Source organism: Crinia signifera, chromosome 4 (assembly GCF_055691185.1).
Source record: "Crinia signifera chromosome 4, ASM5569118v1, whole genome shotgun sequence".
Lineage (NCBI taxonomy): Eukaryota > Metazoa > Chordata > Amphibia > Anura > Myobatrachidae > Crinia > Crinia signifera.
The window spans coordinates 111,570,317-111,714,495 of record NC_139220.1 but is presented as its reverse complement, the minus strand read 5'-3'; the positions used below and the strand labels follow the sequence as shown (position 1 = coordinate 111,714,495).

The 144,179-nt window shown below is 45.0% G+C and overlaps 3 protein-coding genes and 1 long non-coding RNA gene across 6 annotated transcripts in view; 3 read left to right on the top strand and 1 right to left on the bottom strand.

The window, feature by feature from the left end:
* The window catches only part of LOC146072395 (uncharacterized), a 19,782-nt gene extending 8,884 nt beyond the window's left edge, over positions 1–10,898 (top strand). The window contains exons 4-6 of the mRNA XM_083179651.1: positions 4,789–4,890; positions 8,454–8,845; positions 10,278–10,898. Coding sequence (XP_083035777.1) covers positions 4,789–4,890; positions 8,454–8,845; positions 10,278–10,427 — 644 coding nt within the window. The 3' untranslated portion in view covers positions 10,428–10,898. The remainder of the gene's footprint in view (positions 1–4,788; positions 4,891–8,453; positions 8,846–10,277) is intronic.
* A 35,063-nt stretch (positions 10,899–45,961) lies between these two features.
* LOC146074303 (uncharacterized) lies at positions 45,962–71,128 on the bottom strand. 2 transcript variants are annotated; one of them, XR_014473406.1, is made up of 3 exons: positions 70,866–71,128; positions 47,392–47,484; positions 45,962–46,177 (listed from the first exon to the last, which is right to left on the bottom strand). It is a non-coding gene; the product is annotated as an uncharacterized LOC146074303 (long non-coding RNA). The 2 variants fall into 2 exon arrangements; XR_014473405.1 differs by lacking the exon at positions 70,866–71,128 and having other exon boundaries at positions 47,392–48,531.
* On the top strand, positions 70,919–91,695 carry LOC146074302 (WASH complex subunit 3-like). 2 transcript variants are annotated; one of them, XM_083182242.1, is made up of 8 exons: positions 70,919–71,057; positions 81,202–81,355; positions 81,583–81,681; positions 83,386–83,451; positions 87,320–87,448; positions 90,289–90,414; positions 90,650–90,714; positions 91,472–91,695. In XM_083182242.1, exons 2-8 carry the CDS (start codon positions 81,305–81,307, stop codon positions 91,548–91,550), a joined length of 615 nt encoding a protein of 204 aa, XP_083038368.1. In that variant the 5' UTR covers positions 70,919–71,057; positions 81,202–81,304; the 3' UTR covers positions 91,551–91,695. The 2 variants fall into 2 exon arrangements, with proteins under 2 accessions (XP_083038368.1, XP_083038369.1); XM_083182243.1 differs by lacking the exon at positions 81,583–81,681.
* Positions 91,696–108,716: 17,021 nt separating this feature from the next.
* On the top strand, positions 108,717–117,593 carry LOC146072394 (uncharacterized). Its single transcript, XM_083179650.1, has 7 exons — positions 108,717–108,871; positions 109,080–109,199; positions 110,171–110,276; positions 111,751–111,852; positions 114,377–114,616; positions 115,451–115,839; positions 117,273–117,593. The coding sequence occupies exons 1-7, from the start codon at positions 108,818–108,820 to the stop codon at positions 117,420–117,422; spliced, it is 1,161 nt and encodes a 386-aa protein (XP_083035776.1). The 5' UTR covers positions 108,717–108,817; the 3' UTR covers positions 117,423–117,593.
* Positions 117,594–144,179: the final 26,586 nt, after the last annotated feature.

Here is a 144,179-nt window from a genome sequence, read left to right as displayed (position 1 = left end):
TACAGTCATTTCTGCATAATTCCTTGTGTGCTTCCTTCATTGGATTATCAATATATATCTATATATAGATATATATCTATATATACTGTGTGTATATATAGATATATATCTATATAGATATATATATATCTATATAGATATATATCTATATATATATCTATATATATATATTGATGATCCAATGATGGAGATGGAGAGGGAGAGGGAGAGGGAGAGGGAGAGGGAGAGGGAGAGGGAGAGGGAGGGAGGGAGGGAGGGAGGGAGGGAGGGAGGGAGGGAGGGAGGGAGAGAGAGAGAGAGAGAGAGAGAGAGAGAGAGAGAGAGAGAGAGAGAGAGAGAGAGAGAGAGAGAGAGAGATGGTTTGGCACAATTTGTGCATCACTGCTGCTGCCTTCACGGTATAGCACACCGACAGTCAGGATTCCAACAGTCATTAGCCTGGCATCAGAATCCCAACTGCTGGGACTCAGACAGCGGGGCGAGCACAATGAAGCCCCTTGCGGGCTCGCTGCGGGCACAGTGGCTCGCTACACTCGCCACCTATTTTATTCTCTCTCTGGCCCTTATTCTGATCGGTGCGGATATTCCCGCATTCTTACGGAGCGGTCCGCACTCTACGGTGTTTTGCCGCATGCGGCCATCGTCCGTAGAAACGCCCACGTGTCCTCCGCATTCGGACGGACTCACTCTTTAAGAACAGGGCGTGTTTACGGACGACATACAAACCATGCGTGTGCGGGAGAAACACTCAGATTCGGCACGGTATTACAGAGTATTACAGAGTATGCTCGGGAATACCGCATCCGAACGGGAGCCAAGCGGTGCTACCGCACGTAAGCGGAGTATTTACGCCAAACAACCCACTATTAAGTATCTTCTGCAAGACATCACATGACCCACTTATTCAATTACCTATCCTTTGGTCATTGCATCACAGTGGCATTGACTGTGACATGTATAGAAATAAATTTTTTTACTTTACCCAAAAATGTGTGGTTTCATGAGTACATGTCGAATACACATGTGTATTGCTAGTATTAATATTCTGTCATGTCCATTGTTAGCAGTTTTAAAGTGTCTGACAAGTACAGGATATGTGGGTGTTTAGGAAGGGTTCCTTGAAGCAGCAATGGTTTCAATTAAAGCACTGACAAGCGGCCTATTAGTGAGTAATGAGTAAAGGAGTAGATTCTATTGGGTTCAGGTGTTAATGCTTGTAGTCATTAGGCGTACGTTCGCCTACCGCATGAACGAGTGGTGTCCGCAAAGCAATAGTACACTTGTGGACACCGCACATTTCTTCCCCTTTTGATCGCGTGCATTCGGAGTGCTATCCGAATGTACGCCCCCCAACATAAGTGTACTCCCCCGTGTCCGCCCATGTTTCCGCCCCGTTTTGCCCACTTTGAAACTACGCCCATGTGACATTCCGCATGACGCCCATATTACGCCCATATTTCCCGACTGATTGCGGGGAACAGTTTTGTACGGGATTTGGCCGAACTGGTACGGAGTCAAGGCGTGGCACATGCGCGTTGCGTTCTCCACGCATGCGCAGACGCCGAAAAGACGCGATCCGTAAGAATGCGGTAAAGTCCGCGTCAATCAGAATAAGGGCCTCTATGAGGTCATGGACCCCCACAAAGGAGAATAGCCGCTGCCCGTCTGTTGGGGTTTTAACAGTGGGAATTCTGATGTTGGAGTAATGTCTGCTGAAAAACCGTATGTCGGTCAGTCATCCGGCACACCCTTCACTGGAGTATTAAAGAAATGGTGCAGCTTGTGCGGTGTGGGCCCCCCTGGACCACACACACTGAACTCATTATAAATACAGAACTGCCTAACCGTCGCCCCAATACCTAACCCTCCTCTCCTGAAGCCTTAAGTTGCCCATACACTAACTGCGATGTATTACAGCAGTGTATAACCAATCTGACCACCCTGAGCCACCCAAGACCTTCCCACGCAGCTGAATCGCATGGGATACATTGCATGCAGTCCTTTCACAACGTACCACATGCGACCCTGCTCCCTGCTGCTAGGAGGAGGCCGTGTTGGAGGTCGGATGGGTTCAGACCTGATGCGCACAGGACCGTGCATCAGACTCAAGGGAGACACAATACACATCCTATTTGGGCTGATTTCTCAGCCCAATCCATCGGAATTGGGTGAAATCCACCCAAATTGGACAAGTGTATGGGCACCTTTACACTAACCCTGAACTGCCAAAGCCTAATCCTCCAATCCATGCAGAATATCAACATTTCACATGGCGATGATCTGCAGAGGACTGTCGACATTTCAAAACAAGTTGACATCATAACTGACGACATGGTGGAGTCAACATGGTAACTGTCAACATTATAAGTTAACTGCACCCCAGCTATGTGTATAGTTATTACCAATACTAAATGACTTTCAAGCTTTTTGCAAGTATACTTTACTGTGATTAGTAAGATATAGTCAGGCTCACAGTCCAAACAGTAGGAATAAGAAATACAGTAGAAATATGAGTTGTTCTGAGATGGATAGCGATTCCCACTAATATGTAGAATGAATGAGAATTAAGACAGACAGGGCAGAAAAAAAAATGCACTTACAGGGCAGGACTCGACTTAGACAGATTCAGGAGCTCCTCCAGCTCCAGCCTCCCCTGTCACATGCCGCGCTTTGTGCACCTGACCTTCCGACCTTCCCCTCTCACATGTTGTGAAAGCAGCTAGTGCAGTCTGCAGTGCAGACACACGGAGACGGAGTTTCTCTGCAGACGCTCCGCACTCAGCATTGGATGGGGCCTCTGTCACTGTCTGCAGCACTGACTCCACACACAGTTAATGAAAGTGACACAGCCTGCCGCTGCTGACCCGCTCTCACCGGCCAGCCGCAACCCCTCTCCCCCCCCCCCCGCGCGGGTGCTCCAGCCCACGCTGCTACAGCGCTGCTATAAAAAAAATGTAAGTGTGACTGTCGCCTGGCCCGGGCCCCCCTGACAGGCCTGGGCCCAGGTAAAATGTACCCGCCCCCCCTGCCTCTCGGCGGCCCTGACTGTCACTGTGGGTCAGGATAGCGGTGCGCCGCGCAGCCGCGGACTCAGCAGCGCTGAGAGGACTGGAGGATGGCAGCGGTGATGGCGCACGGCAGACAGGACGCCGGCAGGGATGACATCTGAACCGCAAGCTGAGCCTGCGGAGGCACTTAGCCGGTAGGATAGCCTGTCTTAGTACTCGGAGCGTGACAGTGCTTACCTCTTCTCCTCAATTTCTCAGATTAAATAACAGTCTTCCAATAAGAGAGAGGAGAAGAAAACCTCCAAACAGTCACATCTTTCACCAAGTGGTCACCAGGGTGGCCATGTTATATCTACCCAAATATCTGTCACCCCCACAAAAGGTGTCCTGGGTAATTGATGGTGTTACTGCTGCCTTATGTATGATGTACTTACATTTTCTGTGTGGGGAGCAAGGTGATGGGCTAGTGTTTGTATCCATTGTTCTGACTAAGGAAAACAGTATCCTAAAGTAGCCAGTAGACCAGCACAGTAATGGGTAACTGCATATTGTGTAGACAGAACAAATACAGCATTATTTATTATTTATTACTAGTTTCTTATATAGCGCACACATATTCCGCAGCGCATTACAGAGAATATTTGAACATTCACATCAGTCCCTGCCCCAGTGGAGCTTACAATCTATATTGTCTACTACATGGACACACAGACATTCTAGGGTTCATTTTTGGGGAGCCAATTAGCCTACCAGTATATTTTTGGATTGTGGGAGGAAACTGGAGTTAACGGCAGAAACCCACGCAAGTACAAGGAGAATATACAGTTAGGGCCATGGTGGGAATCGAGCCCATGACCTCAGTGCTGTGAGGCCATAATGCTCACCATTACGCCATCCGTACTGCCCCACACCCTCCGTAGTGCCCCATTATAGAAATTAGGTTAAATAAGGACCATTGTGGGAGGGGGAGAATACATGATGGGTGAGATTTAATAGGATGAGAGATTCAGAAAGTGAGAGATTTGGTAATAAATCTTCAGGTTTTTTTAAAGCAGCAATCATGTATACTGCAAAACCATTTTGATTTTGCAGTGTAAATGATTGCCGCTTTAAAAAAACCTGGAGATTTCTTACTAAATCTCTCACTTTCTGAATCTCTCATCCTATTAAATCTCACCCATAGTTTTAAATAAAAATAGCCTGTAAAAGGCTATATCTTACTGAAAGCTCCTTTCTCTGTGTAACACGGTATATTCAGGGCGCTCTATGAGATATTTAGGGGGAAATTTACTAAGAATACGAATACGATATATCGTATTCTTAATACGAATGAATACGAATGCATACGGCTGTTTCAGCCATATGCAAATTTGTGTTCCAAAGGGTAATTTACAAAGCAGTCAATTACGACTGCTTTTTAAACCCCGATGTCGTATTCATTCATATTAGCGGCCAAATATACGGCTGCTAATACGAATTCCTATAGGCAGGCTGCATGGATCAGTCAGATCTGTGCAGGCTGCAATATGTAAAAAAAAAATAGAAAAATAAATAAATACATTTTTAAAAACGACGTGATTGGCCGCATCAATATGAATAATCATATTTTTTGGCATAGTAAATGCCAAACATCCGAATACGCCAAAACTATTTGTATTTTACTATGAAAATACAATTTTTTTTAATGAATTTAGCTTAGTAAATTTCCACTTTAGAGTTTGGTCTATAATAGTTGAATACAAAAGCGCTTAATATTTCATGGACACCTGTCTTCCTGCAGAGAGAGCGGATAGGCTGATTGCTGAAGTACTGGCCTGGGATGAAATCCGCCGGGAAAATGCCAAAAAGAACAAAACTCTGGATGACAACAAGCAGCAACAAGGTAACAAAGAAGTGTTTATTTGTAATATTAGATGTGATGCAATTAAACGACTTGTCCCAAGTGATACTGTTCACATCAATGTGGGACCAAAAACAACAACTTTGAATCTTAAAAAAGATAAAAGTCGGTTCACAGTCTCTAGATCATGTGCAAGTAAATACCATTGAAAAAATTAAGAAGAATAAATCTCTCCTGCATAAACAAGCCGCCCAATTACAGTGTGATGAGGCTTTATCTGCACTATATACTAGATACAGGTGCAGTTCCAGAGGACTGGAGAAGAGCAAACGTAGTTCCACTGCACAAAAGCAGAAGCAAAGAAGAAGCAAGTAACTACAGACCAGTGAGCCTTACATCAGTAGTAGGGAAATTAATGGAAACACTATTAAAGAAAGAATAGTGGAATATCTAAAATTAAACAACTTACAGGATCCAAAACAGCATTGGTTTTACTGCAGGAAGATCATGCCAAACAAGTCTCATTTACTTTTTTGACTCCGTGACCAAAATACTAGATGAAGGGGGGGCTGTAGATGTGGCATATCTAGACTTTAGTAAGGCATTTGACACTGTCCCACATTGCAGACTGCTAAACTTAAAAGTGTGGGATTGGATTATAAAACAATTAAATGGATAAGAACGTGGTTGCAGGATTGGAAATAGACAGTTGTAGTAAATGGAGTGCATTCTATGGAGGGACATGTTACCAGTGGAGTGCCCCAGGGATCTGTACTTGGACCAGTGCTCTTTAATATTTTTGTTAGTGACATTGCAAATGGTATTGAAGGGAAAGTATGCCTTTTTGCAGATGACACAAAGATATGCAGTAGACACACCAGGAGGGGTAAATCAAATGACTGATGATCTAAGTAAACTTGAGAATTGGTCAAGAGCATGGCAACTACAATTTAATGCTAAAAAATGCAAAATTATGCACCTGGGACTCAAAAACCCAAAGGCTCAATATAGTACCAAGGGTACTATAATGGAAACTATTGAGGAGGAAAGGGATCTAGGAGTCACTATTTTAAGTGACTTAAAGGCAGGAAAGCAATGTAGCAAAGCAATAAGGAAGAAGGGTCAGATGCTTGGTTGCATAGGGAGAGGAATCAGTAGCAGAAAAAAAAGTAATAATGCCCCTTTATAGGTCATTGGTACGACCTCATCTGGAATACTGTGTCCAGTTCTGGAGACCATATCTTCAGAAGGATATAAATACATTAGAGAGTGTACAAAGAAGGGCCACTAAAATGGTGCATGGCCTACATTACAAAACTTACCTGGAAAGACTAGAAGACCTTTACATGTTTAGTTTGGAGCAGAGAAGGGAAAGGTGGAACATGTTAGAAATCTTCAAATATATCAAGGGTTTTAACATAGTACAGGAGGGAATTTTCTTCAAAGGAAAAGAAGTAATAGAACACGAGGACATGCACTGAAACTGGAGGGAAGTAGGTTCAGGGGAAATGTTAGAAAGAATTACTTCACAGAAAGGGTAGTGGATAAGTGGAATTGCCTCCCATCAGAGGTGCTGTGTACACACTTGTACAATCTGCATGAGATCCAGATGAGATTTTGACTATATAGTCAAAATCTCATCTGGATCTCATGCAGATTGTATGGGTTTTATCCCTTGCGATCCAGATGCGTACTTGATGCGCGCTCCCGTATCGCAGCCAGAAAGTCTTGGCTGCATAGACTATATAGTGCAGATCTGCACTATATAGTCTAAATTGTATGCAGATAGTCTAAATTGTATATATTGTATGCAGATAGTCTATTAATTGTACAAGTGTGTACACACAGTAGAACAATTTAAACATGCTTGGGATAGGCATACAAAGAAATAAGGATTAAAAAGAGTTGAGATTACCTGAACGGTAAAAAAAGGGGCAGACTAGATGGGCCAAATGGTTCTTATCTGCCGTCAAATTCTATGTTTCTATGTTTCTATGCTGCATCTCCCACAAAGATAATGTGGCTTTGTAAGTTATCAGGTAACACACAGAGTCTATCTGCTGGCACACACCTATCTGCAGAGCGTGGAACCCCCGGTCAGGAGATTCCACGCTCTGCAGATATCTGCTCCATGGGAGCTTTCTGTCCTCCCTGAGCTAACCTGAGGACACCTGCATTACGATTTGACAGGTGTTCTGCCCCAGTCAATCTCCCCAGGCAGGTGAGGCGCTCCCCAGCGCTCTGCATCCCAGGCGGACAGAAGAATGGGTGGCCGCTGATTGGCTGAGGGAGCTCTCTCTAGTGTATGGGGCCTTACCAATGCTGGATTTCTCACACTTATAATTGGGGTAGGTCTTATTATCGGGAAACACGGTACATAGTACAAATGGGAGAGATATTGGATGTGGACATAGACCCAACTATAACATAGTGTTTCTTCATTTTTCAGTTTGGAATTTTTACTTTACAGAAGATTGATGTGTTGGGCTTATTTTCTGTATAAGAGAACTGACCGGTATTCTTGGTTACAGATAAAGCACAAGTGAAGGCAATTCATGCCAGAAAGTGCGAAGTCACCATTGCTGCAGGAGTGATACCACGGAGCTGTGATATGGGTAACGCACCTCTAAAAGCCACCAGGAAGCGCAAATATTCTGCAGTCACCACCATGGGAGATAAAGCAGACGCACCCCCCTGCAAAGTTGCCAGAAAGTGTGACGAGTCCGCAGTCCCCATTGCTGCAGGAGTGACCCCACAAAGCTCTGATTTGTGTAGGTTATTTTTTTTCTGTGCAGGGTAAATACTGGCTGCTTTTGCATGTAGCCCACAAATGTTAGACAGCTTTATTTTTAGTCTGCAATTTACAGTAGATTTCAATTGGAACCCATCCCACCCAATTATATTTGTTTCTGCATGTTACATCTGCCCCACCTGCATGCAATATTGGCCCTACATGCCCCAGTTTAATAGCATGGATATACCACTGCCATTTATCACCCAGTACCCAGCTAGGTGACCTCATCTTTGCATCATTTCAGTTCACCCAGCGTTTTATGCTAATGCAGCCATGACGGACAGACGGCGGCGGGCAGCTGACCTCACCGGATGTTAGCTACATGCCCACTTCCCCCTGAATGTGCATGTACATGTAAGGTTGCTCAGAGCAACCTTACATATGCGTGCACCTTCCACATCTTTCGAAGGTCAGCAACCATTGAAAGATGTGGTAGGTTCCCCCTGGCCTGTGAATGGATAGTACTGTGAAACATCCATTTGCATGCCCTGTGTGCGAATCGCACTTGCGAATGGGTGGCACCAGCCAACCATTCACAAGGCAGGGTTTGGTAGACTTGCAAGGCTTGTAATTCGTAACCTTGCGAATCAACCAGAATAACCCCCTTAGTGTAACCTCCTGTCTAAGAATTCTGGGTAGATACATGCAAATCATTATGTTCAGATACAGTATAGATATAGATACAAATGGGAGGGATATTGGATGTGGACATGTTCCCAACTATACCATAGTGTTTCTTCATTTCTCAGTTTGGAATTTTTACTTTATTTTATTTTCTGTGTAAGAGAACTGACGGTATTCTTGGTTACAGACAACGCACAAGTGAAGGCAATTCATGATGCTGGAAAGTGCGAACAGTCAGACTCCACCATTGCTGCAGTGACACCTCGGAGCTGTGATTTAAGTAACACACAAATGAAGGCAATAAGCACACCTCTAAAAGCCACCAAGAAGCGCAAACATTGTGAAGTCGCCACCATGAGAGATAAAGCACAAGTGCAGGACATAGGATCAACCCCCTGCAAAGTATCCAGAAAGTGCGTTGAGTCAGAACTCACCATTGCTGCGGGAGTTACACATGTAAGCTCTGATTTGGCAATGAAGGCAATAAATGCTGGAAAGTGTGAACAGTCAGAAGTCCCCATCGCTGCAGGAGTGAGCTCTGCTATTACCTTGGCTGGGAGGAAGAGGAAGCCCCCTGCTGTAAGTAAAACTCATGCACCTATTTTCATTTAATAATGTATTAGAAAAACATATGAATCTCACCTAGAGGCGCAATCCCAAGAAATGTTATTTACTGTACATAAGCCTTGTGCGCTTTTTGTTCTTAAGAGAGTGTTGGCACTGGCAGAACTCTGGGAGGCAATGGAGTCATCTGCCGCCGGGCTCCTGCTCTCAAGGGGACACCTCTCCTCCCCTGCAAATTGAAATCCATTAATTGAAAGCCATTGAAATAGCATATGTGGCTGTGTTCTGAAATATATATGTGTTCTTTCTCTCTCCATATATAGAACTATATATTTCATGAGACATATATGTGTGTTTACAGTATATGTGTGTGTGTGTGTGTGTGTGTGTGTATATATATATATATATATATATATATATATATATATATATATATATATATCTTGGGAGGTCCCGGCACTCACTATAAGTTGTACAGACACAGGTCCCGGTGCCTTCCGCTGACCGGCTTGTCCACAAACCCCGCCTGTCCAATATGCATGGTATTCGGCAGCACTCAGTAAAATAAATAAGACAGAACGCCAGATGACACCAACGTTTCAATGCTTTGTGGCATTTTCATCAGGGCAGCCCTGACGAAAATGCCATAAAGCATTGAAACGTTGGCGTCATCTGGCGTTCTGTCTTATTTATTTTACTGACTGCCGCCGAATACCGTATATATATATATATATATATATATATGTGTGTATGTGTGTGTGGATGTGTTGGGGGCACCAATATATATCTTGCCTCCGGGCAACTGGGATGAACTTACGCCACGGAATGTTGGGCTTTGGGCCTTACATTCAGAACTGGTGTCCTGGTGCCGGAGGGCTTCCTTGCTTCACATTCTCCATCTTGCAACTGCTCCTGAGGCAGGTGAGCTGTGACATGAGAATAAAGCCACCTGGTAGTGAGGACAGGGCCTCTATTGTGGAAAGTACAGTATCACTGCTTCATTAGCATTATGCAACTGGACAGAATAGCATCATAAATCACACATTCAGCATGTCATGGACTCAGATGATCTTTAGAACAATGTAGTCTGTATGTTTTCTAACAATCATGGACCTCACTGAGAAACAAGGTCATGTTCCTAGAACATTGGTTGTTTCACACCTTTGCTGAGTGTGGGTAACATGTACAGGGTATTATGATGAAAATGTCATTTGCTGTGCTGAAATCAATAATTAAGTACACCCAAGTAAGCAAACTTCTTAAAAGTACTGTATATACTAATATACATATATATATGTATATATATATATATATATATATATATATATATATATATATATATATATATATATTAGATTTCTTGTCTGACACATGTCACTGAAAAAATGTCTCATTCTGAAACTACTGGGCCTTTGTAAAATGCTTTTATGTTTTGTCACTTCCACAGATTCCATTAAATGAACAACCCCCAATGAAGCGCAAAATATCTGAGGCTGCATCAAAACAGGCGCCATTACCATCTACATCTACATATAATAATGACATCGATATGGAGGAAACCTCTGATGAAGATGATTTCCTCATGGACCTCAGCTAAGCTTCTAAGAAAAAGCCTACAATATATTAACATCATGGGGACAATTAGTATACATTTGTGACTGGGGATCAAGCCAGGTCTTGCAGAAAACATCATTTTATCATCCCCCAGCACATTTAAAGACATGACCTTGGCATAACTGTGAATAAATATTTAGCAGTTGTTACCCAACCTGTGGTGAATTATCATCATTCTCCTTCTCCAGATGTGAACTATTTTTACAGATCTCCTTAATTACACTTACTGACCTTTTACTGGTTTATTCAATTAATGTTTTACTTACATAATTTTATAGATTGACTATTTCAAATGATACTGCTCTTGGGATAAGGTGTTTTTTCTACTCTCTTTTTGTGGGAGGCATAAGGAGCTAGCCCCCACTATGTTATTGGTGTCCATCAGGGAGAAACCTGGAGAACACACAGCATTCTGGATCCCTTTCACACTATAAAGATGTGTTCTCTAATTATGCTCATTGCCTGTTTGTGGTACACAACATTTTATAGGTCCAACTCACAGTATCTCTATCTATGTCGACAATTCACACGGGTAGAAATATTCGGTACTTGTTTCCTAGCACGGCGCCACCGATGTAGATTGTATGACATGGGGTGTGTAAAATCGGGGTGTGTAAGATCGGTCGCATCGCATGCGACCGATTTGACCCGATTTTTAATTGTACAGCCACCCTGATGGCTGATTCCTATGTGAAATGCCCCCCCAGACCCGATTTTTCATTGCATACCCACCCTGATGGGTAAATACTATGTCAAATGCCCCCCCATTGTTAACGCCACGCCACGATCAACGCCAACCCGAAGCGTGGCGAGCGCAGCGAGCCCGGGAGCGGCGGAGGTACGCGTCCTCCGACCTTTTCATAACCCCACTATTCACGTCGGCGTGGAGCTGATATTATATAGTGTAATTATATAGTGTAAACCCACGCTTCGGGTTCACGTTGATAGTGGGGATGGCGTGGGGGTGCATTTAAGATTGTAAGTACCCATTAGGGTGCCTTTACAATAAAAAATCGCATCACATCGCATGCGGCTATATGGCATGCGATGCGATGGCATAAGATGCCATAAGATGGAAATCTTGGGCGCAGTGCTAGGAAACAAGTACCCACATTAGGCATGGAGTTAATTATCCCAAATATATTATATTATTATAACTTTTATATTGCAAAATAATAAAAATATTTAATGCAAAAAATCACATAATGTTAAACATTGTGTACTGGTGCAAAACTATTCACATGTTTTAGTACTAAATAACATACAAGAATGGAGTGAGTATGATGTGGAAGATGGTTTACGTAAGAGAAGAAAAAGCAGATCAGGGAAGAGGGCCCTGCTCATGAGAGCTTACATTATCCCCAATCCCATGTGTTTCCGTACGATCTCAGCTCCATTTTATGTTGGAAAAAAAAATGGCAGCTAATTGGATACCATATTAATGACCATTGGTCACTAAGGGGGAAATTTACTAAGGTTTCTTTGTAAAAAATAGGTGTATTCGTATCTAGAAATACACCTTTTTTTTACAATTTCTCATTTTTGGTATTTACTATCACAAAAATATGTCTATTCGTATTCATGGCACATTCTTATTTGTATTTACAAATACGAATGTATACGCCATTGACAGAATACAAATAGGAATCACCATTCAATAGAATGGTGATTCCAAATTTTACTAAGCAGACAAATTTAATTACCAGCAATTATTGGAATATGGCCGCTAATTGCCGGTAAAATACGCCAGGAGAATAAACGTAATTTTCCTGGTGTATTTGGCAGAAGCCTGCACAAATCAATCAGATCCCTGCAGGCTTCAGTGTAAAAAAAGAGAAAAATAAATAATAATAAAAAAACGGCGTGGGGTCTCCCCAACCACAGCCATAACCAGCTGCAGGTTCACAGAGCCGGTCCTGGTTTATAAAAAAACAGAAAACAAGGCAAATACGGGTTCCCTGTATTTTTTTAAATCAGCACCAGGCCCAAGAGCCGGTCCTGGTTCCCAAAATATGGGGGACAAATTAAGTAGGTGAAAAAGTAATTTGAGCATCGGCCATATTCAGAAATCACAGCACCAACAAAGATAAGCTGACGTCAGGGAAGCTTGGAAAGTTCCTTTGTTTAATGAGCTCAGTATCTCATATTTATACTTTAACATAATGTTGCTCTCCTCCCAGCAAGGAGGAGATATTAAAGAAAGCATACATATTCATATTCAACACACCCCAAAGGTGGGGTTACAATTAAAACTTTGGTTCAACGTGCAAAAGCGTAGTATCTCTGACGATAACATAGGCGTTTACTTCTAATGATGGGAGTATTTCTAAGTCACTTCACAAAGGCATATGGATTTCATCAAAACTCTTCTCATTAAAATGGAATTGCATGTTTTTCTCTTTCTTATCTTACTTTAAGAATGTAGTCTTCTCCTACATCTCACAGCTGGTTCATATCCATTTTAATTGGGATTCTAGTAGAACCAAGGACAAGCTGACTATATGTAAAGATTAACTATTTCAGCTTCTTGAACATGCATTTGCTATAACTCTAATAACACATAATACATCTTACTAAAAGGAATATTCAGCTTATATAGACAATATAGTGTTTAGTAAGTTTCACTCTATCAGTTACTCCCTCCTTTTTATAATAATTAAACATTACAATTGAGTTAATATTGTTTACATACAGTAGTAAACAAAAACACACAAAAAAAATTTATTATAAACGTAGGAAACTCATAGTGGTCAGACATCTTACAATACAACCTGCCTATGCAAAGGATTAGTCACATCAGATGGGTCTAGTGGGTTATAGTCCTGAGACCAGGAAACTATTTCCTGAGGTCAGAAGGCAAATGGCCGTTGGCTCACATCCATCGGAATAGACTGATCCTCTGTTTTCTGTGTCCTTCCAGATATGAGTTTCTTGAACTTGGTTGTAGTTATTGCAGACTGGCACTGTTTCAGACAAACAGAGAAAACACACATCAATATCTTGAAAGCAATATAAACAAGTATGCATAACCCTATAATTTTTAGGCCAAACATAAGAATTCCCATAACCCATCCACTGACTCCTGTGAACCATGTAGATGGGTTTAGGAACGATAGCCAGCCCCAATCACCTCCTAGAGTGTCAGGTGTATTATGCTCAGTGGCATATATCCGTGTTTCATTTTCTATCTCTTGTATATGTTTTTCTATTGTCTCGAGCATTGTCAGTCTCATTGGTAATAAATGTACAGCACAATATTCCTGTTTGCGTATATAAAGTCATCAAAATTCCAACAACCTATCCCCTTTTATCATTTTCAAATCCTCTACTACCAAGTCAAAAGCTTGACCATAAATTCTGATAATATTATTCAATAATTTGGCCAGGTCCAATATCTGCCTATCATTACAAGGAGTACCTGTGGTTCTCAGAGAAGTTACATTCCCCAGGATTACTCCTAACATAGTTCCAAAAGCCGTATCGAACCAGGATTCATACTCTTTGGGTTGACTAGCTTTCCCAATACTTTTCTTATTTATATGATGTGGCCCATTGGACCATCATATCTGGGCTCAAGCGATTTTCGAACGTGTCTTTTGAGATACACCCAATCTCCTGGCTGGAGATGATGAGGATTGTTCTCTGCTGTAGAATCTGGAATCCTGGAGCTATCCATCTCTCATTAGTAATAGCAGTCATTTGATCCTTCCCAAGGTGGGTCTGTCCATGAGTAATTTGGCACATAGCTGGGTAGAGTACTCTGGGTAGGCATAACAGTTCATCTCTTTTCCAAAGCTCCGTTTCTTGATCTTTTGACGCTCCTCTCCTTTGCCATTCTGCTTTTTCCACTGGACCTGCTTGGTCTTGGAATTTCCTTAATTGTTGCATATCTGCCATGTGTTGTGGTTCTCCCGTTTCTGTCACAACCAAGTAGTGTCTTTTTCCTACTGGCTGGGCTTTTGCTGCTCTCTTAGCTTCTGCATCTGCAAGATTGTTTCCTCTTGTTTCTTTTGTTTGATTCTTTGTGTGTGCTTGAATCTTGATGATGGCAACTTTGTGTGGCTTCATTAATGCTTGGAAAAGTTTTTTAATGAGGTCAGCATGCTGTATCTGTTTACCTGTAACTGTTTTAAAGTCTCTGCTTTTCCAGATCAACAGATCATTGTCACTCCCCATCTATATCTGGAATCTGTATAAATGTTCGCTGTTGTATGCTTTGCGTGCTCCAATGCTTTAGTAAGGGCGACAAGTTCAGCTGCTTTTGCTGATAAGTGTGCTGGTAGGGCTCCAGAAGTTACTACTTCAGTGTCGGTAGTGATGGCATATCCAGTGTAGGGCTTGCCATTTTCATAGTATCTGGACCCATCAACGTATAGTTCATAATGAGCATTGGGTATGGGCATATCTTGGACGGGTGGCAATGTCTGGGTCTCTTATTCCATCAAAGCAAGACAGTCATGAGAAAATTTTGAGTACAAGTATTTTCCTCTTTGTCCTCACCTCCACCTCCTGCATCTACTTCCATTCTCTGGGCTGTTGTAGACGATACTGTGCTGACCGAAGGTGCTTGTTCCCTCATTCTTTCTCATTCTCCCTCCTTTTTGAACATTGATGTTCATACTCCTTCTGTTCTGGCAACAGGGCTGGGAGAAGCGTTGCGGGATTAAGAGTGATGCACCTCTTGATTGTCACATTGGTTGCACTCAATAGGGACACTTCGTACTTGGTGAGTCTAGCTGCTGAAAGATGTTTGGTTCTTGCTTGTCGTAGGATTTCTGTTACAGCATGTGGTACTTGTATGGTTAGTTCATGATTAAGAACAATGTCTATGCACTTATCCTTCAATACAGCAACCGCTGCTACAGCTTTAATACATGTAGGTGATCCTTGAATGATATTGACAAGCCTGCTGGAATAGTAAGCAAGAGGTCTTTGTCTTGTTCTGTGGATCTGTGTTAACACTCCCAAAGCATGTCCTTTTTCCTCATGGCAATATAAGGTGAAAGATTTAGAATAGTCTGGTAGGCCTAGGGCAGGTGAAGAGGTAATGGCCAACTTTAATTGCTGAACTGCTTGAGCCATGTCTTCATCTGTTGGATGCGGACCCTCTATTTTGATTGCATTATATAATGTTTGCATGTAAACTGATGCAAGAGGTATCCCGTCCCTGCAGTAGCCCACCAGGCCTAGAAATGACCTGACTTGTTTCACAGTCTTTGGTATTTTAGCTTGTAGTATTAGCTTCTTCCTGTCTTCTGTCAGGTGTTTGATGACTTGAGAGATACAATGTCCAAGGAAGTCAACTTTTTGTTTACAGAGCTGTAGTTTGTCTTTTGAAGCCCTGCAGTTCTTCCAGGAACTTGAGTAGAAACACTGTTTCTTGCTGGCACTTGTCTTGAGTTGTTGTAGCTAACAAGAGGTCATTGACATACTGGATAAGCTGAGTTTCTTCTGAGTAAAAGGGTCTCCAAGCCTGGAGAACCAGTGACATTGCTTCAGAGTAGTCACTGGGGCTAGTGGCGCCCCCTTGAGGCAATCTTGTCCAGCAGTATTGTTTGCCATCATGTGTAAAAGCTAACAGTTCTTGAGAGTCTTTAGTGATAGGCATCGCATTTGCCAGATCGATCACCGTAAACCAGGCCCCTGATGGTGGGATCTGATTCAGCAAGGTGTGTGGATTAGGCACAATGGGACAATTAACAGTCTCTTGTTGACCTCCCTAAGGTCATGAATCATTCATGAAACAAAGGCGTCGACCATTCGGATCTACATTGAACAAGGATGCCGGACTGTAGATAAGCTTGTAGTTGCTTGGTGATGGCGACTCTTTGATCAGGATTCAGTGGATATTGCTTTACGGATACTGGCACTGCTCCTGGCTTTAATCGCAGTTGGACAGGTTGTACGTTCAGCTTGCCAGAGTCCATCTTCCCCTTAGACCACAGCTTGTCCAGTACTTGGGATGTGATCCAGTCTGGGAGGATAACTTTCAGCAGACTCTGTAAAAGATGATTGGGAGAGAAACACATACACAGCGGCATCTATTTGAGGTAGTGAGTCTTTGGATATATTGGATTTATATTTGATACAAAGTAACAATGGAGACTGTTAGGTGACAAGAGAGAACCTGCCTATACCCACAGATGACACAAAACAGACTATAAAGTTCACTAATGAGCACACAAGCTACACTTGTGCAGCCTAACAGAACACTCAAGCTATAGATCCATAGGAGCAACTGTGCTCACAGATACAAGAACGATTGAATAAGGTAAAACCCCAAAAACGAATGCAAAACCTAGAAAGCTAATCCGGAGAGACCATACAAACTAAACACAGAACATAAAATTTCTAACGAAATATCCAAAACAGGAATGAGCCACTCTGTGGCTTGCAACAATGTTCCAGTAAAGTATCATTGTTCATATTAAGCTATGAAAGATAACATAGTCACATATGACCAATAGGAACTGTGTTTCTTAGCACTACATTTTTAACGAAAAACTAAATTTCCAAATAATGTCATAGTAAAGAAGTATAACATTCCCTTCAAATACTAAGTTCTTATTAAATGCACACATATGTGTTTGAGTATGTGTGCATATATCCACATATTTTCTTACTTTAAGGAAAAATTCAAGTAGTAATATCCAATGACAAATAAGAAATATCTGATATGCAAAAAAATACACTTAATTGTATTGAAAAGTTTGCTATGATTCTATAAAAAGAGAAAGAAACAGAAAATAGCAGTCAACTCGTATCTTTAACCTTCTACTAAGGAGACAAAAAAACAAATGTTACTGTCACATAATTGGTTTTTTTTTTTTTTTAAAACAAATAAAACATACAACTTAAATACTGATCAGATTTCTAAGAGAAAAATAAAAAAACAATTTTAAAGTTAGCGCATTCAATCGTAAAGAATGATTATTTTAGCTAGCTTACTGCGATAGCAGCTGGATGTCACATGCATTGAACATAAGAAGACATTCACTGTTACATACTGCAGCTACGTAACCTTTCGTGACCTTTGGCTGTCATGAAGTCAGTTAAATCCTTAACATGCTTAAATGTTAAATACTGAATGTTCAAATACACTTTAGTATTAAAATTCACCAAATGCAAAGATCATAATTGCATACATATGAATTTGAAATGCACATTAAACATTACACACATGTAATGACACAAACTTGATACTTTTAGTTCATTACTTTGAACACAAAACTGTACATTTGATTCTGCTCATTGGTAATATAGGGAAAATTAAAATATTTATTTATTCTCCTGGCCAGGATATTTTCCAAAATCACCAACTTGCAGACTTTTCAAATGTAAAGCATTTTTTTATTCTCAGATCAGTTATTTGATCTGGGCACATATTTATTTATTCCTAGGATTTTTAAATAAATAAAAAAACAACACTTTAATTTCTTCTTATAGTTACTTTGGTTATAATCTTTTAGCCTTATTACAGATCTTACTTCGGGGTCACATGGTAAAAACCTCTGACCCTACCCAATTCCCACAATTAGGACATTTTGTGTCTCCCTCTGGTATACAGAACACACACATAATGGACACTTCCTCTGTGGACAATACTTTCCAATTTTAAGGGCCTGCAAATCTGACGTTGGATACAATTCCTCAGTCCCTCTACATGACCTGGCTATACCAGCTATGTTTCTACCTGCTGTTGTAATTGTGGTTTTGGGTGTGGTGGCCCCTGCTGCGAACAAGTCTAGTTCTTCTATGTTGGTGTACAAATGGTGCATTATCCACCTATCTGGTGGACTTTCAAATGACAACTCCTTAACTTTTCTTTTCTCATCATCTAATTCTTGTGACACTGTAAGCCATATATTAACTGTATCTATATAACCTTTTTTCTGTAGCCAATGAGCGTTCGTCACTTGGAAACGCTTCAACGTGACAGGATCTAAAATTTCATCCTTAGAAAAATTAGCCCTTCTTAAAATCGAACCGATCGATTTGATCGATTTCTTACCTTCCCTTTCTGCCACAACCTCTGGGGGGGAGCGCTCCATTATCCTTACAATGTTTACTCCCATTGGATTAATTACTTCCTCTGGGTGTGGCCTGTATCCACGTGCGTAAAGCAGTGTGTAACATTGTGCAGAAAGGTAAAACAACTGTGCTTCTATTGGCTGAAGTTTAATATAGATGCGGCTTTCAGTTCCCTGTTTTCAATCTAAGCCAAAAAATCATAACCACTTATCAAGACAATACAATGATACCACTTTCATAACCTGGGCAGGCACCCTGTTCTGAGCACTTTCTCCACCGCTGAAGTGTGGGTTTGTTTGATCACCTAACAAAGTGCACAGAATGTTATCTTATGAGTATCAACCCAGAATAACTGTTTGGGCGAATTATTGGAAATATCCACTTCTCTATTGGTAATAATTCAAGGCAGCTTGGGTAATGCTTTCCAATTCAATGTTGAAGAACCTCTGGTTTCAAAATAAACGACACCCCACTCTTAAAATCAAATCTGAGCCATCAAGATCAATTATTTCGCTTATTGTTCTAAAATGTGCTTGTTGTATTACTGTAATCAATTTTGGCTCTATATATATATATATATATATATATATATATACACTCTAGACATGTTCTACTGGAAGAGACGTAAATACACAAAACACTATATCATAAGGGCTTTTTCAAGAATCATTTGGCTGGCAATCTCCAAAGAGACAGATTAACCTTTGGCTACTCCAGTGTTATCTTGATTTATATACACCTTATGCTTATTGATGTTTAAATGACAAATGGACAGGTAATCAGGCAAAACAGTACATGTACATAAACACACTTAGTTTCATAAGGGCTGTACCCTAATTGGTTCACAGTGACTTCCAGTGTCAGTCTTTGATAAAAGGCAGGTCCAGCCTATTACAGCATTCATCAAAGAAAAGTCTTAGCGGTCTTGTGAACACTTTTACACCTTATGACTTATATTGTGTTTACCAAACAAACAAACAAACATATACGCTTTAGATCTTTTCAACTGAGCGTTAACCAGAAGTAATACTCAGTATATCGATCATCGGTCACGCCTCGTGAAGATGGCGTCCAGTCATCCAACATAAAACATACAGATACTGACACACAGTAAACACACAGTAGACACTGACAATACAAACACAGTACAAACAATTTTACAGCTATACTTAAGGCTGTGTGATTTCTGAATACACCGGGTACTATCTAATGAAGCGTACAAGTAAGAACGCAAATGTATATATTTTTTCTTTGCTCTGCTAAGGATATGACACAAGAGATCTGACTGAGTAAAATAGTTTTTAAAATCAAAAACAGATTTCACTCACCATGCCATAAATCTTTGTCCCCTTCACCAGAGAGCAGTACAATTCAGACGTTTCTTTCTTCTAAAGCTCATCCGAGACGAGATCCCCATTGAAAAAGTAATTTGAGCATCGGCCATATTCAGAAATCACAGCACCAACAAAGATAAGCTGACGTCAGGGAAGCTTGGAAAGTTCCTTTGTTTAATGAGCTCAGTATCTCATATTTATACTTTAACATAATGTTGCTCTCCTCCCAGCAAGGAGGAGATATTAAAGAAAGCATACATATTCATATTCAACACACCCCAAAGGTGGGGTTACAATTAAAACTTTGGTTCAACGTGCAAAAGCGTAGTATCTCTGACGATAACATAGGCGTTTACTTCTAATGATGGGAGTATTTCTAAGTCACTTCACAAAGGCATATGGATTTCATCAAAACTCTTCTCATTAAAATGGAATTGCATGTTTTTCTCTTTCTTATCTTACTTTAAGAATGTAGTCTTCTCCTACATCTCACAGCTGGTTCATATCCATTTTAATTGGGATTCTAGTAGAACCAAGGACAAGCTGACTATATGTAAAGATTAACTATTTCAGCTTCTTGAACATGCATTTGCTATAACTCTAATAACACATAATACATCTTACTAAAAGGAATATTCAGCTTATATAGACAATATAGTGTTTAGTAAGTTTCACTCTATCATAGGGTTTCCCCAGTATTTTAAGAACCAGAGCCAGGCCCAACCAGCCAGTTAGGTAATGCCACAGCCGGGGTGGGGAGACTTTTTATACAAAGCATTAACCCCCTGACCAGTCAGCTTGGGCAGGGGTCCTGGGGGAGTGGGGACACCACAATGAAGGGGTCCCCCCTCCAGAATTTTCCTACCCAGGCTGAAGCCTGATAAAAGTGTAAAAAATAGAATAAAACTATTGTATATTGCTGGTGAACTATGAGTCCCAGCAAGCCTCCACAAAATTATTTACACTCTTAGCCCGATGCCCACCACACAGGGGCATCAGGGACAACCCCAGGCAATTAAATTCTGGAGGGGGACACCCCTTCATTGGAGAGGCCACCACCCCCCCAGGGCCCCTGCCCATGCTGACCGGTCAGGGGGTTAATGCTTTGGCCAGGGGGACTTGTATAAAAAGTCTCCCCCCGGCTGTGGCATTAACCTGCTGGCTGGTTGGGCCTGGTGCTGGTTCTTAAAATACGGGGGACCCCTACTAGTTTTGTCCCCTGTGTTTTGGGAACCAGGACTGCCTTTGAGCCTGGTGCTGGTTTTAAAAAATACAGGGAACCCCTATTTGGCTTGTTCTCTGATTTTATTTATTTATTTTTCTTTTCGGGGATTACAAAGCAGTTGTATTTGACTGCTTTGTAAATTACCGTCTGGAATACGAATTTGCAAACGGCTATAACAACCGTATGCATTCATATTCAGGCGTATTAAGAATACAAACACAAATTTTCGTATTTGTATTCTTTGTAAATTTCCCCCTAATTGTGATATCTGTCAATTTTATCAGCCGACATGACATCAGGGTTAATAGAATATTGTCCTTAGTACCTTGTACATATCCCCCAAAGGGGGTTATTCAGACCTGATTGCTTTTGTGTGAACTTGCACAGTTGACAATGAAGTGGAGACGGGCAGGGGTCACGTCCCCCGCCACACAAAAACTAGGACGCGGGTGTGTAACGATCAGATCAGGTGGTAGGCCGAATAAAGCATACCTCCTGTTGTTATTATTATGTGTGAGATCAATGTATTTCTGGTATTGTTTGTAAATTCATATCTGCTATTATGTTGTGGGAGATCAGGGCATGTCTTGTATTATGTGTGTAAGCTATTGGTGACCCAGGGAGTGTAAGCATGGTGGACATTCCCTCAGAGTAACCATCTGTATAGTTCTCTGAAGTTAGGATGCCAGATAAGATCTGAGACCCCTCATAAACCAGATTGGGGGGGTTAGAGAATAGTTTCCAGACAACAGGCCTCTTATCACTTTTGGAATATGCACAAACTACTTCAAAGCAATGGACCAATTCTGCATTACTGTAGAAGGGACATTCCCTAGGGATCAGCAAGGAAAGGGTAAAAATCCCAAGGGTGGGAGGGATGAGGGAGCCTGCAGATAAAACCCCTCTCCTGTCAATATATTTTTGTTACTTCTTGGGGGAACAGCAAACTGGAAGCAACCGGCGATTTCTTGTGGAGACTCCCCCACTACAGGACCTGTACTTGGGTGTAACATACCGTCCTGTCATTTTTCCCTTTTATTTATTTTTGAGTTGTATCTTGTGTGTGCTTTTAAAATCATTTTAATATCTTGTAACCATTTTTATCTCTTAAACTCTGTAGTATTTCTAGGAATCAATAATACATATTCCCAGTTCTGAATTTGTGATTCTTAGGACCTTTTAAGCCAAAGAAGAGTGGTCAAAACGTTACCTTTGTTCTATACTGTATTGTGTGGTCAGGAGCACCAAGGCACCCTTGCGCAATTCGACAGTGCTAAATCAAGCCTGCTGGTGGTGGCATACCTCATAGAGGGGACTTGTGTGTCCAAAGTGAACCCCAGCCACGGCCAGAGCTGCTCAGATTGACGTATCTGAACAGGCGACCGGTGGGTCCGTGACATGGTTTTTGTGTGCGTGTTATTTAGGTGTGTGTGTGTATGTGTGTGCAATAGTATAGTAGGGTGTTTTTGAGTCAGCGGTTCCCCACTGGCGGAGGTCACGACACAGGAAAACAGGAGGCTGGGTAGTGATAGGGGTGTGTGGGCATACGGAGGACTAAAGAGGAGGGTTGGGGACACTGTGCAGCTTCTCCCAGTGGGTGAGGGTCCAGCGTGGCAGCACAGGAGTACAGGACGGAGGCCCTGAGTCAGTGTCTCCCCCTACTGGGTGGGAGTTAGGGTGCATGAGAGCAGGAGGCTGGGTGGTAAAGCATGATAGGGGAATGTGGGCAACACAGGGTGAGTGGGTCCCCACTGGCGGAAGTTACGGGGCAGGAGAACAGGAGGCAGGGCAGTGATAGAGGTGTGTGGGCATGAGGGGTAGTAAAGGTTTTTGCCTGTTGCAGAGTAGGGATGGGCATTGGTGCAGACGTCCTCGATGGTTGGCATTGATGGCGATTTAGCACCCTGCCATCCATAGTAGTAAAATATTACTTGGATAACCATCGATTGTTGTAGCTATCGATGGTTATCCATTATATCTGACTGAACAGGACGTGGGTCAATCAGAACTTGGTGGCGGGACTTCCGGGTGTGGGGGGCGGAGCTATGCTTCGTGTCCCGGCACCATAAAAAAATTTGAAACTTGATCAGTTCTCCTTTGCCATTCATGTAGGGAAACCATCTGGTCCTCCCACATCGATGGCAAAAGTATTCAACATCGGCCATAAACCATCGATGATTTGAAATCATTGATGGTCGATGGGCATCCCTAGAACTTGAGGAGGGTGGGGGACAGTATGCAGCTGCCGGCAGTGGCTGAGCATCTCCTCCCACTAAGAGGGAGTGAGGGTGCATGAGAGCAGGAGGCTGTATAATAGTGGTGCAGAGGACCATGGGGACACTTCTGGCAGTGGGGGAACCTGCAGCATGGCAGCCAGGGCCAGATTTCCCACCTAAGGGCAGCACCTGCTTGTGGCGGTACAGGATCCCCCATTCTCACGGGGTTACGTGAAATGTGGGGTCGCGGGGGGTCCGCTGGGGGGGGAACTGCCGGAAGGGGGCAGGGGGTCTGCAAATTGTGGGAGGGGGGGTGCAGGGGTCCACGAATTGCGGGAGGGGGTCCACAAATCGCGGGAGGGGGGCGCGGGAGGCTGTGAATCACGGGAAGGGGGGGTCCGCAAATTGCGGGAGGGGGGTTGTGGGGGTCTGTGAATCGTGGGAGGGGGGTTGTGGGGGTCAATGAATCGCGGGGGGTGCCGTGAATCAAGGGAGGGGGGCACGGGGGAAGCTAGAGTCGCGGGAGGGGGGTCGCGGGGGTCCGCGAATCGCGGGAGGGGGCTGGGGTCCGCAAATCGTGGGAGGGGGCTCGGGGGGCGTGAATCGTGGGAGGGGGGGCGCGAATCGCGGGAGGGGGGCACGGGGGTGCCGTGAATCGCGGGAGAGTGGGGCAAGGGGGGGCCCGTGAATCGCTGGAGGGGCGTCGCGGGGGGGTGCCATGAATCCCCGGAGGGTGCGCGGGAGGTGGGTCCACGAATCACGGGAGGGGCGGGGCTCCGCAAATCGGGGGAAGGGGGCACGGGGGTGCGAATCGCGGAAGGGGATGTGGGGGCGCGAATCGCGGGAGGGGGAGTCGCGGGCGTCCGGGGGTGTGTGTGTGTGTTGGCAGAGGGGGGTGCGGGAAGACCTGCCACTCACCTGGTGGTTGTGGAGTAATAGTGGATGGTGGGCGTGTACTGTAGCCCTGGCTGGGCGGGGGAGGTGATGTCAAGGGGTAGAACACCACCTAAGGGCAGCACCTGCTTGTGGCCTTACAGGATCCCCCATTCTCACGGGGTTACGTGAAATGTGGGGTTGCGGGGGTCCGCTGGGGGGTGGAACTGCCGGAAGGGGGCAGGGGGTCTGCAAATTGCGGGAGGGGGGTGCAGGGGTCCACGAATTGCGGGAGGGGGTCCACAAATCGCGGGAGGGGGGCGCGGGAGGCTGTGAATCACGGGAAGGGGGGTCCGCAAACTGCGGGAGGGGGGTTGTGGGGGTCAGTGAATCATGGGAGGGGGGGTTGCGGGGGTCAGTGAATCGCGGGGGGTGCCGTGAATCAAGGGAGGGGGGCGAGGGGGGGCGCGGGGGTCCGCGAATCGCGGGAGGGCCTGGGGTCTGCAAATCGTGGGGGGGGGCGTGAATCGTGGGAGGGGGGACGCGAATCGCAGGAGGGGGGCACGGGGGTGCCGTGAATCGCGGGAAGGGGGGCTGTGAATCGCGGGAGAGTGGGGCAAGGGGGGGCCCATGAATCGCTGGAGGGGCGTTGCGGAGGGGTGCCATGAATCCCCGGAGGGTGCGCGGGAGGTGGGTCCACGAATCACGGGAGGGGCGGGGCTCCGCAAATCGGGGGAAGGGGGCACAGGGGCGCGAATCGCGGAAGGGGATGTGGGGGCGCGAATCGCGGGAGGGGGGGTCGCGGGCGTCCGGGGGTGTGTGTGTTGGCAGAGGGGGGTGCGGGCAGACCTGCCACTCTCCTGGTGGTTGTGGAGTAATAGTGGATGGTGGGCGTGTACTGTAGCCCTGGCTGGGCGGGGGAGGTGATGTCAAGGGGGTAGAACACTGGTCTTTTCCCTAGGGGGGGGGGCGGGTTTGTGTATCCCGCTGGGCGGGAATGTTATACACATAGAAAACTAGACTTTTCCCTAGGGGGGGGCGGGTTTGTGTATCCCGCTGGGCGGGACCATTATATACACAGGGGATGAGTGACAGATCTGGCTAAATATTTGCACCTTCAATATTACATATTTAGTATTGTGCAGCATTTAACTGAATCTTACATCTGTTTCAGCAGAAGTAGAGGTGTGGGGAACACCTCACGAGGGATCTAATTCATACCTGATTACACCGTTAAGCCGCCACCCTGCTACAGAGAAATTCTGCCTTGTGAAGTAATGTGCTCGACATGCGAATGGATGAGCACGGTTACACATCTATTTGCAGCCAAGTGAATATGTCCCAACATCTATCATAAGGGACTCGTCATCAAATGATTTGTACACTGGGCACAAGTTATTACAGTCTCAGAGGCACCATAGACTTAAGGTGCCCATACACTGAGGCGATTTGGTCCGATTCAGCCGATTGCGATCAATCGGCCCATTAAATTGAATCACATCGCCTCTCCCTGACATGCAGTCGGATCCGATGTGCGGTCCCGTGCGCTTCGGACACAACTAGGTGGTCGGACCGGCTGGCTGTCCGACCACCCGTCGGTCCCGGCGGCTCGCAGGCTGTCGGGTGTCCGTACACTGCTGCGAGACATCGCAGGCAGTGTATGGGCACCTTTACTCAGTGATGCAATAGAAAAAGACCTATCACCCACAGATATGCCTAGCGCATTCCCGGACACTCCCAGATTTTCCCAGGCACACCTACATTTTTCTTAGGGCTCCTACTAAACGGCCAGTTTCCACCATCAGATGCCTACTTTTTGTCAAGAACCTTGGGAATGGCGTGTGAATAGAAAAAGTAGCAGGACTTCATTGCAGGATGGCCTTGCATATGCGTACTATTAACCTCATGCGCATTGTGATCAGGTCTGAATTACCCACAAGGTTGTCTACCTATATGTTGCTTTTAAACATTTTCACATTGTAAGAGTTCCACCATTACCCCCACAACCATTAGCAACGTTACAATACTTTTCATTTATTTGCTTTGTTACAAACTGTATAATTGCTAATATTGTCATAAAAAGGAAGGCAAATCCATGGCTCGTACCAATCATTAACCATAAAATGTTCAATATGTATGCAACTAAACTGCAAATAATCGGTGCATAACACAAACTATTATTTGACAGTGTACCACTTATGAAGGTATTCAATGTGTGCCGATATTTCCGACAGTCGGAAATATCGGCATACATCTATTCAATACGGCTGTTTCCGGCCACAGTGAAGCCCGTACAGATACGTCTGTTTAAAAAGTAAAAAATGGCCGCGGACGTTTTCAACAAAATACACATGGATATGACAATCAAAGTATAATCAAATAGTCTGAAGATAGCATTTCAACTGTCGAATTGACGTCGGATTGGCCAATATTCTGACTGTCGGAAACTTGTCGGAAAAAGATATTTAATGAGTGACTAAAACAATCTGCTGTAGAACAAATGAAATATGATGCACAGTCGGATAAAATTATTGCTAACCACGTAATATAATCACAGCCATTTGGATTTTTCAGTATTTTAAATCAGTTTGTTCCTTTCATTTAGCCATATAAATAAGACATACATAAGGAATGACCTTCAGGGGGTCATTCTGATTGATTCGGTAAGCTGTGAAGCTTGCAGTTTACTGAGTCCCTGTTTTCATTGAGATGCCCATGATATGCTGAGCATTCCCATGGTCCAATGACTTCATTGTCTCATCCACCCCTGGCCCTCCCTCCCCGAAACAAAAGGCAAGGCAAGTGTGTTACTCTCCGAGGCCATTCATTTCCTGGGTCTGCACATGCGCAAACCCTCAAACATCAGAATGGGTCCATATTGGCCCATTCCGAGTAAACCTGAATAAGGGTTTAAAGGAGGAAATTATAAAAGATTGTATAGCAATAAACACAGCATGCTGGGAGCTGACTGGTACTTTACTAGAGAAATATGTACAGAGGTTAATTCCCCTGAAAATATCTGAGAGAGCACCACACAATTGGGAAAATATTAATACCAAGACTATTGGTGGTTTATTTGGAACGACATTAGTAATTAAACCAGCTACATGAATTAATTAATCAATTCTTAGTATATAAGAACTGAATATATGGAAACGACAAACAATTCAGAAAAATATAATTTATAAAAAGACATTGTAATTAATATGGGAGCCAATGGCTCAATTAATAAGACTCTGGTCTTACACACAAAGGAGAGTCCCAGGTGACCGCAGGTTCGAACCAACAAGGCCAGAAAAATTATTATTCATATATCAATTTGTTTGTCTATTTATTTAGAAACATAGAAACATAGAATTTGACGGCAGATAAGAACCACTTGGCCCATCTAGTCTGCCCCTTTTTTTAAACATGTTACCTCAAACCATATTTGATCCTTATTTTTTTGTAAGGATATCAATATGCCTATCCCAAGCATGTGTAAATTGTACTACTGTATTTGCGTCTACCACCTCTGTTGGGAGGCTATTCCAATTATCTACTACTCTTTCTGTGAAAAAATTCTTCTTCACATTTCCCCTGGATCTTCCTCCCTCTAGTTTCAGTGCATGTCCTCGTGTTCTGTTGCTCCTCTTCCTGTGAAGAATGTCTCCCACCTGTACCTTGTTAAAGCCCTTGATATATTTGAAAGTTTCTATCATTTCTATCAAATTTCTACATTAGTATTATGATATTTAATGGATTCATATATAGCATAATTCTACAGCCTTCCATTTTACCTTTCAAATAACAGAATGGTGCTATAGTTTAGCCAACTACTTAAATGTATTACCTAACTAATAGTATATGAGAACTGAACATATGGATAAAAATACATAAATATAAGGCTACGGTCATAAAAGGAAGAAGAAGGGAAAAAGGAAGATAGGTGGAATTTATAACAAAACATTTATAGTATAGCGGTGATAATGACAGATACGCTTTGACTGTTAAATATTGTTCAATACAATACATTCATTTAATCCTGCTGGGTGTAATGTGTTCAAAGCAAATGTCCATAAGCCTCTTTCCTACAGAGTTGGTTGAACCTATCACCTCCCCTAGGGGTTTTATCAATAGTCTTTATACCTTGAATAGTTATACAGTTGATATTGTCTTGATGTTTACATTTAATATGTCGTGAGAGACTGTGTGTTAACATACCCTTGAGTATGTTCCTTCTATGTTCTAAAAATGTAACATATATTGACTCTTGGGTATATTTTCAACCCAAGGTCGATGGTGACTACTCTTAAAATTCAAATATATATGACAATCAACCTCTTTGCAGTAAGTAGATGTATGTATATAATTCTCTCTGGCCGAGAGAGCAACATCCAAAAAGGTCATTTCAGTGGCATGTGAGGTGCTGGTGAATTTAAATCCATAAGTATTATTATTGAGATGTGAAACAAACTGGTGCACAGACTTAGTGTCCCCATCCCAAACAAAATATGAATCATCTATGTACCGCCCATAGAACACCAAGTTCGCCCCGTATGGGCCGCCCCAAATATATTCCTCCTCAAAACGACCCATATATAGATTGGTAAAACTGGGGGCAAACTTGGTGCCCATGGCGGTACCAAGAACCTGTAAACAAATTAACCCATTCAACGTGGGTTAATACCGTTATGTTAGTAAACAGGTGAGACAGGATGCCTTTTTGGTGAGAACCCCCAGGAGAGACTCTCTACCTCATAACCAACATAAGAGGACTTGGTACCCTATATTGGTGCTCACCTGTTTACCAACGGTCTTTGCAATACACCTTACCATCGGTGAGACCTACTGAGTGAAAACTGGGGTTCCAAAACACACCATCTCTGCATGGACTCTTCCAGCGGATTCAACTGGTATCACCGTGTTAATAGAGAGGACCTGTGCAGCTCCGAGTGAGGCCCCACTTCGGGCTAGTTGGGGTTTTACAACAGCTTCAATTCTCACAGATTCCTCCAACGACTTATTTACAGCTCCGTAATCACAGAGAGGATCTGTGTTACTTCAATAATCAAATAAAGAACAGTGATCCCTTATACAGTCCTTTCTTTTGGTAAAGTGCACTTACCTGAATTATTCATCCATATCCAATCCTGTGAGTGAGCTTGTCAATCAAATGTAATTATTCAATTTATTTTTATTTTTATTTATATTTATTGTAATGTATGTGTAATTTTTAATGTTTATATAAAATCTTTATTATATCTGCTGTGTAGTATGATTTCATTGTAGACAATCGCTTTTACTACTGTATATATTTTGTCTTGTTTCATCTCATAGGGCAGTGGTTCCCAAACTTTTTTGAATCACGGCACCCTAGAGCATCATAATATTTTCAAGGCACCCCTAGGCCAAATGCTTCTTATCAAGAAATTCAGGGGGAAAAAAAAATTAATTAAGTGCATTGTGTTTATATGTCACAGTTATCTGGTGAGGGACAGGATTTGCTCCTGTTTGTCCACATATATTATGATTGGCAGCCACAAGCACTAGTTTTGCCTGGTACATTGACCATAAATAATATGAATTGATCTTGGTCCACCAACCCAAGGCACCCCTGCAAGTGTCCTGAGGCACCCCAGGGTGCCTAGGCACACAGTTTGGGAACCACTGTCATAGGGATTGACTATCCCTATATTTTAGCAGCTGCTTCTTGGGGACCAACACATATCACAGGCGCCCATATCTTTTTCTTCAAAATAATTAGAGCTTTTATCCTTGAAATAGGACCTCAGTGACACCACTATCCCTTGAAGGTGTGCATCTACATAAGCCAATAAATTAGAAGTGAGGGATCCAACACCAAAAAATTATAGGGCGCCCAGGGGGTGAAGTGACTGATTTATGAATTTTAGGTAAATGAAAATATGTGGGGGTGATTGGAAAAGGGTTTGTGCAAAAAAGTGTGATCCTTCTTAGATATCGCTCCCCCAGCCATTCAAAAATTTTGTTTTAGTTTCCTGGAGTAGGGAGGGGTAGGATCTTGTTGCAAAATTTTATAAAATTTCTTATTATTAAGTTGGCGATAAGCCTCTGTGACAAAATCAGTCTTGTCTTGGATTACGGTGCACCCCCCTCCCCCCCTTGTCCGCTGTCTTAATAGCGATCGAGTCATCTTTCATTAATGATCTTAAGGTTGACCTTTCATTAGGGTGAAGATTTTCATTTTTACACTTGGTCTTTTTATTGTTAGCTTTATTGCATAACAATTTGAATTCCTGTAGGGTTAAAAAATAAAAGGCTTCAATGCAGCCTTTTTTCTGTTGAAGTCGATAAAAGTCTGATTTCTTTTTAAGTTTATCTAAATTTTTAGCAGTGATATCAGGGACAAAGGGGGGTGGGGGAGGTTACATGATTCTCATTTTGCAATTCTTCCAAAATGGATGTCATATGTTGGTCAGCTTCATCTAAAAGGATAGGAGTTCCCTCAGTATTATTTTCTCTCAGTTTTTTAGCGACAAAATGCCTCTGTCTGCATGAGTCTCTTGTATAACGATTCAATTCTATATATAGATCAAATCATTTAGTTGGTTTAGCGGGTGCAAACGTTAATCCTTTTGATATAATTGCTTTCTCACTTTCTGTCAAAACTTTTGAAGATAAATTAAAGAGTCCTTCATTCCTTATTCTTTTTTTATCGTTTTGGACTGATTTCTTAATTCCTCCTCTCCTTCCCCTAGATCTAATTTTTTTCTTTTTGGAGATTCCACACTTAGAGAACTGTATCTGTTCTGTGTTTTCCAGGTAGGGTACACATCCTTCTCTAAAAAAGAAACCTGGGGAGAGGGATCTCTATTTGCAGTATAGGAATGTTGTTTGGGTCTCGCTCACTTATTGTCACAGTCTAGTGTTCTCCTTGGTTATTGTGGTTCTCTACTCTGATCTAGATTGGTTCTATTTTCAGCCAAGGTTTTTGTGGAATCCATTCTCCCACTAAAGGAACGGTTTCTACTACTATCTCTGGTATTATTATTATTATTATTATTATAGTTTTATTTATAAGGCGCCACAAGTGTTTCGCAGCGCCGTACAAAGGAACAATACAGGGAGACAAAACTTGGCATAACATTGAATAAATAACAAAAATAGAGTACAAATAAAGAGCGCCACAGTTCAATACCCGTAACAGCTTAAATATAAGTAGTGAGGACTCAATTAACATACTATAAGAGGCTTGAGGCCAATGATGGAGATGAGTATGCAGATGAAGATGGTCACTGAGGGTTTCATTATAGGAGAGCTGTGAATGAAATGTGAAGAGAAGAGGGCTTTGACAACAGGAGGGAAGAGGGCCCTGCTCGGAGGAGCTTACAATCTAGTCATTAGTGTCCTTACTAGAGAACCTCCTTCTGCTTTGTCGTGTATAAGGGCATTGGCTAACATGGTTAGACTCCTTAAAATTTTGTTCTCTAAATCTCCTATTATAGAACCTGACTTGGTTATTTTAATAGTCAGTAATATCACATAATAATTTACCATTCTTTGTTTTGATCAAAAACTGTTCAAATTCATCAATCTTCTTACTTAACTCAAGATCATAATCTGCACATTTGGGTCGAGTTTTATGTAATTTTAATAGATTCTGAACTTTGGTGATTTCAGCAGTGGTCTCAGAGACTTTAGTCTCTCTATATGAAATGAGAAATTTGAGAAATGAGAAGCTTGATCAGAGAAAAAGAACACTGATCAAGAGTCTCATTCCACCTAGTAGTTAATTCAGGGTCTTCCTGAGAGGAACAAGATTTAAAAATGCGTAGACCTCTCGGGATCATTTTGTTATCCAAATATTGGGTCAATAACATTTTATCTAATCAATGACGTGTTTCAGTTTTAAGTAGACCTTCCAATTTATTAAACAAATATGTAATTTCTGGTAAACTAGAATCATGCTGTGGATCCTCTATGTTAATAGAGTTGCCCAATAATTGGCTCCGTCTAAGGTTCCTAGAATTAATATCTAAAGATGCCATTCCTCAATAACACAATAGATACAATAATAATAAATGCCTCCTGATGAAACCGCTGAATGCACCCATAGCGGAGAAACTGACTGGGTCTGCACATACCCCCCTACTTGTTAATATTCTTGGCCATCATCAACTGTGCCCTGCTGAAACTGAATCTGCCAGTTTTTCCACCATCTACCCTTCAAGGCTCCTCTTTGTGTACCTAATGCGGCTTACAATCTATACACACTGCCGGCTCCAACCAAGTGCCAACAAACAGCTGGGGTGAGTCTCCATACGCCGCACAGAGGGCCTTATTCTAGTTCACTCTTTCTGACAAAATCCTTCTTAGATGGACAAAACCATGTGCACTGCAGGGGGGCAGATGTTACTAGTGCAGAGAGAATTAGATTTGGGTGGGGTTTTACTTCAAAGTGAGATCTATATTGCAGTGTAAAAATAAAGCAGTCAGTATTTACCCTGCACAGAAACAAAATAACTCACCCAAATCTAATTCTCTCTGTACTAGTAACATCTGCCCCACCTGCAGTGCACATGGTTTTGTCCATCTAAGAAGGATTATGTCAGAAAGAGTGAACTAGAATAAGGCCCATAGACACAGCTGTGTCCGGCAGTTCAGCGTGTTCCATCTGCGCTGACTGCTGTTAGGCAGACGGCTTGCTCCCTGCAAATTACAGCAGCAGTGGAACGTCATCAGGCGACGGCCGCTGTAGCAGGGTAGCTTGAGCTGTCTGCGAACTAAGAATGCTATACCTACACCGGCTATGTTTATTCTCATTTAAACTCCGTGGAGCACCTGTATATACCATCTTTCTGTAGAACTTATTTCAAAGGAGCGGGCTTAAGATTTACTCTCTTTTTTTTAGCAGGGGACTACATTTTTTGACTCCTTTCGCATATCTTGCTAAAATATTTGTGTATGTGTATGTTTACTTTTAAGTAACTATTTTTATGCATCATTGCTCTAGATATATATTGCTTATTTAATTATATAATAATACAATTTTATATTTTCCCAATTTCCCAAAGTCCCAAAGTGTGGCGTTCTCTCAGATATTTACACTGGAATTAACCTCTGCACATATTTCTCTGATTTAATGAACAACTCATTAATATGTTATTCTATCCTTCATCAATATGCACTACCGCACGGACTACGTTGTTAGACTGAGCAACATTTATGGCCAATCTAATAAGGTTGTTAGAGACCTGCGAATGCGTTCAATAGTGTGTTGAATATTATGTTGTTGGTTGTTCCACTCGAGTAAATTATTCAATATATTGTCTAATGCAGGCATGGGGAACCTTTGATACTTCAGCTATTAAACTACACATCCCAGCATACCCTGCTGCAGTTTTACTATTTGGACATGCCAAAACTGTTGCAGGACATGATGGGATGTGTAGTCCAACAACAGCTGGAATGTCAAAGGTCCCCCCTCATTCTTCAAATGTGTACACAAGAAACAATGTCAAAAAGTGTTATGAATTCTACAAACATACCTTTTTTTTCTTACAAAATGTAAATTTCAGCTCCCAAAACAATGCAGCGGGATCTTTTCAACAGGGAAAGAAATACAAAGCCAGATTGTTGGAACAGTTACTTTAAGCTGACTAACTATCTTTATTACACACCCAAAAGTTTTGGCAAATTACTAGTAAAATGTATCGAGCAGGTCCCAGAGTGATAGCGCATATCTAGCAGCCAGCCTACAGTATAAGTGGTTACAGGGCCTTATTCAGTATATATTGCTAATCAGAGAATTTGCAGGGGACTGCATGCAGAAAGCCACCGCATAGGCAGAAAGAAAAACGGCCCCTAGCAAAATTGTGAATGCATTGTAAATACCACTGAATTCACATCCATTTACAAAAAAAACAATAAAATAATAACTATCGAACAGTTTTTTCCCACCTGGGCCTGTCTATAGCTGGCCATACACCTGAGCGATCCCAGGCCGAAGATACATTTCCGATGGTTCGTTCTAGCTCAAGAATCAGGCTGGAAATGGAATCAAGGATCAGGCTGATGTCAGAGACCCACTCGAAAAATGCATGGGCACACCTGCATTTTCTACTCACACTATGTTTCCTCCCTAGATGCCAGTTTTATGTCCATCAAACTGCGGCTACCCTGCGGCATCTATGCGTATGGATGTTTTTTCCCTATTTGGGCCCGTGGAATGTTCGATTATCACTCAATTTGCATATTCTTTAATTAGTTATCCATGCTGAATTAGGCCCAATGTATACAGATGATAGTTGTCATGATGGTAACTTTGGCAAAGTTGCTTTTTGCAGTATTCATCCGTGTCCACACACTTTGATCAAAATGTTAAAGAAACTGGAGAAACAAAGCTCATATTACATCTATTTAAATAACTGTAACCACCTAGTTGCGTCCCTGCCTTCTACAATACTGTTTTTGTTTTGTTGTTCTGACAGGAGATCTTTACAGGTGTTGCAATCTTCTATTGTATTTCCAATAAAGAAAATGCTTAGAAATTGCAATATTGCTGGTAACATGTCCCCACCGGCTTCATTGTGTTTATCCTTGGGTTTCTGATGCTAAAGGAGTGTGGACAGTCATTTACTTCAATGTATGTATTTTATCTTCATATTTTTCTCACCTGTTTTGCAATATGTTTTGATTTTTTTGCTTGTTTTTTGTGATTTTTTTCTCGTTTTCTTTTGTTTGTTTTTTACTGTCTGTTTTCCCCAGTTTTGTATGGATTTTTTTTGTTTTTATAGACTCATATGTATGATGAAGTTGTAAATCTCCTTCCTTTTTATCTGCTAAATGAATAAATAATGTTTTACGGTCCTCCTGAGTCTGGTTAATATTTTTGAACAACCTTTGGATATCCACTTCGTTTTGGAATACCTAAAGAACCTGCTAGAGGCTTGGAAAACACACCCTTTTGTGTAAATAGCAGTATGTGGGCCTGAGTGTCAAAAGATAACGTTATGTGTATATACCTTCCTTGCCTTTCTATAAGTTAGGTACGCTCACACGTCTTCACCACCCCCTCACTATTGCACCTAGGGTGAGGGCCCATGTGCCACCCTCTAAATTCTTAGAAGTCTGTCACTACTTCACAATGGCTTCTTCCTTTTTCTTATTTATATGTGCCTTGATATTGTGAATTATATTGGGGTTTGAAGAAAAAACCCTTATATGCACATCTCTGCTCTCAGCTGAGTAAGTTGGGTACACTATCTCCTGTTGTGACTTATTCCACCATTTATTGAAAGAAACCATGATGTGCATTTGTCAAATTTTGTTTGTGGTGAGGTACTCTTTACCTAGATGGGCGCCCGCGATTGAAATCGCGGGCGTCGGGGGTAAAAATCGCGGGCATCGCGGGCATCGCGGGTACATAAAAATCTGCTACCCGCGATGACCGCGATTTTCCCATAGGGAACAATGTTAAAAAGGCTGATTGAGCGCAATTTTCATGTAAAATGCCTCAATGCCCGCGATTTGGCCATAGGAATCAATGTTAAATGGGCCACAGAGCCCAAATAGGCACAATTAACCCTTAAAATGTCCCCCCAAATTTTTAACGCCACCCCACGATCCACGCCAACCCGAAGCGTGGCGAGCGCAGCGAGCCCGCGAGGGGCGGCGGTACGCGTCCTCCGACCTTTTCATGCCCTACTATCCACTAGGGCGTGGAGTGAGAATAGAATAGTGTGGCGAGCGCAGCGAGCCACCGAGCCCGAAGCGTGGCGAGCGGACGCGGATACCTTCACAGGTAAACGCGTCCCCTCGCGGGCTTCACAGGTGTCCGCGTCGCCACCAACACCTGTGAAGCCCGCGAGGGGACGCGTATAACTGTGAAGGTATCCGCGTCCCCTCGCGGGGCTCGCTGCGCTCGCCACGCTTCGGGCTCGGTGGCTCGCTGCGCTCGCCACACTATTCTATTCTCACTCCACGCCCTAGTGGATAGTAGGGCATGAAAAGGTCGGAGGACGCGTACCGCCGCCCCTCGCGGGCTCGCTGCGCTCGCCACGCTTCGGGTTGGCGTGGATCGTGGGGTGGCGTTAAAAATTTGGGGGGACATTTTAAGGGTTAATTGTGCTTATTTGGGCTCTGTGGCCCATTTAACATTGATTCCTATGGCCAAATCGGGTCCATTGAGGCATTGAACAGTAAAATCGTGTCCATCGGGCCTTTTAACATTGATTCCTATGGCAAATCGGGAGCATCGCGTCGCGGGCATCGCGGGTACATTTATGGCCAGCCGCGACGCGACCGACGCGATTTCCATGTTTAACATGGGATTCAATGGGAAATCGCGTCGGTCGCGTCGCGGGCAGACATAAATGTACCCGCGATCACCACGACGGGCGCCCATCTAAGTAAAGAGTACCCATATTTTTATGACATACTGAACACCACATGGAAAACATGTATTAATACAAGTCCCAGGCATGTAGCTTCCTGGATACCCAACATACGTTCCAACATATGAGCCCAGGACCACATAAAGATAACTGAGACACCCAGGATCCTAATACCCACCACCCCCTCTCTATACTGTGAGTTTGGTATGCAGTATTCCTACCATCACACCACTTAATCATTATTATTGGCTTTAATTAATAAACATTTTTTTGTCTGATGTATATTTCTGTCTATATGTACTGCAATGGTCCTAGATTGAAAACAAGTGTTTAGGTCACCTTCACCCTTTGTTTGTGCATCTAGCATCAGATGCCAGTTTGCTTCTTTTCTGTGTGTCTGGTGGAACTGCCCCAAACTTTAGCCATTTTGGAGGGAAGTCAGATCTCTTGTCTCCAAAATACATAACTTACATGTCCCATATGTAAGTACATTCTCCTCCCTCTCCTAAATGTAGACTTCCCCAAGCAAGTTTATAAATTATTTTGCCATACTATGAGTTCTGCAACCTGTCAAATAGCATCCTCATGGAAAACACACTGCCTCTTCCCATCACCAAAGTCTGTAATAGGGTATGGTGATCATTCTGAGAAATATTCTGCTTGCTTCCTTTCATAAAGTATGGGTCATGGTTCAACCAACCTCTCCTGAATGCTTGGTTTGGCATGTTAAAGTCGAGTTGCATACACGCCATTTTACGATAGTATGGCCGCCATTTTGGTTCGCAGAGTTGCGCAAATAAAGTTTCCATACCCGAGTCTGTGTGACAAAGTGGACCAGAAGAGTAGCCATACTATTACACATAAATTCATAAGAACATACTGACACTAAATAAAATATAGTTAAAGGTTTAGAACGCCACACATAGCTTAGTTAGCATTGCATACATCTGTCTGTATAGTGTTTAGTACCGTTCCGTTCCGTTTCTTATGCGCAGTATTCCGGTCATTGCGAATATTTCGCAATATACACGGCCCGATAGTTATGGACATAATCCATATTCCCAGGACAGTTTCTGTTGAAAAAGGTATAACAAAGGAATCCAGATGTAACCGGTTTCTACTGCTATTTACGACCCCTGACGACGAAACCAACAAACAAAGAACTCCAAAAGTTCACTCCCCTGCACCTATTCAAACCAGGTGCATCATTTTACCCCCAATCACAGAGAACCTGACATACGACCCCCGACCAATAGGAATGGCCTTTGACCTCCCCCTTCTGACCCTATAAGATAGGTGACCCAGGGCGGCCTTGGTCACTTCGGCACATCTTCCTTTCCCTGACCTTCGACCGGGCTATAGTTCAACCCTGAACGATAGCGAGCTCTGACCGGACTGCGCTGCGCATATTTGATGAGGAGACGGTAAACGGTTGCATTCACGGTATTTATTCTCATTGTATTGTTGGCTGATTGTATCCTGTATCTGTATTTTCTTCCCCTAGTAGAGCCTGTTTATTATACTCATTGTTAGACTTTTGTATCACTTGTTATACCTGTATTTTCTATTCCTGTAACCCCCTGTTGTCCGTTAGGGACTTAAATACATCTTTTTACGGAGTTCCTATCTCCTTACTTCTATACCGTGGTTGTGTCTGTTTATTCGCATAGCGATAAGGTATATTACGGACACTGTCCTTAAAGGTATATTCGCAGATTAGAGTCAGAGTACTGCGAAAGGATCTCTTAATATATAGTACTGGTTCTTTGGTGTACAATACACTACAAAGGTACGCTACGCTGCGCTACGTTTTGTTCGCACGTAGCTAGGTATAAAGGGTACGCTGGTTACGGACATAATACGTAACCTGCGCTTTTCACTTATTGTTTCTTTGGTCATATTTAATCGCCATTAACAGGCATTAGCTTTCTTAGTGGTCTTCTAATCATAGTTAGCTTCTCTCTGTGGCTGTGGAACACCCCCTTGCATACCTCCCCACCCCTTATTTTTTGTCCAATAAATCTTCAAGCCCCCCCCCTCCATCTTCTTCCCTTAATTGTACAAATCACGTTTATTTTTTTGATCATTTTTACCTTGCATTTATTATGTATTTGGTATAAGTATTAAAAAATAACAAGGAAAACTCAACTCACAGAAGGGTAAACCTCTTGTTTAAAAGTTGACAAAATACTGTTATGTCTTATAAGCACTGTATATAGGGTCTAATTTTGAGCGGAGTGGATTGCAATGCACATTTTTTTCTCTTATAGACAAAAATATGTTGTACTGCAGGTGGGGCAGATGTAACATGAGCAGAGAGAGGTAGATTTGGGTGAGCAGTGTTTAAACTGAAATCTAAATTGCAGTGTAACAATAAAGCAGACATTATTTACCCTGCACAGAAACAAAATAACTCCCCACAAATCTAGAACTGTATATATAATGTCATTGAATTTCCTTCTGTCTAGTGGCTATTTAAAGTTACCATTAGTTAACTCTGAGTGACATATGAATTTGTCAAAATTGGTGTGAAAATTGCCAAGCAAACATTTGTATTCATCATAATGACAAGTAATGTTTGCCTTATATAGGAAATATAATATTTTTTTACTCAACATTTCTTATTTGAATCTACAGTATATAATAGGAGGGGATGAGGAAGTCGGCACACTACTACATTTTGCCTTTCAATTTAAGCTATGTATTCGCAATATTGTATTTTATTTGCAGGGGTGCGATCCAAGACAACCAACATTAAGTGTGTATATATATATATATATATATATATATATATATATATATATATATATATATGGAAAAGAAGAAAGAAAAGTGGTTGCGTGACTAGATACATACCTTTAGTCGTTTTAAATTAATATTTAGCTTTTATTAGGTTATTTGGTACTTGTGAGTTATCCGGGCGCCCGATGTGGTCATCGCATGCCATTATAATAAGCATACGATACGACGCGATGCGACGCGATTTTCCATCGCGTCGTATATCGTCGCATCGTATGCTTATTATAATGGCATGCGATGGGATACGATGCGACGCGACGCAATGTTTACACTTCCCGCCCATTTTTAAACCCGCCCTCTGGCACATCTGGCAGAAAATCAGTGTGAGGTAGTTTCCAGAGGAGAGAGCAAGTGTTCGAGTGAGAGAAATTGATTTTCAGCATTGTTGCATATTACTGAGGTGAATTATTGGACATTTACCCCAATATTGCCCCATTTGGCCCTTTACACCTGCCCCATTTCACCCCTTACACTATTATTGGCAAAATGGCTGTGGTTGATGGCATCTTCAGCCTCCCAAAAACAGAGGAAGAGACAGTCACATTCCTCCAGGAGAAAGGGCTGCTCCCATTGACTGCCACATGCCCAAATGGCCACCCTATGCGCCTGTCCCTGAAAGAACGCAAATGGCGCTGCTATATTAAAATCTGCAGCAAAAAGCAGACTCTGCGGGCCTCCCTGTTCTATCCTGGGTGCAGGCTCCCCTTCATGACGATCCTGCGGTTTATCTGGTGCTGGTGCGATGAACTCACATCCATTGAATTCTGTACCAAAAATCTAAAACTCTGCAATAAAAGCACCATTTTCTACAATGCCCTGATGCGGGAGGCATGCCAGTGTGATTTAATGGCACAGCCACAGCAACAGATTGGAGGCCCAGGGAAAATGGTGGAGGTCGATGAAAGCCTCTTTGTCAAACGCAAGGCTAATGTTGGCAGAGTACTCCCACAGCAGTGGGTGTTCGGAGGAGTGTGCCGGGAGACAGGAGACTGTTTTATGATTGCAGTTCCGAAAAGAGATGCACCCACTCTCATTGGTGCAATTGTGCAGCACGTGGCACCTGGCAGCACCATCGTAAGTGATTGCTGGCGTGCCTATCAAACCAGTGAACTGGAGCGGGCTGGTTACAGCCACTTGCGGGTTAATCACCGCTTCAACTTCGTCGACCCAGAGACTGGTGCACACACGCAGAATATTGAGCGACTTTGGGGGTGTGCCAAATGGCGCAACAAACGCCAGCGGGGAACAGCACGCCATCATCTAGATTCCTATATGCAGGAATTCGTGTGGAGAAAATGCCTGGCGAGAGACAATGTATTTGAGCGTATTCTGCATGCGCTCACATTACTTGATAAATCATGATGTTGATAAATCATGATGTTGATTAAGATTATTGTGTGCTTTATGATTATTTGTTATGCTAATTTATTTCATTCTTATGTTAATTACACAGTTATTACCTTTAATTCAGTTGTCGTTAATGTGTCAGATATGCATGATATGGATGAATGATATTGGATGCTCACAGCCAACCCGAAGCGTGGCGAGCGCAGCGAGCCCGCGAGGGGCGGCGGTACGCGTCCTACGACCTTTTCATGCCCTACTATCCACTAGGGCGTGGAGTGAGAATATAATAGTGTGGCGAGCGCAGCGAGCCACCGAGCCCGAAGCGTGGCGAGCGCAGCGAGCCCCGCGAGGGGACACGGATACCTTCACAGGTAAGCGCGTCCCTTCGTGGGCTTCACAGGTGTCCACGTCACTGTGGACACCTGTGAAGCCCACGAAGGGACGCGCTTACCTGTGAAGGTATCCGTGTCCCCTCGCGGGGCTCGCTGCGCTCGCCACGCTTCGGGCTCGGTGGCTCGCTGCGCTCGCCACACTATTATATTCTCACTCCACGCCCTAGTGGATAGTAGGGCATGAAAAGGTCGTAGGACGCGTACCGCCGCCCCTCGCGGGCTCGCTGCGCTCGCCACGCTTCGGGTTCACGTTGATAGTGGAGTGGTGTTAACAATGGGGATGGGACTGACATTGTGTCACTTTTTGGGACACTTTATTGGGGGTTTTACACTGCAAAAATCGGGTGGTATCGCATCGCATCGCATGCCATGTGGTTAACATGCCATGCGATGCGACACTTTACATAGTACCCGATGTAAAATCGGGTTCGGGTGGTCATCTCGTCGCGTCGCATCGCATGCCATATGGTTAACATACGATGCCATGCGATGCGACGCGATGCGCATACGACCAAAAATCGGGCGCCCGGATAACTCACAAGTACCGGTTATTTTTTTTCAAAAATTCCTTTTGGTTTTTTTCATCTTTATTTGTTAAAACCAAAGGAATGACAGTCATACAAGTGAAATAAGAGATTAAAATCACATACAGATACAACACATAACATAGAAATTGTGATAAAAAATAGGAATGAAAAAGTGAAAATCATATTAAAAAGCAGAGCTTGTTCTTTTCGCCGTAATTTATTTTATAGTGTGGTAACGGAGGATCAGTGCTGGTATTTATCAGAGGTTTATAGCTATATTGCTATTTATTTATTTATTTATTTATCTCAGCCAGTTTGGCAGACAGTCCAAATTTGATCTCTCCAGGAGATGTGTATTTTTACAATTGTTTCCCTTTCTGGGTAAGAGAAATGTGATACATTTGTAGCAGTATTCATACATTCCTAATGAGTGTGTTTCTACATAGACCCTCTATGCCCTCAGGGTTAATGGTTTTTATGTATCATAGCCTGCACATATGTTATGAGTAGAGATAGGATTATATGCAACAAAAAAGCTTGAAATATGCATGCAAATATGCATGGAAAAGACTTAAAATATGCATGAAAAGTGTTAAAATATGCTACATTAAATAATAAAAAAGTTATTTTGAAACCGCAAAAATAGGCCCACAGCATCTGCAGATGTCAGGATGCTACAGCATACTGCAGTGTTCAAAGCTCTTCTTGCATCAACTGCACAGACCCTCATCTCCAGCGCCGATGGATCAAATGTCAGCATAGCATGTGAGGGCGGCGCAGTGGAAGGCTTCCTCCCTGCGCCGCATACTCACTGTGACACAGCATTTTCTCCATGCCGCGTGATGTCACAACCCTTCTGCCCGCCTCCTCTGCTGCGGAAGTCTGTCTCTTGGTGTGGAGTCCCAGGCCAGGGGCAGGCAAAGGTTCAGGAGCTTCGTAATGGCATCCGCTCGACTGACTTTTATCAACATGGATTGGCAGCCTAGAGCAGTAACAGACATAGCGTACATCCAAGGTTCCCCACTCTGCGCACATATTGCCCCAGCCTGCACACTCTACCACTACCTGGCCAACAGCAGCAGGGCAAAGCAGTGCTGTGACTCGCAGGTGGGAAGAGGGCTGGGCCTAAAATATGCACCATCACTAGATTTTAGGTAAAATATGCAATAACCAGTGAGAATGGGCAAAATATGCAAATGCATGTGCAAATATGCAAATGCATATAATCCTGTCTCTAGTTATGAGTTATTTCCGTGCTGAATTCTTGGTCTCAGCAGGATAATCTCTCACGTGTCACTTTTTTTTATTTATATACAGATGTACCGGGTCTCGTCTTTGCTGGCGAACGCCAGCAACACGGCGCCGCTATCTGACTGATCGCTATCTGCAAGCACGTCTCAGTATCCGGGCGGCGGGGCGGCGAGGCGGACGCAATACTGTCCGCCTCCCGCTCGAGGGGGCAGGGGGGGACCCGAGGAGGCTGCGGGGGGGGTGTTGCGGTCCACACCGGGCGACTGAGGGCAGCACCGTCGGAAGGGGACGCGTGCACACATCGTGCACGCGCGTCCCCTTCCGGCATACAGATGGCGGCGGGGCAGGGGATGGCGATGGCCATCCCCTGCAAAGATGAGACCCGATACATCTGTATATTTTATTGTTGTTTTTCTGGGTTTTTATGTGTGTATTTTTGTGTCACACACTTAACATGTTTTTGTGGGTGTTAGATTACAATCGGATGTTACATAAGGGAAAATATTTTCGCATAACCATCACTCTATCTGCTGCAGGTTCTGCCTGGACTGGCAGTAAACATTTAATAGGTCTCTTCTCACATCTCCATCACCTCTCCTGTATATCCAAATCATCTGTATCATCTATCTATTTTGGCATTACAAAAGGCTCTAGCTAAATCCGACATGTGTTTCACCTATCTAAAAGGACTTTTCAAGGCTTGAGTCAGTAGCCCTTATTTGCTCTATTTATCAGGTTCTGTCTCCCAATCACAATCATTCTGGCGGTCACATGTTCATAATTTACCAATCAAGTATTGTTTATGGCTTCCTCGGTTTTGAGGCTATTTCCGCCCTTCTCCCCGCACTCCTGGTCCAGTGGGCAGCGACTGACGTTGGCTGCATGCCACGTGATCAGCTCCAGCCAATCACCGCTGATACACGGAAGTCCCTTCATATATACATATGAGTTTCTGTGTAAATTTGTGAAAATTGGCAAGCGAACATTTTTATTCATCATAATGACAAGTAATGTTTGCCTTATATATGAAATATAATCTTTTTTACACACCATTTCTTATTTGAATCTATATAACAAATATGAGGGTACTTGTGTAGTTTTGCAGAAGTTACATAGTTAGTGTAGCGTCCCTGTCAGAATCAGCGTAGTGTTCCCGTGGCCAGCATAGGCAGCGTCCCTGTCAGTGTCAGCGTAGTGTTCCCGCCCATTCGCGGCTAGCCATAGCTTACATAGATAGCATAGTCAGTCAGGCGTCCCTGTCAGTATCAGTGTCGTATTCTCGCCCGTTCACGGCCAGCCGTAGCTTACGTAGTTAGCGTAGTCAGTCAGCGTTACACAGTTAGCATAGTCAGTCAACGCTTATTACATTGTGTGGAAACCATTGACCATTTTAACCTGCCTTACATGACAGGTGTGAATGTATTCCTGAAACACCTCCACTATCCACACCAGCCCAAAGCATGGCAAGGGGATGCGGTACACATCCTCCCTACCTGTTCATACCCCCACTATCCACGTTGGCGTGGAGTTGATTTTATAAAGTGTAGCAAGCCACCTACGCTAGGCAGCCGCTGGGCTATGCTGACAACGTAGCTTAGCCTATGCTGAAAACGTAGCGTAGCCTGCCGCCATGAAACTACACAAGTACCAATATGAGTGACGCTGGCATTTTTAGCAGATATTTTGCGCATCTCTCCCAGTAATGTTGGCAGCTCCAATATATTTTTATATAAACACCATCAGCTGAGAAAAGGATTCAAATTTCAAATAGGATATAGTATTATTCTTTCATAATAAATGTAATAAAAATTTAAGAAATGGAGATTAAATCTAAACTCAACTGTGATTCCATAGCCTATTGTGATGGGATTAATAGTCATGTCTGTTTCTTCAGGCTCCAGACCTAGGGGGTATATTTACTAAGGTGCGTTTTTAAAGAAGTGGAGATGTTGCCCATAGCAACCATTCAGAGTCTACTTAAAATGTATCTAGCCCCTTTTAGATTAGAATCTAGTTGAGTAACATCTCCACAGTGGCTTTTGTGCACACTGCACCCATTATAGATACGCCACTGTGGAGATGTTACCCATTATACACCACTGTGGGTAGGGTGGCCAATCCCGGGATCGGGATTGGCGGGATCCCGGGATTTGGCCCCCAAAACGCCGGGATTTAAATCCCGGGATTGGAGATTCCAATCCCGGGATTTTGGGATTAGACTGCGCATGCGCAGTCTAATGCCGTGCAGCGTCTGAGCACTAGCTCAGATGCTGCCCGGCTTCTCCCATACCCGGCACAGTCCAGCACTGCGCAGCGTGACGAGGTCAAATGTCACGCTGCGCAGGACGCACAGCCACCCAGCAACCTGGCTCGTCTGCTCCGAGTCCTCACCGTACAAGCACACCCGCCCGCCTAGCAACCCCGCTCTCAGACATAGCAGCACGCCCGCCCACCCAGCAACAGGGCCCCTGGACATACCTGCACACCAGCCCACCCCGCTCCCGGCCCCTGCACATTTCTGCACGCTCGCCTGCCCGCCCACCCAGCCCCCGCAATTGTAAGTACCGTAAATATGAAGGGCGGCCGGGGCAGTTTTTCATTAGGGAAGCCAATCCCGGGATCCCGGGAATCCCGGGATTGAGCATTTTTCAAACCCGAATCCCGGGATTGAAAAAATGCCCCGGGATTGGCTTCCCTAACTGTGGGTAACATCTCCACAATGGCGTATCTATAATGGGTGGAGTGTGCACAAAAGCTCCTGAGTCCGAGGGGGCCCACACCGCGCACATTGATTCTACATTCACACCGCGTACACTGATTCTACTTACTCTCCGGAGTCCAGCTGCAGTGTCAGTTTACTTTAGTAAATATAACCCTTAGGGCCAGATGTATCAGGCTTCAAAAAGTGATTAAGTGAAGAGTAATAAACAACCAGCCAATCAACTCCTACCTGTGATTTTTCAAATGCAGCCTGTAAAATGGCAGGTATGAGCTGATTGGCTGACTGTTTATCACTCTCCACTTTATCACTTTTTGAAGCTTGATACATCTGGCCTTTAATGTATAATACAGACTCAGAGCTACTATAGAATGACCATACAATTACGATCTTGGAAATCTAATGGATACTTACTTACTGAATAAGCAGTAAATCAACCAGAGAACATGAATTTTAAATTATTTATTGCTGAAAAAATATAAAACATAAAAATACTAGGAAATGTTGACCTGATATTTCTGCGACCAGAGCAGACTATATAGTGCAAATTGGGCACCAGTAAATCAGTGTCAACCTTCTCTGATCGACGAAGGCAATGTGAACATGTAGGAGCTCCTGTCAAAAATCATCATGTATTTCTGTGGAAAGTCTTATAGTCACAGCCTGAAAAGACACAAGTTAGGACACTCATTAGGAGAAATAGTGTAGTGCTTATGGACACTGATAAAGGAAGGTTATGCAAATTAATATTATATATAATTCTATACATAATTACTCCTATCTAAAGTTATGATCTGGTAGACAAATTTGCCAAAGCTAGAACAGCCGGTAAGAGGGAGATGATTTTCTATAGAGCAGTGGTTCTCAAACTCTGTCCCCAGGACCCCACACAGTTCACACTTTCCAGGTCATCTGACAGTTGCACAGGTTACTAAGCCCCATACACACTAGAGGGGCTCGTGAGCGATAAGATTCACAATATCATCTAGTGTGTACACTCAATGGGGTTTATTCAACGGTTTCTATGAGCAGTGCTGCCTTCTCGCTGTCACAGCTCGCAGGTCAGTATTCAACTGCCCCTCCTGCACACGGCATTTCCCCCTCACTAGGTTTTTGGAGTGAGGTTGAAACGGCATAAGCGGACGCTAAAACAGCAAGGCTTGTGGCTAAATGCAGCAGGCTCCCTGCATTAGCTGCCGTCCACTGAAAGTGAGGATTTCCCTGGCATGTTGAATAGGGTAAGCAGCCGGCACTGGGGTTAAACGGCGAGGATCATTGAATACGGGCCATATGGTTAATGATATGCCCTCCTGCACGTCGTTAATCATGATTTATGTCCACAGAACGTGCAGGTCAATTTCTCTATATAGCCAAAATAGCCCGCATGTTCTGCAGGTCTCGATGATGTCACATAATGATATCAGTTACCAATGGCGTTCAGTGTGTATGCTCAATATCATTTGCCCAGAGGTTCAGAGAAAACGCTGACTACCTGTCTATTGAACATCTTTCATATCATCTAGTGTGTATGGGCCTTTACTCACTGACACATTTTAAAAGATCCACAGGTGGAGCTAATTATCTCACTTGTGATTCTGTGAGGAGACATGATAAGCATTTCCTGTGTGGGGTCCTCAGGACAGAGTTTGAGAACCTATGCAATAGAGATTTCGAGTATCCATACACACTGACAGGGTCCTGAATGCATAATGGACCATGAAAAACAAAAATGTCAAAACTCGTGTAAAAAGGAAAATAAAAACAATTTAATGCAGCGCAAAATACTATTCCAAGACCATATAATCTCCAGTATGAGGTAACATTGGAAATGCTAATGTCTGATCTCATTAAATGCGTTGATTGTAATTTATACCAACCTGGAAATCTCTGATAAAAGTAAGAAAAAATGTAACAAATCCAAAAGCCACGATCCACTCACAGATGGCACTTGCTTGGTGATATGGGGATGGCTGTAGGAAGAGAAGGGGTTAGTAGAGGACTCTCAACAATTTGACATTATGAGGACATTACCAGAGGCAAACACTGCCAGTCAACATTAGTCAGATGTTCTTAAAAACTTGTCCCGATGCATTCAGTAAATGTTGCTGACAGGCACGGTGTGATACCCAAAAAGAGTTTTCCAGTAGAGCACCCATTTTGTTTTAGGAATAGGATAATATATCATTCTCTGTTCTCTACTTTCGGGGGAGAAAATAACTTCCACATGCAGTGCAATTGGAATTTTTTACTGGCTATTTAAGGGAATGTCCTGTTCATTTATTTATGTTCAAGGTGAGAAAAAGGGGCATGTTTGGCCCCGAAAACGTTGGCTCATTTGAGATTACATTACTGCACTAAATAAATCACTTTTGGATATTTGATGAGACTCCCGAGTGCCACTGCATACTACCCTATCTATTACTCACGTCACAGGGGGCATAGGAGCGGCTGTACAAGTAAGCCGAGTGCTGGACCTACACAAAGGCATGGTATCAGAAAAGGAGGTGTTACCCATTACACATTATGGAACACACCGTAATGCCCATTACACATTATGGAACATACCATAATGCCCATTACACATTATGGAACACACCGTACTGCTTATTACAGAATATTACACAATCCATTATACCCATTACACATTATGGAACACACCATTATGCCCATGACCAATGTTCCCTCTAATTTTATGAAGGCTGTGTGCGGCAAAAGATTTTGTTTGTGCAACTTTGGAAGGAAATTTTTATTTTTGTGCGTCACTTATGTTAGGCGCCGTGGGAGCGCTTCTGGAAGGACAGAGCGGCATGTACGCTTAGCCGCCTGTCCTTCCGGCTCTGACGTCCGGTTGCCTAGCAACCAGGGACGCCGGAGGACGCAGCGTCGGAGCGTGACGCCCGTCCTCCCTCCTCACGTCTCTCAGCGCCTGAGACGCGGCAGCGCCGTTGCTTAGCAACGGCAGACGCTGCTAGGCAGAGAGGAAAAGCCGCGAAATTCAACAGGCCGCAGGTGTCGGAAAGGACTCGTTATGACAGGCGGGACTCAGGCCTCCATTCTCATTGGCTCCTAGCCTTCTTATCTAGGAAGCCAGCCCTGCAGTCCTCGCCGGTGATAGCTCCTGTTTGGACCTATCTGTCTGCTGCTCTCCGGTCCGTTTCCCTGCTGTTCCCAGCGGCTCCTTCGTGGTCTCCTCTTCCATTGGTTCCTCCTGTGTCGTGAGTTGCCCCTTTGGGGTAGTTTCATTCACACCTTCTTTATTGTCATTACCTTACTCATTACCTGTGTTCTCTGTCTGCCGCATTGGCAGGTCATTTATGCTGGGAAGGTCCATTGCTTCCCACTCATTCTCTCCCCTTGTCTCCCAGTTTTTCTGGGGTTTTCCAGTCCCTCCTGCTCTTTGTATACTTTGGTATTGTGTCTTATATTTTGTATGGTTCCCTGGGCGACGGTTGTCGCGGGTTGTGGCGACCAGGTCGCGGGCGCTTAGTTGCGTTAGCCAGGGCCCGGCAAGTCGCCGTTTGTTAATTTCAGTTAGGCCCCTCAGTCAGCTTTCCTCTTGACCGTACCCTAGGGGGGTCCCCGGCTCCTTGTCCTCTCATAACACCTGGCTGCACCGGAGCTTGGGTGGGCTTAACCTACCCATTCAAACGTGGCGGCTACAGGCGAAGCCTAGTAACACCTGCAGGAGTCGGTCACCCAGCCTGGGGGGTACAACAGAGGTAGTATAGGGTTTGGCCGTGGCTGTCCTAAACAGCAGTCCCGGCGGTGGGGTCACACCCGAAACCTAACATTATCACCGGCCATACAAAAAAAAAAAAAAAAAAGATTTTTTTTTTCCCTCTCTCCCTTCCCCTTTCTTATTCTCCCGTTTTTCTGGACAGATAGCATTTTGGGTGTGTATATCTTTGTTGTCTCTGGTGTGGATCTGTTATTAAGATGAATCCCACTCCTGAGGGTCAGGCCCAGGCATTTGCCAGTCAATTACAAGGTTTAACGCAGATGGTTCAAAATTTATCTCTTAGGATGAAAACCCAGGAGGAGGGTGTACGAGGAAATCCGCCGGTTCTGGTAGAACCCAAAATTAATCTTCCAGACCGGTTTTCGGGTAACCGGAAGGATTTCTTTAATTTTAGAGAAAGTTGTAAGCTTTATTTCAAACTGCGACCCCGGTCATCCGGCTCTGAATTACAGCAAGTTGGTTTAATTATGTCTTTGCTTCAGGGGGATCCCCAGACTTGGGCTTTTGGGTTAAAGTCCGATAATCCCGCCTTAGCGTCGGTGGATGCTTTCTTTAAATCATTAGGACTTCTATATGATGACCCTGATAGAGAGGCGTCTGCCGAGAGTCATCTGCGCTCTCTCAGGCAGGGCCGGAACCCTGCAGAAGCATATCGCACAGAATTCCGACGGTGGTCGAATGACTGTGGCTGGAATGACCCGGCATTACGTAGCCAATTCAGACTAGGGCTTTCTGAAGCCATTAAAGATAGCCTTATCCAGTATCCCGTCCCGGGATCCCTTGATAAACTCATGGAGTTATCGATTAAAATTGATCGGCGTCTTAGGGAACGCAGGTCTGAGAGAGGACCTAGTTTGAGGCCTACTTCCCTCGGCTTTGTGCCCTCAGAGGACGAAGAAGAACCAATGCAAATTGGTGCTTACCGCATCACCTCAGATGAGAGAGCTCGCCGGATGAATGCCGGTTTATGCATTTATTGCGGGAGCAAAGGGCATTTCCTCCGCGCTTGTCCCAACAAGTCGGGAAACGCCAAAACCAAGTGAATGCAGAGGGGATTCACTTTGGTTCTCTTCTTATTTCCCCTCACAATGCATTATTAGTCCCTACTGAGATTCAGGGTATAGAGGTGAAGATGTCAGTTACTGCATTTATTGATAGCGGGGCAGCTGGGAATTTTCTAGATATTCAGCTGGCTGAAAGACTGGCCATCCCCCTGCTCCCTCTGAAAAAACCTGTAATAATGCGAGGCCTGGACGGCAGCCCGTTGGTCAACGGAGTGGTCCGCCATCAGACCCCGCCAGTTTCCCTACGTGTGGGCATTTTTCATACAGAAAAAATTTCTTTCTTTCTTATCTCATGCGCCACTGTGCCGATCGTTTTGGGTCACCCCTGGCTCCGGATTCATAACCCACAGATTGACTGGCAGGCAGGGGAAATAACTCGTTGGAGTAATCATTGCTCCAGTCATTGCCTAGGGCAGCCTATACTCGGGGCAATGGTTTCCGTGGAGGGGATTCCAGCGGCCTACGCTGACTTCCAGGATGTCTTTTCTAAAGGCGAAGCTGAGGTCTTACCCCCTCATCGCACATACGATTGCGCCATTGAGCTAATTCCCAAGGCACAATTTCCCAAAGCCAGACTTTATTCCTTGTCTGGACCTGAGACGCAGTCCATGAATACCTATATTCAAGAAAATTTGGCTAAAGGCTTTATTCGGCCCTCAAAGTCTCCCTTAAGTGCAGGGTTCTTTTTTGTTTCCAAAAAGGATGGCTCCTTAAGACCCTGTATAGATTACAGGGCACTCAACAAGATAACGGTAAAAAACACGTATCCATTACCATTAATATCTGTGTTGTTTGACCAGCTTCGAACCGCTAAGATCTTTTCTAAGATCGACCTGCGCGGTGCCTACAACCTTGTCCGCATAAAAGCGGGAGACGAATGGAAGACTGCCTTTAGTACCCAAACAGGGCACTACGAATATCTCGTAATGCCATTCGGCTTGTCCAACGCACCAGCGGTCTTCCAAGATTTCATCAATGACATCCTTAGAGATTTCTTGGGAGTCTTCGCTGTGGTCTATTTAGACGACATTTTGATCTACTCCAGCTCGTTGGAAGAACATCGCCATCAGGTCAGGTTAATTCTTCAAAGGCTTAGAGAACATCGTCTCTTTGCTAAGCCTGAGAAGTGCGAATTCGAAGTTACTAAGGTATCCTTTTTAGGATACGTGATTTCCTCGGAAGGCTTTTATATGGAACCCAAAAAACTGCAAGCAGTGTTAGATTGGGTCAAGCCCACGACCCTTAAAGCTGTCCAAAGATTTTTAGGGTTTGCAAATTACTATAGGCGGTTTATCCGCTCTTTTTCTGATGTGGTAGCTCCCATCGTGGCGCTCACAAAAAAGGAAGCAGATCCATCCCAGTGGCCTCCCCAGGCAGAAGAGGCATTCCGGGCCTTAAAACAAGCTTTTGTGTCCGCTCCCATTTTAAGACATCCCGATCCCCAACTACCGTTTGTCGTTGAAGTCGACGCTTCTGAGGTAGGGGCAGGGGCAGTCCTGTCTCAACAGGATCCTGAGTCCTTATTTTTTTTTCCTTGCGCCTACATGTCTCGAAAATTCTCTACTGCAGAGATGAACTATGACGTCGGGAACCGGGAATTGTTGGCCATAAAATGGGCATTCGAAGAATGGAGGCATTGGTTGGAAGGGGCCAATCATCAGATTCTGGTTATCACAGACCACAAAAATTTACAATACCTGGAATCAGCAAAGCGTCTGAATGCCCGACAAGCCCGGTGGGCATTATTTTTTACACGTTTTAACTTTATTATCTCTTACCGTCCCGGGTCTAAAAATGTAAGAGCAGACGCATTGTCTCGGAGTTTCTTACCCAAACAAGGGTTGCGGGAATCTCCGCGGCCCATTCTTCCGGCATCAATTATCCATTTTGGCATTACTCAGACCCTCAAGGATCTACTTCTGCAGGTCCAGGGTCAGGCACCTAGACAGATGCCTCTCGGCCATTTATTTGTGCCGCAGTCCTTGAGAAAACGGGTCTTAGAGGAGTTCCATGACAGCCAGATTGCAGGGCATTTCGGCATCAAGAAGACACTTGATCTTCTCTCCCGATGCGTCTGGTGGCCGAGCATGGTTCCAGATACCAAGGAGTACATCCAGTCTTGTCCCGATTGTGCTAGACACAAGATTCCCAGAGTGTCGCCCACAGGACAACTTATCCCCTTGGCAATTCCCTCCAGACCATGGTCACATATTGCCATGGATTTTGTGGTCGACCTACCTCTATCATCAGGTTTTCGAGTAGTATGGGTGATTATTGACAGGTTCAGTAAGATGGCCCACTTTGTTCCTTTGCCCCAGTTGCCATCAGCCAATAAGTTGGCCAAATTGTTTCTAGCTCATGTTTTCAAACTTCATGTTCTTCCAACCGATATAGTTTCTGATCGAGGTCCGCAGTTTATTGCCCGGTTTTGGAAACTTTTTTGCAATGCATTAAAGATCAAGTTGAGTTTAACTTCCGCTTATCATCCCCAATCCAATGGGCAGACGGAACGCCTTAATCAATCCTTGAAGCAATATCTGCGCCTTTTTGTGTCCAAAGCTCAGAATGACTGGTCGGAGTTCCTCCCCGTTGCCGAGTTCGCATATAACAACTCCTATCACTCGGCTACCCGGACTTCACCTTTTGTAGCCAATTATGGCTTTCACCCTAAAGCCACTGCTCTGGCTCCAGAGGGATCAGTTGTTCGCTCTTCCACTACTGCCCGTTTAAAGGTCATTTGGAAGGAGGTACACGACGCTCTTAAGAGGGCTGCTCTTCAGGAAAAAGTTTTTTCTGACCGGTCAAGACGACCATGCAACTTTAAAGTAGGCGATAAAGTCTGGTTGTCTACTCGGAACATCAGATTGCGACAAGGAACTTCTAAATTTGGTCCAAAATTTATTGGTCCATTTGCCATTGTGAAGAGAGTTAATCCTGTAGCCTTTCGGTTACAAATTCCTAGGGCTTTAAAGATAGCCAATACTTTTCATGCCTCTCTGCTCAAGCCCGTTTTCACGTCTAGGAAATTTCCTCGAAAGGCAGACCTGGGTAAACCACCTGTTAATGTCCATGGACAGTCAGAATTTCTTGTAGAAAAAATCTTGGATTGCAAGGTCTCTCGAGGTTCTTTATGTTTCCTTGTCCATTGGAAAGGATACGGCCCGGAAGAGAGGTCATGGGTTCCCGATAGGGATCTGCACGCCCCACGCCTCAAAGCAAGTTTCTTTCGGGATTTCCCTCAGAAAACAAGGCTTCGGGGTTCTTTAACCCCTCCTCAAGGGGGGGGTACTGTTAGGCGCCGTGGGAGCGCTTCTGGAAGGACAGAGCGGCATGTACGCTTAGCCGCCTGTCCTTCAGGCTCTGACGTCCGGTTGCCTAGCAACCAGGGACGCCGGAGGACGCAGCGTCGGAGCGTGACGCCCGTCCTCCCTCCTCACGTCTCTCAGCGCCTGAGACGCGGCAGCGCCGTTGCTTAGCAACGGCAGACGCTGCTAGGCAGAGAGGAAAAGCCGCGAAATTCAACAGGCCGCAGGTGTCGGAAAGGACTCGTTATGACAGGCGGGACTCAGGCCTCCATTCTCATTGGCTCCTAGCCTTCTTATCTAGGAAGCCAGCCCTGCAGTCCTCGCCGGTGATAGCTCCTGTTTGGACCTATCTGTCTGCTGCTCTCCGGTCCGTTTCCCTGCTGTTCCCAGCGGCTCCTTCGTGGTCTCCTCTTCCATTGGTTCCTCCTGTGTCGTGAGTTGCCCCTTTGGGGTAGTTTCATTCACACCTTCTTTATTGTCATTACCTTACTCATTACCTGTGTTCTCTGTCTGCCGCATTGGCAGGTCATTTATGCTGGGAAGGTCCATTGCTTCCCACTCATTCTCTCCCCTTGTCTCCCAGTTTTTCTGGGGTTTTCCAGTCCCTCCTGCTCTTTGTATACTTTGGTATTGTGTCTTATATTTTGTATGGTTCCCTGGGCGACGGTTGTCGCGGGTTGTGGCGACCAGGTCGCGGGCGCTTAGTTGCGTTAGCCAGGGCCCGGCAAGTCGCCGTTTGTTAATTTCAGTTAGGCCCCTCAGTCAGCTTTCCTCTTGACCGTACCCTAGGGGGGTCCCCGGCTCCTTGTCCTCTCATAACACCTGGCTGCACCGGAGCTTGGGTGGGCTTAACCTACCCATTCAAACGTGGCGGCTACAGGCGAAGCCTAGTAACACCTGCAGGAGTCGGTCACCCAGCCTGGGGGGTACAACAGAGGTAGTATAGGGTTTGGCCGTGGCTGTCCTAAACAGCAGTCCCGGCGGTGGGGTCACACCCGAAACCTAACAACTTATATATAACTGGAAAATGACGTTCAGCATTTGTGTTAACTTTACTTCAAAATGGTATTAAACATTTAAAACACAGCCCACAATGTAGTTAATGGGTGAAACACACATTAATTGAGTCCAGAACTGCAAAAAGGGACCACTGCTGCTTTGTGCGCTCTGTTGTAATGTCTGTGCACACGCTCGTTGAGTTGTGTGCGCGCGCACGCGTGAACAGCTTAGAGGGAACACTGCCCATGACTCATTATGGAACACACCTTCTAATAATAGCCATGAAAGTGAGTGCTAAGTACCAGTGGAAACACAGATATATATATATATATATATATATATACAGCGAATAGCCGGCACTTGCACTCTGTGATCAGCGCGGCGGTGCGCAGGACAAGCCTCAGCTCACACTTATTCCTACTATCTCCGGCACTCGCCTATAATCTCTTGAAGAACTCACAAACACACAATGTGCATTGCAACGTTTCGGACCGGTTTAATTCAGTCCGTCATCAGGCAGCAAAATATCAACAGTGTATAATACAAAACATACCTTTATACCTGAAGCGTCTCCTCTCTTCCCGCTTCTCCCGTCTCCTGGCTTCCGCCCCCTCCACCGGAAGTGTGGAGCTCTCATCACTCCCCCTGCAACCAGGAGCTAGGTGCGTTGCCACGGTAACCTGGTGCGTTCAGAGAGGACGCACAAGAACACATACAAGATCACCTGTGTAACAGAGAAAAAAAGAAAAAAGAACATACATATAAGTATCTACATAATATACAAATATATACAAAAAAGAGAACATCTGTGCTTCACTATATCTACTCAGCACACACTTCACTAACACAACTCCTAAATGCTGGTATCTACATATAGAACAATGCTATAAGAATATACTCAAATTCAACTGTTCATTTAACCCACGAGGGTGTACTGTATCCAGCATATGAATCCACTTGGATTCTAGGCAAAGTAATTTCTTCCCCCTGTCCCCACCTCTATGATCATCTGGGACATGATCAATTATCATGTGTTTAAGATTTGCGATGGTATGGTGCTCTGTCAAAAAATGCTTTGCTACAGGTTGGTCGTTACCCTTCCCACTCAGGGCAGCTCTAATCGCTGAGCGGTGTAGTGCCATACGCTCCTTAAAGGGTAGTATGGTCTTACCTACATATGCCATGCCACATGGACATTTAATCAAATAGACCACATGTGTCGTGCTGCAGGTCAATGGATATTTGATGGTATACTTAGTACCATTGTGGGGATGATAAAAATATTTACCTGCAACCATGTGTCCACATGTGGTACACCCCGTGCATTTATAGCACCCATTAGGTCTACTGCTTAATCCTTTAAGTGTATTGGCATGTTCAGTAATATCGGATTTTATGACCCAATCCCTCACATTCTTTCCTCTTTTGTAGCAAGAGCGGATTTTGGTTCTTTTCAAACATTTTAAATCCTTGTCATTACTAATGATGGGCCACAAGTTGTGTGTAATCCTACTCACATCTTTGTGCGCCACATCATAGTTATGCACCCAATTGATGACATCTTGATCTGTCCCATCCCTGGAGGTCGGTTTTAAAGTGTCCTGCCTGGATAACAGGTCTACTTTATCTTTGGCTTTTTTTAAAATTATTTCTTTATAGCCTCTAGATCTAAATTTATTAAGCATGATCTGCATTTGTTGTTCACATTCCACAGGGTCACTGGTTATTCTTTTAACCCTTAGTAACTGGGAATAGGGCAGGCTATCAAGTGTGGGTAAGGGGTGGAAACTGTCAGCTCTAAGGAGAGTGTTTCGATCTGTGGGCTTAGTAAATAGACTGGTCACTATTTTGTTGTTTTCTATACGGATGTTAACATCAAGGAAAGAAACACATTCTCGGTTCATTTTAAATGTAAATTTGATAGGGCTGTTTCTACTATTGATGGAAGCCATGAGCTCATGAAATTGGTCATAACTCCCCAGCCACATAAGAAACAGGTCATCGATGAACCTCCTAAAAAAAAGAATTCTATCTCTGACCTCTCTATTGAAGAATAACACCTTCTCCACCACCGCCATATAGGCGTTAGCATACGTGGGAGCTACGTGGGAACCCATAGCTACCCCCGTGGACTGGGCATAATACTTCCCATTGAAATAAAAGTAGTTACGTTCCAATATCAATGTCAGCAACTTAAGGAACCACTTCAACTCTGGACCTTTGTACAACAGATTGTCCATTAACAAGTCTTTCACTGCCAGTACACCCTCTATATGTGGTATACTGGTGTAAAGACTTGTAATGTCCAGTGTCACCAACCATACATTGTCAGGAAGCTCTCCCATCTCTTGAAGACATATCAGCAGATCTGAAGTATCTTTTATATATGTGTCACCCGCTTGTACACATGGCTGAAGATGAAAGTCCAGAAATTTCGACACATTGCTATACAAGGAATCCCTCGCCGAAATGATCGGTCTTCCAGGAGGTCTTATACTGTCCTTATGTATTTTAGGCAACGTGTACAATAATGGGACACGTGGGAAATCAACAGTGAGGAATTGAAGCGTGGTCTCATTGATAGCACCATCTCTATGCATCTCCTTTAGAATCCCATCCAGTTCCACCTTAAATCTGTGGGTGGGATCTCTGCTCAACTTGAGATATGTTCCTTCAACACTCAACTGTCGATATATTTCCTCCATGTAAGTCCCCACATCTTGTATGACCACTCCTCCCCCCTTGTCCGCACTTTGGAATACAACATCCTTATAGGTGCCAAGTTGTTTTAACGCTTTCCATTCTGTGGGACTGAGGTTGTTGTGGTATGCTCTAGGTTTTTTTGTCGCTTCTAGTATTTGGTTGTCCATTGCCCTGGTAAACCCATGTATCGCGGTGTTGGTCGACACAGGGTCGAACTTGGATTTTCTGCGGAATTGTGTGGATGTATAGTCCGCTGTATTGCCTTTATCTCCAAAAAATTCTTTGAGCCTCAATGTCCTGTTAAACCTGTATTGGTCCACACGCCAATCAAAAGAATTGAAGGGATTGGTCGGCACATAACCTAAACCCTTATTTAACACATTGATCTCGGCTTCAGAGAATTGTCTACTGGACAAATTAAATACTAGAGTCTCTTCCGTCCTCCGCCCTTGTTCTTTCTTGCCCCGCTTGCACTGGCCTCCTCTTCTGATGTTTTGTTTTTTGTTCCACGGCCTCTCCGTGTCTGTACCCCTAAAGGGGGTCTCTGTGAGGTTTGTGTCTTATTTGCTGGGTGGTCGGAGTCTCCAGAGGAGTTGCCATAATCACTAGACGACATATCTCTTCTTCCTCTCCAATGCTGTTGTGTCCTTCGGTGGGTGTATGTTTGTTGGTTCTCTGTTCCCCCTGATAACCATCTGTAGACTCTTTGCTCCAGGTAGTCCCTGTCGACTATCTCGAATTTTTTCTTTTTAAACGCCACAAGTTCTTTTTTGTAGTTGGTAACTTGCGTTTGAAGTTTCTCATACAAGGTAGTCTCTGTCGTAGGTGAATATGTTGTAATATGGCTTAGCTGATATTCATCAATCTTCTTCCTCATGACAGCTAGTTCCCTGGCAGATTCCTCTACCACCAGTGTCATGAGGTCAAGTGAACACTTGTTCATGACCGCTATCCACCTTCTAACAAAGTCCTTGTTGTATCTCCCAATGGTGGGTGAATTCTTCACCCTAAATCCCCTGGGGATCTTTTTTTCTCTGATATACTCCGACAGAGTTACCCCATGGAGCAAAAAGTCCACCTCCTTTTTCTTATATCTTAGCATGGTATTATAGAATTCATCTTTATCGATTTTCTCAGAGGGATCACGGAGTCTCTCTTTGAAAAGTGCAGCCTCGGTTTCACTTTCTGAGAGACTGAGAAGCTCTCCAATCGGTACATCATTCCAGTTGAATCCACTAGCCTCATCCATGGTGTGTATGCTGTGGTATCGTTCCACACAAATAAATCAAAAACCAGACTGTTTTTACCTTGATGTGTCGGCTGTGTCGACTATGCGGTTCTAAACCATACACTCCTGAATGGAGCAGGGAACCATATTAACTTCAGTAGTAGATAGTCTCTCGTCAGCAGCCAGAATGGACACAGTCATTAAAGTCTAGTATTTAATTTGTCCAGTAGACAATTCTCTGAAGCCGAGATCAATGTGTTAAATAAGGGTTTAGGTTATGTGCCGACCAATCCCTTCAATTCTTTTGATTGGCGTGTGGACCAATACAGGTTTAACAGGACATTGAGGCTCAAAGAATTTTTTGGAGATAAAGGCAATACAGCGGACTATACATCCACACAATTCCGCAGAAAATCCAAGTTCGACCCTGTGTCGACCAACACCGCGATACATGGGTTTACCAGGGCAATGGACAACCAAATACTAGAAGCGACAAAAAAACCTAGAGCATACCACAACAACCTCAGTCCCACAGAATGGAAAGCGTTAAAACAACTTGGCACCTATAAGGATGTTGTATTCCAAAGTGCGGACAAGGGGGGAGGAGTGGTCATACAAGATGTGGGGACTTACATGGAGGAAATATATCGACAGTTGAGTGTTGAAGGAACATATCTCAAGTTGAGCAGAGATCCCACCCACAGATTTAAGGTGGAACTGGATGGGATTCTAAAGGAGATGCATAGAGATGGTGCTATCAATGAGACCACGCTTCAATTCCTCACTGTTGATTTCCCACGTGTCCCATTATTGTACACGTTGCCTAAAATACATAAGGACAGTATAAGACCTCCTGGAAGACCGATCATTTCGGCGAGGGATTCCTTGTATAGCAATGTGTCGAAATTTCTGGACTTTCATCTTCAGCCATGTGTACAAGCGGGTGACACATATATAAAAGATACTTCAGATCTGCTGATATGTCTTCAAGAGATGGGAGAGCTTCCTGACAATGTATGGTTGGTGACACTGGACATTACAAGTCTTTACACCAGTATACCACATATAGAGGGTGTACTGGCAGTGAAAGACTTGTTAATGGACAATCTGTTGTACAAAGGTCCAGAGTTGAAGTGGTTCCTTAAGTTGCTGACATTGATATTGGAACGTAACTACTTTTATTTCAATGGAAAGTATTATGCCCAGTCCACGGGGGTAGCTATGGGTTCCCACGTAGCTCCCACGTATGCTAACGCCTATATGGCGGTGGTGGAGAAGGTGTTATTCTTCAATAGAGAGGTCAGAGATAGAATTCTTTTTTTTAGGAGGTTCATCGATGACCTGTTTCTTATGTGGCTGGGGAGTTATGACCAATTTCATGAGCTCATGGCTTCCATCAATAGTAGAAACAGCCCTATCAAATTTACATTTGAAATGAACCGAGAATGTGTTTCTTTCCTTGATGTTAACATCCGTATAGAAAACAACAAAATAGTGACCAGTCTATTTACTAAGCCCACAGATCGAAACACTCTCCTTAGAGCTGACAGTTTCCACCCCTTACCCACACTTGATAGCCTGCCCTATTCCCAGTTACTAAGGGTTAAAAGAATAACCAGTGACCCTGTGGAATGTGAACAACAAATGCAGATCATGCTTAATAAATTTAGATCTAGAGGCTATAAAGAAATAATTTTAAAAAAAGCCAAAGATAAAGTAGACCTGTTATCCAGGCAGGACACTTTAAAACCGACCTCCAGGGATGGGACAGATCAAGATGTCATCAATTGGGTGCATAACTATGATGTGGCGCACAAAGATGTGAGTAGGATTACACACAACTTGTGGCCCATCATTAGTAATGACAAGGATTTAAAATGTTTGAAAAGAACCAAAATCCGCTCTTGCTACAAAAGAGGAAAGAATGTGAGGGATTGGGTCATAAAATCCGATATTACTGAACATGCCAATACACTTAAAGGATTAAGCAGTAGACCTAATGGGTGCTATAAATGCACGGGGTGTACCACATGTGGACACATGGTTGCAGGTAAATATTTTTATCATCCCCACAATGGTACTAAGTATACCATCAAATATCCATTGACCTGCAGCACGACACATGTGGTCTATTTGATTAAATGTCCATGTGGCATGGCATATGTAGGTAAGACCATACTACCCTTTAAGGAGCGTATGGCACTACACCGCTCAGCGATTAGAGCTGCCCTGAGTGGGAAGGGTAACGACCAACCTGTAGCAAAGCATTTTTTGACAGAGCACCATACCATCGCAAATCTTAAACACATGATAATTGATCATGTCCCAGATGATCATAGAGGTGGGGACAGGGGGAAGAAATTACTTTGCCTAGAATCCAAGTGGATTCATATGCTGGATACAGTACACCCTCGTGGGTTAAATGAACAGTTGAATTTGAGTATATTCTTATAGCATTGTTCTATATGTAGATACCAGCATTTAGGAGTTGTGTTAGTGAAGTGTGTGCTGAGTAGATATAGTGAAGCACAGATGTTCTCTTTTTTGTATATATTTGTATATTATGTAGATACTTATATGTATGTTCTTTTTTCTTTTTTTCTCTGTTACACAGGTGATCTTGTATGTGTTCTTGTGCGTCCTCTCTGAACGCACCAGGTTACCGTGGCAACGCACCTAGCTCCTGGTTGCAGGGGGAGTGATGAGAGCTCCACACTTCCGGTGGAGGGGGCGGAAGCCAGGAGACGGGAGAAGCGGGAAGAGAGGAGACGCTTCAGGTATAAAGGTATGTTTTGTATTATACACTGTTGATATTTTGCTGCCTGATGACGGACTGAATTAAACCGGTCCGAAACGTTGCAATGCACATTGTGTGTTTGTGAGTTCTTCAAGAGATTATAGGCGAGTGCCGGAGATAGTAGGAATATATATATATATATATATATATACATACACAATTCCTGGCGGCGGCACTCAATCACATAAATAACCACACCGTAGGCAGTGGCTTGTAGCCGACGTTTCAAACCCTTACGGGCTTTTTATCAAGGTGCAAAGAGATATATATATATGATAAAAACATTTTAAGGTAGGTATATAAACAGAAAAAGGGATTTTTGTAAGAACTTACCGTTCAAATCCCTTTCTCTGATCTCATCCCAGTGACACAGCTCAACATTGGGATGTAGAAGGGTCCGAAGGAGCCAGGCACCTATGCTAAAGACTTGAGAGGCAGGCTCCTCCCTCCTGCATCCCGGATATCTTCAGTTTCAACTTCTAAAGCACACTAGGATACATTAACTCAGTACAATGACTGAACATATTAATATGCACATTAATTTTTTTACATAACCAATAAGCATTAAACGGTATAATTTACTGAGCGTAAAGGGAGGGAGGGATCGCTGTGTCACCGGGATGTGTCACCGGGATGAAATACGAGAAAGGGATTAAAACTGTAAATTCTTACAAAAATCCTTTTTTCTCTTCACTCATCCCGGTGACACAGCTCAACATTGGGACGTTCAAGAGCCGGTCATTTGGGAGGGTACGCTCAGGATTGCAGTTCTCATCATTGCTCGCCCAAATGAGGCATCCTCCAATGCGAACTCATGGAACTTGTAGGATTTTGTGAATGTGTGAATGGAGGACCAGGTGGCAGACCTACATACATGGTCTGCCGAAGCCCCATGGCGCATTGCCCAAGAGGTAGCAACCGATCTGGTGTTATGCGCATTTATCTTTGAGGGTACTGGTCTACTCACTTTTGTGTAAGCAAATGCAATGACAGATCTCAACAACCTAGCAATGATCTGCTTAGAAGCAGGCCATCCTCTTTTATGAACATCGTAAGACACCAGTGACAAATCTGATTTACGTATGTCTTTAACCCTGTCCACATATATGCGCAAAGCACGAACAACATCCAAAGTTTTTAACTTGTCCCTATTCTTTACCCCCTCGAACGGGGAAAACACTGGAATAACAATATCCTGATTCAAATGGAAAGATGAAACAACCTTTGGAAGCAATTTAGGAACTGATCTCAACACAGCCCTATCGTCATGGAAAACCAGAAAAGGAGACTTGCAAGATAAAGCTCCCAACTCTGAAACTCTTCTAGCAGAAGAGATGGCTAACAAAAAGGTCAATTTCCAAGTGAGATATTTTAAATCTGCAGACCTTAACGGCTCAAAAGGCGGTATCTGTAAAACCGACAGAACTAAGGATAAATCCCAAGGAGCCACAGGTTGTTTATATGGAGGCCTCAGCCGAGTAACCCCCTGCAAGAAAGTCTGCACCTCCGGTAATAGTGCCACTTTTTTTTTGAAAAAATATAGACAAAGCAGATAACTGAACCTTCAGAGACTGAAGACTCAGTCCTGAAGAAAATCCCTCTTGTAGAAATTCTAACAACCTGGCAACCTTAAACCTGGAGGTGTGAACTCTTTGTCTCTCACACCACCTGATTTAGGTCTTCCACACTCTATAGTAGTTTGCTGCGGAAACCGGTTTCCTTGCAATAATCATTGTACAAATGGCCTCCTCTGAAAAACCTTTATTTTTCAAAATGGAGGTTTCAAGAGCCACGCCATCAAATTGAAGCGAGGAACGTCCTGGTGAAGAAAAGGACCTTGTTTGAGAAGATCCGGACGGAGTGGTAGTCTCCACGATTGTGTTGATAATTTCAGAACGCTGGAATACTAGGATCTCTTTGGCCAGTCCAGAGCAATCAGAATGACACATGCCCCTTGTTCTTTCACTCTCATATTAAACGGTGGGAACGCATATGCTATCTTGAACAGCACTGGAATAATCATGGCATCCACCGCCCATGCTAAGGGGTCCCTGGTCCTGGCACAAAATTTGGGTACCTGACAATTGTGTCTGGACGCCATCAAATCCACATCCGGCATTCCCCAGCGAGATACTATTTCCTGAAACACCTCCGGATGTAACGCCCATTCTCCTTCCAGGAGATCCTCTCTGCTGAGAAAGTCCACTTCCACATTCTTCACTCCCGGAATGAATATCGCAGACAATGCCGGAACATTGACTTCCGCCCACTGGAATATCTTTGTAACTTCCTGCTGAGAGTTCCTCCTTGATGGTTCAAGTACGCCACCGTTGTGGCATTGTCCGATTGAATGCGAATGGGAAGGCCTTTCAACATATTCTCCGCTTGTAACAGGGCTTTCCAAACGGCCCTTAGTTCCAGAACATTGATCTGCAGGGAAGATTCCTCCCTGTGTCATGAACCGGCATACAGCACTGTTACCTCTCTCATGCTGGAGCACTCTAGTTCGCTGGCTTCCTAGTGTCCCCGCTGCTTAGGTGCCGAGCATGGCCATGCCTCCCTTGGTACGCTCCACCAAACCCTCTAATACAAAGATCAGCTATTCCAGCTTGCCTTGCCTTGGACTACAAGTCGCTACCAGCTACAAGTATCCTGGCTCTGTCTGGGTGCCGGGCGCGTTTCCAACAGTCTGGATCCCGACAGAAATTTACCCGACGTCGGGATCCCGACTGTCAAAACGCCGACAGCCGGGTGCCAGACGGCCACCCGCTATTTTCCCTCATGGGGGTCCACGACCCCCATAGAGGGAGAATAGAATAAGTGGCTTGCTACGTGCCCGCAGCGTGACGAGCGCAGCGTGGCGAGCACGCAAGGGGCTTTTTTGCGCTTGCCATGCTGTCTGAGTCCGGGCAGTTATGATCCCGACGTCGGACTAATGACTGTCGGGATCCCGACTGTTGGAACCCCATACCACACTCTTCTGTCTCAGTTCAGTTCTCGAGTTCTGACACAGTTACCTGTTCCTGCTCGTCTTCCAGTATGATTCCTCCAGCCAGTAATCTCCTGCTGGCTATTCCTCATGTTCCTTTCCAAGTCCCTGAGTCTCTATTCCAGTTCCCTACACACATGCCGATGTGTGTAGGGCGACATAGCTGTGCTATGTGGGGCCATTCTGCTCCGAGTCGCTCAGCACACAGAGCTGACAGCCCACACACAGAGCGAGCTGTCAGCTCTGTGTGCTGAGCGAGCGGACAGCGCCAGTGTTCTCCGGTGAGAGAACCCTGCCGATGCCGATATTGATGGACACTGTTCATCAATCTTTAAACAGCCCTCCAATTTTTTATCTACAGGGTCCTTAAATGCTGCACCCCCTTGAACTGGTAAAACTGTAGCCTTAGACAGCCTAGCTACAGGAGCATTCACTAGAGGTACGGCTTCCCACACTTTAATGTGGTCCTCTGGCAATGGATATAAAGACAGAAACTTTTTGGGCATAATAGGCTTTTTATCCGGAGTTTTCCAAGCTCCCCTCAAAAATTCCCGCATACCCTCGTCTGAAGGAAAAGTGACCGCCTCTCTGCGATGTCTTTTGAACACCCCTTGAGGAGGGGCCCAGTCCCCCTCAGACAAGTTTAAGACTTGCTTAACTGCGATGATCAAATCATCCACACCTGGGATAGAGACATCCTCCTCTGTCTGATCCCATTCTACCTCCTCTACACATTCCCCATCTTCCTCTGACCCTGTAGTAGGGATAGGAGGGGAAGAGAAGGAAAACCTTGCAGAACCTCTGGGTTCCTTAAACTGCTCAATAAGGGCTATTTCACACTGTCCGGCTCCTGCCGGACGTTAAAAGCCGTGCCGTCCCTGCAGTGTGTAATGGACAGCTATGTGTCCATTCACACGGGACGGTCACGGCATGGCTACCGGGTAGCAGCCGGATCTTACCACTGCAGTGTCCGGCTGCCGTGCCGTGGCCGTCCCGTCCTCACAGGTCAGTGTGTGCTGAGGGCGATGGGGGCCTTTCACACACACCGGTCATTTGGTGTCCGGTTTTAGCTCTCCACCACCACCAAACTGACGTCACTTCAGTTTCTACCCTCAAATTTCCATAGCACCGGCTCACTGAGCCGGTGCATGTGAAAGAGACAACTGTCAGGCAAAAAGCCGGACAAAATGTGTCCGGCTTTTTGCCTTCCGGACAAAACCGGAGTGTGTGAAACCAGCCAAACTGACGTCACTTCAGTTTCTACCCTCAAATTTACACAGCACTGGCTCACGGAGCCGGTGCATGTGAAAGAGACAACTGTCAGGCAAAAAGCATGTCCGGCTTTTTGCCGTCCGGTCAAAACCGGAGTGTGTGAAACTAGTCTAAGGGTGCTATTTAATTTTTGTACCCCCAAAAGCTGTCTCCTGCATTATCTGAAGAAAAGCAGGGTCCCCCTGAGATGGAGGAATGGAACCCCCTGAATACTGAGAGGATGTCAATGGTCTTGGAGACTTAACCAAATCATCCCTCTGCCTGTTCAAAAGCTGTAACAGGGCTGACACAGATTTTCCCAAAGACACAGCCCACGCTGTCTCCGGCTGCTCAGCCCTCTGGGCTTGTGTACCACTAGGCGCAGCCTCACATATAGGGCAAATATCCCCCTGGTCCATCTGTTCAGGGGTTAAATTTAGACCGCAAAACTTGCAGTTCTGCGTCCTAGTAGACACTCCCTCCCCAAAAGCAGCAGCACCACTGTCAGTCATGTTAAAACACACAGTGCAAATAAGTCAGGCGTCAGTACCAAGCCAATATATGCAGTGTACTTAGCTGTCTGCTGCAGGACCCTCCGTGGTCCTGGGGATAGCGTCACCTCCAGGAATCCAGACACTCTGCCAGCAATGAGAAATCTCTCCTCTCAGCTCCACGCAGTGTAGATAGAAAGGCGCCAAACAGCAGAGTGAGGGAATAGACTAAGTCTCTGCTGCAGCGGTGAGAACCAGGTATTGGCGCCTAAACTCCCCCTGCAAGCCGCTCCCACTGAGGATTCCTCTAATCCTGTGACTCCCCTATATAAGGAATCACATGGATGTGCCCAATAGATGAGCTCCTGTACCTGGCTGCGACCTCGGAGTTCAGCCAGGAAGCCCTTTCCAAAATGGGGGGCGCCATCGCGTGTTTGTCCGTTGCTCAAGATCCCCCACTATGCAGGGAGCCGGCTCTGGGGTCCCCCAGGGCCCAGGAAAACCCCCCTTAGATCAGAGGTAGAAGTGCTGCACTGAGAGACCAGACAGCGTCTCTCAGTGCACAGGGAGCTGACAAGACGCACTTCTGTCAGCCCCTGCTGCACTGTCAGTAAGAGGATTCTTAAAGAATCCTCACACTGGGTCTGCCTAACTAAAGTGTAAAATTAATAAAAAAAACAAACACCCTAGCTAGCTCTCTTTGTGGCTCCTTCAGCATAGCACCCACTTCGGTGGGCACCTAAAACCAAACTGAAGATATCCGGGATGCAGGAGGGAGGAGCCTGCCTCTCAAGTCTTTAGCATAGGTGCCTGACTCTTTCGGACCCTCCTACATCCCAATGTTGAGCTGTATCACCGGGATGAGTGAAGAGAAATTGGAATATAATTAAACTAAATAAATGACAGTAAATAGCTAGATGGTTAAAAATATCTCAACAGCCTGAATCCTTATATCTGATATGGGAATTAAAAACTTGTGTCCATAAACAAAGATGGGGGGGGGGGGGTGTCAGGCACAGAGAGAGAGGGACAAGAGAGAGGGGGCAGGGCAGGCAGAGAGGGGTGTAAAAAGAGGGGGGCCAGGCACAATCAGAAAGAGAGAGAGGAGTCAAGCAGAGAGAGAAACACGTGTGAGAGGGAGGGGGGGTCGAACAGAGAGAGAGAGGAGGGAGGTCATTCAGAGAGAGAGAGGAGGAGGGTCGAGCAGAGAGAGGGGGGGTTGAGGAGAGAGAGAGTGTAGGCACTGAATGAGAGAGAAGTGTATGAATGGAGATCTTTTTTCTATTCCCCCCCCCCCCACCCCAGATCACATCCATGTATCACACGCTGGGAGAAGGGACAGCAGTGAAGGGTGTTCTGACCTCCCCCCCCCCCCCCCAGCAGTCCTCACCTTAACAACAACGCCGTGGCCCGAGCTGGTGCCGGGAGCCAGGAGGATGCGAATCTGCAGAGAGCGGCAACACTGCCAGTGAGTTCTGCAGTTTTGTGTGTTCCACCACAGCTCTAGGCTCTGATCAGGCCATGGACAAAGTACATCAAATGTTTCGGTGCGCAGGGACTGGGGCGGTCAGATGGGGGTGTAGACAGGAAGACTTTAAGGGGGACGTCTGTACTCTGGTAACGAGCACAGCACATAGCAGGAAGATATATCTGTGCTGTACTCAGGTGGGGAACAATGGAGCAGCAATTTCCGGGGGCAGCGTAAGTGACGGTGCGGCTCACACACGCTGCTCAGACTGGAGCGGGGCGGTCCGGTGGACAAGATGTGCAGTGGTCGTGTCATGAAATCATTATGCTAATGACACGGCCACCCAGTACGATGCAGAAAATTGGCCCACATTTGCCAGAAGTGCCAGATGGCCAGTCCGACCCAAAATGTATAACAAATGTTTACTATTCTCAATAAGCTCACATACATTGGAAAAATATATAAGCTTGCCAGCCACGTGTACAAAAGGATCCTAGCATGCACTTCCCACAGATGTGTAACGATAACCCCGGATCAGCTGCACGGTGCCGGTCAGAAAACCAAACGCCGGAACCACACAGGAAAGTCGTACAGAGTGCCCGCTGGATCGCCACATCAGACCATCAACAAGCCACGCCCAACGCGTTTCATCACTGGAACGGACTTCGCCAGGGGGTGTTGTTACCTCAGGTAAGTATCGGGTTTAAATACCCTTCATTTCTTTACAGGTGTCATAATTTTACAACAAATTGGTAATTATCTAACGAGGCCGGCAAGCCAATACAATCACATCAATTGCAACAATTACAACAATTATATAAAAACCATTTCGCAGGCTAATGTCCTAACAATACAAACATACGTTTATAAATGAATTTACTTTACTCTCATAAAAAGTCAATTTATTTAAAAAGCTATTAACTAAATGTTAAAAAAATCTGTATAAAAAAGACATACATAAATATATACTAATTGTTGTAATTGTTGCAATTGATGTGCTTGTGTTGGCTTACAGGCCTCGTTAGATATTTACCAATTTGTTGAAAATGATGAAACCCATAAAGAAATGAAGGGTATTTAAACCCGATACTTACCTGAGGTAACCACACCCCCTGACGAAGTCCGTTCCAGGGACGAAACGCGTTGGGCGTGGCTTGTTGATGGTCTGACGTGGTGACGTCCTCCTTCCACCGGCGATCCAGTGGGCACTCTGTACGACTTTCCTGTGTGGCTCCGGCGTTTGGTTTTCTGACCGGCATCGTGCAGCTGATCCGGGGTTATCGTTATACATCTGTGAGAAGTGCATGCTAGGATCCTGTTGTACACGTGGCTGGCAAGCTTATATCTTTTTCCAATGTATGTGAGCTTATTGAGAATAGTAAACATTTGTTATACATTTCGCTCATTGAGTGCGTTTCTCTTTTTATCTTTTTTACAAGTATCTTCGCTGGGATTTTGGTACTATCCCTAAAAAGTGACTGCACACATTATAGACTTTGTGGACTATAAATACACAAGGACTTTCTTGCGCTGGGTATTTTGTTTTCCTTGATATATATATATATCCAACAGAATGTCTTTGCAAAACAGAGCACACTCACCAGACTTCTTCCTTAGTTAAAAAGCAATTCTTTAATTAATCCATTTAAAATGCAGGCATGGTCGACGTTTCGGGTCCACAACTGACCCTTTGTCAAGACAGCTTTACTGTGTCAACTCCAGCTGTGTCAACTCCAGCTAGGCAGTTTTACTGTGTCAACTCCAGCTAGGCAGTTTTACTGTGTCAACTCCAGCGAGGCAGCTGCCTCGCTGGAGTTGACACAGTACAGCTGTCTTGACAAAGGGTCAGTTGTGGACCCGAAACGTCGACCATGCCTGCATTTTAAATGGATTAATTAAAATATTGCTTTTTAACTGAGGAAGAAGTCTGGTGAGTGTGCTCTGTTTTGCAAAGACATTCTGTTGGATATATTTGGCACATATTGGAGGACCTTTGTGTAGCCTGAGCTTTCCTCTGCACCCCAGCGAGTTGGATGATGAATTTCGAGAGTGCTGCTTGAACAACTTGGACACATATATATATATATATATATATATATATATATATATATATATATATATATAAGCGGGTAAACGGACCAGCACTCTCCTTAAGTTCTTTAAATGTGGCTGCGTGCCTTTGCCAGGATACATACACAGCAGGGTTTCTCCTCCTCCAAGAAAAGTTGAAACGACACGTCACTGCAGCAAATGGACAATTCTTTATTAGAGCCTCAACGGCTCGTTTCGGGGCATCAGCCCCTTTCTCAAGAGGCAAACAGAATAGCTTACAAGCAGCAAGATGACACAGTATCACACATGTCTTTACCTTTTAAATGTTTCAAACAGGCGCCAAATCAGTTACATTCACGTGGAAATCAGCACAGCTGCGCTCCGTCAGGCACCGGCCGATGACGCATACAGCTCACACCCGCTGCGTCATCACCATAGTAACCCGACAAGCGTCCCGGCCTGACACTGACAGCGCGGCTCCCACCCGCGCTGCCATAGCAACAGGACGCTGCTCAGCCGATTGCCGCACACAATGAAATATCCTGTGTGAGCAATCGGCTGTCAGTTCTCTGCAGCCAGACAGACCTCAGCAGCTCACACCTGCTTAGTCAAGCCCCTGTCATCGAACTCACAGCCTATGCTCAAAACACAGTGATGCGCCTGTGTAATAAATACATTCATATAGTAATTCATCAAAATCAAACATATTTTAACATGTTTTATATCACATAAATACATGAATAGAGAATGGTTCTTTGCTGTACATTTATTAATCAATAAAACGAACTGAGAGAAACAAAACATATATATCATACACCCACAGATATTAACTGGATGGTTACTTCACAGAAGCTGGACCGGTACGCTTATATCACACCAAGTGGCTCTCACTCACCAGGATAGATAGTAGCTAATACCAGAGCAGCCAATGGAAAACATTCAGTTACAGCATCGTGGGCACCAGTACATCCATACAAATCAAAAACCATATTGTGAACAGAAAAACACCCAAAGTGATAGAATAATTATTCAAAAAATGCAGGTCACTTTTTCTTCAGTCTGCAACCTGAAGTACAAAAAGTTAAAAACAACGTTAAGAAACACAGTGGGGCAGATGTATCAACATGTAAATTTCGCATGTTAAATATCGAGTTTCACTTCTCTACGTTTTCGCAGAGAAGTGGACTCCAGTTATAGGCAAATGTATCATCTTATGATTTTGCGATATATGGATGCGTTATTTTATGTCAGTTGCGATGCCTGACCTTCGCTATCCGGGTGATTTTTCGTCTGGCTTGTATCTACTGCACATGCGCAATGTGAAAATCCCATGATGCCTCATGGTTTGTGTCATGTGTTCTGTTCTGCGGTTATGATTGGCTGTGCTGCGCTCCTTCATCCTCCGGTGTCCTGTGTAGTCTCTGAGGTAAACAGAGCCGTGTAGCTGGGCAAGCAAAGTAAGTATTTTAATGCAGCAACAGTAACTTGTTGGTGACCGGCCTATCCACTGCAGGGAGAAGGGAGCCGCTGTCTAATTGAGGGGTTAACTTTTCTCCTCTCCCTGCTCCGTTCCGTTGTGCAGCAGCAGAGTCTGGCTGCTGACCTTTCCCTGCTCCCTCCCCCCCTGCTCGTCTTTTCTCTGCAGTGCACAGAGCAGGGAGGAGGGGGGGAGAATCAAGTGCCTGCACGTCCAACTGTCCCCACGCCAGCAGCACAAAAGTGACTACACTGCCACCAATGTTTATTTATATGCCAATGCCCACTGCCACCAATGTTTGTTTATTTATATGCCAATCCCCACTGCCACCAATTTTAGTTTATTTATATGCCAATGCCCACTGCCACCAATGTTTGTTTATATGCTGATGCCCACTGGGACCAATTTTTATTTATGTATAAGCCCACAGCCCACCAATGTATATATATGTATATGTCCACTGTATTTATACATTGCTGGCATAGGCCAGCAATGTATACATTACCACCAATTTTAATCAACGTTGGTGGACAGTGTCAGTGTTAAGGTGCGTACACACTGCTGCAATTAGTCACGAAATCGCTGGCAAAATGGTCGCTCAGTGACCATATTGCCAGTTATTTCATGTGCAGCCAGAGATAAATGGCTGGGAGCGCGCTCCCGCGGCCAGCCCTTCATGGTCGCTGGTCGCAGGAGCTTGCTCCTCTGATTCTCCCCCAAAATTGCTGGTTGCCGGTGCACAAAGCACTGTGCACCAGCGACAAGCGACACATACTAGTCCAGCGCCTGCTGTGTCACCGCCCACCCGCCGTGTCACGGAGCCATCTCCTGCTTCAACAGTACCGCCGTTTCTCTGCCCGCGCTCACAGCAGCATCTCCCCCATCAGCACGCTAGTCCTGTACAGCCGCACTATCCAGTAAGTGCATAGGCTGTTGTAGAGGGCATTGGTGTTGGGCAGCATGATTATGTTCATGCTGCCCATCGATGGTGATTTGCACCATTGGTGGGCAGCATGAGCATTACCATGCTGCCCCACACCAATAGTATGTGGCATTGAAAAAATGAAGGGGGCATTGGCGTCGGGCAGCATGATTATGTTCATGCTGCCCATCGATGGTGATTTGCACCATCGGTGGGCGGCATGAGCATTACCATGCTGCCCCACACCAATAGTATGTGGCTTTGAAAAAATGAAGGGGGCATTGGCGTCGGGCAGCATGATTATGTTCATGCTGCCCATCGATGGTGATTTGCACCATCGGTGGGCGGCATGAGCATTACCATGCTGCCCCACACCAATAGTATGTGGCTTTGAAAAAATGAAGGGGGCATTGGCGTCGGGCAGCATGATTATGTTCATGCTGCCCATCGATGGTGATTTGCACCATCGGTGGGCGGCATGAGCATTACCATGCTGCCCCACACCAATAGTATGTGGCATTGAAAAAATGAAGGGGGCATTGGCGTCGGGCAGCATGATTATGTTCATGCTGCCCATCGATGGTGATTTGCACCATCGGTGGGCGGCATGAGCATTACCATGCTGCCCCACACCAATAGTATGTGGCATTGAAAAAATGAAGGGGGCATTGGCGTCGGGCAGCATGATTATGTTCATGCTGCCCATCGATGGTGATTTGCACCATCGGTGGGCGGCATGAGCATTACCATGCTGCCCCACACCAATAGTATGTGGCATTGAAAAAATGAAGGGGGCATTGGCGTCGGGCAGCATGATTATGTTCATGCTGCCCATCGATGGTGATTTGCACCATCGGTGGGCGGCATGAGCATTACCATGCTGCCCCACACCAATAGTATGTGGCTTTGAAAAAATGAAGGGGGCATTGGCGTCGGGCAGCATGATTATGTTCATGCTGCCCATCGATGGTGATTTGCACCATCGGTGGGCGGCATGAGCATTACCATGCTGCCCCACACCAATAGTATGTGGCATTGAAAAAATGAAGGGGGCATTGGCGTCGGGCAGCATGATTATGTTCATGCTGCCCATCGATGGTGATTTGCACCATCGGTGGGCGGCATGAGCATTACCATGCTGCCCCACACCAATAGTATGTGGCTTTGAAAAAATGAAGGGGGCATTGGCGTCGGGCAGCATGATTATGTTCATGCTGCCCATCGATGGTGATTTGCACCATCGGTGGGCGGCATGAGCATTACCATGCTGCCCCACACCAATAGTATGTGGCTTTGAAAAAATGAAGGGGGCATTGGCGTCGGGCAGCATGATTATGTTCATGCTGCCCATCGATGGTGATTTGCACCATCGGTGGGCGGCATGAGCATTACCATGCTGCCCCACACCAATAGTATGTGGCATTGAAAAAATGAAGGGGGCATTGGCGTCGGGCAGCATGATTATGTTCATGCTGCCCATCGATGGTGATTTGCACCATCGGTGGGCGGCATGAGCATTACCATGCTGCCCCACACCAATAGTATGTGGCATTGAAAAAATGAAGGGGGCATTGGCGTCGGGCAGCATGATTATGTTCATGCTGCCCATCGATGGTGATTTGCACCATCGGTGGGCGGCATGAGCATTACCATGCTGCCCCACACCAATAGTATGTGGCATTGAAAAAATGAAGGGGGCATTGGCGTCGGGCAGCATGATTATGTTCATGCTGCCCATCGATGGTGATTTGCACCATCGGTGGGCGGCATGAGCATTACCATGCTGCCCCACACCAATAGTATGTGGCATTGAAAAAATGAAGGGGGCATTGGCGTCGGGCAGCATGATTATGTTCATGCTGCCCATCGATGGTGATTTGCACCATCGGTGGGCGGCATGAGCATTACCATGCTGCCCCACACCAATAGTATGTGGCATTGAAAAAATGAAGGGGGCATTGGCGTCGGGCAGCATGATTATGTTCATGCTGCCCATCGATGGTGATTTGCACCATCGGTGGGCGGCATGAGCATTACCATGCTGCCCCACACCAATAGTATGTGGCTTTGAAAAAATGAAGGGGGCATTGGCGTCGGGCAGCATGATTATGTTCATGCTGCCCATCGATGGTGATTTGCACCATCGGTGGGCGGCATGAGCATTACCATGCTGCCCCACACCAATAGTATGTGGCATTGAAAAAATGAAGGGGGCATTGGCGTCGGGCAGCATGATTATGTTCATGCTGCCCATCGATGGTGATTTGCACCATCGGTGGGCGGCATGAGCATTACCATGCTGCCCCACACCAATAGTATGTGGCATTGAAAAAATGAAGGGGGCATTGGCGTCGGGCAGCATGATTATGTTCATGCTGCCCATCGATGGTGATTTGCACCATCGGTGGGCGGCATGAGCATTACCATGCTGCCCCACACCAATAGTATGTGGCATTGAAAAAATGAAGGGGGCATTGGCGTCGGGCAGCATGATTATGTTCATGCTGCCCATCGATGGTGATTTGCACCATCGGTGGGCGGCATGAGCATTACCATGCTGCCCCACACCAATAGTATGTGGCATTGAAAAAATGAAGGGGGCATTGGCGTCGGGCAGCATGATTATGTTCATGCTGCCCATCGATGGTGATTTGCACCATCGGTGGGCGGCATGAGCATTACCATGCTGCCCCACACCAATAGTATGTGGCTTTGAAAAAATGAAGGGGGCATTGGCGTCGGGCAGCATGATTATGTTCATGCTGCCCATCGATGGTGATTTGCACCATCGGTGGGCGGCATGAGCATTACCATGCTGCCCCACACCAATAGTATGTGGCTTTGAAAAAATGAAGGGGGCATTGGCGTCGGGCAGCATGATTATGTTCATGCTGCCCATCGATGGTGATTTGCACCATCGGTGGGCGGCATGAGCATTACCATGCTGCCCCACACCAATAGTATGTGGCATTGAAAAAATGAAGGGGGCATTGGCGTCGGGCAGCATGATTATGTTCATGCTGCCCATCGATGGTGATTTGCACCATCGGTGGGCGGCATGAGCATTACCATGCTGCCCCACACCAATAGTATGTGGCATTGAAAAAATGAAGGGGGCATTGGCGTCGGGCAGCATGATTATGTTCATGCTGCCCATCGATGGTGATTTGCACCATCGGTGGGCGGCATGATCATTACCATGCTGCCCCACACCAATAGTATGTGGGCTCAATATAAATGAAGGGGGCATTGGTGTCGGGGTGGCAGGGGCCGCACGGCCGTCTTGTGCCCCCCACACCCCTGGCAGGAGCGGGGCACTAGCGGCTGCTGCCGCTAGATTATCCTGCCCCTACAAAGATGACCCCTGCTACATCTGTATATACACCATATACACTTTTATTCCCTTCCAGAAGGACTTCCCACAACCCAAGTCACTCATAAATGATTTTAAATAGAGGGTAAAAAAAAATCTAGTCAAAATTGCTAGCAATTTTCAGGGAAAATTGCAGGTCCCTCTGAAAAACTGGAAACTGAGCAATATATTGCTGAGAAATATATTGCGGAGATATATTGCAAGTACACTGAGCAATATATTACTCAGCAATATATTGCTAGCAATATATCTCCCCCGTGTGTACACAGCATTAATGTATACATTGCTGGCCTGCACACGCAATACATACACATATATATATTTGCCATTTAAATAAATACATTGGTGGGCAGTGATCATTTAATTAAATTTTCATTGGTTGCAGTGGTCATATAAAAATATAATAATTGGTGGCAGTGGGCATATAAATATTGGATGGGCAGTGGAAATATAAATATTGGTGGGCAGTGGTAGCGATCACATATACATTGATAGCCTGCAACAGCAATGTATATGATACCGCATATTCTAATAAACGTTGGTGGAAAGTGACAGTGATAACCTATACATACTGGCCTGCGCCTGCAAAAAATTATACAGACACATGTCCCCATGGTAAATACATACAGTCCCCATGGTAATCCATGTACTATGGAGTGTGTGTGCATGTGTAGGATCTGTCAGGCTGGTAAAAGGTTGTCGATAGTATGAGTATAATACATTTGTCTGAGTTTTCAGTTGAGGATGGGGGTTTTCCCATTTTGTCTGTACTTTACCTTGTAAAATAGTGTATTTATGTAGTGCACAGGGGATACATAAAATATTCCAGTGGTGGGGATGCTGCAGTCCAAAGACTGACCCCAGCATTTCTATGCAGATAATCTTTACAGGGGCTCTGTATATGTCCTAACCCACCCTACCTACCCACCAGCCCTAACCATCCCTTACAGCAGCCTATGCCTCCTCCCCCCAAAAAGCCAGACCCTAACCGCCCCCCTCTAGCCTGACTATGTCCCTCCATACTAATGTCTAAACCTAATCCCTGCACCCTACTGCCTAAACTTGCCTCCCCCCCCCCCCCCCCCTCCTCTGCCGCATTATCCTTAATCGCCATTACCTACAGCCTTACTCTAAATCCTACTAGTGCCTGAACTTAATTCACCCCCTTCCATAGCCATACCCTAACCTGGAATGGTGGCTGTAGACGTTACGGCTTTGGCACCATGACCACATCCTGTACACAGAGGTAGTAGTGATGTTTTACAGAGCAGTTCAACTTCGAGACGGGTCATTAATATAGTGTAGGGTATAATGGGGATAGTAATGTAGTGTTGGGTATAGAGAGGTCAGTAATGTAGCGTAGGGTATAGAGGGGTCAGTAAAGTGGGAGCATGTATAGATAGGACTATAATATACTGGCAGGTTTTTTGGGATCAGTAATGTAGTGGCGGTATAGAGGGATGTGTCTAGGAACAAAGAAGTCCAGACGCAACTGCAGCAAAGATTCAAGGACAGCCAAAATTGTGTTCAAGTGAGAAACAGGCCCTCAAAAGATTCCACCCCGTCAGGGCTGCTTTCATACTTTTACCGGGCTGCTTTTCAATCGCAATCAGCCCCTGGGAGCCAGTGCTGTCTGAGGGCAGCATGGGGAGGAGTTCTGCCGCTGCACTGTTTGGGGCCGAGCAGGTGATGGAAGCTTCTGCCGTCCGGAAGCCAGTGCTGGTACGGCATCCATCTGCAAGGCAGCAGTGGAGCTGAATGGCTGCACTGGGTGGAGACCCGCCATTGTGGTGTGTTTGTGATCTGTGTACTCTGGCCTCCCTCTCTCACTTCATACCATCTTCCCCCTGTTCCTTTAATCCATCTCTCTCCACTTTAGCCCTTCCCTGCAGCCAGAATGGTCTCTCTTTTTATCTGCTCCTTTATCCTTCTTATTTCACTCTTTACCTCTCTCTCGCTCTCTCGATCTGTTGCTCTCTCTCTCGCTCTGTTGCGCTCTCTCTGTTGCGCTCTCTCTCTCTGTTGTGCTCTCTCTCTGTTGCGCTCTCTCTCTCGCTCTGTTGCGCTCTCTCTCTCGCTCTGTTGCGCTCTCTCTCTCGCTCTGTTGCGCTCTCTCTCTCGCTCTGTTGCGCTCTCTCTCTCGCTCTGTTGCGCTCTCTCTCTCGCTCTGTTGCGCTCTCTCTCTCGCTCTGTCTCTCGCTCGCTCTTTTGCTCTTTAGCTCTCTCTCTTTATCTCTCTTTATCTCTCTTTTTATCTCTCTATCTCTCCCCTCTCTTTTGCCTTTGCTCCTTTGTCTTGTTACATGGTTGTTAAATGACATTTGTCTTTAAAGTTTTATATTTTAATATATTGTTTGAACAATTGATTTTCCCCACTTAGTTTGATTTAATTATAAATTTGGTTTTGAAGTTTTTATATTGTCCGTGTGTCATGCACTCATCCCTCTGCTAAGGGTAGACTGAGGCACACAGTGATTGGGAGTTGAGGAACTATGATGAGGCATGCACTTATGTGTGTAGGGTTCAGGCTGTGAGGCACAATGTGATGGGGTGCAGTTTGTTTGTGAGGCATGAAGTGATGTGGAGGGTGTGTTGGGCTGTGAGGCACACTTTGATGGGCAGGCTATGAGGGACACCGTCATGGGTAGGGGGGCAGGCTGTAACTGGGCAGCCATTGAGGCACACGGTGATAGGGAGGGAGGGGCAGCCTGTGAGGGTGTGAGCAGGAAGGTGAGTGTGGCCAGTGTGGGGTGACAGGATGCACAGGGACTATGGGTGTGAGGTGACAGCCTGGGAGTGGGAAGGTGGGGATAGCGAGTTTGGGGTGACAGGATGAGTGGGGACAATGTGTGTGGGGTGACAGGCTGTGGCCATAAGCCATGGTTAGAGGACATGGGCGGGTAGAGGAAGGGGGGGAAAAATACATGACAAATGCCAGATTAAATACCTGCTGTCTCTTTTCTTGGACAGGCAGCTGTCAGCAGTCCCTCCTTTTTAGCATTCCTCTGGTGCGTGTCTGCAGAAAGATCCACCTGTCCCCCTAACACAGGGAGCGTGCAGGAGTGACATCACTCAGCACCTCGTACACTACAAGAGCCGGGTCAGAAGGCGGGGAGGTTACTCTATCTCCACCTGCCAGTCTAGTCTGTGGGGCGCAACACAGGGGGGTGGGCAGGGGCGTAACTATAGCACCGCAGCCCCCGTGACCACGGGGGGGCGCTATGCATGTGCGGGCGCCGGGGGCTGCAGTGCTATAGTTACATTACACCCCGCCGCCCGCCGCACCATCCCCAGTCTTTACCTGTACAGGTGGGGGGGACGCTGCGAGGCGGCTGGGGGGACGGACGCTGCGGGGGACACAGCTGCGGCAATTACTTACAGCTGAGCCGGGAGCTGTCTGTACTGAAAAAGAAAAAAAAAGCCCATACAATGAATGGGCAGCCTGTGATTGGCTGCTGAGCGCTCTCTCAGCCAATTGCTGACTGGCTGAGAGAGCGCTCAGCCAATCACAGGCTGCCCATTCATTGTATGGGCTTTTTTTTTTTTTCCTTCCGTAATGACTGTGAGAGCTCCCGGCTCCCCCTGCCCGGCTCAGCTGTAAGTAATTGCCGCCTCTGTGTCCCCCGCAGCGTCCGTCCCCCGCAGCGTCCGTCCCCCCAGCGGCATTGACGGCTCCCTTTAACGGCGGGGGGGCGCCCAAAATGTCGTTACGCCACTGGGGGTGGGTAAAACTACAATTTAATAGTGGATCGCACCACTCGCTGTGTGCGCGCGGCTCAGTGCAGCCGACGGGGCAGCCTGAGCCCTAGAAGCTCCTACGCGCGTCAGTTAAAAAAAAAAAGGTAGAAGTGACAGGGGGGGGGGGAAGTGCCCGGGTGCCCCCCCCTAAATCTGTGTGTGCTCCTGGTGCCCTGCTGCTGCTGCCGCCGCCTCTTTGCCTGTCAAGCTGTAAAACACAGCTTGACAGGCAAAGAGGTGGCAGCAGCAGGGATGCAGAGCGGCCGGGGACAGCGCCTCCTTCGCTCCTTTTACTCAAATGAATGACAGATGAACTGCAATTCATGTCCCCAGTCCCTGCTTCATGTAAGTTTGACACTGGCTGCACTCGCCGTCACTGCGGGAGCAGCAGAAGACAGCGCTAGTAAGCTCCGGGGCCGTGAGTACGTCTCAGTCCGGTCCGGCAGCTACGGGGAAGGAGTGTGTCAGTAATCACTCCCCCCCGGACAGACGGGAGCGCGCAAAGCAGGGAGACGGACACAGCTGGTCCGGTCCGGCGGTCCGGTTTTCACCAAATCCCCTTTTGTGGCCGCCAATCTGCTCACCAGTCACCAGCCGCCGATCCTCTCCTCTCAGACGCAGGTCCTGTCAGCCGCCCCAGCCCCGGCGTGCCTGCCTGCAGTGCGGCTCCAATCCTCTCAGGATACAAAAAAAAAAAACTTTATTAAAAAATACAACAGAGCAGAAAATACTCAGTTATCGGCAGCTCTGAGCAGGCGAAGAAAGCAGGAATAGATAACGAGCGAAAAACACCCAGGAACTGATCATACATTCGGGTAAGGGGAAAAAACCCACTCATTACCCAGATATTCGTTATGAGGAACGCACTGACACTTCGCACGTTAACACTGCCTTCATACATTAGAAAGATGCGGTAACACAGGTAATTATCGTGCGCTATGTGCATAAAGCACATAACGACGCTTCATACATCTGCCCCCCCTGTCTCCTCCTTCCTCAATGAGAGTGGCAGTGGCGGCCACTACCCTGCTGTCAGCTTTGTGGATTGTGGCAGGCTGTGGGGAAGGCTTGGGGGTTCTGCCAGTGTGACAGACTGTGAGGTCAGGCCTGGGGATGCTGCCATTGTGACAGGCTGTGGGGACAGGCCTGGGGATGCTGCCGTGGGGACAGGCCTGGGGATGTTGCCAGTGTGACAGACTGTGAGGTCAGGCCTGGGGATGCTGCCAGTGTGACAGGCTGTGGGGACAGGCCTGGGGATGCTGCCATTGTGACAGGCTGTGGGGACAGGCCTGGGGATGCTGCCGTGGGGACAGGCCTGGGGATGTTGCCAGTGTGACAGGCTGTGGGGACAGGCCTGGGGATGCTGCCAGTGTGACAGGCCTGGGGATGCTGCCAGTGTGACAGTCTTTGGGGACAGGCCTGGGGTTGCTGCCAGTGTGACAGGCCCCGGGGTTGACAGGCCTGGGGATGCTGCCACCGTGACATGCTGTGGGGACAGGCCTGGGGATGCTGCCACCGTGACAGGCTGTGGGGACATGCCTGGGGATGCTGCCACCGTGACAGGCTGTGGGGACAGGCCTGGGATGCTGCCACTGTGACAGGCTGTGGGGACAGGCCTGGGGATGCTGCCACTGTGACAGGCTGTCGGGACAGGCCTGGGGATGCTGCCACTGTGACAGGCTGTGGGGACAGGCCTGGGGATGCTGCCACTGTGACAGGCCTGGGGATGCTGCCACTGTGACAGGCTGTGGGTATGCGGCTGCAGGGTATTACATGGTGAAACACTGTCACTAAGCAATAGAGAATAACCGTTACTACATGGTGCCATGCATTGGTAAGTCCTTCTGGTAAGCAGAGTGCTAGCCGGGCTTTTTGCTGCTTCATAAGTTGATGACATCTGCTGTCCCACTGCATCTTCTGGTGCAAAAACACAGCAGAGACATCAGTGATTTTCTTCTTGTTTAACATTTAAAACCTTTTTAAGAAGAGAATTTTTAAAGGCTTATGTTTTAGTCATAAATAAATATCTTATTTTGGTTGAATGGTCACATCCTGAGTAATCTTCATACATATGCCATTTCACCCTTACAGGTCACCGTTATTTTGTATTTGTGTGACCTGCTAAGACTGGTCACAAGAGCGACTCCTGACAGCTGGAGGAAGTGAGGCATTTGTGTGGTCATCTCCTGGCAGGATGGACGAGGATGGACTGCCTATAGTTGGATCCGGCATAGACCTCACTAAGGTGTGCACATTTTATGTTTAATAGTGAAACTGCATTACGTGGTGACTGTGATAAAGCTGTGGTGTACCAACTGTCTCCAAATCAGCACCCTGCCTTCCGGATAGGCTAAATGAATGCCATATATTTTGCAGCTTTATGTTGCTGATCCCGATGTACAGTATATACAGTACATTATGGCAGCAATAACCATACACATCTGTAAAGCGGTGGTATTTGTGTCTGTGCAGGTCCCAGCCATCCAGCAGAAGAGAACGGTGGCATTCCTCAATCAGTTTGTGGTGCACACGGTCCAGTTTCTTAATCGCTTCTCAACAGTTTGTGAAGAGGTTTGTTAAATCCCCTGTACTGTCTGTAGGGGATGCGGTCATTTGGCCTATTGCATTATGGTAGAAAGTCATTAGGTCGAATCCATTAGGTCGACATGCTAAAAGGTCGACATGACTCTAGGTCGACATGGGAAAAGGTCGACATGATTCTAGGTCGAAAGGTCATTAGTTCGACAGGTCATTAGTTCGACAAGGTCATTAGTTCGACATTGTCTATGTCGACATTCACAAGGTCGACATGGAGTTTTTCACTGTTTTTTGAGCCAACATGTGCCGACAGGCGGTATTTCATGCCCTACCATCCACTAGGGCGTGGTGGGAGAATAAAATAGTGTGCCGAGCGTAGCGAGGCACCGTGCCCGACGCATAGCGAGCGCAGCGAGCGATGCGAGGGGATGCAGTGCACTTTAAACTGTGTCCATGTCGACTGTGTTGACATTCAGGTAAAAAAACTGTGAAAAACACCATGTCGACCTTGTGAATGTCGACATAGACAATGTCGAACTAATGACCTGTCGAACTAATGACCTTTCGACCTAGAATCATGTCGACCTTTTCCCATGTCGACCTAGAGTCATGTCGACCTTTTGGCATGTCGACCTAATGGATTCGACCTAATGACTTTCTACCATAATGCAATAGGCCAAATGATCCCAACCCGTCTGTAGTGCTGTATGAAACATAGGGTACATGGTAATTCCTCTAACCATTATTACTAATACCTAGCAACGTATTTAGCTTCATCTATGATATGTTTTGTTCTGCTTGTCTATTATTAGTGCAGTTGCATTGTTCAAATTAATGCAAGTCCTAATGGGTCATACACATGGACACATAGGGCGATAACAGACCCATTTCTAAGGGATCTGTCTAGATTGCTTAAAATGAAGCACGGATCGCTCACCAGTGTTCTCTCGGGATGCAGTTAAAATCCCGGCGTTCGGAATCCCGACCGCCGAAATCCCAACACATTCTCCCTCCGTGGGTGTCCACGACACCCCTGGAGGGAGAATAAATTAGTGTGCCGAGCGTGGCGAGCCCGCAAGGGGGGCGATCCACGTCCCCCCCCTTGTCGGCATTTCGGCTGTCGGGATTCTGAACGCCGGGATCCCGACCGCCGGGATTCAGTACTGAATCCGTTCTCTCAATTGAGATCACTGGACGTGACAGATCACTCAGCACACATCGCTGGTGCATCGCTTAACTACGGGGCATTAGGGGGGTTTCCTATTGCCTCCAAAAAGTGTGCCACAGATTATCAGGGATTTTGTTTTACCTGCCTCAAGCAGGTGTTCAAAGTTTACAGTAATTGTGTTTTTTTTAGGCATTAGGATGGTGCTAAAAATCCAGATCCCAATAATTTTACATCACTAATTGCATACCACCCTACAACTGGCAAAATAGATGTTATTCCTCACTTGTCACTTTGGGATAGATTTATTAAGCTCGGTGAAGTGATAGTGTCTGGTCTTTATCACTGGCCAATCAGCTCCTACCTGTCATTTTTCAAACCAAGCCTGTAACTTCATAGTTAAGAGCTGATTGGCCGGTGATAAAGTACCAGCCACATTATCACTTAACCAAGCTCAATAAATCTGCCCCTTTGTTTTTAGTCTTTCAAAAAAACAATTTCATTGATTTTATATTTGGAATTAGGCAATCTTTCATCACCTGTTCTTTTTCTTTCTTTTTTTTTTTTTTTAGAAACTATCAGCTCTGTCACTTCGTGTTCAACAAATTGAAACAACGCTTAATATTTTAGATGCAAAGGTTTGTAAAAAAAAAAAAAATCTGTTTTAAATGCTGGTGATTAATTAAAAATACTTTCAATACATACATAAACCGATGTTGTCTAAAGTGAAGTAATTTATTGCATTTTTCATGTTTTTTTTATCAAGAACATAGATGTTCATTCATTATAGGGGAATATTTGCACTGTAGTGTTGTCTACCTGTCAAACAAGGGTTGCTAGTTATCATGTTTGGCGATGGAGGTTGTCCCCTGCCTTCCTCCCCATCTGTATCTCTCTCCCCTCCTCCCCCATATCCCTTCCTCTCTTTTTTTGTGTGTGTGTGTCCGTACTTATCCATGTGTCATTTCTGTAGGCCTACTTATTCCCCCATGTAATCCTGTCTCATTTGTCCTTCCTCCCTCTCATCTATGTTTACCGTACTCCACCTACTCTTGCTTTCTCTGCCCCTCTGTCCTTTCTGGGTATCCAGCTGCCTCTCTACCATCTCCCCCTGTCTAAGCGCTCTCTGAAGCTCAACACGACCAAAACTGAACTCCTCATCTTTCCTCCATCCAGAGTCTCACTCCCCCCAATATTTCCATCATCTTCGCCTTCTCTGCTGCTTGAGTGTCATTCTCGATTCCCAGCTTTCATGTGCCCCCTGGCTTAATCCTGTCTGTTCCAGCTATGCAAACTTGCTTGCATCAGGTCTTTTCTCCTCCAGAGTTATGTTGGCCACACATCAGACCAACTTTCCTCCAACCATCCAACTAGTTGGTTGGTTGGACTCAAAATCTGGTACCGTATGGGGGCAAATGCCAAAAAGCAATTTGCTCACAAACTCAGGAGAATGGACAAAAACATTCAGTGAAATTGTTTAAATCAAATAGGTCCAACTACAGTACATTGTCTGAGTGACAGTTGTTATTTATTTTCAGATTTTGGAAACAAAATGACTTAATTACAAATTACATTTGCTCCTATCCAGTACCAGGTTTTTCTTCCATCCAACCAACTAGTTGGATGGTTGGAAGAAAGTTGGTCTGATGTGTGGCCAGCATAAGACTGAACTTATTATTCACTCACTGCGCGATTACAGCAACATTCTCTTTCCTGGCCTCCCGCACTACCAGATTGCTTCCCTCTAGTCTGTCCTCCACTCTGCAGCTAGACTTCTCTTCCTCTACCGCCACTCCACTTCTGCCAAGCACCTTCAGGAATACAGACAATAAAAGTTATTACTGGACCCCAGCAAGTTACCACAGAATGGACGCCACATGTGTGAAGTAACCTTTATTTTGGCAGTAGGTAATGAGGGGATGGAAGAGGGAAGCAGAAGGTGTTTACTTAATGAGTTATCCCCTCCCCCCTCCCCTCCACAGACACATTCATCTGATGGTCAGCAACATGGAGTCGTGACCCCATGCTGTGATGGTCGGGAGCCACAGTTTGAAAACCAGTGCCCTACAGAATACTCTTCAAACTCCTCCCCTTCACATACACCTCCACTGCACCCTACATCTCCAACCTCACTTCCCTACCCACTCCGTGCTGCCCTCTCCCGTGAGCCAATGACCCTGGTCACTGAATGCCATGCACGTATCTTAAATTTTGCCATCGCTCCCCCCTTCACTGGCATGGGCCACCAGTTCATAAAATCATACCCTTCTGCATAAACTAGCACCAAAACCACTCTCCCTACCCGCCACCTTCATATCATGGCCATCCCTGCCATTCTACTGCCTTCAGGTCTCCTTGGCTGCACCTCATGTTGCATATCTGTCTCCCACTCCCTCTAGACTGTAAGCTCCTTGGAGCAGGGCCCTCTTCTTCTCTTGCGCTTCAATTACAGCTCTCTTACTCCACTACCATCAATGCTTGCTTCTCTTCCCACTAGTGTTCATTCATCTCTACCAACAACAACCTGCCCCTGGTAGCATGCAGACAACTCCTTTGCTTCCCTACATGTCGCCTGTATTGTGTACTAAGAATTGTGCTGCTAATTGTTAACTGTGCTCTGTTTTAGTTTTTAAGTTACTGTTCTGTGTACCCTGTACTGTTCTAATATGTGGTGTGTGTGTGTGTGTGTGGTTTGGGTCCGGCACTCACTACAGCAATGTTCAACGTACCCAGGTGCACATACACAAATATGTAGATGTCCTGCAAGCAGCACTCAGTATGCATAACAATCACAGACTCCAATTGTTGCAATATATGGAGTCTGTGACCGTTATTGGGTGGCACCTTATAAATAAAATGTAATAATAATGTCTGTGCCTAATTTTAGTTTGATATTTCTGCCCAATAACCACCCTGGCACTGTTAGAATAGTTTAATTCCCTGCCATCACCTCCTGCATCTGGCCCCTTCGCAGACAGTTCCCCTCCCCTAATTTACAGGTAAGGGGTTGCAGGAGCTGGGTGTAGGTAACAGTCCTGTCCTAACAGCACAGGATGTAGAAGTCTGCCAGACACTGAAAGGGCTGGATCTTCTTGTAGCTAAACACACACTTTAAAGGCCCCCATACACTATGCGATTTGGGCACGATTTCTCCAGATTCAGATGAATCGGGCCATGACATCGTCCCAAATCCCATATGGAGACATCCCCACTGACCCAACGCGTGGTACCGTGCGCATCGGAGTTGGGAGGTCAGACGGGCTGCACATAAGATTTGCTGCCCGGAGCCGTGCGGGGGACTGCAGCTGGCGGGGGAGCTACCATAGCCTGACAGAGGGCGCAGGGGGGTGGTGCAAAGAGCTGGGCAGTGGAGGAAGCCGCTGCCATCAGCGGGGGGGGGGGCGGCAAAGTGCCAGGCAGGAGAAGATGCTGCAGCGGGGCAGCACGAGCAGAGCACTTAAAAAAAAAAAAAAAAAAATAGGTCTCATCCAATCAATGACTTCCTATTCGTTTGTATGGGCGCATATAGAAAAAAACCACATAGAAATGAATGGACACTAAGGGCCTTATTTTGGTTCATTCTTTCTGACAAAATCCTTCTTAGATGGACAAAACCATGTGCACTGCAGGGGGGGCAGATGTAACATGTGCAGAGAGAATTAGATTTGGGTGAGTAATTTTGTTTCTGTGCAGGGAAAATACTGACTGCTTTATTTTTACACTGCAATATAGATCTCACTTTGAAGTAAAACCCCACCCAAATCTAATTCTCTCTGCACAAGTAACACCTGCCCCACCTGCAGTGCACATGGTTTTGCCCATCTAAGAAGGATTTTGTCAGAAAGAATGAACCAAAATAAGGCCCCAAGTGATTGGCTCAGTCAGAGAGCTCTCAGCCAGTCACTGGCTGTCTATTCATTTCTATGTGTTGTTTTTTTCTAGGTGTGCCCGCTGCTGCCCAGGTTCCCCTACAGTACTCGGAACTGGTCCCCTCGCCGCCCAGTGCTGCTACTGGCTCTCTGCCTGGCTCCCCCCGCCACACTCTGCTCAGTTCACAGCTCCCTCTGCCTGCAGCTCCCCGGGGACTGCATGTGACAAATCGCATGCGATTTATTCCATGCAAATATTGTCTCATCAAGTGCCAAATCGTGTGTGACTCCCCATCCCCCCCCTCACCCTGGGGAGCTGTCAGTATGATTAGGTTCAACTTGTTTGGGGGCCGTAATGTATGGGGGCCTTAAGGGAGCACTATTACTGTCAGCGATGCTGACTGTGTGCTGTGAGAATGATCGCACATTACCGATAATCGCATTGTCCCTGAAGAATCTGTTTCGGTTCTCTATAATGTTTTTAAAAGGGTTGGAATTACTTAACCAAAACAATCACAAAGAAGCTTAAAAGGTAAAGTCGGAAACTATTAAATTACATTTTGTTTATGACAAAGCTTCAAGTTTTTTTTTTCGCTAAACTTATGTGCCATCTCCCTTTTTTTTCTTTTTCTTTTAGCTTTCATCTATTCCTGGCTTAGAAGATGTTAAAGTTGAAACACAACATCTGTCAAAGAACACTATTCCCAATGGAAATTTGCAGTCACAGACTGATACAGAATCTATCGCGGTGTCTCCTCCATCAGAAGTGAGTTGATTGTCATTGGTTGTGTTTGGTTCCGTATATCTTTGTTGTGCCAGAAATACAGTAAGGTAAATCCATGTAGAACTTTCCCTGATGCTGGGAGAAATGTGCACGGCATGGAGTGTGTGTCACAATGTTATGAATGCCCCGATGTGTTTTTTTATTTTTTAAGTAATTAACTAAATATAATGTATGAGGTTGGAGATGGGCTGAGCCAACCTTTACTTTAAAAGCATTTGTATGCCCCCCCGATGTAAACCCAAAACCATGCGGGATTTATTCCTAACTTATATGCCTTTCACATCGCACCTAATTTATTGGGTTTGACCCGATAATTGGTTCGATGTGAAAGGGGTTACCTGGTCCAGCAAACTGGTAGCAACACGGCAATACGAACCGGTAAAAAAGAAGGGTATTTACCGGTTTGTTGCCGTGTTGTTTTGCGGTGTAAACAGGTTAATCGATTCGAACAACCCGTTTCCCATTCACACTATGGAGGAGGCAGTGCTTGGAGCAACGCTAGCTCTATGCGCTGCCTCCTCCCCTGCCGCTCCACCCCGCATGACATCAGCGAACCGGAAATATTGCTGCTTCGCTGAAGCGATCCAAATAACACAAAATGCAGGGTCGCAGCGGGACTGAAATGTTTCAAAGTCCCGGTGCGACCCTGCATTTTGCAAGGTGAAGGCGGTGTTAAGGATTTGTTGGCAGATACGTGCAAACCATTATTTACCAGAGATCTTCCTAGGGAGTGCATTATGCTCTCATTCTGGGAGAAGAATGTGACCCATGCATTAGGCCGACAATGGAAAGGTTAACATGAGATTTTCCAGTTTTTAGTCTAGAATGTTGACCTAGTCGACACGGACACCATCTAAGTGTACCGTGTCCCCTCACGTGGCTCGCTGCCCTCGGAACACTATTATATTCTCCCACCGCTGTAGTGGATGGTAGGGCATGAAATACGCTACCCATTAAAATAAATGTGAGAAACTCATGTCAACCTCCCCATTGTTGAACTAATGCTTGTGTCATCCTTAACCATGTCGACCTATTTCAGGTGTCGACCTAAGCCACCTCGACCTAATGTATATCAAACTTCATAGGGCCGACCTAGTAACCGTATCCCACAGGAACAGCGTCTCTTCCATAGTTGTTAAGCACAGACCTGCTCTCTCTATCTCTGCTGCATAATCTGAATGGAAGGAAGCTACATCATACATAGGCACCCAGTAGCTTTCCAGCTGTTGTGGACCTCCCTTCCCCATCATGTCCTCCCCGTGTCTGACTAGCAGGGCTAATGGGGCAGGTGGTTCCACAAGACATTTGTTTCCACAGATGGAAGCATGCCTCTGAGCTTTACAGATCATTCATGCTGCCGGGTTCTGACAAGCTCGGAGGAGCTTCCCTTCCCTGCCTCCAGGATCTGGGAGAGGGCCATATTCTGTCAGAAACCAGTCATGGATGGCTGAATAGTTAACCAAAAAAATGTGAGTACTCGGGTTTTAGTTCTGTCACACAGCTTAAATTGCTATAGCATGCAAACCATTCCCTACAAGTGATATACAAATACTGTATTCTTGTGTTTTGAGATGCAGTTGTTTGTCTAGTGCTATGTGCCTGGGTATATTCTAGCTATGTTAATGCAATCTGTCACTGGGTGTGTTCCATGTCTAGCATTGCCATTGGACAGTTTGCTTTTTGAACAGGAGAGTCTGGTTTGAAATTTTTTTTTTTTTTTTTTTTTTATATTTGTTTTCATTCTGTTTGCTACAGTAGGTAAGGTTTTAGATATCTGTGTGTCTTATAGTGTGTACAGATGTTAAGATTTGGCTTCCGATGTTCCTGATATAGGGAACATCGGAAGCCATATTGCATGCTTTTTTAGGGCTTGCGAGCCCGATGCGCTCCCGTGTGAGCGCATATCGGCAGCCAGATAGAGGGCAGCCAAGACTATATATAGTGCAGATCTGCACTATATAGTGTAAATGGTGCCCCTCTAGCATGCGGTGAGATGCGATTCCCGATGCGATCTGATCATATCGGGACTCGCATCTCACGGCAGTATCTGCTGTGAGTACACACCATTAGCCCAGATTTTTCCACTGCGCACTCAAACTCCTAGTGTTACACGATGATCTATTCTAGTTTCCTGTGACTTTAATTGGCACTGTCTGGGGGTCGTTTATGAATAGAAAATATATATTACAGGATAAAATGACTGTTCCGCTGAGTTGAGATGTTCATTTGTTCTAGTTCTCTGAATGGTAATAAGGTGGTATGGGGGTGTGGCTTATTGTGTTTCTTTCATCTCTTATGGAGTCATAAAGAACCCTGGCTTTCAGCTTCATTCTCTGATAAAGAAAAATTAAGCCTTTTGGGTTTTCTAGAAAATATTTTTTTTAAATGCAATGCCACCAACTACATGTCTAACTTGGGGTGGAGATATTCTTTTAGGTGATTGTTGTTGTTTATTCATAGTGATAACAGTGCTGGTGGTATGTGAGCAAACTATTTACAAAGCGCATTTTGTGGGAGGTGAGCCCAGGTTCTAAAATATAATTTGGGCCCCCTTCCAACACCCCAACCCAAGTTCACATTAGCAACATGGCAGTGGGTGACAGGGAGAGGCAGGGGGATGCAGGGTGTGTCAGGAAAAACTTGGTGACAGGAAGAGGGTGGTAGAGTCAGCAGTTGGCCCCTTAGTCCTCAGAGGATCTGGTGCACTGCATTTGCTGCACCACTGGTAGTTCCGCCTCTCTGTGTAGGAGATTATACATAACTAGCTAGGGTCGCTGGCATTTCTCTTCTGCTGAAATACAACTATTGCTGGTATTTTTCAGGTCATACAACAAAATTCCATAAATGATATTCACACAACATTACAGAAGGAAGAAATACAAGCAGACAACGTCCCCACTGTCTCTAAAGATCCAAGATATGCCCGATATCTAAAGATGGTCCAAGTGGTAAGATCCCAATCTCTTCTTACTATTGTTATCCAGGCCATTAATGTGAATGTGCTGTGTAGTAGAGCTGATGATAGAAGTGACTGTAGGTACTGGTTTCTTCTATCCGTATAGTGATGTACATTGCCCAAAACTGCATTTGTGGAATTATAAATGTATCATTTATTCAGCTATTTATTTAGCGTTCCTCAGACTATTGCATTACTCATCAGTCTTATTTTGTTCATTTTTATAGGGTGTTCCTGTGATGGCAATCAGAAATAAAATGATAGCAGAAGGCCTTAATCCTGATCTCTTAGAGTAAGTACAATAGACTCTTCCAGTACCAGAGGTTTAGTGCGAATGACAGATATATCGCTTGTGGGTGTAGGCAAACGCCATTTCTGTGAACGTCTCTCTCGCAGACATATCACATCGGTGATGCAGCACAGCTGACTGCTGATGTATCGTCAGATAGATAGGCATCTGGCTGCGTGCTCCACTTGATGTGGATGCTAACATTACAGCTGGGCGGCAAATCAGTAAGTGCTTTCCTGCATCCACCGCTTGGTCGGTTTTGGTACCACAACAATGTGCCCCTGTACTGCTCTCTCTCCTTCTGTCCTGTCCTGTCACTGTAGTTGGAGCCATTGTTTTGGCACACACCCACCACACTCACTGCACGTGACAGAGAACAGACAGGTCATAGTCTGTTATATAATATAATAGTATTTTATTTTTATAGCGCTTTTCTTCAGCAGAGCTCAAATTCTAATACTGTAGACTAGGGATGGGGAACTTTTGGCCCAGCAGCTGTTGTTGAGCATCAACAATCATGAACCTGCTGCATGTTTTTCTATTTAGCCATGCTAAGACAGTTGCAAGGCATGCTAGGATGTGTAGTTCATCAACAGCTGGAGTGACAAAGGCTCCCCATCCCTGCTTTAGACAGTATCTCTCCTGCACTTCCAAATGATAATTGGCTGATACAATATTATCAGCTTTTGTTTGCTGCTAGCTGTATTTACTATGGTGTGTTTAGCCCACTGTGTGCCTTATGAATTGGTACTTTCCCCAGGACACCCAACGCACCAGTCCCAGATGGGGAACTCGCAGCAGAAGACAGCTCTGACAGCGAATCATCTTTCAGTGACTGAAGATGCCTGAAATTGCCAATGCTCTCTGCAGCTGGATGCCATCGATTGGACTCTAAAGATTATTTTCTATGTACAGTAGCACTGTTCACAATTGTCAATAATCAGTGGATTAATCCACATAATATAATAAAAGTTAGGGTTGTTATATTGCGTAGCCAATATTTTTCGTAAGTAGCAAATACCGTGTGTGTGTGTGTGTGTGTGTGTGTGTGTGTGTGTGTGTGTATATATATATATATATATATATATATATATATATATATATATATATATATATATATAATCTCAGCCACACATACAGTACCACACATAGTATATTTTGCTAATCCCTGTATTGGGGTAAGTGTTTAGCAAGATTGGTAAAGCACAGTTACTGTTACATTTTGTGCAGGAGTTGTCGAGTGTGGAAAAATCCATGGAAAGACAACCATGTTCTTCAGTATTCTACCAAAGTCTTGTGTTGTCCACAACACTCTATTTTTTAACAAATGCCACATCATAGTGTTTAAATTTTATCTAAATACAGTATATTTATTATGAACTACAAGCAAGCTTGGTGAGAAAGGGCGTAAGGAGTAGCATCTAGAGCAATTTGAAGTTGCCCTCAAGAACTGCACTGAAAGCTTTTCCTACTGTATGTTAGCCTCCCATTGGTGCCTTATGCCCCTTTCAGACCGCACTAAAAAACTGTATTTTGCCGATTTTTAACAGTTTTAAAACGGTAATATGTGCGGTCTGAAAGGTGCAGAGTGAATTTACCGTTTTTTGGAATCGGTAAAAAAGCAAGGTCCTACCCGTTTCAGACCCTTTTTTTGAGGTGTCTGAAACGGTATTCCCCCCCCACAGCGGGCAGGGAAGGGAATAATCACGCTGGGGGCATGGCATGGCGGACTCGTGCTACTGGCTGCCGGGAGCAGGGGAGATGTGAGCGGGGATGGGTGGCTCAGGCTGGGCTGCGAGCGGCTGTCTGCCCTGTCCCAGCCGGTGTGCCTGCTACGATCAGACATCCGAGACACCATCACCATCGAGAGACCAGCATGATTCTGGGTGCGATACTCTGGGGGCGGGACAGGCTGCAGCAGGGCTCAGGGAGCAGGTGCCGGAGAAGGCACTTAGGGGCAGCAGCGGGCGGAGGAACTTCCACAGCAGGCGGCTAGTCTGGGAGCAGCCAGGAAAGAAGTAGGCAGTTGCAGTCCTGACATCCGAGGCTGAGCGGCCAGTCCAGCACCGTGGTGAGTAGTGCCAGAGCGGGCAGCCAGGCTCCCGGAGTACAGACTGGCACGACCCGGAGCGTCACACACAGGATCAGATGCCCGGAGCTCCCAGCAGCAGTACCCGCACTGCCCAGAGCATTCAGCACTGTTCCTGGAGCACAGGAGAGAGCGGCATCAGGTGCAGGTCCTTGGGTGGGGGATGGGGGTAGGAGGCTGAAGGGGGGGCAGTGAATTTTACAGCTTTCACTACTCTGTTCTCGGGGTTGCTAACTGCTACCATGCGCAGGTCCATTGCTGGAGGTGTCGGGGTTTGCTGCTGATCTGTTATAGCTGTTGTTCCTCTGACTGTGAGTCCTGCCTCATCCCGTGCTGGGGTCACCTGTGTGTGTGTGTGTTTGTGTCTCTCTTTGCTTTCACACCGCAAACCTGCTTTAGACCAGGTATTTACATGCAGTGTGAAAGGGGTTAAACTTGCTCTGACCCGTTTTATAAAAACGTTTTAAATACCTTGTCTAAGCAGGTTTTGCGGTGTGAGAGCAGCATTAGTCTGCCTGTCAGCCCAGAAGTGGAATGACCTTGACCATCTGCCCCTCTCAAGTGCACCTCTGTACGCCCGCCATTTCACACTTTCTTAAGAGCCTTCTAATGCGGAGTTGACTTCAGACAACACTGTTACTCGCCACTGTTCCTCCTCCTCCTCTATCCCCCAGGAGTCTTTGCAAGTGACGCTGGTGGAAATATCCATGCAGGTAGTATTAGTGCTTTTTGTTTTTTCTAGTGACCTCGTTTTTTTACAGTGGTAGTACAGCCTCTTACCAGCCTACTCAGGGACCTACTTAGCAGGATAGTGTAGTGCACTCTGCAGACTCCAAAAGTAGAAGATAATCGGGACGGACCTTCCCTCTGTCCAGGACCTGTACCTGTCTAGAGCAAAAAAGCTGGAAATGAAGATAGTCAAGGACCAACTACATCCTGGCCATGGCTTGTTTAACCTGCTGCTATCAGGCAGACGCTACAGGGCTATTCCCACCAGAAGCCTAAAAATTTTCTTCCCACTGTCTAGTCGCGCCATAACCCTTTGCACGTAATCTAACACGTTGTCCCCTCGGAATAACTTTCTATATGACTGTACATGTTCCCCCACCTGTTTATATTGTTTATACTGTTTACTTGTTACCCACCTGACTGCTACACAGCAAACCCAAAACGGAGGAGGAGGCTATCAACTTCTTCCAGCAGCATGATCTCCTTCCGCTGATGCAGAATTGCGCTAATGGGCATGCTATGCGGCTGTCAGTGAAGGAGTGTATGTGGAGGTGCCATGTTAAAGCGTGCCGGCTCAAGGTGAGCCTCAGAGCGGCCCACTGGTTTCCAGGGTGCCGCTTATCCTTTGTCACCTTGGTGCGCTTCATCTATTCATGGGCCCAGGAGCTGACATCGATCAACTACTGTCAGCAACAGCTGGACATATCGAAGAATGTCGGCCGTACATTACCACAGCAGTGTGTTTTTGGTGGAATTTGTTGGGAAACTGGACAGTGTTTACTCACCATGGTGCACAGACGCGATGCCAGCTCTTTGATGGTGGCTATAATTGACAATATAGAGCCAGGCACCACTATTTTCATGGACTGCTGGAGGGCGTACAGCACTGAACAGCTGGAACTTGCAGGTTATCAGCACGCCCAAGTAAATCATTGTTTTAATTTCATAGACCCGTCCACAGGGGGTTAGGCTACTGGGGGGTGTATAGTTATGGCTAGGATACTAGAGGGTATATAGTTAGAGTTAAACTGCGGGGGAGAGGGGTGTATAGTTAGACTTAAGCTGCGGGAGGGGGGTGTATAGTTAGATTTAGGCTACGGGGGATGTAAAGTTAGAGTTAGGCTGCAGGGGAGGGGGTGTATAGTTAGAGTTAGGCTGCGGGGGAGGTGGTGTATAGTTAGAGTTAGGCTGCGGGGGAGGTGGTATATAGTTAGAGTTAGGCTGCAGGGGAGATATTGCTAGGCTTCCAGGGGTGTGTAGTAGCTACTAATCTGGCCCCCTATGCGTGAAAGAAGGTTTCTTATAGGGGACACTCTGGACCAACTCACCTCACTGCACCTCTGCATTCATCCCATGGGGACCTCTGGTATCATGTTCACTGCAGCCTTATTCCCCGTTCTGCATTGCATCCTCCTAAGCTCCTTAATCTTCTGCCACTGGGACCCGGTTCCACGCTACTCTCCTCTACTGCTCCCTCCCCTCCGGCAGCCTCGGACAGCCTGACTCCTGACATACAGGCAGCACAGAGAAATGTGTGCGCAGTACAGGCGGAGGGAGAGACACTGCAGACATCATCCTGAGCCGCTTCCCTGAATGTGTGTCGACCCTACAGAAGTTACAGTGGGCAGGAAGTTTGCATGGTGTCCCAGGGGAGCTATCCACCATTGCGTTATCCCCTGTGGCATCCTGTCATGTGGTCCATGTACCTCCAGTCCACGACCTGCAGTGGGGTCTATCCAAGTGGCGGCTGGGGGGCCGGAGCTTATAACGGAATTTTCTCTGACATGCAGCAGGGACCACTGGAATCACTTCGGGTATTAGAGCTGGGAATGCTGGGAGCTAGGCACTTCTTAATATTAGTTAGGGGAAACTGGCTCCTCCCCTCTAAGACCCACAATCCCCCAGTGAGAAAATTGTGCCAGGGAGTTAGGTCACAGTTTTTTCTGCTCCTGCACATTTTCTAGTTTTTTTTTCTCTATTTTTTACAAGAGTACTTTTCTCTTGGTAGCTAACTGTGAATCCCTTCCCCACCTATTGAAAGGTGTGGGTCCGGGTATTCAGCGCCCCTGGATATCCAGGTCGTCAGTCAGGACCTCGCTAAAGGTGCCTGCCTGCACGTGTTCCGTGTTCCTGCCGCCCCTCCAGCAAAGGGGACGCCAGTCACGAAGTTGGGAAGCCTCCGGTGGTGAGTACTGCGCTGAGCGCACTTTCCACACGCCGTCCCCTGCTCCCCGTCTGCCGCGCTGTGCGCTGTTCCCTGCAGCGTTGTGAGGCGCCGCCATCTTGCGGACGGCGCGTCCTCGTGTTACAGGTCCCACGCGGCAGAACTGAGTTGCCGGAGGCATTACACGGAGGAGCGCTAGCAAGCGGGTGACTCTGTGCGCTGTCAGGTCTGCACAGGCTGGCTAGGTATGAGGGAGAGGGGACACGCTGTTCAACGGAGGCGGGCATGGCGCGGCCATTATGCAGATACACAGTAAGGCTGACTCTTTCCTATTTACAGGTGACTGCAGCTTGGAAGGCTCTGTAAAGGTTATGTGCTGACATATACAGTGCTTTGCGCTGTATAGGTCTTTGTGTTAACAGAGCTCATTCTCCTCCAGGTCTCACAGAACCCTGAGGTTTTTGGCTTGTGAGAGGTGTATCTGTACTCAGTGTGTGTGTGTGTGTGTGAAACTGTGGTCCTGTATCGCACGCAGTTATTGGACCGGGAGAGCAGGGATCATGACGGGCAAGTCCAAAGCCTCTCAGAAGGTTTTTGCTTGTACTGTTTGTACAGCGAAGTTTTCTCAATACACAGCTGAGGGAAATGCCACTGTTTGTCAGTCATGTTCAGGTGCTGAATCTGCATCACTGGCGGGGGTTCAGGCGCCCCAGTGGGCCTCAACCTTGGTAGGTACTATGTCCAAGCTCACATCTGAATTGGCGCTGGCTCGCAGAGCTGAGCCTTCTTGGGCTACAGCCCTAGCAAGGTCTGTGGAGGGGTTAGCTAGCTCCATGAGCAGACCAGAGAGGCCCTCCACATCCAGCAATAAGCGGCCTTATCAGGCTCTTATTGTTGAGGATGATTTAAAGGAGGAGCAGGATCCATTTCATGAAATGGAGGATGGTGAATGGGAAGAGGTTCAGGATGCCATTCCTGAGGAAGAGCCTACGCCATTAGGTATAGAGTCTCTTATTATGGCGGTAAAGGAAGTGCTTCGTTTACCGGAGGATCCTAGGCCAGAGCCGCAAGAGTTTGATCTGTTTGGCGGGGTTCAGAAGACGTCAGTGGTCTTTCCCTGTCCAAATCAGTACAAGAGGTTCCAGATTCCTAGGCGTTTTCCTTCTCTGTATCCCTTTGAGCCGGCCGCCCTAAGCAAATGGGAAACTCCACCGCCTGTGGACACCTCAGTTTCCCGGCTATCCAAGAAGACCACTCTGCCAGTCCCTGGGGCTTCGGCCTTGAAGGACCCTTCAGACAGGAAGATGGAGGCGACTCTCAAGGCCATTTATGTAGCAGCAGGGACTCAACTCAGACCGGCAATAGTTTCGGCCTGGGTAAATAGGGCTAACGTCAAGTGGGCGGAGTTAATCATCGAGGGGTTGGAGGCCGGCATGCCTATGGATGAGTTACGCCGCCTAGCCGAACACATTAAGGAGTCTGCTATGCTCCTAGGGGAAGCAGCTAAGGATGTTTCCTTAATTTCTTCTAGAATCTCAGCAAGCGCCATTTCGGCGCGGAGAGCCCTCTGGCTACGCTCCTGGCAGGCGGACGCGGAATCTAAAAGGGCTGTCGAGGGTCTTCCCTTTTCTGGGGACATCCTCTTCGGGCCTGAATTAGATAAATGGATCTCACAGGCGACGGGGGGGGAAGTCGGCTTTCCTACCGTCTGCAGCTCCTCCCCCTCCTAGGCGACAGTTCGCAGGTCCGGCTTTTCAGTCCTTTCGGACTCAGCGCCCCTTTCGGGGCAGAGGAAGGGGCTTCCAGTCATCCAGAGGTTCCCGGGCCAGGGCCCGTCCTCAGGCCGCCCCAAGAGTCCAGGACCCTAAGCCCCAGCAGAAGCCGGTGGCATGACGGTTTACCAGCTTCTGTCAACAGCTTACCGGTAGGTGCCCGTCTGTTGGCCTTCAGAACCCAATGGTTCTCCCTGTCGGAGGATCCTTGGGTTCGCAGGGTCGTTTCAGAGGGGTACCGAATTCAGTTCGATTCCACTCCTCCGGTACGATTCTTCACAACGGCTCTGCCAACATCTCAGGAAAAGAGAACGAGCCTGCTAGAGGCCATTCGGATCTTGCTGGAGGCTCAGGTCATCATGCCGGTTCCAGCAGCTCAGAGGAACACAGGGTACTACTCAACCCTCTTTGTAGTCCCCAAGCCGGATGGGTCAGTCAGGCCCATTCTCAACTTGAAACCTTTGAATCTGTTAGTCTCTTATCAACCATTCAAGATGGAATCAGTCCACTCAGTGATTGCTTCGTTGGAACCAGGGGAGTACATGATATCCTTGGATATCAAGGATGCTTACCTACACATCCCGATTTGGATTTCTCACCAGGCCTTTCTCCGTTTTGCCATCGGTCGGGATCATTTTCAGTTCAGGGCTCTGCCCTTCTGATTATCGTCAGCGCCCAGAGTATTCACCAAAACTCTGTCAGTGGCCATCGCATACCTCAGATGTCAGGGGGTGACCATAATCCCCTATTTGGACGATCTCCTGATCAAGGCTCCAACGAAGGAGTTACTGGAGAGTCAGGCGAGGTTAACTACTCAGACGCTCACCAGCCTGGGGTGGATAATGAATTTCAGGAAATCCTCTCTAGTCCCATCCAGGAGGATCTTGTTTCTAGGTCTTTGGCTAGACACGGAGTCTCTGAGAATCTTCCTACCGGAGGACAAGATCCAGGCAATCTTGCTCCTGGTTCAGAGGGTCTTACTTCCACAGAAGATCAGCCTTTACCTGTGCACGCAGCTTTTAGGGAAGATGGTGGCAGCCTTCCCAGCTCTGACGTGGGGACGTTTCCACTCAAGACCGTTTCAGTGGGATCTTCTCAGGAAGGGTGCGGGCTCGCATCTGAATCTTCACAGAAGGATCCGCTTGTCGGCCGAGGCGAGACACTCCCTACTGTGGTGGCGACACAGGAGGAACTTGGTAGAGGGCCGTCGGTTTGCAGTCCAGGACTGGATTGTGTTGACGACGGACGCAAGCCTCCGCGGCTGGGGTGCCGTAGTACTTCACCTCCGTCTCCAGGGCAGGTGGGACCTTCACGAAAGTCACTTGTCCATCAATGTGTTAGAGATCAGAGCCATATACAATGCTCTGCTGGAGGCCCAGGAATTCCTTCAGGGGCAGCACGTAAAGATAAGATCGGACAATGCCACGGCAGTCGCATACGTGAACAGGCAGAGCGGCACGAGAAGCGGCATGGCCATGAAGGAAGTAAGGAAGATCCTTCAGTGGGCGGAACGGTCAGGAGTAATTCTGCTGGCGGTATTCCTCCCAGGTCGGGAAAATCTAGAGGCCGATTTCCCAGCAGGGAGGACCTACATCCAGGCGAATGGTCTCTCAACCCCGAGGTGTTTCGGGAACTCACCGACAGGTGGGGAGTTCCCGAGGTGGACCTGATGGCGTCTCAGAGGAACCATCAGCTACCAGCATACGTGGCACGTACAAGAGACCCTCAGGCCATAGCGGTAGACGCTCTGTCAACTCCGTGGGAGTTCAGCTTTGTCTATCTGTTCCCTCCACTTCCACTTCTGGGCCAGGTGCTGAAGAGACTCAAGAGGGAACCAGTGCAGGCTATTCTGATAGCGCCCTGGTGGCCTCGCAGAACGTGGTTTTCAGACATCCAGAAGTTACTGGCAGACGAGCCAGTTCGGTTGTCCCTCAGACCGGACCTTCTTCTGCAAGGACCCTTCTTTCATCAGAATCTGCCACAGCTGCATTTGACGGCGTGGCTGTTGAGACCGAGGTCTTGCGGGAGAAGGGAATTCCAAGAGCAGTAATTCCTACGATGTTAAGGGCCCGAAAGCCCACCTCAGCAGCGCATTATCACAGAATATGGCGCTCATATGCGTGCTGGTGCGAGTCTAAGGGCTGGCCTTTCCGAGTCTTCAGTTTGTCCCGCCTTCTGTTGTTCTTACAGAGAGGGTTGGACGGCGGTCTGAGACTGGGTTCTCTTAAGGTCCAGGTCTCAGCCTTGTCCGTCCTCTTTCAGAAGAGATTGGCTCTCATGCCTGAGGTGCAAACCTTTTTTCAGGGGGTTCTGCGGGTCCAGCCTCCCTTCGTACCTCCCACAGCTCCTTGGGATCTGGATTTGGTACTGCTTTCTTGAGGTCTGAAACCTTTGAGCCACTGGACAGGGTGGAACTCAAGTTCTTGTGCTGGAAGACAGTGCTTTTACTAGCCCTTGCCTCAGCTCGCCGTGTATCGGAGCTTAGTGCTCTGTCCTGTAGGCCTCCGTATTTAATTTTCCACGAGGATAGAGCAGAACTGCGCACCCAGGCCGGGTTTCTTCCGAAGGTGGTATCCTCATACCACATTAACCAGCCTATCGTGGTGCCGGCGTTTCAGGGAGATTCTCCGGAACAGTCCTCATTGGACGTGGTCAGGGCTCTTCGGATTTATGTGAATAGAACCAGGTCTATACGTAAATCGGATTCTTTATTTGTGCTCTGACGCTTTCCGCAGGGGTTGGCCTGCGTCTAAACAGACAATTGCACGATGGATCAAGTGGACGATCCGTAGTGCTTATCTTCATGCGGGACAGGTGCCTCCTGTCTCCTTAACGGCGCACTCTACCAGATCGGTGAGTACATCGTGGGCCGCTGAGAGAGGGGCTTCAATCTCTCAGCTGTGCAGAGCGGCCACTTGGTCGTCTCAAAACACGTTTGTGAAATTTTACCAGTTCGACACCTTTGCCTCTTCGGCCTCGACCTTTGGTCGTCTGGTATTGCAGAATCCTCAGCACTCTCCCACCCAGGGCTTGGTCTTTGGAACCTCCCCGAAGTGATTCCAGTGGTCCCTGCTGCATGTCAGAGAAAAGAGGATTTTGGTACTTACCGGTAAATCCATTTCTCTGAGATCAGCAGGGACCACTGGACACCCGCCCGGCTGCTGGATTCTGTCTGTTGTGGTTGCTGTTGCGGCCCGGTCAGGTGCCTGCGTGTTGTATGTATGGTCATGTTTTTGTGGTTTTTTTCTGTAACCCTTTCCTCTGGGGGGCCAATTTCCTCACTGGGGGATTGTGGGTCTTAGAGGGGAGGAGCCAGTTTCCCCTAATTAATATTAAGAAGTGCCTAGCTCCCAGCATTCCCAGCTCTAATACCCGAAGTGATTCCAGTGGTCCCTGCTGATCTCAGAGAAATGGATTTACCGGTAAGTACCAAAATCCTCTTTTTCCAGGCAGCAGGATGCGGCTGCTGAATATTTTGAAATGACTCTCAGCCAATCAACGGCCAGCCAGTCATTTCAAAATATTCAGCAGCCGCATCCTGCCACCCGGCAAAATGCTGCTACAAGCTCCAGCAACCCAGCCACCGCCGCTCGGCCAGACCCTGCTGCCCACCACTAGCAGCTACCTGCCCCCCCCCCCCCCTAACCACAACAAGCTGGCCGGATCCTGCTGTCCTCCCCCAGCCACCACAGCAGCTCCCCGGGAGAATCACATGCAATAAATTGCATGCAATTTATTGCATGTTAAAACGGCACGTGAGCCTCCTGGGGAGTTGCCAGGGGGCTCTGGGCAAACTGATCCGACTTGTGCTTAGAACAAATCAGGCCAGTGTATGGGGGCCTTAGTAAATCATATGTGCACAGCATAACACTAGAAGAGAGGGGTAGGGGCATTTCAGTGCTACGATCATCGACCACACCCCCTGACCACACAGCCACACGTGGATTTGTTCCTCTTGTGCACAACATAGGAGTGATGGCTTTTTTTAAGTTAAACATCTGTTTATTAGAATTAGCACAGAACAGATAGTGTGTACACATGGTAAGATTTGGCTTCCGATGTTCCCGATATAGTGAACATCGGAAGCTAAATTGCATGTTTTTTTAGGGCTTGCGAGCCCGATGCGCTGCCAATGCGCGCTCCCGTGTGAGCGCAAATCGGCAGCCAGATAGAGAGGGCAGGCAACACTATATAGTGCAGATCTGCACTATATAGTCTAAATTGTGCCCCACTAGCATGCCGTTAGATGCGAGTCCCGATGTCACCTATTTCCTGTCACCTAAGTTGAACCGTAGCTGGTCAACAGATCTACGATGTCTACTTTGATCATGTTATGGTCGACAATGCTGAGTCGAACCCGTCTAGGTCGACGCCTAAAGATAATCACCCACATCTAGATCAACAGTAACGGGAGATAGGTGCCAGCATGAGAGCGATTGCATTGTGGTTGACGGTCACGTGGTTGACATGAGTTTTCACTATTTTGTTGCCAAAGGTCGACTTGGTTCATACTTTACTATCCAAGTGGACATAGAGTGAGATTATAATAGTGTGCTGAGTGTAGCGAGGCTCCTTGCCCAAAGCATGGCGAGGGCCCATTGTGCACACACAGTGTCCCCGGGGACCCATGTGACATTCGACCCCAGGGGATGAGGTCGGCAGGTTGACATTAAATAGGTTAACAGTCAATAGGTCAACCACTATTGTTCAACATGCCATAGGTCAACACATGAAAAAGGTCAACGTACCTGAGTTTGACGTGGTCAAATGGCCGACACATAATATCGGTCAATATGGGAAAGGGCAACATGAAAAGGGTCAACATAAGTTTTTCATATTTGTTTCCAATACAGGTGTTGGTACTTGTGTATTATCACGGCGCCCATCGCATCGCACCGCATACCACTAATTAAGGTATGCGATGGGACCCGATTTCAGCCTTTCCCCGAGCTGAGGTATACAATTTTAATATCGCATTGCATGCCAGTATAATGGCATGCGATGCGACACGATCATGCCCAATTTGGGCTTATTCCAATGTTAAATGCCCCCCCAGACCCGAAGCGTGGCGAGCACAGCGAGCCCAACGAGGGGACGCGGAATATATGTGAAGTCATCCGCGTCCCCTCGCGGGGCTCGCCGTGCTCCGGGCTCGCTGCGTTTGCCAGTCACCACACTATATAAAATCAACTCCACGCCGATGTGGATAGTGGGGGTATGAAAAGGTCAGAGGACGCGTACCGCCTCCCCTCGCGGGCTCGCTGCGCTCGCAACGCTTCGGGTTGGCGTTGATAGTGGGGTGGCGTTAACAATGGGGGGCATTTAACATTGTACACCCACCCTGATGGGTAATGACTATCAAAAATCAGGTCTGGGGGGCATTTAACATAGGAATCAGGCATCTGGGTGCCTGTACAATTAAAAATCGGGTCCAATCGTGTTGCATCGCATCGCATGCGATGCAACGCGATTTTTGGTCGTACAATGCCCTACAATGGAAAACGTGGGCGCCGTGATAATACACAAGTACCCAGGTGTTTTTGTTTACTTTATGTATATCAACATAGACAACAAAAAGTGTGAAAACACATGTCATCATATTTCTTGTGTCAAACTTTTGACCCTGCCGACCTAAGCCATGTTGACCTTTTTATTGTGTTGACGAATAGTGTCGACCTACATTTAGTTGACCCTATGACCCATTCTCCTGGTGCAGAGTGTTATATCATTTGATGTATCCTAAAACTAGGGATGGTCATTGATTTGTGATCATCGATGGTTTATGACTGATATAGAACAGTTTTGACATCTATAGGTATAGAACCAGGCGATTTTCCTCCATTGATGGCACAGTATAACCTGACCCCACAGTATAACCTGACCCCGCCCCTGACTGAAGCCTTGCCCTGAGGTTCGGATTGGCCCACGAGCCAGTCAGTCAAAGAAAATGGAGGATCATTGATAAGTAACCATTGATAGGTAGTGGTAACCATTGGTAGTGATCACACCAATGTCTGTTCCTACCTAAAACTGATTATGTAGACTGTAGAGTACTGTATCTAAAAGCAGCATCGGGAATGTAAGTTTCCATAACATCCTACACTCATGGTAGATGTCTGCCATGGCTGTTCTGTTAAAAGCTGTACAGTAAGACCTCTTATATATATTTAGGGGTGTCTGCACAGACCACTATACTTACTCTTTACCATGTATAGGTAATTTCCTATTATTATATTATTTTGGTAAATTAAATTCTGTTGGCCGGTATGCTTGGAGGTGCTCCCAGGAATATTAAATACTAGTACAAAACAAGAGAGAGAGTATTCCTATTATGGGGCACTTATAGGACTAATATTGAGTTGTATTAGAATTATTATTGAACTTGAAAACAAAAATACAAATAAAATGTAACTTTTATTGTTACTATTATAACATTTCTGGAAGCCAGCGAGATATAAACATTAATTTGACATAAATGAAAATATGTAAAAAAATATTAAAATGTTGTGCACTGTATTAGAGGTGTCTGCAATTCTCTCTGTCCTCAATAAGCTCTTATCAAAGTAATTATTTCTGTTTGTAATAAAGTACTTCCACTAGTAGTTCAGTTCATGTGTGTAATCTGCTGATTCTGGTTATATCATTTGTTAGTATACCGCTATATCAAGGTAGGGTGCAAAGCCTTAAAATCTTTCTAAGTAGTCTCCGTCATATACATTTTGATAGTAACTTGGAACGTCCCATAATTTATTTAATTCTCTGAAATGCAATCGATAGGCTAATTGTATTACAAAAATAGGGTTGGTATAAATATGTTCCCCCTATCTCATGCAGATTTTTATCTGTCATGTACGTTTCTCTGTCTGTGGGCCTTATTCTAGTTCACTCTTTCTGACAAAATCCTTCTTTGATGGACAAAACCATGTGCACTGCAGGGGGGCAGATGTTACTTGTGCAGAGAGAGTTAGATTTGGGTGGGGTTTTAGTGAGATCTATATTGTAGTGTACAAATAAAGCAGCCAGTATTTACCCTGCACAGAAAAAAATTAACTCACCCAAATCTAATTCTCTCTGCACATTTTACATCTGCCCCCTGCAGTGCACATGGTTTGTCCATCTAAGAAGGATTTTTTCAGAAAGAGTGAACTAGAATAAGGCCCAGTGTAACAGAGCGTATTTTAGGTGTAATAACTACTATAACCTAGACACTAACAGCAAAGATATCTTCTTTATTTTAATTGAGCAGTATATTACATATAACACACTTCGGTACTTGTGAGTTATCCGGGCTGCCGATTTTGTCCTTAACTTAAGGACACCCGACCGACGCGATGCCCGCGATTTAGCCGAAATCGGGGGCATCGCGTCGGTCGTGGCCGTTAGAAGGGGCCGCGACGCGATGCCCGCGATTTCCCATAGACAGTAATGTTAAAAGACACGATGGACCCGATTTCCCATAGACAGTAATGTTAAAAGACACGATGGACCCGATTTCCCATAGACAGTAATGTTAAAAGACGCGATGGACCCGATTTCCCATAGACAGTAATGTTAAAAGACACGATGGACCCGATTTCCCATAGACAGTAATGTTAAAAGACGCGATGGACCCGATTTCCCATAGACAGCAATGTTAAAATAAAATGACAATGTGAAATTGGCCAATATGGGCATTTCACATTGGATATGTTTTAAAAAAAAATGTTTCATGGCCCCCCACCACCGTTAACGCCACCCCGCTATTGACGCCAACCCGAAGCGTGGCGAGCGCAGCGGTACGCGTCCTCCGACCTTTTCATACCCCTACTATCCACTAGGGCGTGGAGTGAGAATAGAATAGTGTGGCGAGCGCAGCGAGCCACCGAGCCCGAAGCGTGGCGAGCGGACGCAGATACCTTCACAGGTATCCGCGTGCCCTTGCGGGCTTCACAGGTGTCCGCGTCCCCTCGCGGGGCTCGCCATGCTTCGGGCTCGGTGGCTCGCTGCGCTCGCCACACTATTCTATTCTCACTCCACGCCCTAGTGGATAGTAGGGGTATGAAAAGGTCGGAGGACGCGTACCGCCGCCCCTCGCGGGCTCGCTGCGCTCGCCACGCTTCGGGTTGGCGTCAATAGCGGGGTGGCGTTAACGGTGGTGGGGGGCCATGAAACATTTTTTTTTCAAACATATCCAATGTGAAATGCCCATATTGGCCAATTTCACATTGTCATTTTATTTTAACATTGTTGTCTATGGGAAATCGGGTCCATCGCGTCTTTTAACATTACTGTCTATGGGAAATCGTGTCGGAAATCGTGTCCATCGTGTCTTTTAACATTACTGTCTATGGGAAATCGCGGGCATCGCGTCGCGGCTCCTTATAACGGCCACGACCGACGCGATGCCCACGATTTCGGGCGCGATGAAAAAATCGGCAGCCCGGATAACTCACAAGTACCCACACTTCTAGTAATCTAGATGGAGAGAGATTGTATGCACTCTTCATACAGTGTTGCTAATTGTTACAGGATATTAGTGCATCCACAGTAAGGCACCTATAAGGCCCACACACGCCTCCACATTGTGGCACATGTGCAGTTAGCTTTTGCCATTTTACTGGTCGTGTTTCAAAAATGAAAGTTAGGAACTGATTGGTTGGTTCTTTATCTATCTCCAATTTAGCTTTCTCCAAGGTTTGATACACTTCCCCCAAAAGAGGGTTTGGGGACCGGTTGATTACTCTAAGAAAATACATAGTCTTTCTATTTTCTGATTAACTTTTATTCATTAAATATTTGATAGGGAGAATACCACAAAGAGACTGCAGTGATCAGTCTTCTGGAAATACTCCTCATCACGTGGTGGATACTATGTGCTAATTACCTATACTGCGCTATGTATTATATGTATGTTTCTCTCTATGTATATTGTGCTTAAGTGTACACAGCTTTTGAAAGAGGAGAGAGTATTAGCCAATCAGCTACTTCCTGCCATGTTACAGGCTGGGTTTGAAAAATGACAGTTGGGAGTTGTGACATCACAAAGCAGCCCACTAGGTGTTGTCTCCATTTTGTCTGAGTCACTGCCGCATAGCAGATGCCAGACAGCATTGTGTGAGATTAGACTACCTTTTTTGGGAATCTATTGAACATACCACGAGAAAAGACAACTGTATTCAATCATCATATTAAGGTACGTAGCCTAGAGCCTAAATGGAGGAGATGTAGGAAATTATCTGGTTTAAAATAAGAATTTATAGTCTGTGTTTATGAAATGTTGCTGGCTTCTGCCTTTCATACTATGACAGTTGGGAGCTGTGTCATAGCATACCTCCCAACATGACCCATTCCAGGAGGGACAAAATGCTCTGTTCCTGGACATCCATACCAGTGGCATATGCCGGGCTGCAGCACAGTCCAAAATTCAGATAGGGGAACCCCACCAACTGCCACCCCAAACACCATAGTCCGATACTCACTGGCAGATGTGGCTCCCCTATTTGAATATTGGACAGTGGTGCAGTCCCACCTCTGCAACTGCCACTGGCAAGGCAGTCCAGGAGCAGAGCATTTTGTCCCTGTCATGTTGGGAAAATAATCTGATCTAAAATAAAATGTCAAGTCTGCATTTATAATATGTATAAAATGAATAAATAACTAAATTAATATAAAATAACTAACAATGTAACTAAACAGGTATATACATTATTGAGTTAAGGCCCATACACACTGGGCGATTATGCCCAGCGTATATGGACAGCGATGATCGCTATAATTTCTGGGGGGAAAGCCGCTTAGTGCTTACACACTGAGCGTTTGTCCTATGCCCGGCGCCATCAGCGGGGGAGGATGGCTTTGCATAGTGCAGTGTGCTATGCAAAGCCGTCCTTAAAGCCGCTCATCTGCTGGTAATACCAGCAGATGAATGGTTTCCCAGCGATTATACGGGAGCACGCAGCATCCACCGGGCCATACACACTGGGTGGCTTTGAGCCGAAAGCCGCTCAAACTTGCTGTTCTACAGTATGTTACATCTGCCGCATCTGCAGTGCAGCATGGTTTTGTCCATCTGTGAAAAAAATTTGCTGTGCGATCAGGTCTGAATTAGGCTCGTAATCCTTTATTACACACTCAACTGCAGATCCCTGACAAACATGCAGTACTATAGTGTACCAAATGGTTTAATCAGCCAATCATCAAGTGGTGCTACAGATAGGGCAGCCGAGAGGTGTGCCGGGCCCCAGTAAAATTTTGTAGGCGTGGCCTAATAGCGGGAGGTGGTTACACGCCCCAAAAATGTTTAAGGTGGGTGTGCACACACCTGCAGCATGTGCAGTGCTGACAGCAGGCTCAGCATGAGCTCTCGCGCTGTCAGTGAGACACTCATGCTGAGCCGGCTGTCAGCACATGCTGTAGGTGTGTGCTGCTGCTGCTGCATGGGACGGACGAAGGGGGAAAGTATGGGGGGGTCGGACGAGGGCCCCCGCAGGGCCCCTCCAGCAATCCCCCCCCCCCCCCCTTCTCGGGTGCCCTGGCTACAGAAACTTCATTGGCTATTTCACACATGTGAGGTGCAGTTTAAAAAAAAAATAACAAGCAGCTGGTGGACAGAAAGTTGTGTTACAGTCTACGGCAGTGGTTCCCAAACTTTTTTTAATCACGGCACCCTGGAGTATCAGAATTATACTAGGCTTAAAGTTTCTGATTTACAAAAAAATATTAAATTGAGAAAATGATGTTTATATGTCATCCTTAGGTATAATTATATGGGGAGGGACATGATTCACTTCTGTTCTTCCACATGTAGTTTATGATTTGAAGCTAACAGCACTGGTATTGCCTATTACAATAACAAAAATAATCTGATTTGGTCTTGAGCCACCAAACTGGGGCACCCCTGCAAGGGTCCCGAGGCATCCCAGGGTGCCACGGCACATAGTTTGGGTACCACTGGTCCTCCTTACTGGCTGAAGGCCACATGTGCACGATAGCAATAATGTCAAGAACATGGTTAAGGCTGATTCATCTGGCCATAGCACCAGTGGCGTAACTAAATACATGTGGGCCCCATAGCAAAAGTTTGTAAGGGCCCCTATTTATCACCTAATGCTGAAAAATGTATATAGCACATGATACTTTGACAGGCAATGTGGGCCCCTTTCATCTCTGGGCCCCATAGCAGCTGCACGCCCTGCAGCTATGGTAGTGATGCACTTGCATAGCACATTATACATGACAATTTATAATGCAGGCCATTTTATCCAATGTTTTGTCATGATATGTTCTCTTCATTAATTGCATTTCCTTCCTCTCTCTTCTGTAGGGAGTAATCCTGATACGCAGTTGATCTGCGGTTCGCAGACGTCAGCAAAGATGTCCGACAAGGACAATGATTGTCACTTTTATTTTCACTACACCTGCATTATGGTAACATCCAGAATTAATTTGATAAATCATTTCAACTACATTAAATTGTACTATAGAGTCAGGGGTGTTGGAATAAATGACAGGGGTCAGTTCTGTCATTTTACTCTGCACTGCCATTTTCTTTTCTTTTGGAGAAATCCTAAAATAATGTTTGTGTGTAGTCCAGTAGCGATGAATAAGTACAATGCCAGTGTTTTCTGTCATACAGGGCGCCAGCTGTCCCTTCCGGAAACGTGAGGCAGCCCTAGGAAATATGACCGATGCCGATCTATGGAAGGAAGGCCGCTGCTTTTGGAGAGAATTTGCATTTTGTGATGAGGCGAGAAATGTAAGTGATCAAGATCAATCAATAAGGTGTAAAATATATATCCTGACACTTTGTGTTTCAAGTAAAAAGTGCTTTCTTGGGCTTTATGTTCACTAACGTCAAAGGCATTTTACGGTTTCAGTAGGAAAAAAAACAAAAATACTGTAAAGGGAGCGCGGCTTAACCGCCATCGTTAGATGACATGTGCTTAACTAGTTCCAGCTGTTTTTTAACTAAAAATGTATATCATACCCAGAGTCCGAGTTCCTATTGGTTATATTTGGAATGGGCACCCATGCTAGGCTGGCGGAGGTGATTTTCTGGGTGGTTTCTCTGTACCTCTCTGGCCATGCTGTGGCTCCCTGCCAATGGCTCAACTATTGTAAGCCTTGGGCTCTCTGTTGTGGAGTCAATTGTTCACATTGCCTAGACTTTCAATCCATTAATTTTTTCTATTTCCCATCCCTCCTTTGAGCCAGGCAGTGTTGTCTTTAACTGTATAATTGACCCTTTGATCTTTTTCATAATGACTGTAAAGGGGTGTACACATGATGCGATTTGATCAGGCGATTTTGACAACGTAATCAAAATTGCCTAGATTATTACGTGATGCTCCTGGCTATCCATAATAGTGGGCCAGTCTCCTGCAGCCACCCTGCTGCACTCCAGCTAGATGCCCACTTGTGGGCATACATCGGGCCGCTAATGTGATGAATTGTGTCATTGTAGCCATGACTCCTGTATAATGTTGGTATTGTATAACAGGGGCCATGGCCAGGATGTTGTAATTATGTAGCCATGCCCCCAGCATGCCCATGTGCCACCCCCTATTTCAGGCCACACTCCCCCACATCAGCTCCTGCAGTGCTGACCTGCAGCCAGGATGTTGGCACCTATGCATAAACATATGTCTGAGGCTGATCTCTTCCATACATGGTGGGTACACCAACGGTCCTCACAATATTAAATATTTTATTTCTCCCCTTTCATAGGCTCCAAGCAAGCTTTCTGTGACCCCCATGACAAAATTACCAGAAGCTGTTGATAAGCCACGTCCTAGAAAAGTACCTGGAGAGGATAAAAAGTTGGATGACAGTGGTGAGTGCTGTGTGTACAGAGTACACAGATTATAAGTGTGCGGACTGATTGGGTTGGCAGAGACATCTCGGCAAAACTGCAAATTCAAGCGTAAAATTAAAACTGTTCCTAACTGTATGTGAGGCCCTAAATGTGCACATTGGTTATTCTGCCCTGTCGTTGTGTGCTTACCTCTTCTCCTCAATTTATCATATTAAATAACAGTCTTCCAATAAGAGAGAGGAGAAGAAAACCTCCAAACAGTCACATCTCTCACCAAGTGGTCACCAGGGTGGCCATGTTATATCTACCCAAATATCTGTCACCCCCACAAAAGGTGTCCTGGGTAATTGATGGTGTTACTGCTGCCTTATGTATGATGTACTTACATTTTCTGTGTGGGGAGCAAGGTGATGGGCTAGTGTTTTTATCCATTGTTCTGACTAAGGAAAACAGTATCCTAAAGTAGCCAGTAGACCAGCACAGTAATGGGTAACTGCATATTGTGTAGACAGAACAAATACAGCATTATTTACTATTTATTACTAGTTTCTTATATAGCGCTCAAATATTCCGCAGCGCATTACAGAGAATATTTGAACAGTCACATCAGCCCCTGCCCAAGTGGAGCTTACAATCTATATTCCCTACTACATGGACACACAGACATTCTAGGGTTCATTTTTGGGGAGCCAATTAGCCTACCAGTATATTTTTGGATTGTGGGAGGAAACTGGAGTAAACAGCGGAAACCCACGCAAGTACAAGGAGAATATACAGTTAGGGCCATGGTGGGAATCGAACCCATGACCTCAGTGCTGTGAGGCCATAATGCTCACCATTACACCATCCGTACTGCCCCACACCCTCCGTAATGCCCCATTATAGAAATTAGGTTAAATAAGGACCATTGTGGGAGGGGGAGAATACATATAGTTTTAAATAAAAATAGCCTGTAAAAGGCTATATCTTACTGAAAGCTCCTTTCTCTGTGTAACACGGTATATTTAGGGCGCTCTATGAGATATTTCGGGGGAAATTTACTAAGAATACGAATACGATATATCGTATTCTTAATACGAATGAATACGAATGCATACGGCTGTTTCAGCCATATGCAAATTCGTGTTCCAAAGGGTAATTTACAAAGCAGTCAAATTTAGCGGCCAAATATACGGCTGCTAATACGAATTCCTATAGGCAGGCTGCATGGATCAGTCAGATCTGTGCAGGCTGCAATATGTAAAAAAAAAAATAGAAAAATAAATAAATACATTTTTAAAAACGACGTGATTGGCCGCATCAATATGAATAATCATATTTTTTGGCATAGTAAATGCCAAACATCCGAATACGCCAAAACTATTTGTATTTTACTATGAAAATACAATTTTTTTTAATGAATTTAGCTTAGTAAATTTCCACTTTAGAGTTTGGTCTATAATAGTTGAATACAAAAGCGCTTAATATTTCATGGACACCTGTCTTCCTGCAGAGAGAGCGGATAGGCTGATTGCTGAAGTACTGGCCTGGGATGAAATCCGCCGGGAAAATGCCAAAAAGAACAAAACTCTGGATGACAACAAGCAGCAACAAGGTAACAAACTCTGGATGACAACAAGCAGCAACAAGGTAACAAAGAAGTGTTTATTTGTAATATTAGATGTGATGCAATTAAACGACTTGTCCCAAGTGATACTGTTCACATCAATGTGGGACCAAAAACAACAACTTTGAATCTTAAAAAAGATAAAAGTCGGTTCACAGTCTCTAGATCATGTGCAAGTAAATACCATTGAAAAAATTAAGAAGAATAAATCTCTCCTGCATAAACAAGCCGCCCAATTACAGTGTGATGAGGCTTCATCTGCACTATATACTAGATACAGGTGCAGTTCCAGAGGACTGGAGAAGAGCAAACGTAGTTCCACTGCACAAAAGCAGAAGCAAAGAAGAAGCAAGTAACTACAGACCAGTGAGCCTTACATCAGTAGTAGGGAAATTAATGGAAACACTATTAAAGAAAGAATAGTGGAATATCTAAAATTAAACAACTTACAGGATCCAAAACAGCATTGGTTTTACTGCAGGAAGATCATGCCAAACAAGTCTCATTTACTTTTTTGACTCCGTGACCAAAATACTAGATGAAGGGGGGGCTGTAGATGTGGCATATCTAGACTTTAGTAAGGCATTTGACACTGTCCCACATTGCAGACTGCTAAACTTAAAAGTGTGGGATTGGATTATAAAACAATTAAATGGATAAGAACGTGGTTGCAGGATTGGAAATAGACAGTTGTAGTAAATGGAGTGCATTCTATGGAGGGACATGTTACCAGTGGAGTGCCCCAGGGATCTGTACTTGGACCAGTGCTCTTTAATATTTTTGTTAGTGACATTGCAAATGGTATTGAAGGGAAAGTATGCCTTTTTGCAGATGACACAAAGATATGCAGTAGACACACCAGGAGGGGTAAATCAAATGACTGATGATCTAAGTAAACTTGAGAATTGGTCAAGAGCATGGCAACTACAATTTAATGCTAAAAAATGCAAAATTATGCACCTGGGACTCAAAAACCCAAAGGCTCAATATAGTACCAAGGGTACTATAATGGAAACTATTGAGGAGGAAAGGGATCTAGGAGTCACTATTTTAAGTGACTTAAAGGCAGGAAAGCAATGTAGCAAAGCAATAAGGAAGAAGGGTCAGATGCTTGGTTGCATAGGGAGAGGAATCAGTAGCAGAAAAAAAAGTAATAATGCCCCTTTATAGGTCATTGGTACGACCTCATCTGGAATACTGTGTCCAGTTCTGGAGACCATATCTTCAGAAGGATATAAATACATTAGAGAGTGTACAAAGAAGGGCCACTAAAATGGTGCATGGCCTACATTACAAAACTTACCTGGAAAGACTAGAAGACCTTTACATGTTTAGTTTGGAGCAGAGAAGGGAAAGGTGGAACATGTTAGAAATCTTCAAATATATCAAGGGTTTTAACATAGTACAGGAGGGAATTTTCTTCAAAGGAAAAGAAGTAATAGAACACGAGGACATGCACTGAAACTGGAGGGAAGTAGGTTCAGGGGAAATGTTAGAAAGAATTACTTCACAGAAAGGGTAGTGGATAAGTGGAATTGCCTCCCATCAGAGGTGCTGTGTACACACTTGTACAATCTGCATGAGATCCAGATGAGATTTTGACTATATAGTCAAAATCTCATCTGGATCTCATGCAGATTGTATGGGTTTTATCCCTTGCGATCCAGATGCGTACTTGATGCGCGCTCCCGTATCGCAGCCAGAAAGTCTTGGCTGCATAGACTATATAGTGCAGATCTGCACTATATAGTCTAAATTGTATGCAGATAGTCTAAATTGTATATATTGTATGCAGATAGTCTATTAATTGTACAAGTGTGTACACACAGTAGAACAATTTAAACATGCTTGGGATAGGCATACAAAGAAATAAGGATTAAAAAGAGTTGAGATTACCTGAACGGTAAAAAAAGGGGCAGACTAGATGGGCCAAATGGTTCTTATCTGCCGTCAAATTCTATGTTTCTATGTTTCTATGCTGCATCTCCCACAAAGATAATGTGGCTTTGTAAGTTATCAGGTAACACACAGAGTCTATCTGCTGGCACACACCTATCTGCAGAGCGTGGAACCCCCGGTCAGGAGATTCCACGCTCTGCAGATATCTGCTCCATGGGAGCTTTCTGTCCTCCCTGAGCTAACCTGAGGACACCTGCATTACGATTTGACAGGTGTTCTGCCCCAGTCAATCTCCCCAGGCAGGTGAGGCGCTCCCCAGCGCTCTGCATCCCAGGCGGACAGAAGAATGGGTGGCCGCTGATTGGCTGAGGGAGCTCTCTCTAGTGTATGGGGCCTTACCAATGCTGGATTTCTCACACTTATAATTGGGGTAGGTCTTATTATCGGGAAACACGGTACATAGTACAAATGGGAGAGATATTGGATGTGGACATAGACCCAACTATAACATAGTGTTTCTTCATTTTTCAGTTTGGAATTTTTACTTTACAGAAGATTGATGTGTTGGGCTTATTTTCTGTATAAGAGAACTGACCGGTATTCTTGGTTACAGATAAAGCACAAGTGAAGGCAATTCATGCCAGAAAGTGCGAAGTCACCATTGCTGCAGGAGTGATACCACGGAGCTGTGATATGGGTAACGCACCTCTAAAAGCCACCAGGAAGCGCAAATATTCTGCAGTCACCACCATGGGAGATAAAGCAGACGCACCCCCCTGCAAAGTTGCCAGAAAGTGTGACGAGTCCGCAGTCCCCATTGCTGCAGGAGTGACACCACAAAGCTCTGATTTGTGTAGGTTATTTTTTTTCTGTGCAGGGTAAATACTGGCTGCTTTTGCATGTAGCCCACAAATGTTAGACAGCTTTATTTTTAGTCTGCAATTTACAGTAGATTTCAATTGGAACCCATCCCACCCAATTATATTTGTTTCTGCATGTTACATCTGCCCCACCTGCATGCAATATTGGCCCTACATGCCCCAGTTTAATAGCATGGATATACCACTGCCATTTATCACCCAGTACCCAGCTAGGTGACCTCATCTTTGCATCATTTCAGTTCACCCAGCGTTTTATGCTAATGCAGCCATGACGGACAGACGGCGGCGGGCAGCTGACCTCACCGGATGTTAGCTACATGCCCACTTCCCCCTGAATGTGCATGTACATGTAAGGTTGCTCAGAGCAACCTTACATATGCGTGCACCTTCCACATCTTTCGAAGGTCAGCAACCATTGAAAGATGTGGTAGGTTCCCCCTGGCCTGTGAATGGATAGTACTGTGAAACATCCATTTGCATGCCCTGTGTGCGAATCGCACTTGCGAATGGGTGGCACCAGCCAACCATTCACAAGGCAGGGTTTGGTAGACTTGCAAGGCTTGTAATTCATAACCTTGCGAATCAACCAGAATAACCCCCTTAGTGTAACCTCCTGTCTAAGAATTCTGGGTAGATACATGCAAATCATTATGTTCAGATACAGTATAGATATAGATACAAATGGGAGGGATATTGGATGTGGACATGTTCCCAACTATACCATAGTGTTTCTTCATTTCTCAGTTTGGAATTTTTACTTTATTTTATTTTCTGTGTAAGAGAACTGACGGTATTCTTGGTTACAGACAACGCACAAGTGAAGGCAATTCATGCTGGAAAGTGCGAACAGTCAGACGCCACCATTGCTGCAGTGACACCACGGAGCTGTGATTTAAGTAACACACAAATGAAGGCAATAAGCACACCTCTAAAAGCCACCAAGAAGCGCAAACATTGTGAAGTCGCCACCATGAGAGATAAAGCACAAGTGCAGGACATAGGATCAACCCCCTGCAAAGTATCCAGAAAGTGCGTTGAGTCAGAACTCACCATTGCTGCGGGAGTTACACATGTAAGCTCTGATTTGGCAATGAAGGCAATAAATGCTGGAAAGTGTGAACAGTCAGAAGTCCCCATCGCTGCAGGAGTGAGCTCTGCTATTACCTTGGCTGGGAGGAAGAGGAAGCCCCCTGCTGTAAGTAAAACTCATGCACCTATTTTCATTTAATAATGTATTAGAAAAACATATGAATCTCACCTAGAGGCGCAATCCCAAGAAATGTTATTTACTGTACATAAGCCTTGTGCGCTTTTTGTTCTTAAGAGAGTGTTGGCACTGGCAGAACTCTGGGAGGCAATGGAGTCATCTGCCGCCGGGCTCCTGCTCTCAAGGGGGCACCTCTCCTCCCCTGCAAATTGAAATCCATTAATTGAAAGCCATTGAAATAGCATATGTGGCTGTGTTCTGAAATATATATGTGTTCTTTCTCTCTCCATATATAGAACTATATATTTCATGAGACATATATGTGTGTTTACAGTATATGTGTGTGTGTGTGTGTGTGTGTGTGTATATATATATATATATATATATATATATATATATATATATATATTCTTGGGAGGTCCCGGCACTCACTATAAGTTGTACAGACACAGGTCCCGGTGCCTTCCGCTGACCGGCTTGTCCACAAACCCCGCCTGTCCAATATGCATGGTATTCGGCAGCACTCAGTAAAATAAATAAGACAGAACGCCAGATGACACCAACGTTTCAATGCTTTGTGGCATTTTCATCAGGGCAGCCCTGACGAAAATGCCATAAAGCATTGAAACGTTGGCGTCATCTGGCGTTCTGTCTTATTTATTTTACTGACTGCCGCCGAATACCGTATATATATATATATATATATATATATATATATATATATATATATATATGTGTATGTGTGTGTGGATGTGTTGGGGGCACCAATATATATCTTGCCTCCGGGCAACTGGGATGAACTTACGCCACGGAATGTTGGGCTTTGGGCCTTACATTCAGAACTGGTGTCCTGGTGCCGGAGGGCTTCCTTGCTTCACATTCTCCATCTTGCAACTGCTCCTGAGGCAGGTGAGCGGTGACATGAGAATAAAGCCACCTGGTAGTGAGGACAGGGCCTCTATTGTGGAAAGTACAGTATCACTGCTTCATTAGCATTATGCAACTGGACAGAATAGCATCATAAATCACACATTCAGCATGTCATGGACTCAGATGATCTTTAGAACAATGTAGTCTGTATGTTTTCTAACAATCATGGACCTCACTGAGAAACAAGGTCATGTTCCTAGAACATTGGTTGTTTCACACCTTTGCTGAGTGTGGGTAACATGTACAGGGTATTATGATGAATATGTCATTTGCTGTGCTGAAATCAATAATTAAGTACACCCAAGTAAGCAAACTTCTTAAAAGTTCTGTATATACTAATATACATATATATATGTATATATATATATATATATATATATATATATATATATATATTAGATTTCTTGTCTGACACATGTCACTGAAAAAATGTCTCATTCTGAAACTACTGGGCCTTTGTAAAATGCTTTTATGTTTTGTCACTTCCACAGATTCCATTAAATGAACAACCCCCAATGAAGCGCAAAATATCTGAGGCTGCATCAAAACAGGCGCCATTACCATCTACATCTACATATAATAATGACATCGATATGGAGGAAACCTCTGATGAAGATGATTTCCTCATGGACCTCAGCTAAGCTTCTAAGAAAAAGCCTACAATATATTAACATCATGGGGACAATTAGTATACATTTGTGACTGGGGATCAAGCCAGGTCTTGCAGAAAACATCATTTTATCATCCCCCAGCACATTTAAAGACATGACCTTGGCATAACTGTGAATAAATATTTAGCAGTTGTTACCCAACCTGTGGTGAATTATCATTATTCTCCTTCTCCAGATGTGAACTATTTTTACTGATCTCCTTAATTTCACTTACTGACCTTTTACTGGTTTTATTCAATTAATGTTTTACTTACATCATTTTATAGATTGCCGATTTCAAATGATACTGCTCTTGGGATAAGGTGTTTTTTCTACTCTCTTTTTGTGGGAGGCATAAGGAGCTAGCCCCCACTATGTTATTGGTGTCCATCAGGGAGAAACCTGGAGAACACACAGCATTCTGGATCCCTTTCACACTATAAAGATGTGTTCTCTAATTATGCTCATTGCCTGTTTGTGGTACACAACATTTTATAGGTCCAACTCACAGTATCTCTATCTATGTGGACAATTCACACGGGTAGAAATATTCGGTACTTGTTTCCTAGCACGGCGCCACCGATGTAGATTGTATGACATGGGGGGTGTAAAATCGGGTGTGTAAAATCGGTCGCATCGCATGCGACCGATTTGACCCGATTTTTAATTGTACAGCCACCCTGATGGCTGATTCCTATGTGAAATGCCCCCCGAGACCCGATTTTTCATTGCATACCCACCCTGATGGGTAAATACTATGTCAAATGCCCCCCCATTGTTAACGACACGCCACGATCAACGCCAACCCGAAGCGTGTCGAGCGCAGCGAGCCCGCGAGGGGCGGCGGTACGCGTCCTCCGACCTTTTTATAACCCCACTATTCACGTCGGCGTGGAGTTGATATTATATAGTGTAATTATATAGTGTAAACCCACGCTTCGGGTTCGCGTGGGGGTGCATTTAACATTGTAAGCATCCATTAGGGTGCCTTTACAATAAAAAATCGCATCACATCGCATGCGGCTATATGGCATGCGATGCGATGGCATAAGATGCCATAAGATGGAAATCTTGGGCGCAGTGCTAGGAAACAAGTACCCAATAAACATTAGGCATGGAGTTAATTATCCCAAATATATTATATTATTTTAACTTTTATATTGCAAAATAATAAAAATATTTAATGCAAAAAATCACATAATGTTAAACATTGTGTACTGGTGCAAAACTATTCACATGTTTTAGTACTAAATAACATACAAGAATCGAGGGATTATGATGTGGAAGATGGTTTACGTAAGAGAAGAAAAAGCAGATCAGGGAAGAGGGCCCTGCTAATGAGAGCTTACATTATCCCCAATCCCATGTGTTTCCGTACGATCTCAGCTCCATTTTATGTTGGGAAAAAAAACGGCAGCTAATTGGATACCATATTAATGACCATTGGTCTCTAAGGGGGAAATTTATTAAGGTTTCTTTGTAAAAAAAAAATAGGTGTATTCGTATCCAGAAATACACCTTTTTTTACAATTTCTCATTTTTGGTATTTACTATCACAAAAATATGTCTATTCGTATTCATGGCACATTCTTATTTGTATTTACAAATACGAATGTATACGCCATTGACAGAATACAAATAGGAATCACCATTCAATAGAATGGTGATTCCTAATTTTACTAAGCGGACAAATTTATTTACCAGCAATTATTGGAATATGGCCGCTAATTGCCGGTAAAATACGCCAGGAGAATAAACGTAATTTTCCTGGTGTATTTGGCAGAAGCCTGCACGGATCAGTCAGATCCGTGCAGGATTCAGTGTAAAAAAAGAGAAAAATAAATAATAAAAAAAAAAACGGCGTGGGGTCTCCCCACCACAGCCATAACCAGCTGCAGGTTCACAGAGTTGGTCCTGGTTTTTAAAAAATCAGAGAACAAGGCAAATACGGGTTCCCTGTATTTTTTTAAATCAGCACCAGGCCCAAGAGCCGGTCAGGGTTCCCAAAATATGGGGGACAAATTGAGTAGGGGTTCCCCAGTATTTTAAGAACCAGAGCCAGGCCCAACCAGCCAGTTAGGTAATGCCACAGCCGGGGTGGGGAGACTTTTTATACAAAGCATTAACCCCCTGACCAGTCAGCCTGGGCAGGGGTCCTGGGGGGAGTGGGGACACCACAATGAAGGGGTCCCCCTCCAGAATTTTCCTACCCAGGCTGAAGCCTGATAAAAGTGTAAAAAATAGAATAAAACTATTGTATATTGCTGGTGAACTATGAGTCCCAGCAAGCCTCCACCGAATTATTTACACTCTTAGCCCGATGCCCACCACACAGGGGCATCAGGGACAACCCCAGGCAGGTAAATTCTGGAGGGGGGGACCCCTTCATTGGAGAGGCCACCACCCCCCCAGGACCCCTGCCCATGCTGACCGGTCAGGAGGTTAATGCTTTGGCCAGGGGGACTTGTATAAAAAGTCTCCCCCCGGCTGTGGCATTAACCTGCTGGCTGGTTGGGCCTGGTGCTGGTTCTTAAAATACGGGGGACCCCTGTGTTTTGGGAACCAGGACTGCCTTTGGGCCTGGTGCTGGTTTTAAAAAATACAGGGAACCCCTATTTGGCTTGTTCTCTTATTTATTTATTTTTCTTTTCGGGGATTACAAAGCAGTTGTATTTGACTGCTTTGTAAATTACCGTCTGGAATACGAATTTGCATACGGCTATAAAAACCGTATGCATTCATATTCAGGCGTATTAAGAATACAAACACGAATTTTCGTATTTGTATTCTTTGTAAATTTCCCCCTAATTGTGATATCTGTCAATTTTATCAGCCGACATGACATCAGGGTAAATAGAATATTGTCCTTAGTACCTTGTACATATCCCCCAAAGTGGGTTATTCAGACCTGATTGCTTTTGTGTGAACTTGCACAGTTGACAATGAAGTGGAGACGGGCAGGGGTCACGTCCCCCGCCACACAAAAACTAGGACGCAGGTGTGTAACGATCAGATCAGGTGGTAGGCCGAATAAAGCATGCCTCCTGTTATTATTATGTGTGAGATCAATGTATTTCTGGTATTGTTTGTAAATTCATATATGCTATTATGTTGTGGGAGATCAGGGCATTATGTGTGTAAGCTATTGGTGACCCAGGGAGTGTAAGCATGGTGGACATTCCCTCAGAGTAACCATCTGTATAGTTCTCTGAAGTTAGTATGTCAGATAAGATCTGAGACCCCTCATTAAACCAGATTGAGGGGGTTAGAGAATAGTTTCCAGACAACAGGCTTCTTATCACTTTTGGATTATGCACAAACTGCTTCAAAGCAATGGACCAATTCTGCATGTACTGTAGAAGGGACATTCCCTAGTGATCAGCAAGGAAAGGGTAAAAATCCCAAGGGTGGGAGGGATGAGGGAGCCTGCAGATAAAACCCCTCTCCTGTCAATATATTTTTGTTACTTCTTGGGGGAACAGCAAACTGTGAAGCGACCGGAGATTTCTTGTGGAGACCCCCCCACTACAGGACCTGTACTTGGGTGTAAGTCCTGTCATTTTTCCCTTTTATTTATTTTTGAGTTGTATCTTGTGTGTGCTTTTAAAATCATTTTAATATCTTGTAACCATTTTTATCACTTAAACTCTGTAGTATTTCTAGGAATCAATAATACATATTCCCAGTTCTGAATTTGTGATTCTTCGGACCTTTTAAGCCAACGAAGAGTGGTCAAAACGTTACCTTTGTTCTATACTTGTGTGGTCAGGAGCACCAAGGCGCCCTTGCGCAATTCGACAGCGCTAAATCAAGCCTGCTGGTGGCGGCATACCTCATAGAGGGGACTTGTGTGTCCAAAGTGAACCCCAGCCACGGCCAGAGCTGATCAGATTGACGTATCTGAACAGGCGACCGGTGGGTCCGTGACATGGTTTTTATGTGCCTGTTATTTAGGTGTGTGTGTGTATGTGTGTGCAATAGTATAGTAGGGTGTTTTTGAGTCAGCGGTTCCCCACTGGCGGAGGTCACGACACAGGAAAACAGGAGGCTGGGTAGTGATAGGGGTGTGTGGGCATACGGAGGACTAAAGAGGAGGGTTGGGGACACTGTGCAGCTTCTCCCAGTGGGTGAGGGTCCAGCGTGGCAGCACAGGAGTACAGGACAGAGGCCCTGAGTCAGTGTCTCTTCCTACTGGGTGGGAGTTAGGGTGCATGAGAGCAGGAGGCTGGGCTATAAGGCATGATAGGGGTATGTGGGCAACACAGCATCAGCGACTCCCCAGTGGTGGAAGTTACGGTTCAGGAGAGCAGGAAGCTGGGTAGTGATAGGGGTGTGTGGGCATACGGGGGACTAAAGAGGAGGGTGGGGGACACTGTGCAGCTTCCCTACGCGGGAGGGGGGGTTGCGGGGTCCGCGAATCGTGGGAGGGGGCTGGGGTCCGCAAATCGTGGGAGGGGGGCTCGGGGGGGGGCGTGAATCGTGGGAGGGGGGTCGCGAATCGCGGGGGGGCACGGGGGTGCCGTGAATCGCAGGAGGGGGGCTGTGAATCGCGGGAGGGTGGGGCAAGGGGGGGCCCGTGAATCGCTGGAGGGGCATCGCGGGGGGGGGGTGCCATGAATCCCCAGAGGGGGCGCGGGAGGTGGGTCCACGAATCACAGGAGAGGCGGGGCTCCGCAAATTGGGGGAAGGGTGCACGGGTAGCGCGAATCGTGGCAGGGGATGTGGGGGCGCGAATCGCGGGAGGGGGGGTCTCGGGCGTCCGGGGGTGGGTGTGGGTGTGTGTGTGTTGGCAGAGGGGTTGCGGGCAGACCTGCCACTCACCTGGTGGTTGTGGAGTAATAGTGGATGGTGGGCGTGTACTGTAGCCCTGGCTGGCGGGGGAGGTGATGTCAAGGGGGTAGAACACTGGTCTTTTCCCTAGGGGGGGCGGGTTTGTGTTTCCCGCTGGGCGGGAATGTTATACACATAGAACACTAGTCTTTTCCCTAGGGGGGGGGGCGGGTTTGTGTATCCCGCTGGGCGGGACCGTTATATACACAGGGGGCTAAATATTTGCACCTTCTATATTACATATTTAGTATTGTGCAGCATTTAACTGAATCTTACATCTGTTTCAGCAGAAGTAGAGGTGTGGGGAACACCTCATGAGGGATCTAATTCATACCTGATTACACAGTTAAGCCGCCACCCTGCTACAGAGAAATTCTGCCTTGTGAAGTAATGTGCTCGACATGCGAATGGATGAGCACGGTTACACATCTATTTGCAGCCAAGTGAATTTGTCCCAACATCTATCATAAGGGACTCGTCATCAAATGATTTGTACGCTGGGCACAAGTTATTACAGTCTCAGAGGCGCCATAGACTTAAGGTGCCCATACACTCAAGCGATTTGGTCCGATTTCGGCCGATTGCTATCAATCGGCCCATTAAATTGAACCAAATCGCCTCTCCCTGACATGCAGTCGGGTCCGATGTGCGGTCCCGTGCGCTTCGGACACGACTAGGTGGTCGGACCGGCTGGCTGTCCGACCACCCGTCGGTCCCGGCGGCTTGCAGGCTGTCGGGTGTCCGTACACTGCTGCGAGACATCGCAGGCAGTGTATGGGCACCTTTACTCAGTGATGCAATAGAAAAAGACCTATCACCCGCAGATATGCCGAGCGTATTCCCGGACACTCCCAGATTTTCCCAGGCACACCTACATTTTTCTTAGGGCTCCTACTAAACGCCCAGTTTCCACCATCAGATGCCTACTTTTTGTCAAGAACCTTGGGAATGGCGTGTGAATAGAAAAAGTAGCAGGACTTCATTGCAGGATGGCCTTGCATATGCGTACTGTGAACCTCATGCGCATTGTGATCAGGTCTGAATTACCCACAAGGTTGTCTACCTATATGTTGCTTTTAAACATTTTCACATTGTAAGAGTTCCACCATTACCCCCACAAACATTTGCAACGTTACATTACTTTTCATTTATTTGCTTTGTTACAAACTGTATAATTGCTAATATTGTCATAAAAAGGAAGGAAAATCCATGGCTCGTACCAGTCATTAACCATAAAATGTTCAATATGTATGCAACTTAACTGCAAATAATCGGTGCATAACACAAACTATTATTTGACAGTGTACCACTTAGGAAGGTATTCAATGTGTGCCGATATTTCCGACAGTCGGAAATATCGGCATACATCTATTCAATACGGCTGTTTCCGGCCACAGTGAAGCCCGTACAGATACGTCTGTTTAAAAAGTAAAAAATGGCCGCGGACATTTTCAACAAAATACACATGGATATGACAATCCAAGTATAATCAAATAGTCTGAAGATAGCATTTCAACTGTCAAATTGACGTCGGATTGGCCAATATTCTGACTGTCGGAAACTTGCCGGAAAAAGATATTTAATGAGTGACTAAAACAATCTGCTGTAGAACAAATGAAATATGATGCACAGTCGGATAAAATTATTGCTAATCACGTAATATAATCACAGCCATTTGGATTTTTCAGTATTTTAAGTCAGTTTGTTCCTTTCATTTAGCCATATAAATAAGACATACATAAGTAATGACCTTCAGGGGGTCATTCTGATTGATTCGGTAAGCTGTGAAGCTTGCAGTTTACTGAGTCCCTGTTTTCATGGAGATGCCCATGATATGCTGGGTATTCCCATGGTCCAATGACTTCACTGTCCCTGTCCGCCCTTGGCCCTCCCTCCCCGAAACAAAAGGCCAGGCAAGTGTGTAACTCTCCGAGGCCATTCATTTCCTGGGTCTGCACATGCGCAAACCCTCAAACATCAGAATGGGTCCATATTGGCCCATTCCGAGTGAACCTGAATAAGGGTTTAAAGGAGGAAATTATAAAAGATTGTATAGCAATAAACACAGCATGCTGGGAGCTGACTGTTTGGTACTTTACTAGAGAAATATGTACAGAGGTTTATTCCCCTGAAAATATCTGAGAGAGAACCACACAATTGGGAAAATATAAAAAATTTTATTATATACATACAAAATATTCCAAGGTTGCGCAATGTCCATTTAAAATACAAATCTGTCCATGTGTATCCACAGAATCATGCAGTGCTGCTCAATCTCTGGATAGAGGCTCACCAATGTCTCAATTTATGGAACATGTAGGAGAAAAATCAGAAAGGCGCACAATGAGCGTAAATGTAAAAAACACTTTTACTGTTATAAATGCTCACATACATGGAAGTTTAAAACAGCAGGTATGCTTAAGATTATAAAAACCTGGGCGGCAGGAGTGGAACTTCTCACAGGCAGGTGCACAGCGTGCAAGCAGCCAGAGCCTGGAAGCCGGTACCGGACAGATGGACGTCAGTAGCGTCAAAGGAAGAGTCGGCGTCACTCAGGAGAAACACCCGAACTAGCTTTGTCAATAATGACTTTGTCAGGAGTTTTATTTTATAATTAAATAAGCAATAAGGGGGAAATTTACTAAAATGGATTCGTAGAAAAAAGGTGTATTCGTAGGGAGAAATACACCTTTTTTTTACGAATTTGTATTTTCGGGATTTACAATCCCAAAAATACAACAATTCGTAGTCCTAAAGATGGAACATTCGTATTTGTATTTACAAATACGAATGTCTACACCATCGATAGAATACGACAGAAATCACCATTCAAAAGAATGGTGGTTTCTGATTTACTAAGCAGCCGTACTGATAATACGGCTGCTTAGTGGTGTAAAACACCCACGCAAATACGACAGGAAAATAGAACACCATTTTCATGTCGTATTTGCGTTTTAGCCTGCACGGATCAGTCAGATCCGTGCAGGCTTCGGTGTAAAAAAATAGAAAAAGAAATAAATAAAAAAAAAAACCGGCGTGGGGTCCCCCCCACAGCTGTAACCAGCACCAGGCTGACGGAGGCTGGAGCTGCTCCTGCTCTGGGGCTGGTTCCCAAAATACGGGGGACAAAATGACTAGGGGTCCCCCGTATTTTAAGAACCAGCCCCAGGCAAAACCAGCCAGCAGGGTAATGCCACAGCCGGGGGGAGACTTTTTATGCAAGTCCCCCCGGCCAAAGCATTAACCCTACCGACCAGTCAGCCTGGCCAGGGGCCCTGGGGGAGTGGGGACCCCCCAATAAAGGGGTCCCCCCCCTCCAGGACTTACCTGACCAGGCTGAAGCCTGGTGCTGTCCTCGATGCCCCTGGGCGGTGGGCATCGAGCTGATGGTATGGTGTAAAAAATAGAATAAAAACCATTGTCTTTTACTGGTGAACTATGAGTCCCAGCAAGCCTCCCCCGCAAGCTGGGACTTGAAGAACCACAAGTCCCAGCTTGTAGTTCCACAGTAAAAGAAAGAGTTAAATAAACACACTGACACACGTGAAAAATAAAAGTTTAATACATACATAACACATACATACTGATACTTACCTTTCTTGATCCCGTAGGTAGCCCTGGTCCTGATGTCCTGTGTCGTCCATGTCGGCTGTCTGCGTCGTCCTCCAGGTCCATGTCGACGGTCCGTGTCGTCCTCCAGGTCCATGGCGGTGTCCGGGTCCGAAGAAATCCATGTTGGAGCTGTGGAAGGAAATCCTACTCACCTGGTCCTGCGCTGAAGAAGTCTTCTCTTGATCCAACGTAGTCCAGGTAATCTTCATGCTGTCGCCGGTCCCCGCTGTCTGCGCTGTCTCTGCATCGCGCTGAGGAGAGATGCTGAAGTTTCATATTCGGCACCTCTCCTCAGACTGAATTCTATTGGCCGCCTAGCAGGCCAATCAGGAGCCGACTTGGATTTCTTCGGACCCGGACACCGCATAAGGGATCAAGAAAGGTAAGTATCAGTATGTATGTGTTATGTATGTATTAAACTTTTATTTTTCACGTGTGTCAGTGTGTTTATTTAACTCTTTCTTTTACTGTGGAACTACAAGACCCAGCGGGCCCTTTAATGCCCCGCAGGCTGGGACTTGTGGTTCTCCAAGTCCCAGCTTGCGGGGGAGGCTTGCTGGGACTCATAGTTCACCAGTAAAAGACAATGGTTTTTATTCTATTTTTTACACCATACCATCAGCTCGATGCCCACCGCCCAGGGGCATCGAGGACAGCACCAGGCTTCAGCCTGGTCAGGTAAGTCCTGGAGGGGGGGGACCCCTTTATTGGGGGGGTCCCCACTCCCCCAGGGCCCCTGGCCAGGCTGACTGGTCGGTAGGGTTAATGCTTTGGCCGGGGGGACTTGCATAAAAAGTCTCCCCCCGGCTGTGGCATTACCCTGCTGGCTGGTTTTGCCTGGGGCTGGTTCTTAAAATACGGGGGACCCCTAGTCATTTTGTCCCCCGTATTTTGGGAACCAGCCCCAGAGCAGGAGCCTGGGGCTGGTTGTTAAAAATCGGGGAACCCCTATTTGTCGGGTTCCCTGATTTTTAATTACCGGCTCCAGGCTCTGTCAGCCTGGTGCTGGATTCGGCTGTGGGGGGGACCCCACGCCGTTTTTTTTTTAAATTTATTTATTTTTCTATTTTTTTTTGCACATTGCAGCCTGCACGGATCTGACTGATCCGTGCAGACTGCTAGAAATAATTCGTATTAGCGGCCGTATATACGGCCACTAATACGAATTCCTACGACATCGGTGGGTTACAAAGCAGTCGTATATGACTGCTTTGTAACTGATCCTCCGGAACACGACTTTGCATACGACTTAAACATGCAGTCGTAGGGAAAATACCAATACGAAAAACTAGGTTTTTCATATTGGTAAATTTCCCCCTATATATCTAGATCAATGATGCATAAAAATAGTTACTTAAAAGTAAACATACACATAAACAAATATTTTAGCAAGATATACGAAAGAAGTTAAAAAATGTAGTCCCCTGTTGCAAAAAAGAGAGTAATTCTTAGGCCCGCTCCTTTGAAATAAGTTCCGCAAAAAGATGGTATATACAGATGGAGCGTGTCTCTTCTTTGCTCGGCGCCCGCCAGATCCCCTCCTCTGGCGAGCACCTGCTATAGAGACTGGGACGTGCGTGCATCTCACGCGCACACGCGTCCCAGTCTCTCGACGGTGGCGTTGCGGGTCCCTGCCTGTCTCCGCTTCAGGGAGACGGGCAGGGTTAGGGGGGACGGCACGGCGGCGAGGGGCACCGGGGGAGGCGGCAGGGGAGGTGGCGGGGACCCGGGACAAGGTCCGTTGCCACGGGGCACGCAGGTGACTTGTGCGCGCGCGCCCCTGGCAGGAGCCAGCCGCTGGCGGGAGCTGGCGATAGAATCACCAGCCCCTGCAAAGTTAAGGCCGGCTCCATCTGTACAGGTGCTACACGGAGTTTAAATGACAATAAACATAGTCGGTGTTGGTATAGCTTTCTTAGTCCACAGACAGCTCAAGCTACCCCGCTACAGCGGCCTTCATCTGATGACGTGCCGCTGTAATTTGCAGGGAGCGAGCCGTCCGCCTAACAGATGGAACATGCTGAACTGCCGGACACTGCTGTGTCTATCTGTGGCGTATGGAGGCTCACCCCAGCTGTTTGTTGGCATTTGGTTGGAGCCGGCAGTGTGTATAGATGGTAAGCCGCTTTAGGTACACAAAGAGGAGCCTTGAAGGTTAGACAGTGGAAAAACTGTCAGATTCAGTTTCAACATGGCACAGTTGATTAGGCAGAGATGGCCAATAATTTTAACAGGCAGGGGGTATGTGCAGACCCTGTCCTCAACGCGTTTCTCCGCTAGGGGTGCATTCAGCGGTTTCATCAGGAGGAAATAAATGAAGGTCCTGAGCATTGGTATTTAAAAGGCAAGCATCCAATCATGAAAGTCCACAAATCAGTACCTGTGGAATGCATACAGGTGATTTTTAACCCTTATAGGTTAGATTGAAAAACGTCCATATAAGGGGCATTTCATTTCACATTTCCAGTTAAATACTCTTAAAAGGTAAAATAAAATATATTCAAAATAAAAAATACATATACATATTGACAATCAAACACACATATACAAATATATAACCTGAGGAATGGCATCTAAATTAAATAAAGAAACAAACAAACAGACAAACAGTTCAAAATATATATCTTATAAAAAAAGGCATTGTAATTAATATGAGAGCCAGTGGCTCAGTCCATAGAGCTCTGGTCTCACACATCAGATGGAGTCTCAGGTGTCTACCAGTTCAAATATCCAAAGTCAGAAAAAATGCTATTCATATATTAATTTATTTATTGGTTTGTTTGTCTATTTATTTTTACAATAGTACTATAATGTTTTATAATGTCTTGAATAATATGACTCTGCAATCTTTTAATTTATTATTTAAAAAAGCAAAAAAATACTACTTCTACATGAAATTTTACTTAATCAACCAAAGACGTACCAAGACTATTGGTGGTTTATTTGGAAAGACATTAGTAATTAAACCAGCTACATAAATGAATTAATCAATTCTTAGTATATAAGAACTGGATATATGGAAACAACAAACAAACAAACAATTCAGAAAAATATAATTTATAAAAAAGACATTGTAAATAATATGGGAGCCAATGGCTTAATTAATAAGACTCTGGTCTCACACACAAAGCAGAGTCCCAGGTGACCGCAGGTTCGAACCAACATGGCCAGAAAAATTATTATTCATATATCAATTTGTTTGTCTATTTATTTCTACATTAGTATTATGATATTTAATGGATTCATATTAAAATAACAGAATGGTGCTATAGTTTAACCAACTACTTAAATGTATTACCTAACTAATAGTATATGAGAACTGAACATATGGATAAAAATACATAAATGTAAGGCTACGGTCATAAAAGGAATAAGGGAAAAAGTAAGATAGGTGGAATTTATAACAAAACATTTATAGTATAGCGGTGATAATGACAGATACGCAAGATTGCTTTGACTGTTAAATATTTTTCAATTCAATACATTCATTTAATCCTGCTGGGTGTAATGTGTTCAAAGCAAATGTCCATAAGCCTCTTTCCTACAGAGTTGGTTGAACCTATGACCTCCCCTAGGGGTTTTATCAATAGTCTTTATACCTTGAATAGTTATACAGTTGATATTGTCTTGATGTTTAAATTGAATATGTCGTGAGAGACTGTGTGTTAACATACCCTTGAGTATGTTCCTTCTATGTTCTAAAAATGTAACATATATTGACTCTTGGGTATATTTTCAACCCAAGGTCGATGGTGACTACTCTTAAAATTCAAATAAATATGACAATCAACCTCTTTGCAGTAAGTAGATGTATGTATATAATTCTCTCTGGCCGAGAGAGCGACATCCAAAAAGGTAATTTCAGTGGCATGTGAGGTGCTGGTGAATTTTAATCCATAAGTATCATTATTGAGACGTGAAACAAACTGGTGCACAAACAAAATATGAATCATCTATGTACCGCCCATAGAACACCAAGTTCGCCCCGTATGGGCCGCCCCAAATATATTCCTCCTCAAAACGACCCATATATAGATTGGCAAAACTGGGGGCAAACTTAGTGTCCATGGCGGTACCAAGAACCTGTAAACAAATTAACCCATTCAACGTGGGTTAATACCGTTACCGTTAGTAAACAGGTGAGACAGGATGCCTTTTTGGTGAGAACCCCCAGGAGAGACTCTCTACCTCATAACTAACATAAGAGGACATGGTACCCTATATTGGTGCTCACCTGTTTACCAACGGTCTTTGCAATACACCTTACCATCGGTGAGACCTACTGAGTGAAAACTGGGGTTCCAAAACACACCATCTCTGCACAGACTCATCCAGCGGATTCAACTGTTATCACCGTGTTAATAGAAAGGACCTGTGCAGCTCTGAGTGAGGCCCCTCTTCGGGCTAGTTGGGGTTTTACAACAGCTTCAATTCTCACAGATTCCTCCAACGGCTTATTTACAACTCCGTAACCACAGAGAGGATCTGTGTTACTTCAATAATCAGATAAAGAACAGTGATCCCTTATCTAGTCCTTTCTTTTGGTAAAGTGCACTTACCTGAATTATTCATCCATATCCAATCCTGTGAGTGAGCTTGTCAATCAAATGTAATTATTCAATTTATTTTTATTTATATTTATTGTAATGTATGTGTAATTTTTAATGTTTATATAAAATCTTTATTATATCTGCTGTGTAGTATGATTTCATTGTAGACAAGCGCTTCTACTACTGTATATATTTTGTCTTGTTTTATCTCATAGGGCAGTGGTTCCCAAACTTTTTTGAATCACAGGCACCCTAGAGCATCAAAATATTTATAAGGCACCCCTAGGCCAAATGCTTCTTATCGAGAAATTCAGGGGGAAAAAAATTAATTAAGTGCATTGTGTTTATATGTCACAGCTATAAGGTGAGTGACAGGATTTGCTCCTGTTTGTCCACATATATTATGATTGGCAGCCACAAGCACTGGTTTTGCCTGGTACATTGACCATAAATAATATGAATTGATCTTGGTCTTCCAACCCAAGGCACCCCAGCAAGTGTCCCGAGGCACCCCAGGGTGCCTAGGCACACAGTTTGGGAACCACTGTCATAGGGATTGACTATCCCTATATTTTAGCAGCTGCTTCTTGGGGACCAACACATATCACAGGCGCCCATATCTTTTTCTTCAAAATAATTAGAGCTTTTATCCTTGAAATAGGACCTCAGGGACACCACTATCCCTTGAAGGTGTGCATCTACATAAGCCAATAAATTAGAAGTGAGGGATCCAACACCAAAAATATTAGTGCGCCCAGGGGGTGAAGTGACTGATTTATGAATTTTAGGTAAATGAAAATATGTGGGGGTGATTGGAAAAGGGTTTGTGCAAAAAAGTGTGATCCTTCTTAGATATCGCTCCCCCAGCCATTTAACAAGTTTTTTTTAGTTTCCTGGAGTAGGGAGGGGTAGGATCTTGTTGCAAAATTTTATAAAATTTCTTCTTATTAAGTTGGCGATAAGCCTCTGTGACAAAATCAGTCTTGTCTTGGATTACGGTGCACCCCCTCCCCCCCTTGTCCGCTGTCTTAATAGCGATCGAGTCATCTTTCATTAATGATCTTAAGGCTGACCTTTCATTAGGGTGAAGATGTTCATTTTTACACTTGGTCTTTTTATTGTTAGCTTTATTGCATAACAATTTGAATTCCTGTAGGGTTAAAGAATAAAAGGCTTCAATGCAGCCTTTTTTCTGTTGAAGTCGATAAAATTCTGATTTCTTTTTAAGTTTATCTAAATTTTTAGCAGTGATATCAGGGACAAAGGGGGTGGGGGAGGTTACATGATTCTCATTTTGCAATTCTTCCAAAATGGATGTCATATGTTGGTCAGCTTCATCTAAAAGGATAGGAGTTCCCTCAGTATTATTTTCTCTCAGTTTTTTAGCGACAAAATGCCTCTGTCTGCATAAGTCTCTTGTATAACGATTCAATTCTATATATAGATCAAATAATTTAGGTGGTTTAGCGGGTGCAAACGTTAATCCTTTTGATATAATTGCTTTCTCACTTTCTGTCAAAACTTTTGAAGATAAATTAAAGAGTCCTTTATTCCTTATTCTTATCTTATCGTTTTGGACTGATTTCTTAATTCCTCCTCTCCTTCCCGGGAAGCGGTCATCTATTAGAATGAACTTAGGTCTACAGTCATTAGGTCGACCCCACTAGGTCGACTGGCAGGAAGGTCGACCTGACTTAAGGTCGACATGGGCCAATGTCGACATGACTTAAGGTCGAATTTGCATAAAGGTCGACATGAGGAAGGTCGACTGGTCATAAGGTCGACATGGGTTTTTCACTGTTTTTTGAGCCGACATGTGCCGACAGGCGGTATTTCATGCCCAACCATCCACTAGGGCGTGGTGGGAGAATAAAATAGTGTGCCGAGCGCAGCGAGGCACCGTGCCCGAAGCATCGCGAGCGAAGCGAGCGATGCGAGGGTCCGATTCTCATTGCCAACTGTGTCCATGTCGACTGTGTCGACATTAGGATCAAAAAACAGTGAAAAACCCATGTCGACCTTATGACCAGTCGACCTTCCTCATGTCGACCTTTATGCAAATTCGACCTTAAGTCATGTCGACTTTGACCCATGTCGACCTTAAGTCAGGTGGACCTTCCTGCCAGTCGACCTAGTGGGGTCGACCTAATGACTGTAGACCTAAGTTCATTCTGACAGATGTACCGCTTCCCTCCTTCCCCTAGATCTAATTTTTTTCTTTTTGGAGATTCCACACTTAGGGCAGTATTCAATGATAAAGTTCTCCGTGCATGGAGAGCGTTTTATTTCGCTCTCCATGCACTCTCCGTGTACCGGAGGGCTCTCTGCCACTCCTGCTCCCTCTATTCAATGTGGCTGATGCTCTCCGCCACTCGCGGAGAGTCTTAACCCCTGCAGGGAGCAGGGAGCTTTCAGGGAGCCGGAAGCAGCCAGAGAGATTAAAGTCTCCCTGGCTGCTCCAGAGGACTGTGGAGGGGAGGGGGGCTCTCCAGGACCCAGGCTGCACCCCCCTATAGCCAGCGGGGGACCCAGTATTCACTGCACCCGTTCCTGCATAGTTACGTTCGGGTGCAGTGAATATATGAATATCTAATGAGCGGCTAGAGCGCTCCGGCCCCCTGCTGGCTGCACTGTGTAAAAAAAAATAATAAAAAAATAAAAAAATATATATTTTTTTTTAATTAAATATATATTCATGTGCTATAAGCACATGAATAAAAATAACATGCCCCTTCACAGAAAAAAAAAAACTGATTTTTTTACACCAAAATTTAAGAAAAAAACCTTTTAGTTTAAAAGTTCACATTCCAGCTCTCCATCAAAAGATGGAGAATTGCTACACGGAGAGACACGGAGAACATCACTTAGAAAGACGGAGAGAATTTCACATTGAATAGGGTTGCTCGCTTTTGGAGAGCAAAATGCTCCGTCCAAGGCGAACAAAGCACAAGTTCTCCACAAAACAGGGAGAACTTTTCTCATTGAATACTGCCCTTAGAGAACTGTATCTGTTCTGTGTTTTCCCAGGTAGGGTACACATCCTTCTCTAAAAAAGAAACCTGTGGAAAGGGATCTCTATTTGTAGTATAGGAATGTTGTTTGGGTCTCGCTCACTTATTGTCACAGTCTAGTGTTCTCCTTGGTTATTGTGGTTCTCTACTCTGATCTAGATTGGTTATATTTTCAGCCAAGGTTTTTGTGGAATCCATTCTCCCACTAAAGGAATGGTTTCTACTACTATCTCTGGTATTATTATTATTATAGTTTTATTTATAAGGTGCCACAAGTGTTTCGCAGCGCCGTACAAAGGAACAATACAGGGAGACAAAACTTGGCATAACATTGAATAAATAACAAAAATAGAGTACAAATAAAGAGCGCCACAGTACAATACACATTACAGCTTAAATATAAGTAGTGAGGACTCAATTAACTTACTATAAGAGGCTTGAGGCCAATGATGGAGATGAGTATGCGGACGAAGATGGTCACTGAGGGGTGAATTTATGAAGCTTGGAGAAGTGTTATCTATCCCCATAAAGAACGTTATGAGCAAGGTGATAATGGTTCAGCCAATCAGCTCTTACCTGTCAATTTACATATTGTAGCTGATTGGCTGAACCATTATCACCTTGCTCATAACGTTCTTTATGGGGATAGATAACACTTCTCCAAGCTTCATAAATTCACCCCTGAGTGTTTCATTATAGGAGAACTGTGAATGAAATGTGAAGAGAACAGGAGGGAAGAGGGCCCTGCTCGGAGGAGCTTACAATCTAGTCATTAGTATCCTTACTAGAACCTCCTTCTGCTTTTTCGTGTATAAGGGCATTGGCTAACATGGTTAGACTCCTTAAAATTTTGTTCTCTAAATCTCCTATTAAAGAACCTGTTATTTTAATAATCAGTAATATCACATAATAATTTACCATTCTTTGTTTTGATCAAAAACTGTTCATATTCATCAATCTTCTTACTTAACTCAAGATCATAATCTGCAAATTTGGGTCGAGTTTTATGTAATTTTAATAGATTGTGAACTTTGGTGATTTCAGAAGTGGTCTCAGAGACTTTAGTCTCTCTATATGAAATGAGAAATTTGAGAAATGAGAAGCTTGATCAGAGAAAAAGAACACTGATCAAGAGTCTCATTCCACCTAGTAGTTAATTCGGGGTCTTCCTGAAAGGAACAAGATTTAAAAATGCGTAGACCTCTCGGGATCATTTTGTTATCCAAATATTTGGTCAATAATATTTTATCTAACCAATGACGTGTTTCAATTTTAAGTAGACCTTCCAATTTATTAAACAAATATGTAATTTCTGGTAAACTAGAATCATGCTGTGGATCCTCTATGTTAATAGAGTTGCCCAATAATTGGCTCCGTCTAAGGTTCCTAGAATTAATATCTAAAGATGCCATTCCTCAATAACACAATAGATACAATAATAACAAATGCCTCCTGATGAAACCGCTGAATGCACCCATAGCGGAGAAACTGACTGGGTCTGCACATACCCCCCTGCTTGTTAATATTCTTGGCCATCATCAACTGTGCCCTGCTGAAACTGAATCTGCCAGTTTTTCCACCGTCTACCCTTCAAGGCTCCTCTTTGTGTACCTAATGCGGCTTACAATCTATACACACTGCCGGCTCCAACCAAGTGCCAACAAACAGCTGGGGTGAGTCTCCATACGCCGCACAGAGGGCCTTATTCTAGTTCACTCTTTCTGACAAAATCCTTCTTAGATGGACAAAACCATGTGCACTGCAGGGGGGCACATGTTACTTGTACAGAGAGAGATAGATTTGGGTGGGGTTTTACTTCAAAGTGAGATCTATATTGCAGTGTAAAAATAAAGCAGTCAGTATTTACCCTGCACAGAAACCAAATAACTCACCCAAATCTAATTCTCTCTGCACTAGTAACATCTGCCCCACCTGCAGTGCACATGGTTTTGTCCATCTAAGAAGGATTATGTCAGAAAGATTGAACTAGAATAAGGCCCATAGACACAGCTGTGTCCGGCAGTTCAGCGTGTTCCATCTGCGCTGACTGCTGTTAGGCAGACGGCTTGCTCCCTGCAAATTACAGCAGCATCGGAACGTCATCAGGCGACGGCCGCTGTAGCAGGGTAGCTTGAACTGTCTGCAGACTAAGAATGCTATACCTACACCGGCTATGTTTATTCTCATTTAAACTCCGTGGAGCACCTGTATATACCATCTTTCTGTAGAACTTATTTCAAAGGAGCGGGCCTAAGATTTACTCTCTTTTTTTTAGCAGGGGACTAGATTTTTTGACTCCTTTCGCATATCTTGCTAAAATATTTGTGTATGTGTATGTTTACTTTTAAGTAACTATTTTTATGCATCATTGCTCTAGATCAGTGTTTTTCAACCACTGTGCTATGGCACACTAGTGTGCCTTGAGCTGTTCTCAAGTGTGCCCCCAGATCTAGAGATGCCCAAACCAGTTTACAACCACCACCAGTTCAACTGTTATTTACTGGTCTCTTACTTTCATTTAAAGGGCCAATGTATTTTATTTGTGTTACCCCTGGGGACCAGTGTGATTGTTTTTTATATGGGGGCAATAGGTTTGTTTTTTTCCTGTGGGGGCCAATGTGTTTTGCCCTGTGGGGATCTCATGGTGTGCCTTGGCAATTTTAAAGTCTTATTTAGTGTGCCGCAAGGTAAAAAGGTTGAAAATCACTGCTCTAGATATATATTGCTTATTTAATTATATAATAAAACAATTTTATATTTCCCCAATTTCCCAAAGTCCCAAAGTGTGGCGCTCTCTCAGATATTTACAGGGGAATTAACCTCTGCACATATTTCTCTGATTTAATGAACAACTCATTAATATGTTATTCTATCCTTCATCAATATGCACTACCGCACGGACTACGTTGTTAGACTGAGCAACATTTATGGCCAATCCAATAAGGTTGTTAGAGACCTGCGAATGCGTTCAATAGTGTGTTGAATATTATGTTGTTGGTTGTTCCACTCAAGTAAATTATTCAATATATTGTCTAATGCAGGCATGGGGAACCTTTGATACTTCAGCTATTGAACTACACATCCCAGCATACCCTGCTGCAGTTTTGCTATTTGGCCATGCTAAAACTGTTGCAGGGCATGATGGGATGTGTAGTTCAACAACAGCTGGAATGTCAAAGGTCCCCCCTCATTCTTCAAATGTGTACACAAGAAACAATGTCAAAAAGTGATATGAATTCTACAAACATACCTTTTTTTTTTTTCTTACAAATGAAAAACAAGAAATTTAAATTTCAGCTCCCAAAACAATGCAGCGGGATCTTTTCAACAGGGAAAGAAATACAAAGCCAGTTTGTTGGAACAGTTACTTTAAGCTGACTAACTATCTTTATTACACACCCAAATGTTTTGGCAAATTACTAGTAAAATGTATCGAGCAGGTCCCAGAGTGATAGCGCATATCTAGCAGCCAGCCTACAGTCTAAGTGGTCACAGGGCCTAATTCAGTATATATTGCTAATCAGAGAATTTGCAGGGGACTGCATGCAGAAAGCCACCGCATAGGCAGAAAGAAAAACGGCCCCTAGCAAAATTGTGAATGCATTGTAAATACCACTGAATTCACATCCATTTACAAAAAAAACAATAAAATAATAACTATCGAACAGTTTTTTCCCACCTGGGCCTGTCTATAGCTGGCCATACACCTGAGCGATCCCAGGCCGAAGATACATTTCCGATGGTTCGTTCTAGCTCAAGAATCAGGCTGGAAATGGAATCAAGGATCAGGCTGATGTCAGAGACCCACTCGAAAAATGCATGGGCACACCTGCATTTTCTACTCACACTATGTTTCCTCCCTAGATGCCAGTTTTATGTACATCAAACTGCGGCTACCCTGCGGCATCTATGCGTATGGATGTTTTTTCCCTATTTGGGCCCGTGGAATGTTCGATTATCACTCAATTTGCATATTCTTTAATTAGTTATCCATGCTGAATTAGGCCCAATGTATACAGATGATAGTTGTCATGATGGTAACTTTGGCAAAGTTGCTTTTTGCAGTATTCATCCGTGTCCACACACTTTGATCAAAATGTTAAAGAAACTGGAGAAACAAAGCTCATATTACATCTATTTAAATAACTGTAACCACCTAGTTGCGTCCCTGCCTTCTACAATACTGTTTTTGTTTTGTTGTTCTGACAGGAGATCTTTACAGGTGTTGCAATCTTCTATTGTATTTCCAATAAAGAAAATGCTTAGAAATTGCAATATTGCTGGTAACATGTCCCCACCGGCTTCATTGTGTTTATCCTTGGGTTTCTGATGCTAAAGGAGTGTGGACAGCCATTTACTTCAATGTATGTATTTTATCTTCATATTTTTCTCACCTGTTTTGCAATATGTTTTGATTTTTTTGCTTGTTTTTTGTGATTTTTTTCTCGTTTTCTTTTGTTTGTTTTTTACTGTCTGTTTTCCCCAGTTTTGTATGGATTTTTTTTGTTTTTATAGACTCATATGTATGATGAAGTTGTAAATCTCCTTCCTTTTTATCTGCTAAATGAATAAATAATGTTTTACGGTCCTCCTGAGTCTGGTTAATATTTTTGAACAACCTTTGGATATCCACTTCGTTTTGGAATACCTAAAGAACCTGCTAGAGGCTTGGAAAACACACCCTTTTGTGTAAATAGCAGTATGTGGGCCTGAGTGTCAAAAGATAACGTTATGTGTATATACCTTCCTTGCCTTTCTATAAGTTAGGTACGCTCACACGTCTTCACCACCCCCTCACTATTGCACCTAGGGTGAGGGCCCATGTGCCACCCTCTAAATTCTTAGAAGTCTGTCACTACTTCACAATGGCTTCTTCCTTTTTCTTATTTATATGTGCCTTGATATTGTGAATTATATTGGGGTTTGAAGAAAAAACCCTTATATGCACATCTCTGCTCTCAGCTGAGTAAGTTGGGTACACTATCTCCTGTTGTGACTTATTCCACCATTTATTGAAAGAAACCATGATGTGCATTTGTCAAATTTTGTTTGTGGTGAGGTACTCTTTACCTAGATGGGCGCCCGCGATTGAAATCGCGGGCGTCGGGGGTAAAAATCGCGGGCATCGCGGGCATCGCGGGTAAATCGCGGGTACATAAAAATCTGCTACCCGCGATGACCGCGATTTTCCCATAGGGAACAATGTTAAAAAGGCTGATTGAGCGCAATTTTCATGTAAAATGCCTCAATGCCCGCGATTTGGCCATAGGAATCAATGTTAAATGGGCCACAGAGCCCAAATAGGCACAATTAACCCTTAAAATGTCCCCCCAAATTTTACCGCCACCCCACGATCCACGCCAACCCGAAGCGTGGCGAGCGCAGTGAGCCCGCGAGGGGCGGCGGTACGCGTCCTCCGACCTTTTCATGCCCTACTATCCACTAGGGCGTGGAGTGAGAATAGAATAGTGTGGCGAGCGCAGCGAGCCACCGAGCCCGAAGCGTGGCGAGCGGACGCGGATACCTTCACAGGTAAACGCGTCCCCTCGCGGGCTTCACAGGTGTCCGCGTCGCCACCAACACCTGTGAAGCCCGCGAGGGGACGCGTATAACTGTGAAGGTATCCGCGTCCCCTCGCGGGGCTCGCTGCGCTCGCCACGCTTCGGGCTCGGTGGCTCGCTGCGCTCGCCACACTATTCTATTCTCACTCCACGCCCTAGTGGATAGTAGGGCATGAAAAGGTCGGAGGACGCGTACCGCCGCCCCTCGCGGGCTCGCTGCGCTCGCCACGCTTCGGGTTGGCGTGGATCGTGGGGTGGCGTTAAAAATTTGGGGGGACATTTTAAGGGTTAATTGTGCTTATTTGGGCTCTGTGGCCCATTTAACATTGATTCCTATGGCCAAATCGGGTCCATTGAGGCATTGAACAGTAAAATCGTGTCCATCGGGCCTTTTAACATTGATTCCTATGGCAAATCGGGAGCATCGCGTCGCGGGCATCGCGGGTACATTTATGGCCAGCCGCGACGCGACCGACGCGATTTCCATGTTTAACATGGGATTCAATGGGAAATCGCGTCGGTCGCGTCGCGGGCAGACATAAATGTACCCGCGATCACCACGACGGGCGCCCATCTAAGTAAAGAGTACCCATATTTTTATGACATACTGAACACCACATGGAAAACATGTATTAATACAAGTCCCAGGCATGTAGCTTCCTGGATACCCAACATACGTTCCAACATATGAGCCCAGGACCACATAAAGATAACTGAGACACCCAGGATCCTAATACCCACCACCCCCTCTCTATACTGTGAGTTTGGTATGCAGTATTCCTACCATCACACCACTTAATCATTATTATTGGCTTTAATTAATAAACATTTTTTTGTCTGATGTATATTTCTGTCTATATGTACTGCAATGGTCCTAGATTGAAAACAAGTGTTTAGGTCACCTTCACCCTTTGTTTGTGCATCTAGCATCAGATGCCAGTTTGCTTCTTTTCTGTGTGTCTGGTGGAACTGCCCCAAACTTTAGCCATTTTGGAGGGAAGTCAGATCTCTTGTCTCCAAAATACATAACTTACATGTCCCATATGTAAGTACATTCTCCTCCCTCTCCTAAATGTAGACTTCCCCAAGCAAGTTTATAAATTATTTTGCCATACTATGAGTTCTGCAACCTGTCAAATAGCATCCTCATGGAAAACACACTGCCTCTTCCCATCACCAAAGTCTGTAATAGGGTATGGTGATCATTCTGAGAAATATTCTGCTTGCTTCCTTTCATAAAGTATGGGTCATGGTTCAACCAACCTCTCCTGAATGCTTGGTTTGGCATGTTAAAGTCGAGTTGCATACACGCCATTTTACGATAGTATGGCCGCCATTTTGGTTCGCAGAGTTGCGCAAATAAAGTTTCCATACCCGAGTCTGTGTGACAAAGTGGACCAGAAGAGTAGCCATACTATTACACATAAATTCATAAGAACATACTGACACTAAATAAAATATAGTTAAAGGTTTAGAACGCCACACATAGCTTAGTTAGCATTGCATACATCTGTCTGTATAGTGTTTAGTACCGTTCCGTTCCGTTTCTTATGCGCAGTATTCCGGTCATTGCGAATATTTCGCAATATACACGGCCCGATAGTTATGGACATAATCCATATTCCCAGGACAGTTTCTGTTGAAAAAGGTATAACAAAGGAATCCAGATGTAACCGGTTTCTACTGCTATTTACGACCCCTGACGACGAAACCAACAAACAAAGAACTCCAAAAGTTCACTCCCCTGCACCTATTCAAACCAGGTGCATCATTTTACCCCCAATCACAGAGAACCTGACATACGACCCCCGACCAATAGGAATGGCCTTTGACCTCCCCCTTCTGACCCTATAAGATAGGTGACCCAGGGCGGCCTTGGTCACTTCGGCACATCTTCCTTTCCCTGACCTTCGACCGGGCTATAGTTCAACCCTGAACGATAGCGAGCTCTGACCGGACTGCGCTGCGCATATTTGATGAGGAGACGGTAAACGGTTGCATTCACGGTATTTATTCTCATTGTATTGTTGGCTGATTGTATCCTGTATCTGTATTTTCTTCCCCTAGTAGAGCCTGTTTATTATACTCATTGTTAGACTTTTGTATCACTTGTTATACCTGTATTTTCTATTCCTGTAACCCCCTGTTGTCCGTTAGGGACTTAAATACATCTTTTTACGGAGTTCCTATCTCCTTACTTCTATACCGTGGTTGTGTCTGTTTATTCGCATAGCGATAAGGTATATTACGGACACTGTCCTTAAAGGTATATTCGCAGATTAGAGTCAGAGTACTGCGAAAGGATCTCTTAATATATAGTACTGGTTCTTTGGTGTACAATACACTACAAAGGTACGCTACGCTGCGCTACGTTTTGTTCGCACGTAGCTAGGTATAAAGGGTACGCTGGTTACGGACATAATACGTAACCTGCGCTTTTCACTTATTGTTTCTTTGGTCATATTTAATCGCCATTAACAGGCATTAGCTTTCTTAGTGGTCTTCTAATCATAGTTAGCTTCTCTCTGTGGCTGTGGAACACCCCCTTGCATACCTCCCCACCCCTTATTTTTTGTCCAATAAATCTTCAAGCCCCCCCCTCCATCTTCTTCCCTTAATTGTACAAATCACGTTTATTTTTTTGATCATTTTTACCTTGCATTTATTATGTATTTGGTATAAGTATTAAAAAATAACAAGGAAAACTCAACTCACAGAAGGGTAAACCTCTTGTTTAAAAGTTGACAAAATACTGTTATGTCTTATAAGCACTGTATATAGGGTCTAATTTTGAGCGGAGTGGATTGCAATGCACATTTTTTTCTCTTATAGACAAAAATATGTTGTACTGCAGGTGGGGCAGATGTAACATGAGCAGAGAGAGGTAGATTTGGGTGAGCAGTGTTTAAACTGAAATCTAAATTGCAGTGTAACAATAAAGCAGACATTATTTACCCTGCACAGAAACAAAATAACTCCCCACAAATCTAGAACTGTATATATAATGTCATTGAATTTCCTTCTGTCTAGTGGCTATTTAAAGTTACCATTAGTTAACTCTGAGTGACATATGAATTTGTCAAAATTGGTGTGAAAATTGCCAAGCAAACATTTGTATTCATCATAATGACAAGTAATGTTTGCCTTATATAGGAAATATAATATTTTTTTACTCAACATTTCTTATTTGAATCTACAGTATATAATAGGAGGGGATGAGGAAGTCGGCACACTACTACATTTTGCCTTTCAATTTAAGCTATGTATTCGCAATATTGTATTTTATTTGCAGGGGTGCGATCCAAGACAACCAACATTAAGTGTGTATATATATATATATATATATATATATATATATATATATATATATATATATATATGGAAAAGAAGAAAGAAAAGTGGTTGCGTGACTAGATACATACCTTTAGTCGTTTTAAATTAATATTTAGCTTTTATTAGGTTATTTTTTTTTCAAAAATTCCTTTTGGTTTTTTTCATCTTTATTTGTTAAAACCAAAGGAATGACAGTCATACAAGTGAAATAAGAGATTAAAATCACATACAGATACAACACATAACATAGAAATTGTGATAAAAAATAGGAATGAAAAAGTGAAAATCATATTAAAAAGCAGAGCTTGTTCTTTTCGCCGTAATTTATTTTATAGTGTGGTAACGGAGGATCAGTGCTGGTATTTATCAGAGGTTTATAGCTATATTGCTATTTATTTATTTATTTATTTATTTATCTCAGCCAGTTTGGCAGACAGTCCAAATTTGATCTCTCCAGGAGATGTGTATTTTTACAATTGTTTCCCTTTCTGGGTAAGAGAAATGTGATACATTTGTAGCAGTATTCATACATTCCTAATGAGTGTGTTTCTACATAGACCCTCTATGCCCTCAGGGTTAATGGTTTTTATGTATCATAGCCTGCACATATGTTATGAGTAGAGATAGGATTATATGCAACAAAAAAGCTTGAAATATGCATGCAAATATGCATGGAAAAGACTTAAAATATGCATGAAAAGTGTTAAAATATGCTACATTAAATAATAAAAAAGTTATTTTGAAACCGCAAAAATAGGCCCACAGCATCTGCAGATGTCAGGATGCTACAGCATACTGCAGTGTTCAAAGCTCTTCTTGCATCAACTGCACAGACCCTCATCTCCAGCGCCGATGGATCAAATGTCAGCATAGCATGTGAGGGCGGCGCAGTGGAAGGCTTCCTCCCTGCGCCGCATACTCACTGTGACACAGCATTTTCTCCATGCCGCGTGATGTCACAACCCTTCTGCCCGCCTCCTCTGCTGCGGAAGTCTGTCTCTTGGTGTGGAGTCCCAGGCCAGGGGCAGGCAAAGGTTCAGGAGCTTCGTAATGGCATCCGCTCGACTGACTTTTATCAACATGGATTGGCAGCCTAGAGCAGTAACAGACATAGCGTACATCCAAGGTTCCCCACTCTGCGCACATATTGCCCCAGCCTGCACACTCTACCACTACCTGGCCAACAGCAGCAGGGCAAAGCAGTGCTGTGACTCGCAGGTGGGAAGAGGGCTGGGCCTAAAATATGCACCATCACTAGATTTTAGGTAAAATATGCAATAACCAGTGAGAATGGGCAAAATATGCAAATGCATGTGCAAATATGCAAATGCATATAATCCTGTCTCTAGTTATGAGTTATTTCCGTGCTGAATTCTTGGTCTCAGCAGGATAATCTCTCACGTGTCACTTTTTTTTATTTATATACAGATGTACCGGGTCTCGTCTTTGCTGGCGAACGCCAGCAACACGGCGCCGCTATCTGACTGATCGCTATCTGCAAGCACGTCTCAGTATCCGGGCGGCGGGGCGGCGAGGCGGACGCAATACTGTCCGCCTCCCGCTCGAGGGGGCAGGGGGGGACCCGAGGAGGCTGCGGGGGGGGGGGGTGTTGCGGTCCACACCGGGCGACTGAGGGCAGCACCGTCGGAAGGGGACGCGTGCACACATCGTGCACGCGCGTCCCCTTCCGGCATACAGATGGCGGCGGGGCAGGGGATGGCGATGGCCATCCCCTGCAAAGATGAGACCCGATACATCTGTATATTTTATTGTTGTTTTTCTGGGTTTTTATGTGTGTATTTTTGTGTCACACACTTAACATGTTTTTGTGGGTGTTAGATTACAATCGGA

What these genes read in the sequence shown, in the direction of transcription:
- LOC146074302 (XM_083182242.1), top strand. Translation starts at nt 81,305, where the DNA reads ATGGACGAGGATGGACTGCCTATAGTTGGATCCGGCATAGACCTCACT. An exon ending in TTAATATTTTAGATGCAAAG is followed by an intron (nt 83,452 to 87,319) that starts GTTTGTAAAAAA and finishes TTTTTCTTTTAG; the next exon opens with CTTTCATCTATTCCTGGCTT. An exon ending in CTTAATCCTGATCTCTTAGA is followed by an intron (nt 90,715 to 91,471) that starts GTAAGTACAATA and finishes TACTTTCCCCAG; the next exon opens with GACACCCAACGCACCAGTCC.
- LOC146072394 (XM_083179650.1), top strand. Translation starts at nt 108,818, where the DNA reads ATGTCCGACAAGGACAATGATTGTCACTTTTATTTTCACTACACCTGC. An exon ending in TGACAACAAGCAGCAACAAG is followed by an intron (nt 111,853 to 114,376) that starts GTAACAAACTCT and finishes TCTTGGTTACAG; the next exon opens with ATAAAGCACAAGTGAAGGCA. An exon ending in GGAAGAGGAAGCCCCCTGCT is followed by an intron (nt 115,840 to 117,272) that starts GTAAGTAAAACT and finishes TCACTTCCACAG; the next exon opens with ATTCCATTAAATGAACAACC.